The sequence below is a fragment of the Pseudopipra pipra genome, chromosome 9, assembly GCF_036250125.1.
Source record: "Pseudopipra pipra isolate bDixPip1 chromosome 9, bDixPip1.hap1, whole genome shotgun sequence".
Taxonomy (NCBI): Eukaryota; Metazoa; Chordata; class Aves; order Passeriformes; family Pipridae; genus Pseudopipra; species Pseudopipra pipra.
In genome coordinates, this window is record NC_087557.1 from 23510376 (window position 1) to 23652952 (window position 142577).

Genomic DNA, 142577 nt, shown 5'->3' on the forward strand with positions numbered 1-142577 from the left:
CTATGACTGTTATCCCAGGAAGAATGGAAAGGAACTTCTAATTTGTCAGGTGACAAGCCACCAAGTCTAGGTCAGTAGTATCAGTCATTTTCATCCACAACCTCTACAGAAACAGGCATAGCAAAGAAATACATAAATAACACCAGCTGCATTGCTGTTCCTTGCTCAGAATACTTCAAAATTCCTGCTGTGCTAAAATGGAGAGATCTGCCTGGATCTTAGATTGTAACTGAAAACAAAGAGCATTAGTTTTTAGAGCAGATGATCAGGTAGCTGATAGAGGGGAAAATGCTGCATTGTTTGAGGTCAGGATGTTGTTTCTAGTTATCTTGCTGATTTAGTAAATGAGTTTGGCCAAACCACTTAATGCTAACCCATTTCCTGTTTTCTAAGTGATAATGGGTCTGATAGTGTATTGTGCAACTGCAGTAATCTGGAAAGACAATCCTGTGCAGAGTAAAAGGAATTTTATCCCATTTTACTTGTGGGTATCCTGTAGGTAGGAGAGATGTTATAAGGTGTTTTCTTTGCTGGTATAAGCAGCCAGTTGCACTCCAGGACTATACAAATTACTGGAAATAGATCAAGAATTTAACAGAAGTGCTGCTTTGAACGAGGTATTTGCTTGAGGATTTAGTTTGCTGATAATACAGGGAGAAATTCTTACCTTTGGCTTCAGGGGTCTGTCCCAATAAGAGATCCTGTAACACTGCAGACTGTCAGCTGTCTCAGGTTTGCACTAGACAGACTCATCCTGATCCACTCAGACTGGTTTTCTTGTGTGGCCAGACTCATAATTTATTCTGCTCTGTAGCATTGAACTTCTTGTATTCAAAGCCAGAAGGTCATTAGGATTGTTTTCTATAGAATGCAGTCTCTCCTGGGATGCTACATGAGCAGATGCAGTCACTTGTAAAAAAAAAAACTAATTTTGAAAGACTCAATGGATTTTTAGGTAAAATCCTTCTTGTAGATTTTTTTGTACTTATCTGAAGTTCTATTTAATACCCTGTTTTTAAATGCTCTTCTGTAATAGAGCATTGGTCTTTGAGTTCCAAACAGTTCTGAGGAGTTTGGAGTATGAATCTCATTTTGGGCCTAGTAATAACTTTTACTGAATAAATAACTCGGTCGAGGTTCAAACCAGTGATCCTGAATGCTGAAAACTGCATATAAAGTACTTGTTGAATGTTATACTCATATATTTGAAGTCTCTAATTTTGCATAATATGCTATCCATTTATCTTGAAATATTTATTTTACTGTCAGATATAAAAGCACAGCTATTCTCAAACATACAATAATATACCTCAGGGAATGACTAATTCAAACTGCAGTTAAGCTAATGATGCAGATTTGTCCATTTTAGCTTTTTTTAACTTTGTCACTACAACATAGAATTCTTAAAAGTTGTAAAAAGCAATTTAGAGTATATTCAGGGGTGGTTACTAATAAAAATGTTCTTGAGGTTAGATATGTCTGGCTATTGAAAATGGTCTGTGTCTGAAGCACAGAACTACACAGGAAGTTTTGCTTCATTTGAAAGCTGTGAGCTGGAATGTACGAGCTTCACAATTCAAAAAATTAAATTTATGTAAACAGGTATTTTATGTTGAGAAACGTGGTTGTGCATGTGTATGAGAACAGCTCTGTTGAGGTGCTTGTCACCACTCCTTACACCATCACTCACTGAGATAAAATGTTTGATTTAGCTAAGACAATCATGACGTCTTGCCTGTTGTCAGACTAAGGAATCGTTCCTCAGTCGATGGATGTGCTCCCGTCACTTCTCTTGGCTCCTCTGTGGGAGCAGCTGCTCCCCGAGCACTGGAGTGTGGGGCAGGCCTGCCACCTCCTTCTTGTTCCTCACATCACGAGCCACATTGTCAGTGTGCAGCTAATAAATTCTTTCTTTTTTTAACCTTCTACACCCACTGTTCCCGTTAATGTGCCCATTGTTTCTTTATGTCAACCCAGTCCTTCTGTTTGTCCTGCCACTCCCTCGGCCGTGTATACCTTTGCCTTCTCTCCCCTGTTCATTTCCTTCCACAGGCTCCTTTCTTTTGTTAATCTCTTCTGAACTCTTATCCCCATAACCCCGAAGTTGTGTGATTGATACGATTATAACATATGTAATGGCCAAAGCAAAACAATTTTTCCAGTATTGCATATCTACTTGCAATTTCAGTGGGTTAAGTTTTCATTAACAAGAGAGGTAAGTTACATTTTTAAATGAAATATTTATTTCCTTGTTCATTTTATGTTGATGAACAAATTAAATAATTTAAATTAAATTATTAATTAATCTGTTCACAGCCTGACCCACCTGAGGTGTGAGCACTGTGGGGTGTTAAACCTGTGGTACAACTTGCCGACCCCTCTGTTGGGGGCAGGGGGTGCACCCAGGCACATCCCGCCGTGGCAGCAGGTACAGAGCTCAGGCTAACTTAAAACTTTGGCTAAATAGGAACGAGATTTTCCTCCTGCTCTTTCTTCAGAGGGGAATGAACGACTCCAATTCCAGTACACAGCCCTCCCCTCAGCTCTTCCCGGAGCCCTTCGCACCGGTGCGGGGCGACACGCCCGGGTCCCGCCCGAGCGCTGCGGTGGTACCGTCACCCCGGGGCATCCCATCCCATCCCATCCCATCCCGGCGGGGGCGGGCGCTGCCGCAGCCGCTCACCTGCGGGGGCGGCCCCTCGGCCCGGCCCGGCCCTGCCCGAACATGCGCCGAGCTCCGGCTGCCGCCGCTCCACACCATGCGAGGCGGCTGCGGCGGCCGCCGGGAGCAGCAGCAGCAGCAGCAGCGCCAGCCCTGCCCACCCTTCCCGCTGCCCGTCGCGACGCCTCCATGGACTCCTGCCCGGCCGGCGGCGCCGGAGCCCGGTACGGGGCTGGGGCGGGGCGGGGGCCCGGCCGGGGGTCCCCGGGGGGCAGCGCCGCCTCCCCCGGCGCTCTGGGGATGCTCCGTGCAGGGCGGGATGAGCGGTGGGATGAGCCCACCCCGAAAGGAGGGTCCGGGTGCTGCAGGGGGCGAGGGCGGAGGGTTCCCCTGGGGTCTGGGGCGCTCAGTCGAGTTTGGCCCCGCTGAACTGCTCCCGACGGGCGGTCGATGCCGCCTCGTCTCATCCTCGCGGGCCTGAGGCTGCCCAGGTGGGGACCGGGCCACCCCTGGGGCCGCTGTGGCCACCAGGCTGACACAGCAGCCGGCTCTGACCACCTGTGTGCTCGCTGACACCACCCACCCCCCCCGCCCCGACCGCAGCGACTGCGGGGGCACAAACTGGTTTTTGCACTTTCAGGGCTTTTACTTTCTCCTTAGACAAAAGCATTAGCTTAAGCTAATTACATTCCTGAGCAAGAGCCCTTCAGTAGTTATATGCAAATTGACTTTGGGCTTCAAAGTGGTGTTGAAGAGCGTGTCATGTCTGTGGAAGACCAGATCCTTTTCCTTGAGCTCCTGTTTGAACAGCTTGCAACACACCTTGACAGCACAACACTGGCATTAATTACTCTGTAACTCAACACCTTCTTGCTCGCCTTCATGAACGAGCTGCAGGTGGATAACTTTCTCCATTCCAGGTGTGCACTCCCACTGCCCCTAAAATACATAAACTTCCCTTGTGTGCGTGTGAGAGAATCGTTTCTTCTAAAGCTGAATCAGTCTGTAAATAACATTCTTCCCTGGTGATGATGGCGTGTTAAATTTTAGACGTGGCTGCGTTAAAGGTCTCTTTGTGGATTTTCCATTTGACATCAGTCTTCTGTGATAATCTGCTTTATAATCTCTGTAGGAGTAGAAGCTTTTAAGAGTGCAGTTCTGGACAGGTCAGCAAATCGCTTTCTAGAAGAGTGGTAATGGGTCCGTTCATGGTTCTTCATGGAGTGTTGGGAGCGGTGGTGTGCTCTGTTTCTGCCTGCATGCTTTCCCTTTATCTTTAAGTTGAAAACAGCAAACATGAACCCGAGACTTTAGTTCATCTGCAGAAATCATGATGGAAAACTTTAGATGGTATAAGCTACTCAATTATGCTCATTTTTGATGGCATTGATATTAATGTTTGAGTTATTACAGAGACCAAAGGAGGTGGTCTAGTGGCATTTAAAGCAGCAAAATCCTATAAGATTTTGAAATCCAGACTGTTAGACCTGCTAATGATCCAAAATGGCATGTCTGTTAGTATTTATATATATGACCCCATACCTGGAAGTGTTCAAGGCCAGGTTGGATGGGGCTCTGAGCAACCTGGTCTAGAAGAAGGTGTCCCTGCCCTTGGCAGGGTGTTGGAACAAGATGATCTTTAAGGTCTCTTCCAACCCAGGCCATTCTATGATTCTGTGATTTTTTTTTTTAGGAACTTTATATAATTTTGTTGCCATATTCTGTCTTAATAATTCTTTACTAGACCACTGATTTTTTTAGGTTTTTTTTTTTTTTTAACTCCAGGGTGGAGTTAAACACAGTGCCCTGTGTTTGCAGTAATGATTTTAAATTACATCATGAAATGACCTCCAGGTGTTGTGTTTGTGCTGACAGTGGCAGCAGGCTGACAGGTTTTGGTTGTGTTGTCCTTCTGGAGGTTTTGAATGTGGGGAAGAATGCTTGCAAAAATATTGAGAAGCAGGAAGGAGTTTGGTGAATTTTGTCTAGATTGGGCAGGTTGTCCCGAAAGTCTGTGTTAGTGAAGCTGCTGGAGAACTTGAGTCCTCATTGCCTTTCTGGAGCTCCATCTACTGGAACCAACTCTCCCATTCCAGGGTGACTGCACCAGGATCTAAAGGCATTCAGATGTTTCACTTACTGTACTACAAAGTGTTGAAAACATATATTCTGGATTTTGGCTAATTTGTGGGGAAATAATGCTATTTCCACATTGTAGTTCACATTTTAGTTAAAACACTCCTTTAAAATCCCCCATTAAGCTCCTAGGCAATGTTTTCTCAGGGCTTGTGGTTTCTTAGGTTTCAGGTATGTTTTGAGAATGGATTGAGATTATTAGGTCATAGTTAGAGGACACAATGGTCTAGAGGATTAGTTGGAACTGAGAAGTAAACACCAGATTTTTGGAGTACGGGTGACGAAAAATGACCTCCCATTTTGCAGATTTTCAGCTCTTCAATTTGATAATAAAACTTTCAGTCATCTTTTGTGAAAAAACAGTGGTCAGCAGGCAGTCTGAATGTTAGGATGGTCATTCAGATATTCTTGAGTTAATGGCTGGAAGCTCAAATGTTAATGAAACAGAATGCAGTGGTGAACATACATGTCATTTTACCTTTCTCTCTAACTAATAAATTGCCATCCCGAGCTGATGAAATCTTCTCACTGCATCTGCATCAAGGTTTTTAATTTTGACCAATCCATGTTTCCTGTCAGAAAGGGAAAAAATACAGAAAAATCCCAGACTGTTTTCGTTCTAAGTTCAAATTCAGCCTTGTTTCTTTTGTTTTTTATTTCTTGGGGTTTTTATCCTCAAGTAGCTTGCTTAGTTGTTTCCGTGCTCTGAAATGGAGAGAATAATAACCATTTTCTTCTTGAAGCCATTGTGCCAGAGAATAACTCTTCAAAAATGGCTTTAGCAGTGCACAGTGCCAAGACAACTTGCTACTAGTACTTTTATTCTGTTCTTGAGTATTGATTCAGTAGGCAGGTTCAAATGAGTTATAAAGGTGCATTGAAGTGCTGTGCTTGAATTTTTATTTAATTGGAGAGAAAGTGGCATTGTTATTGGTCAAGGTACTGTGAAGTGTGCTTTGCAGATGACTTCTGAAGTATAAAGTCAGGCTGTTGAAAGCTCTCAAGGAAACATAATCTGAAATGTCATGTAAAGCAATGATTAAAGTCAAAGCAACAGTCCCTTATTTGTTCAAGTATTTTGTGTCATTCCTATATATTATTTTTATGAGAGCCTAAGGTACTGTTCAGCAGTGGAATTGTGCTTGCACAGATTTAACAACCAAAAAAACCCCAACCAACCAAACAAAACCAAAAACCAAACCAATAAACATTTCAGCTCAGCTTCAGTATTGCAGGAAAACACCTTTTGTGCCAAAAAGTGTATTTCATCTTTTCCATGTTCATCACCACACTGAAGTCGGAAAGAAGTGAAGTCTAAGTCAGCGTAAACAAGTACAAACCAGACTTTACAAATTGCTGAAGATGCACAGGTAACTATCCTGTTACCTACCAGTCAGCTTTTATCATTGCTAGGTAATGCAGAATTCAACCAAAAGGGGAAATTACATAACATCCCTCCCTAAATTCTCCCGAGTCTTATTTCAGAAGTAATACAGATCTCTACCCTGATCTTGCAGTCTTTAGAAAAACAAATCTCAGAGATTTTTTTTTTTGTGGCTTCTTACCATGAATGTGGCAGGGTGAACTTCCCTTTTCCTTCATGCTTTTTTGTTTGTTTCCTAGGTACCTAAATGTGCTCAATGCCATTGCATGACAGTGGTCTAGTGCAACTCTTATGGATTTCTCATCAGTTTTAATAAGATGAGAGTTAGACCTTTAAAAATTGAGGGTAACTATATCAGAAGTGTAGGTTGACTGGAGGCATTAAAGGGTGAGAAGTCAGAGGACTTGGAGAAAAGAGCAAGTGGGTATTGTAAGGTTGTCTAAAGACCTTTTAAAAAAGGGGCATGATGTGAATCATGTGACCTTCAAAGTGACAAAGGTTGTAGAGCATTTGAGTTGAAAAAGAAGAGCTATTAAAGCTTGCTAAGTATTAATGTGGTCTGATTTCTGATTAAAATTTACTCTTAATTGCAGCTATCCTGTAAATGCAGAGTATATTTGTTTTATTTCAGTGTTGACCCTGTGTGAGGTAACTTTTAATTTGTACGTTCCAATTAGGTTAGTGCAGTTTGCAGGATGCTTGGGTTGATAATTTGTAATTTTCCAGAGTATATTGTGTGTCTTTTTCATTCTATATGATGCAGGCAGCTCTACTAACTGGAAGTAATCACCCACAGTGGTGCATTGAGCCCTCTGTGAGCAGTCCTGCTAGTACAACAAGGAAAGGGAACTGCAGAAATTACACCAATACTTTTTATTTGTCTGAACAAACCTATCTTAATGAATTTATTGCATTGTTTGCCTGTTCAAATACAGGATGGGAATTGTGAATGTATTGCAACCTGGATCCTGCTTGGTCAAGTTAATCATGGTGGGACCAAGGGCAGAACAAGTCTGCCAATTCCCTTGCCTCTTTGCTGCTCGCTTGTCTGCTTTGCCACATCCCTTTGCTTTGTGAGGCTTTGCTGGAACAGAAGGGCCAAAAGCTTGAGTATCTTCTTAGCAAAAGACCTTTGACATTGCTGAGGCATCAATAACTCAGTGATCTGAGAGCTGAGTTAACCTCAAAAATGAATGGTGTCATACTCCATGTACAACTTGAAATACCGACTGAGAGATCCTGAATTCCAGAATTGCATCACTGTTGTGTCTCTATGCAGAATATTTGAAGAACATGAATACTGAAACCTTTCCAGTTGCTTTGTTGTTGAAGTAATGGCATTTCTGCAGCGCCGAGGAGTCTTAGTCGTGGGCCAGAAAACTGTTCAAGAACACAGAAAGATAAATGCTGAGGTATTACCAGCTTGGCACATAGGACAGGAAGGGATACGGTAGAATTAATTTTCTTGCATTAACTTATTTGCTTTTGAATTAGGAAGAAATTTCTGTATTGTCTGAAAACTGAATAGTAACAAATTATTGTGAGAACTGCTTACTTGTTCTTTTCATCCAAGATTATTTCTGATCTCATGTGGGTTTGGAAATGTTTGCAGAAGAGGAAAAGAATTCTTCCCAAGTGATGTGCTTTTTGTTTTCTTTGAATGTAGGCATTTTTTTTCAGCCTCATAGCATTTACAGCACATTGCTCAAAGCAGTCATCTATTTAGAAAAGTAGTAGTTGATTTAGGAATGACCTGGCAAACTTGAAAAGGCTAAGGGAGATAACGCTGGTATCTCCTAATGTATCCAGCATTAGGAGAACAGAAAATGGCGTCATGGCAAGTGTTTCTATATTCAGTGGTGATCTTTCTGAAAACAAGCGGTGGGAAGGACATCCTGGTGTCAGCGATGGCGGTGCTTCCCACACACGTGGTGGCCCACGGATGAGCCAGCCAGGTTGTGTCCCTGTGTTGGACGGGTCTGTTGAGGATCCATGAGGTGCCAGCAGCTCTGGGTGCAGCTGCAGGTTGAGCTCTGGGGGGCAGGAGCCCTCAGCCCCGGCCAAGAGGCCGTGAACTGCCCACCCTTTGCACAACAAAGGGCCCGGGGACCGGTGGCCCATCCAGGGAACCGCGTGCTCAGAGACACAGGAGGAGACAATGACCCTCAGCCTTTCCCCGCCCTTAGGCTGCAAGGGTATAAAAGCCCAGGAGTTCCTTTGTTCAGGTCCCTCCTCAGAGGCACCAGCTCGAGCTGTTATCTTGTTATTTATCTATAGCACCAAGATTAAGTTATTTATCTGAGACTGCTATGGGAAACCAGGAGTCGAGCCGGTAAGGAAACCTGGTCTGACCGTGAGTGTGGGGATGCAGCTGCCGAGGGGCTTCGGTCCCAGCTCAGGTGTGGGAGTGTGACCGCCAGAGTGGCTGCTGCATGGCTGACAGGGAAGATTCCTCAGTACCGAAATGCAGACCTTGAAATGTGCTCTGGGAGGCTCCTCACGTGTGCGAATGGGTGAAGTTTTGGTAGCCCGAGGGGCACGGTGTTGGTAGGGAGCAATATGGTTTTATGGTTTAATATGGTTTTACTCCTCCTTTCTCTTTGGACAAAATGAAGCTGCTTTGGGCATGTGAGACTAATCTCTTTTCAGTTCCATTTAATATTCTGTAAAGGGGTTGTTTAAGAATTTATTGCTTTCTTTTTCTGACCACATGGCAAAAAGCAGCCCTCTAAATCTCTTTGTACAGATAAATTGGACATGGCACTTAGAGCTAGGGTTTAGTTGACATGGTGGTTTTTGGTCAAGGCTTGGACTCGATCTCTGAGGTCCTTTCCAACCTTAATGATTCTATGATAGAGATAATCTAATGCTAATTGTTGTTTCTTTGTACTTACTTAGGTCTCCACCATCATAGTTGTAAGTTATGCTGCCAGGTGGCTTAAAAGAGATGCAGAAATGTTTCTATCACCACTGTGAGTGTTTGTGCTTCCTTTTAATAACATAAGATTAACATTATCATGCAAAAATTGAAACTGTATATTACACAGAGAACCCTTGATACCAAGGGAGTGAAGGAGGCCAAAACACCATATTGTCCAAACTGTTGAATATAAAATAGAATAAAGAGCAAATACCTCAAAACTACTTATCAGGAAACTTTTGAGCTGAAATTACAGTAATAAAAAAAAGGGTTTCAGTGGGACAGCAGGAGCACAAGGCAACAGTGTGGCAGAGGTGTTGCATCCATGAACCCTGCATTCACTAGAGTAGCTTTGTTTCTGTTTCTGAATGAGGTGAAAGCAGTGTCAGTTATTACTGAGCCAGATTGTGCTGCTCAGGGCCTTGAGATAGGAGATCTGTGGTGTGATCACAGAGATTTTCCTTTGAAGTTTCTTTGGGATAGGAATATAATAATTTCATCAGATGCTTTTCTCTGATCTTGCATCTCACTTGCTGTACCTGTTTGGGACTAACCTGTATTTGGGAAACAGGGTGTGTGTCCACTGCTCTCCACTCCAGGAGTCTCCTGATAATGGAGGGAACAGAGTCCCCAGCACGTGGGCTGCCATGTGCTGGTTTCTCATCAAATTCTGGTTTAGCTCAGCGCTGCTTGACTCTTTGTATTTTATTCCCTTCCTCCACCTGAAGTTACCCCTGCACACTACCTCAGCTGACTTATGCAGATAAGGTAGATTTGGCAGAGAAATGCATTAATCTTTTAGGATATGACTGATTTAACTTGCTTTCAGTGTTTCACAGTACTGAAGGAGCTTTTGAATTACTAATAAAAGCATGACTATAAAGGCACAAACTTCAGACTTACCTTTTTTGTAAAGTTCTGATAATCACATAGGTTGACTGAGGAGTTAAGCATTTTGCACAGTGCAAGGTTCACGGTGTTTTTTTTTATTGAAGAAGTCTGTAAAACCCAATGACAATTCATAAAGCTTAGGCACTGCAAACTTACAGTAAGAAAACAGTCAACATCGTGCACACAGTGAAGTAAAATTATGCATAAATAAAGTAACTGCCACGCTCAAAAAGTCTTCCATCCCCTTCCTTTTGACCACGGAAAACGTAATTCTTTTATTTTGAAAAGGAGGGGCAGGGAATGAAGATTTCATAAGTAAAACCACAAGGAGAACCATATGACTATCCTTGCAAAACCTGCTGCCAACAAGCAAAAAAAGGAAAGAACCTTGTAAACCCAAGGGGAAAATGGCCTAAATTTGGAACATTTGGAAACATTTCAGATCTTAGTTTTTTAGATTTGTTTTCTTTAGTCAAAAGAAGACAGAGCTATGTGTGGGGAAGGAGAGGTTTCATGCTGAAGGCTGTCTGAGAGTATAATTGTTTCTAGAGAAGTGGTATTCAAATAAAAACCTGCCAACTCAAGTCCTGAAGAACTTGGCAGAAACAGGCAGAGCCTTCACCATACAGGGCTTTAAGGTCTATTTGGGGAATACAATATTAATTAGAAATTGTACAATAAGCTAGTGAGAATGATGAATAATCTTTTCAGAGTAGCTCATGATCCTGCCATGGAAGCACCTAGCTAATTTTAAGTTGTAACCAGTAGTTATTCTCAACTGGGGGGAAATAAACCCTGGCAATGTCTTTTATCTCCTGCTGTGGCCCAGGTACATAGTGTTGTTAGGAACATGTAATAGAGTCATTAATGGGGCAGCCTGTGGATCTGTTACAATAATTTTTATACCAAATGCAGCACAGGCTTTTCCTGTAGAGGATGCCATAAAATCAGCAAGAGATTTAATCAGCAATGTTAATGGATTCAGAGTATTTTCCTGGAATTATCCTTTGCTGGTTTATCATTTTTGGGTCTTCCTTCAGCAGTGTATGTCTTCATTATTGGCACTGCTTTGTGTAATCGAGCAGGTGGGTAATTTTTTACATTAGATGCTCTTGGAGAGATTAATTTATCTGTGTAGATCGCAGCTGATCAACTTTTACAGTCCAGCTGTCATACCAAGAGGACTACGAGCAGCTTCTGCTACTTGTAGTTATGGACAGGGCCAGTACTGCTGATGTGCCAGCAAAGCAGTTTGGGAGCATACACTGTTTTATTTTGGGCAAAATCAGCCAGATGAGCTCACTCCACAGATTAAATTGTTAATACCAACTCTCCTCGTTTTCCATGGCAATAAAGAGAGATTTTTACAAAGAGCGTGTAGAGTGTCAGTTCCTCCCAAAGGCATAGGAACTAACAAAAAGCAGTAGTTTGGCTGATGGGTTGAAGCCTGTTTTGCAGAGAATCCTTGCTGGGAAGAATTACTTGCCTGTCTCTCTTGCCTGTGTGCTTCTCACATTTGCAGCAGTTATTGCCTCAGTTCCCCCGCCTGTCAGCTGGTCTCGTTTGACTTTCGTTCTGGTTTGCAGGATTCTGGTGTGCTCCAATTACTGCCACATGCAGTAATTCTTGTTGTCTCAGCTCTGTAATTACAGGGATATTTGGCTTCTGCCTGGTTTGTGCTGAATGAAAGGTGGTGATGCTGCTGCTCACTGCAGACAGGTCTGTAGATCAGAGATACGCTGGCAGCTGCCAGCACCTCCTCCATCAGTGGGATCCAGCGATAGATGAACTTCACGCGTCACGGGCTGGCATCCAGACTGCTCGTTTGTAGGATGCTGCCGGTGAGCTGGTGATGCTCCCAACTCCCGTGGTATCACCCGTAGTGTCCAATCGGGAGTGCGGTGCCGCAGCAGGCGCTGCCCTGCGCTCGCAGCGGGACTGCCACTCACAGCTGGCTCAGTGGCACCGGGTGCTGCTGGATGTTCGTGCCTGAACGCTGAGTGGGCTTGCAATGACTATGTCAGAAAACACAAGAGACTCAGCAGAAAGGTAAGGAGCAGCACACAGCGTTTTCCATTTGGCTTAGAGGCAGTTCTGATCCTGCTGTTGGAAGCAGGAGAGAATCTGCAGCCCACCGAAGCATGACTAATCAGTTTGCTAAAATGCTGAGCACTCTCGAGTTTAAAGTATTTCTTCCCTGTTGCTAACAGCGACAAATGACGATTTTTGTAGCATTTAAGTAAGGTGTGTATTGTGTTCAGGTCTAAAGCCCTTGACTTGGGAGCTACAGCCGATGGCAGGTTTCCTTGGAGCATGAGGGAAACGTGCAGCTTGTGTTTTTGCTGCTGCTGTGGGTGGCACTGTGTTGTTAATTCTTATTCCAGAAAAGATGCCAAGTAATGAATATCTTATTTGTGCTTTGAGCTTCAACAGTGATTTGTTTCTTTGTCATCCTCCTGTTTCAAAGGAATATTTTGAAAAGGTTTATTTGTATTGAATGGGGTAATTCTCCTGCATGACAAGAAACAAGCAAACAAAAAACCCAGGTAAAATGTTACTAGTCTAAATATTTTAAAGCAGATGAGAATGTGTTTTATATCATGTTAAATATGCTATTTGGTTCAGGGACACAGATTTAACAAAAGAAGATAGGAGTTTTAGTACATGTAAGCAATAATTGATAAAGTTTTAATTATTAAGTAGGGCTCAGAATAGTTGGGCGGACATGATGTTGCATATTGTATGAGATGGATGCCAAGACTTGGTTAATCAATATTTGCAAAGCACTTGAAGAGCGTCCTGGGTACAGAAGGATTTGCATTTTATCTGAAATGTGATGACAACAGGCACTATGAACAAAGTCACATAATGTTTCTCTCAATTTTTACAGTCCAGTTTTTCATATATACAATTATGTTCTTTATTTCTTTGCAGTCATTATTCTTAAAACCAAAACCAAACCACTGCTGCAGTGGATGGTTATTACTGATGTTATCTGCTAGTTCTGTGCTCCCCTGCCTTTTCCTTAAGATGATATCAGGACTTTGCTTTCTGTTTTTCCTTTCAGCAGTCCATGTTGTGCCATTTTTAAGGAACTAACACAGTTTCCAAGTCACAAGATAGATCACATTAGTTAGAGCTGTTTGGAGTCAGGAACATGATGGTGATTTGTTTGTATTTTGTTGGAGGCTGTTTTGTACAGACTTGTATACAACATATTAGTGCAGTATAGCTCTTTGATCATTAAATGCAGATGTTTTAACTGTCCTAATACTGGCCAGGTGACCTTAACTTTGTTAGTGCAAGGCCTTATTGTTTCTTCTGTGGATTTTTTTTGTCCAGCAGTTCTGGTGGTGATGAACTTGGGCCAAACTAACTCAGCTGGTCTGTATTATCCTGTTGCCAGTAACCTAAAGACCAGCTGAGAACCCTTGTGACGGGTCAGGCTGACATCTGAATGTTGTAAAGGAGAAAAGTACAGCCAGACTAAGGCACTGAGACTCTTCTGACTCTGAGATGCAGCAGCAGCTTTTTTTTCTTTGAGTGTGGTGGCACTTTGTAGGGACAGTGATGTTCCATGGGGCAAGCATCATGTGAGATTTTAACCCACCTGTGAGTTTGTAGTGGTCACTTGCACAGAAACGTCCTGCACATGAACTGAGCTAATGCAGATGTTCCAGCAGCAGTTGGTATAATAATCTGTTGCAGACTGACAGTGTCTCATCCTTAAAGTGACAGCATGATCATAATGTCACCAGCCTGTGGTCTGTAAGCCTTACAGTCAGATGTGCATCATCACCCTGTGTGATGAACACAGTGCTCCTGGTACCTGTGTTCTGGTACCTGAGCTCATCAAGTTGCTCTGCTCCCACATGGCAAATTCTGCATGTCCAGGTTCTTATGTAAAGTAGGTGCAGTTTTATCTTACTTTCAGAAAATAGAAAACTTAAAATTGCTTTTCACATGTTAGCTGGTAAGAGCATAGTTTTTAAAAAAACCCAAATCCACAGACATAGTGGAATTCACTTGCATTTTTGGCTGTCACTAGAAATGGAATAGCAGATTATGCATGGGAATAAGGCTGGAACTGAAGAAGGGGGATTCAAATGTAGCAGTAATGCACTGGTAGGAGGAGAACAGATGTGCTGAGTTTGTTATCTCTTCTGGCAGGTCACCTACATCAGACCTCAACGTGGCACTGCGTGAATGTATGGCAGCTCTGGATTTATTTCTTAACAACAAGTTCTCAGATGCTTTGGCTTCTTTACAAGCAAAGTAAGTTGATAAGTTTTACTAGTTTTCCTCTGTTTATTTTTCTTTGCTTCACCATCTCTCAGGAGATTTTGACTAGACAGCTGATTTTCTGTTAATAATTGATAAGTCTTTATGGTTTTTGTTCAGAAGGGGATGGTAAGTTGATGTGTTAAGTTTTGGGGAAGACAGATAAGTGCTTTACACTTGGGTGGGTAAATAATAAGACTGATCAACAGTGTCTGCCAGAAGTAAGGAATTGATGTCCAGAGACACCCTCAGCTATAGTGCAATATGTGAGATTCTTGCTCCTTCAAGGATAAAAACCATCCTCTGTCACCTTTTAATTTTGCCTCCTTTCCCATATTTTTCTGCATATTCTGAGAATTTGAAAATTTATAGCTTTGTGTCTAAATGAGCAACTGACCATGAATTGAAGGTTTGAGACACATTAGGTATGAATTCTTATTTTTGGTCATTGTTTTCTAATAACCATTTGCAGAAACCTTCTCACAGCTTATTTTGCAATTCAGTGTTGTGGTCATGCGCCCTTGTTTCCTAATTATGTTGCAGCCCTACATTTAATGAGTGGCCCAGCTGCAAGCAGTGAGATCATAAAATAGCTTCTGAAATCTGTTGTCTCAGATCTGTTGCCTGTGATCTGTCATACCCTGTCCTGACGTTACCTGTGCTCTTGGCTTGTTGCAGTCTGCGGTCAATTTAAATTTCCCTCCACCCATCCACCCTATTTGCTCCATTTATTTTTGTGCCATCAGCAAATTACATCATGCCTTCTTTTAGGACACTGGAATATGAAACAAGTAAAATTCATGGGTAATTGCTATGTGTCTGGGTAACTACAGTGAATACCACATATCTGCTTTGCTGAGGTATCAGCCTCATATTTGATGCCATAATCTGTAGCTTAACCATGTAAGGACATTCTGGGAAAGACATTAATGATAAATTGTAGTGTCAGCTGTATTAATAACGCTGGCTTTATTCACAGTGTTATTTAGTGTTTATATATCATCAGAAGATATAATAAAAGCAGTAAGAAGAAAAACTGTGTTTTCATTAAATTCTGGCAGTAAAGCCCCTGTGCCCATCTGGAAATGCTTAGTCAGTGCTTAGCATAAAATAAGGAGATATTTTATTGAAGGGGGTTTCCAAAACACTGCAAAAGTTAGTGAGGCTGTGGCTCATTTTTTTCTGTAAATCCATTTTTCTTCTGTTGCATATGGTTTTCATTCAGCTCTAGCTGGGCTCTGCAGAGTGTAGTTCATGAGCTGATACTCTGTTTTTGTGCCTGACTGTATTCCACACTGCAGACCCATTTTGAAAATAATTTTTCATGTTAGCCTGTTGTTATGAGGAGGCCCTTATTCCTGTTGCCTCTGTCAGTGAGGGAAATACAGACTTGTGATCTTTGTGAGTGCAGTGAAGAAACAGGATGCTAAATTTCCCCACAGATGATATCCATTGTGGACACAGTCCACCTCTTTAAGGAAGGAGAAGAGTTGTAGAGAGGGCACATATGGTAGTGCTGTGGGTTTTCTTTAGGAGCCATCAGTTCTTTGGTGTTCTCTTTTAGTGTGCTGAGATTTGAAATTGGTTTCCACAGTCCATAAACATACTATCTTTGTTTAGAGAAATACTTTTCAGGTTTTATATGCTTGTGAAGAATTTCATATCATGGATTTTTGCGGCTTTAACACGGTGCAGGATATACTCTGCTCTGTATTACATTAGTGCAGATTCATTAAATTACTCACATTTGGCTTCCACAATAAGTGTATTTTCAATTAATTTGTACCATGTGCAGCTAACAGCAGATTTGGCAATGTATGAAGAGTTAGAATCGGAAGAGTTTTCCTAGCAGCTTAAAAATAAATATCTGAGGATGGTGTCTAGACTTGTGTTGAGGTAAAGCTCTTTTTTTCCTGTTAGAAAAGCAAATCCATCATAATGAAGAGATCCAATTTCATAGAAAAATACATCTGGTGTTTTAGTTTCGTGTTATATAACCTTTCTTGTTTCCTGAGCTACCTTTTAGCTTTTAGAGTCAATATTCTTTATTATCATTAGCAATCTTTGTACAACAGTGGGTTCTGATTATCTTGTGCTTTCTGTAGTAAGATTAAATTAATCTTTTATATTGAGTTTTTACACTATATCTAAGAACTCTTAAGAAATTCCTTAAATTCAGTCACCAAGCAGTGATTTTCAATATATGATGTAATATATGAACTGTAACCATGAGTAACACTGGAACTGTCAGTCACTGGAGTGGAGAAAAAAATCCCATCATCCTTCTCAACCCTAAGACACAGTAAATTGATTAAATGTTGACTGGATTTTAGCCCTCGTGTTGTTGTGAACAGATAATAAATTAAAGAGTTGATTCTGGTGAGGTGTCCCCTTCCCTTCCCAGGACAAATGCTTAATATTTTAATAATTATCTTAAAGGGAAGCAGGGCATAATCACCTGATGGTTTGGTGGTGTCAAATCAAATTGGGAGAATGGTAAATAAGATAAATTCATGACAGAATTATCGGGACCATCGGATGAGCTGCACCACGTGTGTTGCTGCTTGCAGTATTATAGGAACAATATGACAAGGATTCATTCCAGGCAGTTGACTTTATTCTGCAAATAGACTCCAAAAAGCACTTGATGTTGTTTGGTGAAGTATTAATTCTAGAATGACTGTGTTTGAAAGGTAAATTCAGTCATCTGATGTGGGAGTATCTCAGGTAGGTGTGAAGAGATTGTGTTACTGCTTAGGTAGTTATGAAAATCTTGGTGCAATAGTAGAGCTCTCTTACTATCTGTTACTATCATTGAAATTTTTAGATATATGCCCATTTTACAATATTAAATGTTATCTTGTATATTCTGATCTTCAAAAAGTTTAAAGAGGTTACTAAGGAATGGCAGCCTTTTGTAATGGTTGTCTTCATGGGGTGGTGAAATGTTCTTGCCTTTATAGAACAAAATCAAACATGAGATTGTTCAGTGGGGTGGAGGAGCTTTCTCTGGGAACTGATCTCACAAAGAGAGGGTGTGATTATTTAACTGAGAATGGTGAAAGAATAAGGGGAAGCACACAGAGGTAAAATGAAGCCCTACACAGTGTTTGGATAAATATGTTGCACAGCTCTGCAGAAAGCTTGAGTTAGCTATTTACTGTGAGGAATGTCAAGAACATGAAAAAGGTCGTTTTTTCTAGGGTTTTCTGTCTTTTTATACCTGGAGTCTGGAAGAACACCAGTTTTATAGTTAATAAATTAATTGCTGCCAAAACCTGACTTAATTGTTGGTTTCTCCTCTTAGCCGGAAGAACTTACTAGATTCCAAATTTTGGAAAATGGCTTAGACAAAAAAGATTTTGGGCACTCTTGTTTTTCACAAAAGATTAGCAGTCCCAGGTTAATTCTGAGGTCAGTTTTTTGACTTCAGCTGGAGGGCTATCACTGTCCTCACTTAAGCACTTGTTTTCAAGCAGGAATAAAAGTGTTCTCCAACCAGCTCCAAGAAAGGGCAGTGCTGCACCAAAGTTGGAGAAGAAGCATGTGGCAGAACTCCATAAGTGCTTAAAGATATTACTTATAATCCTCTTATTCAGTCATGTGATACCAACTACTGGGATAAGTTATTAATCATAATATTAGTTGTATTAATGTCATACAGGCTTGTTAACTCCAACAATGTCCTGAGGAAAGTGCTGCTGAGGAATCAAAAGAAGGAAAATTAACAGCTATCAAGTTTCATTCTGTATTCATCCATATAAAACCCAGGCCTTAAAAGTCCTGGCAATACACCAGGATGTAACTGGCAACTTTAATTGTATGATTAGGAGAAATAACATAGATAAGTTATATTTGGTTGCATTTCTACCTGCATCCCAACCCCTGGAAAATAAAAAGTTGAATGTTGATAAACACCAGTTGGCTAATGATAGACATTAATTACTGTCTCCTTCAAATATTAGAAGCAACATAGATGAAACCATTGATAGGGAAGGGGTGATTTGGTATCAGAAACAAATTACTGGATAGAGAAATCTTCACCACATATATGTGAATAGTACCAATTTACCTTTTAGTGCATTTAGTGAATTTAATATTTATTTGCTTTGATTTTGAAAGAAAATTTCTGTAATTTTGGAAGGGTACTATTTCAGTCCCTCCCTTGTGCTTTGAATTTAAACCTCTGGAAGGGTTTTAGTTTAGTGAATACAAGGTGAAGTGTGTTTTTCTGCACTGAGGCTGATGAATAATCAAATGAACAGGAACACTTCATCAGGCTGGCATTTTGTAGTAGGTTCATTTTTTTTCCCTACTTTTCATTATCAGTGTACTGAAAGAATCATGATGTGTGAGGCCAAGACAGAGCTGTCCTGACTCCACTGGATTTTAAACTAATTTCTCTGTCATCTCTCTGTTCTTCTTACCTTGCAAATGAGATGGATGTGAGCCTGGCATGGGGTTTATAGCACTTATGGCACTAGGTGATTTCTCAAAATGGCTCTTCTGCTAGATTGGTTTAGATGGTGAGGGCCAGTAGGAATTAAGGGCAGCCACAGAGCACAGACTGCAGTGAAGTTTAAAGATGTGCACTGCAAAATTCTTCAGTGCAGCCAGCCTGGTCTGTGCCATGTGTATTGGAAAAAGTAGCCCTTGATGGTATGAAGCAAAGGAAGCACCAGGTACCTGTGTAATGCTGTCTGTTAAGTATTATTTTAACCCCTAGATCTCAAAAAAATATATATACAGAGGAAGTCAGGATTTATCATCACTTGTATTTTTCTTTGGTGATTTTATTGCTTAATGTCAATGAGAGGGGGTTGCTTTAGTTGTAGACAAGGTTTATTTTTTGGTTCTGGAAAATCCTAATCAAACATCAGAGACTCCTAAGGATATTTAAGGGTGTTGTACTCCATTGAGGAAACTAATTAAGGCATAATAATATATGAATTATTAGAAAACTTTGAGGCATCCAAGTCACAATGGTGAGTTACTAGCTCATGGCTTAATGTAGGGTTGTCTGAAGTTATCCTTGAAGATGTCTTTCCATGCAGTTCAGTTATTAAAACTTGGGGGGGCAAGTGCTTTTCCAGGGGCGGAATTAAATGGATTGAGGTGTCTTTAAAGTCTGGCTTTTCTCCTTAAAACAAAACCACAGAATCAGAGTAGCTGAGGTTGGAAGGGACCTCAGGACCCCCTCTCTCATCCTGCTGACAGCAACACTCCTCTCAGTGCAGCCCTGTTTTTGCCAAGGACACATTGCTGGCTCACCACTTTCTCCTTGAAAGGAAAAGAAAAAGGAGTTGCTCGTTTTGAGAAACACCTGAAGTAGATGTATTGAGAACAGGTGTGCTGAGGGTGGAGATTTTGTGGAAAGGATATCCTTGTTTGACTGCAAGTATTTTTGAGTATTCCCTGCCATTCAGAGCTATCTGATCCGTTCTAGAGTGTAAACAATTAAAATAGCAGTTGTTGCTCCTTAGCAGTATTTGTCTTCAGTCATGCTGTTTGCCAGGGGTGGATTAGCAAGGCCTACAGAGAGTTTCTGTGTCAGGAATTTATCTGAGCTTGCCCTTCAACATATTTCTAAAGTCATCTTTATTACATCTCAGTGCCCAAAGACATTTTGATTCATTTGCAGAGGATTATACCAGCCATAGGTACTGGCTGAATGCTTTAAATATGTGCAAAGTATAAACCCTCTGCCCTGTCAGAGGAAAGATGCCAGCAATGGCTGCACATAGGAATCAATTGTTTCACTTGCACTAATGCCAAAGTTTTTTACTTTCTGCAAAAGAGGCACTATCTGAAACCCCAAAGAATAATATTCAAGTTGAACAGATTGGGATGGAAGGTTGGCAGAAGGGGAGAAAAGAAAAAAACTATAATATTTGACATAGACTCTAATGTGTCTGGTGGGAAGATCTGTTTCAAGAAGATTCTGTTTTGGCCATGGTTATAGTATTGTGTTACTTATCTCCTTGAGTCTGTCTTGAGTGACTCTCCCAAAATAGAAGAATAGCATCTGGATTTGTGTCATGTGTTGCAGTATTCATTAGATACTCCATTAAAAAAACCCTCTTTTGTCTCTGAATGGTGAGCCATGCGGTTAATTCCTGTGCTTTGCTTGTTAAATACCTACCCTCAGCTCAGAATTGGTACATTTTAGCAGAACTATTGAAACTGGAGAGCTGTAGCCATGATTTCATGTAGAAATCTCAATCTGTTACTGTTTCTTAATTATTTTGCATGTCCTTTGTGTTTGATTTAGCCCTCATTCCCATCAGGCTGATGCATTTCTGGAATTGGATTTGTATTTATTTTTTCAAAGCAACAGTGCAGTTGAATCAGCTGTGCTTTGCACCTTGTGTTTGCTTTCAGAACTAAAGACAGCATGTATCATGCCCTGACTTATGCCACCATATTGGAAATGCAAGCTATGATGACATTTGATCCTCAGGACATACTGAATGCAGGGAACACAATGAAGGAAGCTCAAGCCACCTGTCAAAGGTAAGCCTGGAGCAATTCAGTCAGTAAATAGTTGCTTCTCGGTAAAGGTTTGAAAGACATACAGGTTAAAAAAGGAAATGTAAGTTCATAGCAATCATAGGAAAACAGAGGTTGGAAGGGACATCGGGAGGTCATCTAGTCCAGCTCCCCACTTGGAGGAGGGTCACTTAGCAGGTCACAGCACACAAATTAGAGTGTTCAGCAGTCTAGCCTTGAAAACTTCAGTTTACCACAATATCTGATTTTTCTTGTCAATTAGACTTCAGTCCTATCTGTAGTCCTGGTTCTGCAGTGTCTGGAAGTTGTTATTTACAATGTGCAGACACTGCAGAATGTTCCCATGGGTGATAGTTGTGCTGCAGTTCCCTGTCTTTGAATCTGCTTTTACACCCCCATGGACGTGCACCCATACACACACAAAATAAATCATCCCCTTATCCCCTTCCTTCATCAAGACGTATTTCCATGCATGAAGGGTAAAACAGATCTCAGGAGGACCATGTTGACTGAGTTCTCTGTGGAATATGCTGAAGTTTGTATGTGGTGAGATGACAGAGAGTTGAGCACTAGAGGTGTGTTAGTGACTATGTGGGTGACCAGCTGAAAAATATTGTTGTTCTCTGTTGTTGATGCTTCGTGTTCAGAATGACCAAATGGACTTTTTCTGCAGATTTAGGAAGAAATCCACAGTAGCTGATTCTATCAACAACCTTGTACATAGACAAAGCCTTGAACACTTTACTGAAGGTAATATTATCTCTCACATGCATAATGTTTTTTTTTTATTTATGCAGTTTGAATCAGATGTAAGTGTTCACTCGGTGTGTGAATTTGAATATATAAGCACATCCAAAATCACTGGTTTTGTTGATTGCTGACTCAGCACTCCCAAAAATTGCCAGGTAAAGACATACCTAAAAAGAAGTATTGAAATGGCTATAAAGGTTCTAGATCCAGAATTTCATAGAAAGCACCAGATATATTCCCTCAAAGTTTCTGTAACTGAGTTTCATTTCTGTTTGGAATTACATCACTAGTCTGGAACAGAAACACTACATCAAATTTGGATAATATTTTTCTCAGTTTGAGCTTTGTGATCTTATTCCTATATTAATGGGCTAAGGGGTTTTTTTATTACTTTTTGACTGATTGATTTGTTTTCTTCTCCTCTCTGTGTGACACTAGAGGAAATCCATGCAGAAATTTGCTATGCTGAATGTTTACTTCAGAGAGCAGCACTCACATTCCTCCAGGTATGGACTCCTGTGTGCCTTGTGGGGGGAAAAAAGTACATACCATACAGGTTCCCATTCTTAAAACTAATGAACTGGTAGAAGACTGTAGTTTAACCTAGTGGTGTAAGGCTGTTTCATCTGGATCAAGTCTGGATATTGGAACAGTGCTGAGTGCCCAATGACACCCTTCTCTACTCCCTCTCATTTCACACTTGTGTCAAATGTGACTGCAGTAAGCACCACTTTTCAAACACTGTGTGTTGGGATATCAGATTTAAAAAAATAAAAGAAATGGTCATTATAGCTGTGCTGGAATACGAGTGAATTTTTTGCTTCAGTCTGGCTGGTGTTTGCTTTCCCAAGACTGCTTTCTCACTGGTGTGTTCTTGAACTGCATAGCTATTAGGCTCCACACATGATTTCTCCTTAACAGTGCTGCTGTTTTTTAAAAAAGGGGAGTCCTCCCTCTTCTTTGAATTTTATCTCTGTACTAATGAAGCTTGATTTGTTTGGTGGAGCAACATTAGCAGTACTTACTTGGGCTCTAGCATGCAATTTAAATTGTTCATCACACTTTAAATAACTGATTTTTTATTCTTGATTTGACTGTACTTGCTGTATAAAAGTGGGCCTCTTCATCTATTAAGGGGATAATAAAAGTCACAGTCAGAAAAGCCTAATGTTTCTTGGCTCAGTGGTGCTGGTAGGAAATGGAATGCAGGTGGTGGTTTTATAGTGTTTGGGAGTTGCCAGGTGGGCTCTGATTTATGTTGCTTGTGACAGTTTATGGACCGTGTAACGTTTTTCAGCAATCTGCTGTGTCCCTCTGCTAGAAACTACTGCTTCATAGTAACACCCATAATCAGAGGAGCTTTTATAGTTTCTAGTGTGCTGATGATGGACTTTGAAATGGCCAAGATGTAGCTACCTGTTTCCATTTTCCTTTGGGATCTCTTGGGATGAGTAGCCTCTAGCACGGGGGGCAATTTGGGTGATGTCTGAAACCATGGAAGCAAGATTTTTGAAGTGCCTGTAAGAAATGAGTGTTTTAAAGCAATGTCTCTTGGCTTTAGACACTGTTTTCACAGGTATCTGTTTTTAAAAATGTTTAGAGATACATGGGGGATTTAAGAATAAGAAAATAACTTCTTGTCCTCTTCTGTGTTTAATTTTTCACGAACGCTTGAACTAGTTCTAAAAATTAAACAGAGGCATTTGGTTCCAACAGTTATTGAAGGGGTTTAGTTTTGATGCTTAATGTAAGTGACCAAATCTGATTGAAAACACATAAAAATTAATCTCAGCATTTTACAAGGGCTGGACAATTCTCACGTTGGCTATTCTTGTTGGTGTAATGAGCATTCTGAATATAAACATTTTAAAACCATCTTCTTTCCTTGTTCCATTTTCCATTCAAAGGAAAATATAACTGAACCTTTACACATGGTAAGGTATTCTGTACCCCCTGGTGTGCTGTACTGGGATTAGTTCATCTAATCCATGCTGTTTTCTCCACAATGCTCCAGATAGCTTCTTATGATTCTTTTGTGATGGTATCTTCTGTTAAAACACATACAGACTTTCTGTCCCAAAGTAACAGCAGCTACTAAAACAAACCAGAATGGCAGACTATACATGATGAGTGAGGCAAGAAATTGCCACCAGGAAGTTAGGAGACAGAAGAATCTTTAATGGTCTCTCAGATACACTTTGCTGTAAGTTCTCAGTTTGTTATAGCTTATAATGTAACATGTTACCTTCTCATATATGTGAGTATTCAGGCCAGAAAGAGCATATCCTGTGTAACCTTACTGACCCTGCTTCCCTTTTTGGGATATGAAACTATATTCTGTAGACTCCTGAGGACAGGCAGTTACTTGTGAGCATTTCCTAGCTCAACACCAGGGACATCTGAACTGTGCTGAAGGAGAAATGAGAAAAAGCTATTTTTTGAAAGAGCCACAAATGCATGTACCTTAGGTGACATTCACTAGCATAGTCCTTGTGTTCATTAATGCAAATTCAGATGGTCCAAAGGTGACAAGGGCTGAACTGATCACAGAAGGCATCAAAACAAAGTGCCTGTGTCTAAGCGGAGTAAAAAATATATTAATATAGAAAGGAAATCCTAAATCCATGTGTTGTGTCTCAGAGGCTTATATTGTCTGTGTCTTGAGGTTTGTGTTCACCTCAGGAAGACAAAAGACCTTTATAATGCTTGCAAATTCATATTGCTAATGTGTTTCCATTCCAACAGGATGAGAATATGGTAAGCTTCATAAAGGGAGGCATCAAAGTCCGAAACAGTTACCAAACATACAGGTGAGTCAGAGAGGTGATGTGATTAAGTGTACTCTATCAGTAAAAAGTGCTGCTGGTCAAATATTCCAACACAGTCTTTAGGCATATTGAAATGGCCTTTCTTTTATAGTTCTAGCTGCAGCTTTTTGGAACATTTGAAACCAGTAGCTGAAGCACAAGTAATTCCATAATGAATGCATAAAACTAAAATAAAATGAAAGGACAAGAAACCAAAGAGCTTGCAATGTAAAGTATAAATGGCTTCAAACAAAGATAAAACAAATTTGCAGGAAATAGGGGCTATTTAGTGTAGCAAACAGATGCAGTCTCCCCACATCATGAGGTCTGTGAGCAGTCAATTCTTAGAGGATGCTTTTCCCAGCATATGCCACTGTCTGAGTGATATTTGGTGAGCTGGACTTTTAATCTGGTTAAGTACACCAGTTCTGCTCTAAAGAGAAGGTGCCTGCTATTGCAAATGATAAGCAGGGTTGCTTATCTGAACTCACAGTATGCTCATTACTTAGTGTGTCTGCAAGCCAAGAACATCTGCTTAGGCAGAATTCTTTTCATCCAGGTATGTTATGCAGAGCCACTTTCAACATGTGCAAATGATTTTGAAGTGCAGTAGTAAAATCTAAAAATTCCATTAAAATGTACACCATGGGAAGCATATTCAGTTGTGCCTCTGTCAGGACCAGCTATAGTTTGTATAAAACCAAAATGTTAATGAATCTAGTAACTCTTAGGTGTTCTTCTTCAAAGAAGGCTAATAAAAATGCTAACAACAACTTGCATATTAAGAAAAGCTATATTTTAACAAAGGGAAAGTTTTTATGTGACACCAGCAGTTATGATTTTTGTACTCTGCCTTCAGTGTGGGAAAAAATAATTGGTTGCAGTTTTGGTGAGAGTGTGGTGCAACAGAGAAAACACTGAAATATGGAAATGAGGCTTTATTTGCTTTGACTGATAGGTATTTTTTACAGTGTAGTTTCTGATATAAAAAAGCATTTTTCCCTTCCCTGCTGTCAGCAGAACTGCCTGATAATCTGCAACAAGAGGAAACTTGAAAAAATAGGATGTATAAATGTTGCAAAGCCACAGCTTTTGAAACTCTCTTTCAGGGAGGAAAGGTCACCAGACACTGTAAAAAAGACAAAATGAAATAAAACAAAAATTCAGAATGAAACATTTGCTTAATGACAGTGAATTAAAAGTAGCAGAAAACTTTCGCAGTTCTTACTGAATTGTAATTACTGAAATGTAACAGAATCTTGTGCACTTTCAGGGAGCTGGACAGTCTCATACAGTCCCCACATTATGTCAAAGGAGAGAACCATCTTCATTTTGAGGGAGGTGTAAAACTTGGAGTTGGAGCATTTAATCTGGTACGTACCAACAGTTCTTATCCTGAGCTGAAGTCCTGCTACCTCCTGGAAGTGACCCTAACTTGAATTCCTGAGAAGCTCCGCTGACATCAGTGTTGCTGATCGTGTGGTTAAAACATAAATGTGTGCTGACAGTGCAGGATCACAGTCTTTGGTCTAAGAAAATCAGATAATAATGCTCTTTAGAAATACAGAGACTGCTGCCCACAATGTGGGATGAGGGCCAGGAGAAGCCTTGCACAGAAGCAGAAGTTGCCTGTGTTGGCTGAGTTCCACTTTCTGTCTTACTGGCACTTGGAGAGCTTGGGCTGTTGGCAGGGCAGTTGGTGGGGTGGGGTACAGGAATGAAGGGATGGACTGAGGTCCTCCTCAGGCCACTGTTGGCTGTTGTTGCCTGTGTTCTGGCCAGAAAGGAGGTGATCAAATGCTACAAGATGGTTCCTGGTGTGTCAGAGAGGCATTGACCCAGAGATGGTGAGGAGTGATGTGATTGTTCAGGGGATGGGCTGCAGAAAGTGCCTGGTGCTTCCCCTTCCTTGCACTGCTTTACATGAGTCTGCCACATGCCCAGATGTTAGATTTACTGCACAAGGACAAATATGTGCTATGTGGTGTGCACCCAGCATTTCTGAAACGTCCAAATACTGGAGTAATGTGCTGTGTAAACATGTTTCTGTGCAGGGAATCCCAGGGACACAGGGTCTCTATATTAAGCAGATATTTCTGTTTAAATTGCATTTAAAATATAGCAGGTGGATACATTTACTCAGGAACTTGTCATATAGAAATGCTTTTAGTACTTCTAATAATTATTTCTTGTCTTTGGAAAAATTGTGGGAGGCAGCTGAGAGACAGAAAGTTACTGCATAACTGTTGCATTTCTCTCTGTAGACGTTGTCCATGTTCCCTGCACGGATCCTGAGATTACTGGAGTTTGTTGGATTTTCTGGAAACAAGGTAAATGTGAGCTAAATATTATTGGTACAGTCCTCTCACTCTTAAATTTAAAAATGGAAACAGGAGTTTATCTCTTCTTCCTCCCATTAGTTGTAACCCCTGAAACACCCTGGTATCATACAGGCACACTGTTACACTGATGCTTTTGTGCAGCTCAGTTTTCCTTTATTTTTTGTCTGAACTACTGCACTTCAAAGACTGGGGGGGAAAAAACCCTCTATTTAATTTCTGCTTTAATAGCAACTGTTAACTTGAGTGTGGCACCTAAATTCTTTTGTCTAAAGGAGTAAGTGCTTTTTTGCCTTTTATAAAGCTTTCTATTTATAAAACAAGTTTCAAGGAAAAAAAATGTTTCTTTATCAGAGCTGCAACCTTACCTGACAGGTCAATGACTGTCAACACCATTTGATTGGTTTACAGGAAGGGTCTAATATCTGAAAATAAAATGTCTTGTTTAAAAGCAAGGAGCAGAGTGTGGATTACAACCTAAAAATTTCCAGGAGCTATTTCACAAACAGTAAAGGCAAAAATCAAATACTTTCACCTGTCAGTTACAATAACAAAGAGCATCTAAAGCAAAATATTCCCCTAGAACTGTAAAGGCGATTCATGTACCAGCAGAGCTCTGAGAATACTTTGGTGAACACTCATCTTACTACTACAGGTGAAAATCATCCCTCTAATTGAGTTTGTTGTTTTCTTTTGATATTTTACTCTTTTCCATGAAGTGCTCACTGTGAGCATCAGGTTGTGCAAAAGTCATGGTTTGTGCCTTGAGCTGTTTGCAGATTACCTGAGAGAGCTGCAGTGCACTGGAGGATAGCTTGATTTTGGTGTGGGTCATGTGTTTATGAAAACTGGATAAAAAAAATTGCATTGTGTTATCTTCCAGGATACTAATCTGCCTCGAAGCCAGGAGATTTGCCCCTAGGGACTCTCCTTGTCTCTCAGACATGTCATTTTGGATAGTAAATGAGGACATGCCCAAAGCTCCTTTACTTCCTAAGCCATTTGTGGGCACTGTGGACAACATGATCAACTTAACAGCAGTCTGGAGCCTCAGATTAGTAGGTGGGATAAGATCAAGAAAGTATAAAAAATAGCCTGAGGCTGTGTTTGTTCCCTTCCAGTCCAAGATGTGCCAGGTTGTGCCCATCTCACTATTCAGGCTCCTTTCCTTTGCATCATTAGTCAAAATATGGGCTTATTTGTGTTTAGTAGCATCGGCCCTGCATTTGGGCATTGAGGCTCAATGCAGTTTTGCCCAGTTTTGTGGGCAGAGGTGTGTGTCACACACACTGTGCTGGGAGCATGTCTGCCTCACTGGGCAGCAGGTGGAGTGTGTGTTCTATCTGGACTTCTGTGTTTAAGGATGACTAACCTCCCATGGGGAGAGCAGGAGAGTCCTTGCACTGTCTCCCATGGAAGCAGTGAACCTTTCTCACTGAGTCCTCTGCCAGGTCTCAGGCTAATGTTTACCCTTGTTCTTATTTTATAGACAATTACAAATGCTGTGCTGCTAAGCTGTAGAAGTTTGACATGAGCCTACCATATGTTAAGTGCAATTTGTCAGAGGGTCAGATGACAGCATGATTTCAGGGGAAGGCAGGAAAGCTTTTAGATAGAACCAGCATCTTTCAAATTATACTTCTTTTATGTGGGAGGACATTTTTCCCAATGCAGCTGAGCTGAAGAATACGTTTGATGTGTCAATTTGAAATAAATTTAATTCCAGTTTCCCACTAAGCATTTTTTTTGAAGTGCATTTTGGTCTCTTCAGATTTCAAATGAAGATTAAATTGAAATTATTTCATGGGGTGCATTCATGCCATGTGTACCAGCTTAATTAGCCAGTTTGTTGTAAAACTGTTAGTAGTATCCATCCTCCTTGCTAAGCCTGCAGTTACGTGATCAGGTCATGGGACATGAATGATGACCTTGCTCTGCTTTCATTGTCAAGATCCCTAATTAAAAGAGAGTGATTTAAAAATAACATTCAAGAGCTTTTGCTTCAGGAGAGTAGATGGATTTTAGTCAGTAACAGCTGAAATAAATATGAACCAGCTTCAGTGTTGTCTGATAATGATTTTGAGCACTGTCCTTTTTCTTCCTGCATCCGCTGTGGGATTCCCCACTGTTCATGTAGGAATTCCTGAATGACAGAGCATTGGATGTTTTGGGACAGGGGTTGAATCAATAAGGTACTGATGTAATATAATGTAGTGACAATCTTGGGAACTGAGAGATTGTGGGATGTTATGGGGAACTTGGATGAAAGATGAGAATTCCCATATTGGATCACAGTTGTCCCTAAGAAGTGTCATTGCTCCCTGCTCTGTGTTATACTTTATGTCCTTCAGAGTAGCTTATGTTTTGTGTGAAAACAAAACCCAAATGTGCTAATATCATTTTAGAGCAATTACAAAAATGTCATTTTTGAGAAATTACAAACGCTTAATGCCTTGACATCTGTTTTATATGCCCTGTAATAGACTTTGTTTGGAAGCTCATTCCCAGTGTTCTGGGATTGCTCATATCATTTGTGACATAGGTGTGGGAAGTAGTTATGGGTTATTTATGGTTAGAAGGTGTGTCCTAACAATTAAATATAATGTACTCACTGGTGCCAGTCACTGGGTGAGCACACTTTGTTTACAGAATTGCTCCTTGGGCTCAGGTAGTCGCTGCTTGTGCTCTGGTTCCAAGATCCTCAGTTTGATCCCGGTGAGCAGTACAGTGCCCAGCTCATGGCACCTCCCATGGCTGATGAGGTTTGCTGCCTATTCTCTGGAGGCTCCCTGTGGAGAAAGGGTGTGTGCTTGAAAAGGTGATTCATGTCTGACCCAGGCTTCTGTGCCAAATTGTTCCTTGGAGGAGCTACCTCTGGCTCAGCCAGCCACAGAGGGAGCCTAGGGAGGCCAGCTGACTGAGTGTGGGATGTAAAACATGTTTCCCAGGGACAACCCTTCACCTTCCTACCTTCCTGGGGATCTGATTTTAACAGCAGCAATTTGCAAGAGTGTTTTTGAGGAGAAGCAGCTTTGTTGCAGCGTTTTCTGCAAGCGAGTGTTGTAATACTAATAACAACTACTTCTATATTTCTTTTGTTCAAGCTGTGTCTACTGATTATGTTGTTACTTTAATATAGAAAGTTTGGGATATTCGAGTGGCAGAGTGAAAAGTAAACACTTTAATACCTCTTCTGGACAAAATAGGATTATTGACATAGCACAAAGTGAACTGACTTGCTTGGTGAGCTTCCCATGCCTGTGTAACTACTCAGTTTGAGAATTTGGGCTTAAGTGTGTCAGATTTGCAGCCCTGTTCTGATGAATGGGCAGTGTTCTTAACCCATTTACTTCCCAGTTACTGCTGCCCAGGGTGTGGCTTTGTTCCTTGTCCATACAGATGATAACTTTGCGTTTGGCTCTGATAAAACACACTTTTGAGACTAAAATATGTGAGATCAACTTGACAAATGATTAAATTATTCTGTATGACTAACAGAATTTAACTGAATCATTCTTAGTACTATTTGCATTCATATGTATTTCTGTGTTATGTGGAAGATAGCAAATACTGTAAAGCCAATGTCAGTAAAGGCTCAGAGAAATATCAAACTTGAAACTTTTCACTGCAGAAAAATGTACTTTGGAAATCTACTTTGGAATTTTTTTCTGCCAAAATTCATTCCATAGAATATTTTGTCTTCTACCTCAAAGTGCTACTTTTTAAAAAATCCAAATATTTGTGGTTTTCATCTGGGCAGTTTGCAGAAGTTCAATACATCATGTTTTGTTACTTACTTGTATCAATTAAACTTGTGCTCTCAGAAAAAAGTGAAGTGGGTTTTATTTTGCAAAGTGCTTGGTTTCCATTAAATCATTGATTTTTCAGTAGTGATTTTACTGTCTTTTAATTTCTTCTGTAGTGACATGCAAGTCATTATTTTCATTATTTTGTCCCAACTAGATGTTATAATAGACCTGCAAATATGAGTTGTATTTTCCCCTGTGACAGTAATTAATGTTGTAAATTAAGATTAAAAAAAAAACCACAAAAAACTATATTCATGTGAAAACACTTAACTACACTAGTTAAGTGAAAAAATATATGTGTGATGAAAATGAAAGTATGATTACAGGCTTCAGTGTTTACACTGTGAGCGATAAAATTGTGGTAGTGTAACACCCCTCAGTCAGCAAGGGCACACAAAGCATATAAATCTGTTTTGATCATGTAGCTGTTAGACAGAATTTTCCCCAGCACACAGTGGATGTCTTACTGTGCATATTTACTAGTAGGCAGATCTCGTGTTTGATACATTTGCTTATTTATAATCTTGCTGTTGATATGATGGAACCAGTCCTGGAATGGGCTGATAAATGCTCTCGCCTCAGGAACTTGAATCCTTGAAGTTGGTTATCCATCATGCTGTCACTGAATATGAATGTGGCGTTATACTTGATCGCTTTAGTTCTTCCAAAAGGGAACAGAAATACTCTTCTTGTATTTTTCCACTGGTGGTAGTGGGCCAATATTGTTGCAAAGCTCTTTTTGTTCTTGGCATGCTTAAAAACATCTTTTTGCCCTGATATCTTTTGCTCTGCTAGTTGCAGATTTTTTTTCCTTAATACCTTTAACTTGCTTGTCTAGTGAACCTCAACAAACATGGATACACTGCACAATGGTGATATTTGGGGTTTGCCTTGCTTTTAAAAACTCTCTTTGTTTTTTTTCTGGAATGCTGTTTAGCAGAACTTGGATGGTGGTGATAAGTTCTCTTATTCTCTTATGTTAACCATGTAATACATCCCAAGTTGCTGCTCTGTCATCAGGTATTTTCCAGGCTATGCAGTAATTCCATGAAAAACTATTAGATGAATTAATATGTGTATTTTAACCTTCGACTGCTGTGTAAGCAATGTATGTCAGTGCCTTTTTGGGAATTTGGTGAGTGAGCAATCTGAAGATGACACTGCAGAAGTTAAATTAGCAAAACTCAGCTCTGGATCTTTTCCAATGCTTTGTCCCCCTCTCTCTGTTTGCACAGGAACATGGTCTGCTGCAGCTTCAAGAAGGAGCATCATCATACAGCTTTAGGTCGGTGCTGTGTACCATGCTGTTGCTTTGCTATCATACTTTCATGACCTTTGTGTTAGGTAAGATTGTTTATAATAACTCTTGGATTTGATTAGTTCTTGTGGGACACAAGGGGGAAAAAGACTATTCCATCACTTATTTGTTGGTGACTTGTTTGTTCGTAACCAGATTAAATGTAACTCGTTTGTGGGTCATTTTAAAATAGTGATTATAACTGAAGAGAGTGTCTTAATTTTCAAGATGGAGGTTTGTTTAACAAATAAGAAGGGAGATAATGGGGATAGCCAAGGAAGCTGTGAGAGCTAAATTTGACTTCAGTAGTCAGATGCGTTAATTGGGAGGTTAAAATAATGGCTGCAAGTGATGGGTTCATTGTTCATGTTTATATGTCATCCCTGAATTTTTGGGGGAGGTGATAGCTTCCCACTGACACATACTTCTCTGTTATCTCCTGCTAAAACATTCTACAAAATGTTTGTCTACACATGGGTTTTCAAGTCAGTAAGAACAATGTTGTTGGGGCTTCCTGTTTGCTTCCTTAGTGCAGCACCAACCTGTTTTTATGCCCTACTTAGCAGAGAGAGGAACCCACGTGTTGGCCAGTTGAGGATGGATAATCAGTACCTTGCATTCCCGGGGTTTTTTTCTCTTTGTTTCCTAACTATTTTTATCACTTGCATTTTTATGCATTCTAGGGACAGGAAAAGGAAATGTTGAGGAGGCAGAAAGACTACTTAAGCCTTACTTGGCTCGCTATCCAAAGGTAAAATGAATCCTAATTTATTTGGTATGATTGTTTAATGTTTTCTTGCCAAATAACAAAGATCTAGACTGTATGGTCAGCTTGAAAACTGTTACAGAATACTTGTATTTTTATTATTATTTATTACAGGGAGCCATATTCCTGTTTTTTGCAGGCAGGATAGAAACACTAAAGGGTAATATTGATGCGGTAAGTAATCATTTTGCTCTTGGGAAATTAAATTTCAAAAGCTTTGGAAAAACTCCTCCAGGAGTGATGTTTCCTTTTTGGCCAATGCTTCCTGTGGCTTTGGCCTATATGTAATTTGTAGTTCATGAATTACAAATAGGAATTTTGAAAATTATTTTGACTAACTTGTTTGTCCACCTCATTTTACTACCCTTCTCAATTTGTGGTGCTAATCTAGTCCACCAGTATTAATGACACAGTTTTTTCATTGTCTTTCCTATCCTGAAGCAAGCTGTGCCTTTAATAAGACCCAGTGGTAATCCTTTGCCTTCAGTCTGAGTGGAGAGTCATACAGGACTTAAAAGAATTATGGAGATGGAGAATGCATGTCCCAAATACTCTGAGACAGGGTATCAGCTGGTGTGCAGGGCAGTAGCTCCCTTGAAATCCGTGGAACCACAGCAATAAATGTCAGCTGAGCATCTGTCCTCTGCCTTCAGTTTCCTAATTTCCCTAGACACAAGCATTAATTTTGATTATGCTTAGAATTTTTATAACTTCCAGGAATGAGGAGGTGTGTGGCAGGGTAAACTTGCTAACACCAGGATGACTGTGTAGCCAAGAATCTCCTGTGTGTGTGAAACCAGCAGATGTGATTTTGGTAAATACTGGGCTGTTAATAATTTGGAAGTTGCAGGAGCCATGTGGGCAGATCCTGGAGCCCCAGTGTCTGTTACAGCACTGCTGTTTGTGCACTTACACATGACTAAGGCAGTGTTTGGAAATGTCTGTGTGCAGGCAGTCAATAGGTATGAGGAATGCTGCGAGGCTCAGCAGTACTGGAAGCAGTTCCATCACATGTGTTACTGGGAGCTGATGTGGTGCTTCACCTACAAGCGCCAGTGGAAGATGGCTTTCTTCTATGCAGACCTGCTGAGCAAAGAGAACACTTGGTCAAAGGTGAGTGAACAGAAGGGTGAAAGGCCCTGTAGTATCTATTAACTTTCTGTCGAGTTGACTTTCTGTAGCTTCAACAATAGAGATTGTAAAGTAAAACCTGGCCCTCCGTGGCTTTTATAGAGCGATGTGAACTGCAAACATTCAAATCTGAACAGACTGTGGGCAAGCAGAAATCTTTTGGGCCCAGCTGGGAGATGAAGATCAGCTTGTTGAAGAGGTTCTGCTGTGTATTCACTGGTTGTGTCATCAACAAAGTGCAATTAATGGCACAAGTTGCCATTTCTTTCATCACATTATGGATATGAGCTCTTCTGGTGATGAGTGGGGCGAGCCATGGCGGTGCCTCCAGGATAATAAGTTTAATTAGAAGTGGTGCCTAACCCTGCACATCTGAAAGGGAGAAGTTCTTCTGTCTAGAATCCTGGTAACTTTCCTCCCTTCATCTTCCCTTTTTGCTGTTTTAAAAGTGGGGATTACATTTCCCCTTTTTCAGTCAGTCGGAATTTCCATGGACTGCCATGACTTCCCAACTAATGATGAACAGTGGCTTAAGCACCTTCATCCACCAGCTCCCTCAGGATCCATGGACTTGTGCACCTTCAGGTTCCTTCGATGATTTTGAACCCAAACTTCTCCTACACCAGACAGTTCTTAATTCTCCCGTTCTCTGCCTTTGCCTTGTGTGACTTGGGCAGTGAGGCTGGAACACTTGGTGGTGAAGACAGACAAAAAAGTCAGAGTACTTCAGCCTTCTCCAGATCTTGGGTTACCTGGTCTCCTTTTTTCTTCCAGAGAGGGCCCACATTTTCTCTAGTCTTCCTTTTATCACCAGCATACCTATAGGATCTTTGCTTGTTGCTCTTGGTGTCCCTGGCCAGACATCAGGGCTTCAGCCTTCCTAAAAACCTGATCCCTGGCTGCTCAGACAGTTTTTCTGTATTCCTCCCAGGCTGCCTGTCCTTGCTTCCACCTTCTGTAGGCTTCCTTTTTGTGTCTGAGTTTGTCCTTGTTCATCCACAAGGCCTCCTGATGTTTTTGCCTGACTCCCTCTTTGTTGGGATTCATCTCTCCAGAGCTTGGAGGAGCTGATCTTTGAATATTAACCAGCTTTCTTGGGCCCCTCTTCCCTCCAAGGCCTTATATCGTGGTAGTCTACCAAGCAGATTCCTGAAGAGGCCAAAGTCTGCTCTCCTGAAGTTCCACTCTAGAACTCTAGAACCTAGAATTTAGGATATGTTAGCAAATTGTGATTGGACACATAGACTGTATAGTATTAATTTTTTCTGTGAGCATGACCTTTTCATAAGTTTTCTAGCATGTATACTTAAGAGTATTAAAAACTTATTTACACAAGCACAAGATTTGTTCTTGGAATATGGACAGAAACTGATACAAAGTAAACAAAGACATACGTGATTTAAAACCAATGTTCTGTACTCACTTTCTAAAATACTTCTTGCTTAAATTTTTATAAGATTGTGAGCAAAAGCAGCAACTGCTACTTTGTTGCTGGTTTGTGCTTTATATCAATAAAGGTGATGCTGTAAATTCATTTTTCTTTATAGATATTCTTCATTGCATTTGCAGGCTACTTATATTTACATGAAAGCTGCTTATCTCAGTATGTTTGGACCAGATGACTGCAGCCCTTTTGGAGACAGCGAAGCTGAATTATTTAGGTAAAATTTGCAAGCTCACAGTTACAACAGTTCACTGTCTTTTCACACCACAGTGTTGGGGGAAGAGAGGCCAAATATTCATTGTGCAGATTTGAAGATCTGTGCAAATAGCATTGGATTGGTAAGAAATGGCAGAGTTAAATGTCCTTTAGACTAAAGTGGACCCTGAGTTCAGACAACAGATTTCTCCTGGCCTGGAAATACTTTAGGGAAAGGGTATGAGATCTATCAGTCATACAGTGGCTGCTGCTGTTCCATGTAATAGTCACGTTCTTTTCTAGTTGTTTCCTTTAATCAAAATGGCACGTAAGATGTGAAAGCCTTCGATGAATTGTGCTGCAAGATGTGTGTCTCCTTTAGTGGGAATATCAGCACTACTTGATTCTTGGGTTTTGAGTTCAAGAGGAATAAAAAAAGAGTTAAATGTGTGTGATAATCTCACTGTGTTAATGTAATGCTTAAGCTCAAAAATGCCTAAACCTTGCTAGGGCAAAGAAAATCTGATTACTTCGGGGTTTACAATTTTTATATAAAACCTAAATATCTTTATTTTTTTAACGTGCTTACAACATGATACTTTTCAGGTTTTCTCTGTCTTTTATAATCATTACAAGCAGATTTTACTGAATTGGGGATCCATTATGAAGTGAATAGTTTTAGTTGGGGAGAATGGGAGGAGAACTTACAGAAGCTGGCTTGCCTCTTTCTTAGTCTGTGAAGAGAGATGAGCCCTTTTTAAGTTCGGTGCATCATCTAATTTAATCTTTCAGTGGGGAAGAGTCCTTCTCCTGCTTCATTAAAGAGGAAGCCTAGAGATAAATGTGCCCTGCATAAAGACAGCTTTTGTGAGTATGTATTGCTCAGCTTCCCAGAGGTAGCAATAGCCCAGTGTGCAACAGCTTTTTTAAGTTCTCCTCGGTTTGATTTTTTTTTTTTCTTTAAGTTTGAATGTTCGGGGTTTTTTTCACAGAGGGAAAATTCCTTGTGTTTTCCTTTATACTTTCAGGATTGTTCCCACTCTGAAACTGAAAATTGCAGGGAAATCTCTGCCTACAGAAAAGTTTGCAATTCGGAAAGCGCGACGGTATCTTTCTCCAAACCCTGTTCCTTTGCCTGTTCCACCTTTGGTAAGTTAGAGGTATCCACACACGTACCCTTTTCAACATCTTAATTTATAGAAATAAACCCCAGATAATTAGAACAGTGTCTTTCCATGTTTCTAAGGTAAAACCTCTGCAGGAGACTGGAATGTTCCCAAAGCAAAGCCAAATGAATGCGAGGAATGCTGTAAAACTGGGGCATGCACCAGCCACAGGGAACTGAGCCAGTTGTTTGTGACACGTAAATGTGTTGCATGTGTAACTCATTATTCCAGCTATAGACCAGCGTGCTCCCAACAGCTTTCTTTTGCTTCCCTTTTGAGGAACTTTGCCCTGGGTCTCTTTTGTCACGTGTCATTTACTAACAGAAGACTTTAAGGTACAAGTGAGGGGAGGTGTCAAGGAAACAAAGCAAGAACTGGGGACTGCCTGTAAGCATCTGTTTAATGTGCCCCTGAATGTTTGCAGTTTGCTCTCTGGAGCTACTCATGGGTGCTGGGATGAAACGATCCTTTGGCCACTTGAGAAAGCCATTGCAACTGTAGATTTGTTTGTTTGTTTGTTTAATTTTTTTTGCCCTGTGATGCTGGGCAGTTCCCTGTGGCCAGATGAGAACAGCTGCATGAGGCACCCATTGCCTTGTTCATGGTGCACTTACAAAAATCTGTCTACAAAGAACATGTAGAAGAACATAAAAGGTTTTTGAGTCCACAGGTTTGCCAAGTGCAGTGGTGTTAACCTTTGCTGTGCCTTGAGCTGTTGCGTTTGAGAAAAAGATGGATAATTAGTAAATACTCTTTAAAAAATGCCAGAACAGGGAGAGCTTCTTGGAGACCCCAGTGAGTAGCCACTTCCCAGCCCATCAGTGGGGATGTGACACTGTGCCTTCTGAAGAAATAGAGTTGTTACAGCAGAGCGTGGGTATTCACTGGGGGCCACATTCCACTAATAAGGCTGAAGTGAGAGAAATAATTAGGTTACTTTGACGTGCCTTTCAGGTTTCAGAGAGGAAGAAGCACACGCACCTGGGGTTTGGCTGGGCTATCCTAGTGGGATTTTGACAGAGCAGGTTTCTGTACCAGGATCTCTCCTTGGAGCAGCCGGGCACTGTGTCCTTGGCCGCTGTGCAGTTGCGTTTCCGAGGCAGCAGGTGCCGCAGCTGAACAGATAAAAGCACTTTATGGATGTGGAACTGGGGGCAGAATCTCATCTCCAGGATTTTTCTTTTCATTATCAAGGGGCTTGCTGAGAAGAGCGAATTCTCAAGCAAGTCTTAGCTCGAGGATTTAGCCAGGAATGAATGTGGTTTGAATACTTCTGTTTCAAAACCATGTTAATGAATCTGCACTAGGTACAGTAAGCTCAGCACAGGTTTTCCAATCAATAGAGACCAGATGGTGAAAGCAGCAGTGACTGGGGTTAACATGCTGTTTCAGCTATTCTAGCCTGACATATTTTTGTGCTGTAGTTACATAACTCAGTTATTCTATATAGAAATTTTATTTTAATTTAAACACAGACTAGGTCATATAAATAAATAGAATAAATGGATTGGACGCTGATCTCTTCTCTCTGGTGACCAGTGACAGAACTCGTGGGAATGGCATGAAGCTGAGTCAGGAGAAGTTTAGGCTGGCTGTTAGGAAAAGTTTCTTTCCCCAGAGGGTGGTCAGGCACTGGAACAGGCTCCCCAGGGCAGTGATCACAGCCCCAGACCTGCTGAAGCTCAAGAAGCATTTGGACAACACTCTCAGGCACATGGTGGGATTCTTGGGGTGCTCTGGTGCAGGTCCAGGAGCTGGATTTGATGATCCTTGTGGGTGCCTTCCAACTCAGGATATTCTGTGAATCTATCATTAAACAACTTGTCATGAGGGCCAGTCATAAGTCTGTGTAACATTTCCATCTTTTGTGATTGCTAGTGGCAATGGGCACATTTGATCTGGTCATATACTGTAAGAAAGAACCCCAGTAACAAAGAGGAATTGAACCAATAGTTTTTAATAAAATGTACTTTTAGAACAGTTGAATAAGAAAGAAGTTGCTTTCTGTGGGTACACCAAACAAACCTGAGAAATGTAAGAGGCTTACAGTTCAGTTTTAAAATTTTGCTGGTTTGTTTGAATCTTGGCTTAAAGGTTAGGGGGTTTGGTTTTCTTTTTCTTTTGTTTTGCTCTCCTGAGATTTCATATTTTTCTGTGGAAGCAATACATTTCAGTTATTTGTGGTTATTACTGCCCTGGCTAGGACAGAACTGAAAAACCAGAGGAGACTTTAATGAAGGGACAGTTAGCCTTGTGCCTGAATGTTTCCAGTCTGGTTTGTTGCTACCTGCTTCATCTGTAAGTGAGATGGTGTTTGCATTCTATTCAAGCAATCTCCCTTGTATTGTGTGTAGTAAGCAGCTCTTTAGTTGCCTCCCAGGGCTAATTTGTTCTGAAAACCCGTGTAACAAGTTTTCAGTTACAAAGAAAATATGTTTTGACAAACTGACTTTATTTAAGGAACCTGTAACGTTTTCATCATGCAGAGATAAACTAAAGTATTTGACAACTACATTTAGGCAGAACTGTAATTAATGATGCTGTCATTTCTCCCTGACCCTAGGAAATGATGTATATCTGGAATGGCTATGCTGTAATTGGAAAATGTCCCAACTTAACAGAAGGCATGTTAGAGACTTTAATTGAAGCAGAAGAAGCATTGGCAAGAAGTTCAGGTAATCAGTGATAGGGTTTAACCAGTTATTTTATAGTGCAATAGCTAAAGATATTATCTGTGAATAGAGAGAAACACTCATTAGTGAAGTTAATGGGATCATAGGAGGAACATAGATAATGAAACCATAAACTGTTTATGCAGATAGGAATATTTTTTTATTTTTAATATAGCAATAACTTACAATAATAGCGAGTGATTTTCCATCCACGGATGTGTGGATGTGTGTTAGGAGTGGTTTATGACATGTATTAAAGGACTGTTTATTTTGGTAGATCAAAATCAGAGCATGTGTTGGCTTGGTTATTTGGATGATGAAGCTTTGTTATCCTCAGATACTGTATTTCAATTTTGAAGAATAAATAGGAGACAAGTTGGTCTTCTGTTTTAAAAAGTGCTGCCAGTTTATGGTGTGACCTTGGGCTGAATGGTCTGGTGTCACCAGAATACTATAGAAATCTGGGATATCAAGGATGGGCTTCCTTTGCACTATGAATGAGCATAAGATAGGATTGAACTGAAACAGGCTCTGCTGCCACATTTTCTGTCAGTCTGTTAATTAGCTATACATGAGAAAGTGGAATTGATGTTTATTTCTTGTCAGTCTTTCACAGCTCCCGTGGGAGTACAACCAGTCTGCACATCTTTTCTCACAAAGCTTTCCCTTGCTCAATATTTGATCTTTTTACTATTATATACCACCTTCCTGCAAAAGGATCAAGCCCCTGTTGACAAAGGAATATAGGCTAAAACACTGCATTGCAGTCTTTTCTAGGGCCTTGGTCTTCGTGTGCACAGTCTGTTACACAAGGTTTGAGAGAGTTGCCTGAAAGCCTGGCTAAAATTATTTATTTTTAATTAATTGCACAAGAGAGCAGGGAAAATATTTTCAGTGAAGGTGACATCTTAGGAAAAGGCCTTTGACCCTTTCACTTTCTTTGTCACCCATTTTGTTACATTATTTCGAGTAAGCGAATTATTTCTCTGTTCCCTTTTTTTTCCTCATTTGACAAATTGTGGATAAGGCTGGATTTTGCAGGGATCTGTAGCTGATTCATGTTTATAGAACACTGTGAGGACATGTAATCGAAAAGTGGGATATATTTCAAACACACCAACAATTTAAAGTATTGCCTGTTCCAAATATTGACTTGCTGTTTCCAAGCATTGTGCTTTCCTTGAGCTTTCCTGACAGGATTCAGAGCTAAGCTATTATGTATTCAAGTATTTTCTCTGAGTTACTGTTAAAAGATTCTAGCAGTATAAAAAGATGCATCTGAGGATGTGCTTCTAGCACATTTATACCATGTAAGATGTAAAAGCAAGGCTTTTAGCAGAAGTAACATCTAGAAATACAATTATGCATATTAGATTTGCATCTAGCAGAGGTTCCTAAATGTTTGCTGACACAGTCCAGGGCAGTCTGTAGGATATAAGCAGAGGAAATACATGCCTGTGGACGTGTTCTTGGGACAGATGTCCAGAAGAGGAGGCAACTGTTGGTTTGGTGTTTTTTTTTAATTCTTATGAAATAATTCTTCCATGGCCTTGAGTCATCTCACTGTGCACATACTCAGTGTGTCAACCTTTGCCCTCTTGCCTGTTTCTTCTAAGTTAGTTTGCTGGATAGTCTTTGGGCATCTTCCCTGGGATTTGTTTTGGTGACTTATATATATAGGAGCCTTTGTGGGAATTTGCAATAGAAGTGACTCCAACTGTAGGACCAAGGCCTCCAACTCAATACTCCAAAGGGAAGCAGCTGTTTCGTGCAGTCTGTGTCAGCATTTAATCAGCTGGAGTGATAAGTGAAGAACCAGGTAAGGCTTGGAGCAGTGAAAACAGGATGACATTCAACAGCATCAGATGCAGTATCACACATTTTGTGGAAATTCTTTTTAGTTAGGATTTCATGAATTGGAAATGATTAAGCAGGCTGTAGATTTTGCTTGTAAACTTTAAGATTAAGCTGCCTGTACGGATTGGCTATGGAAAAGCCAGATGTTTGCTTTGAAATGTGCAGAAATATTCTGATGAAGGAGGAGTGTTGATAGTAATGACTTTGAACCAGGCACTCATAATTAGAAGTAAATACTCAGAAGAGGTGTAAAGAAGGTATGGTAGGAAGATGAGGAGATGGGAGATGCAGGTAGCAAATTTCATATATTTTTTTTTTAGCCAAGCGAAGGTGGAGAATTGTTAAAACACTTGCCTATGAATAGGCCACGTGACTAGAAATCAAGGAAGAAGACCTGTACCTACTAAAGGGCAATAAAGGTTGAGAGATTACAAATTGAGCCTCAGTATTTACAAAATTAACAACTTAAATTAGTTTTTGGGTGTCAGAACAGTGGGGTAGCCTTTCAGTGGGAGTAGGGGAGGAAAGAACAGCCCAACAATTTTTAGACAAAATTTGATTGATTTATGAAAAGGTCGATGTTTGTTTGTCTCTGCCTTAAATTAAATTCACCAATTAGTTCCTTCTGCCCTGTGATCCAATAAACAGATTGTGCTCACACTTGCCTTTGTAGAAGTTTCCCTACGGGGTAGGAAAGTCTCTTCTGTTCTAGAGTTTTCTAAAATGTGCCATTTACTCCATCCTGCAGCTACAGAATTACTAGCAGATGACCGGTGTGTGATAAAGCTGTTAAAGGGATTATGCCTCAAGCATTTGGGCAAGATCTCAGAAGCAGAAGAACATTTTAATTACATCTATTTAAAGTAAGTTTTCATACCTGGCATGTAGGAGAGCTCTTGAGTTTCAAGTAAGAGGAGATGCAGCCATGATATGAATAGAAGGGAGAGGACTGCAGTACCTTTGGTATTTATTTCAAGGAATTTCAATTTTAATTCCCAGTCTTTTTAGCCATGTGTTGAAGAATTTCAAATCTGCAATTTTTATTGAGGTATTTTCTCCTTTTAGGGGACTATAGATGCATAAATTTTTTAAGATACCACTTACCTTTTTTTGCCTGCACCCAAAAAGCCAAGTGCAAGAGAGGTGGCAGCATGATTACACTTGGAACTTCTGAATGACCTCTCTTCTTGTCAGTTCACATGGATACAGCTCATAATATTGTCATCTTTTCTAACACTTCCCTGATAATAAAGGCTTTATTTTCTAATCCTGAGATTGTACATATTGTGTAGGATGCTTATGCAAAATACACATTTAATAACCCAGAAGGTATCTTGGGGTAGGGAACATGACAAGTGTCGTAATAGAGATTGATTGCTCCTTCTGATCTTAGCTAATCTCCTGCTTATTCGTGTATGGAGCTGTTAAATGAGGGAAACAATATATCATTTCAAGGTCTCCAGGCTATTTCTCTTCCAATGCAGTGAGAAGAAAATAAAATACGATCATTATCTAATTCCAAATGCCTTGCTGGAGTTGGCAATACTGTATCTAGACCAAGATAGAAGAGAAGAAGCAATAAAACTTCTGGAAAAAGCAAAGTAAGTGAAAAGCCTGTGTTGATGTCTGATGAGTCAGTTTGGTATTTTACTGGTTAGCAGGAAGCAGAAACATTTCATTAATATCATGGAAACTCATTTCAATTTTTCAGAGGAAGGATGCATGCCTTAGTTTTGGTTTGACTTTGCCAGGGGTAGGTGTTAGGTTTGTTCAGTCTGGGTCTTAAACATCAAATCTGAGAAGAGCAAAAAAAAAAAAAATTTAAATATGTTAATTGGAATGTCAGAGGCTTCCATAAGAAATAATCCATGTGTAACAAAATGTAATAATCTTAATATTTACTTATTCATAAAAGATGTACAAAATGAAATCAAAGCTCTGTGTTATGGCTAAAATAGCATTACTTTAATTAATGGCTAGCAGGGCCTGTTCCTTGATGAAATACACTTAAGATAACGCTTCAGGTTGCATTTAGTATCTTTGTATTGTTTCACCTGCATCTGAAAAGCAACTAAACCACCTGCTTTTGCTATTTTATGTGACTGATTTTTCTAGCAAAGTAGGTTTATCAGGGAGTTGGACTTGATCGTGTGTGTTCTTTATTATAAAATTAACAAAATACAGGGTTTGCCTCTGTCTGAACCTTTACTTCTATGCTGAGCCAAAATTTTGGCAGTGGTGGGGAGAGAGGGAATCCAACCCAAACAACAGTCACCCTCTTCAAGCAGCAGCAGGGGTATTTCACCTCTCTGGATCCTGAATGAGTCCAGATGTCTGCACCTTCCCAGCGCAGAGAGTCACTGCCACAGGTGTGAGCAGCTACAAAACTGGTGTCTGCCCCCAGTCAGACAGTTTTTATGGTTTGGTTTTTTTTTTCCAGATCAGTCCTCTCTGCAAGACAGAGTGGCAAATCAGCCTACCAAAGATTATGCCAAAAGCCTGTCAGCACAAAAATTAAAATATTGCAATCCTTAATCTTCTCTGCTTGTGCTTGTAAACTCATGGAAGATATTAAGAGCAGCAAAAATTGCATTAGCAAAGTGCAATGGAAAGTGTTTCAGTTGGCTTCACGTTCTTCTAAACATGCCTCTCCTGTCCTAATTTCCTTTGTTCAAATCTCTAGTAAAAAGAGATCTAGAAAATAATGATTCGGAGCTGCTTGTTCCAGCTGGAACTTCTGTCTCTTGCTGCTCCGCCACTGCACCTTTCCCTGACAGCTCTGAGTGCCCCAGATCCCCTCAAGGGAAGGTGTCTGGCTTAAAGGGGAGCACCAGCAGACTGCAGCTCCGAAAAATTTGTTGTTGCCCAGTGTATGAAAGCTGATACTCAGACTTGCTGGGCCCAAAGAACTCGTGGAGACTGTAATGATATAAAAACCCCCACAGAAACAACGATCCACCACAAACCCCCCCTGGTATTTCAGTCAGTCCTAAAAAAAGGTGCAGTCCTTACACTTCCACCTGTGGCATTAAAATGCTTTGATTTATAAGCTTTCAGCTACAAACTGAATGTCTTGGCAGCCTCGAGGGGGAGAAGCGCGTTGGCCGCGGTGGGTTTCGGGAGTGCAGAATTATGTTGGCAGGAGAGCAGGCGAGCACTTGGCTGGTGCATGACGCTTGATTTGCTTGACCTAAATCCACATACTGCTGCTGGCTGGAATTTTCAACTCTGGGAGAAAGAGTGGAACGAGATGATAAACAGTTTTGGCTTGGTCGTGCATGGAAGTGTTTGTATTTGTTTGGCTGTGAGCTACAAACAAGAATATCAGCGTGCTGACAAGAAGTACTAACTCTGCATGACAAAATCTACTTAATTTAAGGAAAAAAAACTCCAAAGGGTTTTAGATCAGCACACAGCAGAACCCAGTCACCTCCTTTTCTCAGTCAGCCTCTTGGGTGTTGCATACATAAAATTATAAGCTGGTGTAGCATGGGTGTGGAATTCCTTGTTTTCAGCAAGAGACTGCCATAGTGACAGATACCATGCTTGGTTGGAATTATGAATTTTGAACTGAAATGCTTTTAAGGTATACAGAGCTTAATACTTAATGTTATGTTTCTGTAAAGATGACAAATATCTTCTAAAAGAAAATTAGCATGGTCTAATCCCTCTTTGGTATCTGGATTCTGTATCCATCCTGCAGGAGCTGACATGTTAATTCCTATTAAGTAGGATCTGCACTTTCTATGTGGTCCTGGGGCAATTTTTCTTTTTTTTATATAAGCTTTTCCATGATAATACAGATTCTTTGAATGTTCCAGTAACTCTTTTAGAGCATGACAGAGCTACTGGAGACTATAGGCAGGTGACAGTGCCGAGCCGAGTCAGCCTCTAGATGTGTGTGGTGGAAGTCCTGCCAGTTTTTCCTTGGGCCTGGTGTATTGCTCCTCAAAAGCTGATACAGAGCCTCATGTGTGCCCACTTTCTCTTTCCAAGCTTCTGGGGCAGCAAATTGTCTGGCTTTACTTCCAACACACAGTGCACATCATTGGCAACCATAGGATGGAGGTGGAGTGTTTCCCTCTTCTGGTTCAGGACAGCTTCTCTTTCTCTCTTTCTTTTTTCTCTTCCCTGCCCCCCCTTTACTTTCTTGAAATGACCCTGATGAATTGAGTCTGCTATATTAAAATTATTTTTAAAAATGCCGAAAATACTTGTATTAGAATCTGTCAGTTATATTTTGAGGGGGGAGGAAATCTAATTTCTGAATGTAAACTAAGTGGGTGCTACAGATAATTAATATGGACTCAATATTTTGATTGAGTGGACCAGATTCAATTTGTTATTAAGCTATATTTTTCTGTAATTGCCAGACAGTGGCACTACAAATAAAGAACAAAGAACTGCATTGTTTGGCCAGGAACACATGCCTTGTATTTTAGAGTAGGCAGCAAAGGAGCTTGTGAAGAAAGGCTTTTTTTCTGTCTATAGTTATTTTGCTTAAAACAGTAATACAAAGATAACTTGAAAATGTTTTAAATATATATATATATATTCATCACAGTGGATCTGCTTTTGTTTTAGACAAAACTACAAGAATTACTCCATGGAAACAAGGACACATTTCAGGATTCAAGCTGCCCTGCACCAAGCCAAATCCACCCCAGAAAATGGAATGCACTCTGGAGCCTCAGCAGTGTCGTAACTTTTTCTTCTTTGATGTCCTGTTTGTTGCAAACTTTGGTGCAGAAAATTACTGACACTTTAGAGTTATTTTTCCCTCTCTTTCAAGTCAGTGAAAAGCCAAATAACTTAAAATTTTAAAGGCGATGCATAAAACGTTAATCTCGTGTAACAACATGGCAAAAAACCTCTCAAAACCAACCATATAACCCTGAATATTGTTTTTCCAGCAGTGGCTTTTTGAATATTTACATCTGTGTCATTCAGTTTTCAATCGTGTGCCTTTTTCTTGCGTTTGCAACATTATGTTGTAGCTTTGCTTAGCGAGAGAGGGGAACAACTGAAAAAAAAACCCCAAACAACAAAACTTCAGGTTTCATGGATTTAATCTCACTTAGCTCTAAATGTTTGTTTGGATCCATGCTGCCAGCAGTTGAGAAGGAAGCATCGCTTTTTCCCAGTACCTGCGTTGTTGGAATGGTGTGAGAAAACCTTGGTGCACATGGAACACATTGGGGAGGAGCTCTGGATCCTGGGCATTTCTAGTTGTGCATGGGAAGTTCCCTTTTACCAACTTTTACCAGTCACATTTTGCTTCTTTAAAAAACTTGCTGGTGAAAAGAATGGTCTCCCTTATGCTGGTACCTTGACTTTAATTTGGTTTTCCTGTCAAGTCTGCTGCTTGTAGCAGCTGAATAATTTACTGAGGATTGTGGGGGAAAGGTGATGACAGTATAAAACTGCATCACTTCTTCCTTGACCATGCAGAGTTCTTAGAAAATGTTTTTGCCACAGTGAACATGATCTGAAGTTCATATCAAATTTAAAGCACAAGTCCTTGAAGGTCATTTAAGAAACAGCAATATTGCTCTGGCTGCACAGCGATACAGGGGTTCCTGTGACACTCCGTTCCTTAAGATGGGTGTCCTTAGGGCTGCCCAACTGGAGATGTCCATGTTGAAAGAGGCCGATGCTTCCTGTGTGAAGAAGCTGGGGCTGGAGGAGGTTCCCTTGGTGCAAAGGAGCCCTTTGTCTTTTTGCTCTTCACTGATCTTTTGGGAGATTTTCCGTGTAACTGGCTTTGGGAGTAGAGCAATGAGCTGGGTCTGCTTTCCAATGCTGGCTGCCATGGAACTGCTGCAAAACTGCTGAAGTTAGTTGTAACACAGCTTTGACTCATATTTATTGTTCTTCAGGCTAGTTCTATGTTTGTAAGCCTATGGGTTTTTGGGGCACACTTCTACCTCCCTTTTGAAAGAGCTTCTTCCCCATGACCCATTCTGATGGGTGGAGATGGGAGGTCTTCTGACAGCCCTTTTTCTCCAATGGAGATGTTTGCCAGGAAGATTCATATCTATGTACCTCACAGTGAATGTCCTTTCTAAAGTGATTGTTCCCAGCAGAAGAGAAAATCAACAGTTTATAGCTCTGCTTTTACCTTCTCTAAGGAAATTACATTGTTTTATAATTGCAAAATAATATGCAAGGAGACAGAACCACCTGTTCCTCAACAAGGAGAACTTGCATTGTCTTAAAAACAGACACCCTTTATAAAAGCCTTTCCAAGTCAAAATCATAGGTGAAGAATGTGTTTTATAAAGTGACTTTCTCAGATAAATTCAGTTCAGATAAATTTCTCAATTCAGATAAAATTCAGTATAAACAGTTACGCTATTTACGTGCAGCACATCAAAACTTCAGTGTAAAAACTCAGTCATTCTTTGTATAGAATAAAAATGTTTCTTGTTCTATTATTGCATATAACGCCTCTTCTTCTAGTTGTGTCCTTTTCAAATATTTTGGCAGCCTTAGCATCTTCTAAGCAAGTAATAATGCCATGTGAAAATTAGCATAAATTTTACTTTGCAGAAAGTGAACAATCCTTCTGAGTGTAGATTCATTTCTCAAGGCCACTGAAACCTCTTTGAAATTTCACCCACAACAGAGTTTCCCCTGATCATAGATACACTGCACAAAGGACATACTATGCAATACACAGCCAGCTTCCCTGATGCTTTGCAGCAATGAAAATCCCAAGATTTTCCTAAGGTTTTCATAGCCTTCAGAAGATTTTCATAGTCAGCTTTGGTTGAACACCAGCACCAGTGACATTGTGGACCTGATCTCCAGCTTCAGCTGAGGACTTTGTAGTTCACTGTGATCTTTCACTCTTTTTGGTTCCCAAGCAAGAGGAAATAATCAACCTTCCTGATGCAACAAGGATTTATGGACTAATAATATGAATTCACTAAAGGAAAGTAGCACCTTGCTTGCTAAATGATGAGTGGAAGGTCTGGTACGTTGCCACTGTGTAAGTTTTTCAATGTGTTACATTTTGAATTGCCCACCATGACTTTGCTCATCAGTTCACTTCATTTGGTGCTCCTCCGTGGTGGGGATCACAAACTCCGTGGTGTCAGTCTGGGCTGGAAGGTCGATGCTGGGATTGTTTTTCCACTGCTCTTCCTGAGGCTACTGCATTCTGCCTGGAGCAGCTTTCCAGAACAGGGAATTGCTTCATCAGCCTGGAGGTCCTGAGTGCAGTGAATTGGGGAAAGCACAAGTGGTGTGAGTTCTCAAACAGCCTCAGAGTTCAGTGCGTTCACTTAGTGGAAAATAGCGGATATTCTAATGGAATCACAAATCAGAGACTGGAGCATGGCCTAAGATTCAGGAGATGGAAGCAGTACTGCAGGAGCACTTAACTGCAGAAGGAGCACTACCTTCTGCTTTCAAATGTTGAACTGAGTGATACTTGAGAAACCTCGCTGTGTACCAGGCTTTAGCCAACAATTGCCACAATCAGCTCTTCCTGGTCCTCAGCAAAGCCAGAGATGTTACCCAAAGACAAAAATTACTAACTCATATGCCAGAAAAGAGCTCTCTGGACTTGGTAGGACCTTTATCGTAAAACCTACAAACTATATTTCTTTTTCTATGTAGTTTTTTTATTAACACTGGTAAGTAGTTTCCTGCCAGTGACCGAGGAGGGGCAGAAATTCATACTCCTGGATGTCTGCAGCAGTGGCCATGTGAGATATTGCTGTCACCTGAAAGTGGTGCTGGGCAGGAAGGGAAAAGCAATGAAATGAGCATCACTTTTATCATTAGATGTGTTATGTGGAATCCCGGTATGTAGGGTCTCTCCTTAAACTGAGGGGGCAGATGAGCTGAAAAGCCAGCAGCTCCCACTGAGGTCCAATGAGGTGCATCTGCATCAACTCCCAGCTCCTGGAAATAACAGGAGATGAGATATAACCTGTTGGATCAAGAAGGGTGGGCTGAAGCTGAACCTGGTCACAGGTTTTCTCGATGATTAGAAGAGATTTTGATGAAGTCACAAACATGATACAACTACTATTATCTTGAAACACCCACTTATGATTGCTCAACTAAACCAGTGGCATAGGAGCCTGCTTTGATTACTGATATGCAGTCCTATTGTGAACTACAATTAGCACATGCTGTCATGGATGGTTAGTTTAAAGATTGTCCCCTCCTAACTGTGCCTGGCCTCAGGTTGTTTACAAATTCAAAACTTGGCTTAGGAAACTGCATTTTATAAAATATAGCAGCATAGAGCAGGATCATATCAAGCATTTCCTCCCATTTCACACTGGTTTTGGAATTAAATTCTATACTGAGTGCCTTGGTATTTTTAGTTATCTGCAGCCTAGGTCCAAGGCTACTAAAAGCTCCTGGGCTGACAGCTGTGACAGCTTGTGTGCCTCTGGCAGAACAGAAGGATCAAGCAATGCTCTTCTGTAGGAGACAAGGCTTTCCTAGAGGTCAGCCCCAGAATACAAAAGCACTCTCATGGCTTTAAATACAACACTCAGCCTCCAGATGCACCTGCAAGATGCATTGCTTTGCCTTCTTAAGCATAAAAACATGGCAGCAAAGCAAATGTGTATGAAATGACCAAAGCAACACATTCAACTCAGTTCGCCCTCTGGGAGGAAGAGGAGAAGATAAAGAGGTGAGTCATGTTGTTTGCTGCTGTACAGGAAAGTGGTTAATGGTTGGAAACGTCACTGATGAACGAGATTGGGAAACCTGAACAGACTAGAAATGAACTTGCTTCTTTTCTCATTATGTTCTGCAAATACATTTTGGTGGTAGATTATGTGCAAAGCATGTACCAGCAAGTGTTTTAATTGAATGATTTGTCATCTTAAAGCATCTTTAAGATGCTATCTAGGTTTGCTTCAGGTGTTAAAAAAAAAAAGTCACAAATACTTTCATTTAAAAACATGCCCAGTCAATCCCTGTCTCCAAGATTTATGAACAGCACAGAGCTAATAAATACCTGCATTGCACCGTGGTAAAGTTCTGCATGGCGTTTGCTCAAATTCAACCATGCCTCTGTAGGACTGGGCTCCATTATTTTCTGGGGTTTTTAAATCTCTAGACCTACTTACCTTTATTGCTGGCTAAATGTTTATTTAGAATTATGCACTGCAGTGAAGCCTACCTGCTTTCTCTCTCCTTGACTATTTTACAGAAAGAATACAAAACAGAGCAGTCATAACCCTCTGTGTGTTCTTTATGGGCTGATTCAACTAAAAAAAAAAAAGAGAGAAAAAAGTTTATCTCGTGTTAGACAAGTACAGCAACAGCAGTTTTAGGTCTGTGGCCTAAAAGTACCATAGTGATGTGGTGAGAAAGAGAAGATAAGTAGAGGCTGCAATATTCTGAGCGGTTTTCCTCTCACTTCCTTTTATCCTGCAGCACACAGGGTGTGGAGGTGAGGAACAACTTCCTTAGTGCAGGAGCTCTCCAGGCTGCTTGCCTGCAGTGCTGGAGCCCCGGGGGCCGTGCTCAGTGTCCACAATGTCACAGGTGCAGTTCTACAATGAGCTGCTGCTTGTGAACGTGGTGCTTTTCCTGGGGTTTTGGTGAAGGTGCTGGTGTGAGGTGCCTGAAGCTGCCTCTGCTCCTGTATCTCTGTCGGTCAGTGGAGCTCAGTAAATCATTGTGGGGAGGTGAAGCAACTCTGGAGGGTCACAGAACATAGGGATCATGTTCAATGTCATCTTCATCTGCTGTCATCGCTCCCAAGGTTGCACAGCCTCTGTTGGGCAGCTGCAGATGTTATTTTTAGAAGCAGACATCAGGGACAGTTAGTGTTTTGGTATTTCAGTCATAGAATGATACAATACCAGGTTGGAAGGGACCTCAGGGTCCAACCTTTCTTGCCAAAAGCCCAGCCCAGGCAAGGTGGCCCAGCACCCAGTCCAGCTGAATCTTAAAAGTGTCCAGTGTTAGGGGATCTAACACGTCTCTGGGGAGATTATTCCAATGGTTTGATTGTTACTGTGAAAAATTTGCTTTGGCTTTTGTTCTTATGGCTTGTGCATACCTGGGTCGTGGGTTAGGTTTCCATTCTCTGATGCTGGGCTCAGCACTGGTATTTCTAAGGAACAGCAGGAATTCCATGCATGGTGCCTTTGCTAAAGGTCTATCAGTGTCTGATCTGTCACACACACACACAGAAAGCATATATAGATATACACAAAACATCTCTGTATGCATACTCACAGTGGTAGCAGGCTCTGTAGCCAAAGCTTTTTGAAAAGTTTGTCTGTCATTGTGCAGTGAGAACCCGACCAAAGTGCATCTGGGGACTAAAAGTGGGGCCAGGAAAAGTGCTCGGTGTGGGCAGCCAGTGATGTGTGCGGTGAATGGAACATTCCCTGTTGTGAGCAGAGGTGTTGAAATGCCTTATTTGAAATAAAGACAAATGTTTTGGAGGGGTTGGTGCTGCAAAGAACAGGTTTATGAAGTTACTGCTGCTTGTTTTCCAACTGAGAGGACAGGGGAGGGCTGGGGGCTCTTCGTGTGCAGTTGGTGTGGCTGGGCCCCTCTTGCTGAGTAAGCACATACCTCTGTGCTGGGAACACAGACAGCCTTTTGCACAAAGAATTTTTTCATTATAGACTCCTCTCTGCAGCTTTTCTTAGCAAAGTATCAGTGCAGAGTGGATGTTGTAATAAATCAGTTGCTAGCATGAAAATGTAGTTATTTCTTTTGCTTAAATCAAAAAGATGCTTTTGCAGAGTATGTTTAAACTGTTCTTTTATCACAAGGCATTAACTTTGCATTTCATACCAAGGCTTCCAAAGCCCTTGAACTCTTATCCCAGAACAGGTTTAAATGCGAGATAATCTGCAAAGGATGGTTAGCATAAATTATATTCTTCAAAGTTAAGTGCTATATAAAAGCAGAAGTTAATCCTTGAAACTAATTTTTATTCTGGGTATTAAGTCAAGAAGGGTTCTTCTGAACAGACTTTATTCATGTGGTTTATAGGTTGTCAGCTAGAATGTATGCTTTTAATAAAATGTGGTGTCTGTAACAAACTGTGTATGTATCAGCTGGCATCCACTTTGTTTCTGAGTCCATTTTAATCCAGGATTTAACTGCTGAGAGGCCCTGTACATTTGGTTTCAGCCATGTTGTTACTTATTTTACTGACACTCTAACTCAAAGGAATCTTCATCTTTACCACGATTGCACAAGGACAGGAAATGTCAAAGCCCTGAAACTGTGGCAACTGAAGTAAGTTCAGGTATTTCCTAATCCCTTATCCCAGAAATGTACCCTCCTGCCACTGCAAAAGGACACTGTCAGCCTTCCAAACACGGAATTGCTTTCAGCCCTGGGGAACTGCAAGACTGTAGGAACTTTTAAACCCTTTTGTGGCTCAAACCCTTCTACACCACCAGCTCCTCACAAAGAAATTCTCTGGGCTGGCTTTTTTTGCTTTTTTATGTATTTTATGATTCTCTCCCAGATTTACATAATGAACTGCCAACAGGTAATGAGGATTATCATCCTTAGATGGGAAATGATTAAAGTGGTAATTCCTGTAGCATGCAAGAGGCATCTGCAAACTCAGGTGGTTGCACACAGTAGCTGTAAGAGGGGTTTTTGTTTTGTTGTTTTTTTCCTTCAAATCACTTTGCAGGCATTTTCCTATGGGCCTGCCCACCCCAAAACATCCAGCCCTGGCATAAGAAGGGCTATGGGTGAAGAGGTTCAGGTGAGTCAGAGCCAGCCCTTCCCAGCAGGCTCTGGTTGGGAAACAGCTGTGCTGTAAATGGACTGAATGTGTTTGAAGTGTGAGTAATTTATTAGACTACTCTGAGACAGGAGGTAAATCATCTTATAGATGGTAGAATTAAGACACAGTTCTGGTTCCACAACTGGAGCTAAAATTAAGGTTATACATTATTTTGCATTAAGTTCAAATCAGTTCTTTGAATTAGAAATCATCCAGAACAGCACTGCACCTAAAAACTTGAAAAATCATTTGATTTATTTGTTATATTTACATATTTGTCTTTAAGGTAAAATTTAAACTTTTTGGAACGTTTTTGTGTAATCTGCTCTAGGTTTAGCCCTTCACACCTTTTTGCTATTTAACAAGTATTTTAATGAAAGGAATTTCTTCCCTTAGCCCAGTAAGTGTATCAGTGTTAAAAGTTCAGCTGTACAGAGTGCCTAGGAAAGCATTCAGCTCAGTAATCCATCACTTCCTTTCTTTTAAATCTTTCTTAATCAAGTCTTGTAATAAATAAAGACTAATACCACCATGACAACACTGTTTTTTTCAAATTGTTCATTTGCCAGTTTTAACAAGATAAAGAAATGAATACTTAATGTGGACATTGTTATACCAAAAAAAAAAAAAAAAAAAGAACCCAACCCCTGAAACAAACAGACAAAAAAGGAGGACACAAAGGAACACACATGGAATGATGAAAAGGAACAATGATATTGCACAACTTCAGGTCTCTCTTCCCAGATTTTGATCCATGTAATTAAGTATGTATGAATTCAGCAAAACATTGTGTCCAGATAAATAGATAAATGTGTGGCCATTTGAGTGAATCTAGAACTGCAGAGTGTTTTCAGTTCCTTCTGACTGCTCCTTGGAGTTCTTCTCTAAGGGAGCAGGGTGCTGTCAGCTGCAGGGATAACAAACAAACATGTTGACTCCATTTTGCTGACCAGTTATCCGTAACCTGCACAATTCCCCTACACTGTAAATGCAGTAAGTCCACAGAGGACTTGGGTTGTTAAACACAACTTTTTGTATCAAGTACTCAAACTGTAGCTGAAACACAATCAAGAACATCCCCAATTTGCTGTGGTTAACTTGAGATTGCTTCTCAGGGTGGCACTGAATGTATAAAGGTCACAGTAGGTACATCAAGGGGGGGAAGAAAAAAGGAAAAAAATCATGCTAAGTGGAAAAAGGTCTTTACAGCTACAACCTTTGCCAGAGCCTCTCTTAACAAGCACATACTGTTTGCTACAGGAACCAGCTAATTGTGTCATTCTGGCTATAGCAGGACTGTTTGCCCCCTCCACTGCTACTCTTGACAGTCTGGGTTTATATAAACTTTGCATTTATGTGCAGAACAAAGTCTAATTCTCTCCTCTATGAGTTCATTCCTGTTTGGTGGACTGGTGTGTCAGCCAGCAGGGCTCAACAGATACATTTAATACAGGAGACTGAGATACAGTATGTTTATTCTTAACTTCTGATAACCTAAGGACTACAAGAACGAGAGATGCAGTATCCATTTGCTATGATCCAAGACAACCATCTTTAGGGAGAAAAAAGTAGAATAAGTGATCAATACTAACACTACATTAGTTCCAAATATATATATTTTTTTTTTCAGTTATGGCAGCTTAACTATTTATTGTTCATCCGGCCCACTTTTAATCTGATCAAGTTAAAGGTCACATATTAAAGTTTAAGGACTGTTATTTCATCAAAACCAAAGGAAGTTATAAAAACCCATGAAACCATAGTTTCACTGTAGGTCTTATATCTTCATATTCTGTATCACTAGTAGAAAAGGGATAATGCATCTCAGTTTGCTTACAAGCTAGGAGATCACTTTGAAGTCTGCATATTCCTAACTGCAAACAAAATATAGCACTTTTAACAGGTTATAAATAAACTGGTTTTCAAGCATAGAGCCAGCCCAACAATAACAATACACTATTAAAAAGACCTAAGGCAATGAATTCCATCTCCAATGAAAAAAAAAAAAAAAAGAAAAAGAACTGTGCAAACAAGCTTAAAACTATTTCTTTGTGCCAGTGTTATAAAATGTAGATTTCAATAAAGCCTTGACCCAAATGCCAGGACTTGTGAAAAGAATCAGAACAAAACTGGTTACTTTATTTAGGAAAAAAATACTCTTATCTTGCTGCTAATAAAATTGGATACACGCAGTTTAAACATTTACAGTTGCTGTAACACTTTACACAATTCCTATATATGGGTGTAAGAACAAACATTAAAAGACAATGGTGGGTCAAGGCTTTACATTAAAAATAACAACCTACTTTTCTATAGTCTCTAAAATACTATGTTTTCCAATATTTGCAGCCATTCAGGAATATTTTTTTTTTATTTATTTATTAGGAAATGTATACTTTGTGCATGATCTTAATTCCTAATTCCTGGCTCTTTGGGCTGAATGACAAAAGGATCAAACCCATTGAAGTGGATGGTCTCCTTGGAGGTTCAGTAGAGAAACCCTGGCTCAGTTAGTCTCATATGATGAAAGCAGTGCTGCATCCACTGGCTCCATGCAGGATGGACAGGTAAAGGATCTCATCAACCAGTCATCTATACAGTCCAGGTGGTAAATGTGCATGCACGGCAGAAATCGGATAGGGTCCCCATAAACAAAGTCCATCATACAAATGACACATCTGGGGGGGGAAAAAAAAATAAAATATTGAAGCTGCTGTTACCAAACTGGAAATGAAAAATAGTGTACTATCTACTCCTGGATGACTTTAGTATTTGTAGATACTGTGAGGAGTATCCTTGCATAGGAGAAAGGCAAGAGCCTTAGAATAACAGAATAGTTTGGGTTGCAAGGGACCTTAAAGCTCATTGAATTCCACCCCACTGTCACAGGCAGGGATGCCACTCATCAGCCTTCTGCATGGCCATTTCCTTTTTCAGAAAGCTACAATAAACTACAGCCCCTGAAAAGAAGGCAGAAACAGAATGGCAAGATCAGGTTTCCCAGGGCAGTGTCACAAAGCAAGGCAACAGCCACGTGTGACTGGGACTTACTCTCTGATCTTCTTTTCGGAGCCGTCTCTCCCGGGATCATAGACTCCTTTAGGTAGGTGCTGGATAAGGCCTATCCGCTGCGCTATCCGGATCTGCTCTTCTTCTGTCAGCTGTGTGGCCAGCCGGGTCTGGCTTGGAGTTGGGTGATACACAGGAACAGGGACCTGCTCCTAAAATTAAAATATTTCAGTTAAAAACTACCACAGAGGCTTTCCTACCGTTTCGTAGCACAGAACTCGGCATTCAATTCTTCCTCTCTTAGTCCTACAAATATTCATATGAACTCCCACTCCTACTTTGCAATTTTGGGGCTATAATTATACTGAGAATGGGATAAAGAATTGAGGCCAGTATTTGAGCAAGGAGCTGCTCGTGGTTGTTCTCTGCAAAAGCTTTTGATCTCAAGGAATTGTTCGTACATGAGATACCTGGACAACAAACTGCACGTGCCAGCAGACAAATAAACCTTACAGGGACCTGGTAAACTGCTGTGGTAGGGAACTGAACAACACAAGGGCTGAGGGAGAGCCCCCAGCATGTGCAACAAAAAGCAGAATCTATGTTTGGTTTTTTTTTTTTTACATTTAGGAAGAACTGTTTGCCAAGATGAGGGCACTGCCTGCTCTTAAGTTTTAGAAAGGAAGGTTTTATTTGTTTAGTAATGACTAAAATTTATGTGAGCTGTTCTGGGCCACCCAAGGTCCAATCCAGAACTGTAGATTTAATTCTTGTGGGTTAAAAAAATGTCACCTGAACAATAAGAAGAACAGCTTAAGTAAGTAACCCAAGTTTTAAATTTCTTCTCATATATTAATATAATTTTATGGGTTCTCCCAAGCTGGACTTCAGCTGCTGAAATGCTTAAGGTATATATTTTCCAAAGAAAATTTAGGCAATGTATAGCTATTATGCAGTCCTTCCTCTACCACATTCTCAGAAGTTTCTTTTGAATATTAATAAACTTTAGGTTAGATATTTTCACTGACATTTATATTAACATGGTATTTAATTTACTTGCTTTTAAAGCATTTTTTGATACATAAATACCAATTTTTAACACGATACATTATTAGGACAGTATTGGCCAGTAGCCACAAATCTGCTGTTAACAGGGAGACAATTTCTTGCAAAAGGTCTATTTTGATGGTACTTCTTAAACAGCAGAAAAAAACTCAACTTATAGATGTGTCTGAAAATAAACCTGCTGCATCAGAGACACACTGATTAATCTGTTTGGAAAGTGCAAAAGCTGATGTTTCAGAGGACACTGCTGCAGGCCAAGCAGAGAGCAGGAGTGTGTGCAGCTGTTCTGGTCACCTCCGACCACTCTCCCATTGCCCGCTTGCTCCCTCATCACTGATGTGGGGGACACACGGGATTTCACTGTCTGACAGAGTATCCACCTTCCAAAACATGCATGTGCTTCCAGAGCACAAGCTGCCATGGGCACCTCCAGATATTCCCAGCAGGAACACGGCTGTGTTCCCCTCTCCTGTGCCCTCTGCCTCCTGCTCTGGCAGTGCTCAGTGTTCACCCATCACCAACACCCGGCACAGCCCAGCTGTGAGTTTAACACTGCGCTTGGAAAACCCGATAAAGCCATTCTTATTTCACTGCTGGGGTGCACTGGAAGTGGACAGGCAGCTTCCAGATTCCTGGAAGGCCAGGAGAAAGCTGCCCGAGGAGTGTGCAGCCTCTCACCAGTGCCGCCCAACAGCAAAGTCCTTGCTCATGAAAAATGCTAATCACAGATACAAGTCTGCCTGGCAATTCTTCACTGAACACTGTGCATGCCACTGGCAATTCAGCTGTGGGGTAGAATCCACAGTCTTCTCTTAATTTAGCTACGCTAGGATTTCCCCCTCTGATTTCCTGGCAGAACTCAGAGGAATTATGAGAAGGTTCAAAAGACAGAACACGCCAGGGGTTCTCCAAGTGATTAATTTCCCAACTACTCTAAACCGTATTTCACAGAACTCTTTTTACATCAGCTGACTTTTAGTGCTTTAAATTATCTAAAGTATTCTCTAATCATCATTTGGATAGAGAAAAGCACCAGCTGAACCTACAGATGACCTGTCAGATATAAAGCATTCAGAAAGTGACTGCAACCTTTGGTGCCTGCAAAATAAAGCATTTTTCCCCCTCACAAATGCTGCCGACCCTCTGTGCTGAACACATGAGCTCGAGGCAGAACCCGGTCCTGGTTTTATGTTTCAAGAACTTCACAAATTCTCAGTAACTTTTTTTTCCGGGGCTTTGCTGTACTTCTTTGAACAGGTTATTAGATCAATAGCAGAAAGCATTACTGCTTCCTCCTTTATTTGTGACACAGATGTAGAGAACGCTCAGCATTTGGAGAGAGATGCACCCCTCCCTCATGTCTTGGAATAAAAAAGAGGAGCAGTATAACTAATGACAGGCACAGCATAGGCTGGTGCCAACATGGGCAGGACGGGAGGCAACAGCTCCCCTTACCCAAACCAGGGCTGCAAGTCATAGTGCAGGAAAGGCAAACACAGGAGGGGGAAAAAAGGAGGAATAAAGATCCAAAAAACCCTCAAAATGTCTGAAAGTAGCAACAGCAACTGATAGTGAATGCCTGTACCAGAACAACAGCAAATTGATCACCTCGGTAAACATTATACAGCAAAAGGGAACTACAATTAAATAAGAATCTGTTGTGAGTTAGAACAATTACATCTGGACAGCTCTGAAGTAAGCAATCAGTCAGCTACCCAACCAACCACGGCTTTGGTTAAGTTTGGGAGAGTGAATAACATAACTTCTAAACCTGTGCTAGGCCAGACAAGAACAAAATCTCATTCTAGTCTTTTACAGGCACTTTCTGCAAGTGACCACCAAGGGACCATGTACTTGGGGAACCCGCTTCTGAATTATTGCAAAGCCTCTCTGCCCTGGGTGTTCCCTGCAAAGACCTGAAGGGAGGCCTGAAGGACCACTTGGGCCCCCTTCCCCTGCCAAATACACAAATGCTTTCTCCCCACGGCCAGTGCTGCATGGAAACACTCCTCCCTCAGGCATCCTGTCTCAGGTTCCCTCCCAGCAGAGCTGCCCTGTGCTACATGTCTGACATGGCCCATTAAGGCGGGAATTTATAGTTGCCAGCTGTGGGCTTCTACAATTTCACATGCTAGACAAGAATCTCCTGTCAGATGAGTAACTGGGTGGAAATGGTGGTGTTGCCATGACGTCTTCATACTTTGAAGGCAGAAAACTGGGGTTGGTGTGGCTGCTCTGAAAAACGTGTAAGGTAGTCCTGTAAATAAACCCGAGTGGCCACTCCATGCCCAGGCACTGAACATGCTGTTTGCTGGCACTTTCATCTCACTCCCAATTGCTATTAAAAGCCTGCCCAAACTGAGCCCTGGACACAAACATACCAGGAAAATGGAAGAACACGGCTGCACACACTGCAGTGTCACATTATAGACTACATGGACACTGACTCTTTCAAAGGGTCTTCTCCCCTCCAACAGGCCAAAAGAAAAGGTGTGTTCGTACCTGTATGATTCTAAAAATACTTTATTATTCATGAGAATCTGAGAGCCCAGATTTCTCTGACTGAGAAGTAGACATCCCCAGAGGGATCAAAGTAAGAGATGGAGCATGAAGTGCTCCCTCAACAGATCCTGATGACCCCCCACCAGCTGAGCTGGGCTCCTTCGGCCCTGCTGGCACACCCCCAGGCTGGCCCCGCTCACAGCCATCGCCCCTCACCACGCTGGCAGCTGCATCCTTGGGTTTCTCCAATACCAAATCTCTGGAGCGTTTTTGGAAGTTAAGCTCATCCAACAATAATTCCAAGCTGCCCGTAAGGCCGGAGTGCAACCCTCCTCACAGTCTGCGAGGGTTTATCACCCCTCTGCAAATCTTTCACAGGGTGTAAAGGCTGCTTTCGTCAACCCACATTAAGGCAAGGTCCTGCTCACTCCAGTGCGGGTGTTCAAGGGTAACAACGTGAGGATTCGACACTTCAGCCAGCTCACATTTGTAGCTAGAGGCCCCTTGACATGTATATATATAAAAAAAGACTGTATTACCCAAGTGATTATTATTTTACTGCAAAGACGAGCACGAAATTTATTGCTCTGGTGTCTCATATTTCCCTTATCAACCATGGAAAATGTTTTTACAGACAAAATTACGAAATACTGAACTTCTAGCCAAAGTCTGTGTTATTTATCATTTGATATAGATGTCAGGCACTTCAAACCAAAGATGAAATTTCATGCTAACTCTATTACTATATGCAAAAAAACCCCTAACTCAGGCCAAAACAAATAATCAAACCCACATATTACTGTTGGGCAATGAAAGAAAAATCACTTTCTGGTCCTTAATTTGCTTTAATCATTATTTTTTTCCCATATGAATCTAGTAATGATTAACCACCTCAGATGGCCATAGTCCTAGAGATACACAACTTTCTTCTTGTTCACAAAGTCAGTGGTGTCAGCATAAGTTTCCCTGGCTTTCTGTGCACAGAAATCCTTCACTCCCAATGTTTATTCGGCCCTTAAAATCAGCGGCATTAATTTAGGCTCAAGGACTAGAGCAGGGTTTGTGTTTCCATCTCACCCTGACTCCTCCTCCTTCAGGGGGGAGAAATTATAGAGGGCATCTGGAGGTCTGCATTTTTCACTCCTAATGGAAATAAACATTTTCACACATGGCTTAAAAGTCCCAGCCACTTTCTATGTGCAGATTCCCAAGCACGCTTTGGGTTCTCGACTAGAAAAAAGGTTTCATCAAGCATGATTTTCAGTTTTAAGTTTCCTCATCAATGCAACCTACCTTGGTTACTTATGCTGCCGTAAATCTGCTTTTCCCTTGTTTTATAGTCTTTTTGTCTTGTTTTCGCAAGTGCCATGAATTTGTAATACTCTGAAAACAGGTCAGTGCTAGATCAGAAACTCTTAATCCCTGGATAAAGATTATTTTAAGATCCCTCTACGCCACATATCAGCAGTATGTTATCAGGGCTTTTGTCTGTTTGTTGTTTTTAGAATTGCACCAACGTGCACAAATTATCCTTTCAGGACGGTCAAAGGTGAGATGAATAATTTATAACATCTAATAGTTCTAGAGGTTAAAGCTTCACTGCTGTCCCCAAGATCCTGCCTACAGCCACCTGCTTTCCACTTCTGAATACTTTGCTAAGTTTCCATCTCTAGATTTTCTTCCTCACCTAATCCAGTGCTCTCCGTGTGTCTCACCCTGCGATATTAATTTGCATTTTATCATCAGATCAACAGCATATCTGTTAATTCAGTCTGACAAAGGAGACAAACATCTTCCAAGCTACTTTCATCCTAAATATTTTTTACACTTTTTAAAATACCAGTAGCTGTAGCGCTTCTGCTCCTTGCGGTTGCTGCCTAATTAATTAATGCAAATATAAAAGTTCCATTTGCATTTCCCCAGCCGTTCCCACAGCTCTTTTTTTGAAATCCCTTCGATATGCAAACGTCTTTCATGAGACACACTGTGTGAAGGCAGCTGCCCTGGTTCACACACAGCTGCAGCAGGGCTGCACAGCCTTTGCTGCTCACCAGCCCTCCAACACCAACCTGACACACGGCCAGGCCCCTCTCCAGCCCAGCAGCTGAGGTGCTTAGCAGGGAGCCTAAATAACTTAAGAACAACCTCAATTTATAGATGTAAAGTCAGGAGGAGAGAAAAAAAAAAATTGTGCTTTTGGGGTATTTTTTAAAACTCCTTGATGAATCTGATGGAATTTTCTCTTCTCACCGCTTTATTACTCATAAGGAACTTGCTGGGATGATGGTCCAGGGGCCTTTTCTGTGAATGCCATTCTGACTGGGGTGAAAAGACTCAAACTCCATCCATATGTGAACACACATTCTGAAATAATATCCTCCCCCAAGACACATTAATGTAAAACCACACGCCATTATATTGTGCATTATACGACAGCTAGAGCTTACTTTAATAATCCTTAGAATATTATGAGCAGCCTGCCAACTGTAAAAGCCTTTTTCTGCCATACAGGAGAGAACAGTTCATTTGTAAAGGTGAACAGCAGTTGCTATAAAACATCATGTAATGAAATTGTTACCCAATTTTTTATACTGCTGCTTCCAGGTAGCCACTCTGTATGAATAACTGCGACAGCTGAACACTTAATGCTAGAAAGTTCTTCTGAAAGAAAAATCTCCTCCTCTCCCAACTGGAGGGGACATCTGGGGCAGACAGCCAGGTCAGATACACATGCACACACACACACACTTCCTACCATGATGTTCTTAAAGGAAAATTAATAAGAATTCTGGCATTGTAGGAATTTGGCACTGTAAATATGGTCAGTAATTAATATAACAACTGACTACGGAACCAGTGTTCACCAGAGGAACTTGCAGAATCTGCACAGTATTTCTTCAGCTGCTGACTCCAATTAAGAATCAACACCTGGTTTGAGTCATGGATCACTTCAGAGGGAGGTGTTTTTTTGGAGAAAGCCAGTTTTTCTGCAGTGATGGTGTAGTCTCATTTAAACTATAACCAAAACTGTAAAATTGTCCTGTGCATTTTTCACAATTATTCCATTGAAATTACTAGGAAAGAAGAGTTGGAAAAGATTAGCAACCATGAAAGAGACTCCTGGCTGACAACTCTTAAAATATCACCTGTCCCCTGAGCTCAGCTTTGCTACCAAAAATAGGACTGGGGCAGAGGGAGAAGAGGTACAGACTAGATGCATCCTGCCTGCTGCTTTCCTAGACAGTGACAAGGGCTGTTAGAGAAATGGACTTTGTTTTCAAGTTTTGTCCCTGTGCTGTCACACAAACCCAAAAAGGCTACCTGCTGCCAAGACAAAGAGTTGGCAGTGCCCTTGCAGCTTGGCCACAGCAAACCCAGCCCTACCTGGCAGATGGAAATCACCTGCAGCTCTGCAGAGTCACCTGCTCTGAAATTTGATTAACCATTAGGGCAAACCTAAATACAAAAGATTAGCAAGAAAGAGTTGTAGGGGAAAAGCAGTAATTAAAAAGCAGTAATTAATCCCTGGAAGCACAATCTCCTGACAGAGCCAGACAGTTTTTACATTTCTAGGCTGCACAGCAGGTTTCTCTGACTCAAGGACGTCAACCTTGGGTACGGTTCCACTGGCTGATTTCTCATTCACCAGCTTTGTGTCAGTTTTAAGTCTCCTTGTTCCTTTCTCCAGAGATCCCATCAAACATCAGGCTGTGAATTTCTTCAGGAAAGTGGATAACTTATACACTAACACATCCCAGACCACTAAATTGCTCACCAGAGAACTGACTCCAGCCCTCCAGACAGCCTCACTGACAGCTCAACTTACAGCATCAGGCCACAACTTCTGAGAGATAACAAAACCCTCTTATTACAGCTCCTAGCATGTTTATTTTAATAGGCTTTTTTTTATACTGGGAAGGAAAAGATTCATAAACAATTTATAAAAATTCATGCTTTTCTGTCAAGCTACTGCAGTGAGCAAAGCCAGGAAAGGACAGTTGCACCTAAATATTAAATTAAGGACACTCAGGCACAAAATGCAGCCTCCTGAGACTTGTACTCCCTAAGGACTACAAAGCAAAGCAGCTGGGCAAGGAGAAAATCTAGCAGAAGGGGCCAGCAGTCAGTTCTGCAGCTGGTGGTGGAAGAACAGCTGTGTATGTGGATCATCCTACCCCATAAGCAACCACAACATCTGTGTTATTGGTATATGTTCTCTCCCACTTAGGCCAAGTGGTTCTTTGCAGAAACCCCTTCTCAGGCCTGGCAAGCTCAGACAGTTATTACAGTGCTATGACTACGTTAAACACAGCACTTATGGTTCAAGCGAGATGGCTGCTGGAAAACTGAGAAGTAGATTTAACAACAAATAAAAACCTGACATTTTGGGGAAAAGAGGGTCCTGAGGCGGAAAAGGCTGAAAAGAAATCTCTCAGACTGACTCCTCCGCTTAAAGGTACAGAGTGAACTTACTGTGTCCCATTCACTTACTGCTGTGGAACTGCTGGGTAGCAGGAAGCAAAAATAAAAAAGAACACCCTCCAAGAAAAAAAAATGGAGTTAGTGTGTTTTTTGGAGGCTGAATTCAAGCACGAGAGACAGGGGAAGCTACAATGGAAAAGCTGACAGAACACTAACAGTCCACACAGAAACACAGGAATCATTCACATTTCCTTCAGACACAGGTTTACTTTCTGGAAAGGGTAAATATCAGTCAGTGCAGCTTGTTTATAGCATAAATCAAAGGGATAACAACTAAAAAATGTAGTATTGATCATCCCGGGGCACACAAAATCTGCAGGCAGCCATGACTCTTGCTATGCCAGGCCCTGTCTGCAGCAGCAAACCTGCCTTGCTCCCACATGTCCAACACATGTGGTTTGTCCTGGATATGATCCCCTGTGCACACCCCTCAAACCACTCCGAGGCTTTGACTCACCTCTGGATGCAGCACACAAAAAAGGCTTAAGCTCACACGTGCTTCTGCCTCACGAGACATGAGCTTGGCCCAAATCTACCATCCCAAAACTCCCACAGCATTGCATCACTCAGACAAGTGCGTGCAAGTCCTCTACATGAAGGGCTTGGTACGGATCACTGGACAGGCATCACCCCACGAAGAGCACAGAGACACAGGTGACCTCAGGTGGGCAGTGTAACAGCGCACGCTATGCCCTGAACCACTGCTGAGCCTGCACACTCAGCGTACCCAAGTAAGCACACCCAGCTCCTGCTTTTGGTGCCATTTCAGGGAATCTGGGGATTAGGGCACAGCTGACTCCAGCTGCTCTAAAACAGCACTGCCTCTGGACTGTGGGTCCTGCCACTTCCCTTGCACTGTCTCCAAGGACACTGCTCCCACCGCCTCTCCGTGAAAAGCAAACAAGCCACTGCCATCGACTGTGCGAATGCTACAGCTGCTGAAAAAGTTGGGAGCAGGCAGCCAAGAGGAAAACGGGAGGAGTGCCCCTGTTGGGACTCAAGCCAATTGTGAAAACCTGACTCCAAACACTTAAAAAATAGCAAGAGTGCTAAAATGTATCTTTTGGCAAGAATCAGGTCAGCTTGATGGCAATTCTAAGAACAAGACAACTCTTCTCAGTACTTCAGGAACAAGGTAGGAAAATTACAGAAATCAGCCCTAATTAGCCAAAAGGACAGGCTGGGGACAACAGCCAAGCCAGGGAGTAAACATGAAAATGCACATAAGCTTAAGGCACAAGCAATCAATCCATCAGGGGAGGACTGCTGAGGTATAAATACGAGTTCTACTTCAGTGTGTAAATAGACATGTATATGCATAATTAAATGTGTTAGTTTGAACTAATAAGAACATAACATATAGTAGAAAAATATTATGCAGAACTAGGACTGTATTTTAGAAAAAGAGTGAGTAGGATATCAAGGGATCAGTGAAATCAAGTGATGAATGATCTCATCTCTAGGCTGAGCATTACTGTTCAACACATGTCAAACACCCTCCTTGGGCAAAGAGGGCTCTGCAGAGCACAGTTTAACAGCCTCGCCTAAAGCTAGTTTCCACACACATCCAAAAGCATCCTATCAAGGAGTGCAGGTCCTCCTACACCAAGTTTCTAAAACAGGACTTAAATAGACACAACAGTCCCAGCTAGACTGAGAACATCACCCCTATGTGTCAGGTCTTCTGAGAGGTGTCAACTCAGCTTCAGATAAGAGGTAACACAGGTAACGAAAACAAACAGGCACATCAAAGGCAGCCACCTCAAATCATCTACCCCTCATGCACTATCCCACAAGAGGACACAAAATACTTCTCTGTAGCCACCCAGTTGTAAGCAAGCACCAAAAAAGAGGTTTGAAAGAGGACACAGTAGTTCTTTTTATAGAGATACAGTCTGTTATCCAACCAAAATACACAGAAGAGGCAACACAAGAGCAGGCTTCTGCAAACCTTGACAGGGACCTTCCCCTTATCAGGGACCAGCTGATAAGGCAGAGCCAGCCTGGGAAGGTGGGCCAGCAAGGAAGCCAAGCAGAAACCCAATGAAGAATTTTCCATCAGGACTCACAGCAAACAGGACTCAAAAATCAGACAGGGCTGGTCATGAGCTGGGTCTGTGTAACCACAGAGCAGGAAAACCTGCAGCAGAGACTGCTGGTGTGAGACTTCACTGACTGCTGTGAGACTGTCAGTGAAGCAGCCCATGACAGCAGGGTTTGTTCCAAAACTCAGGAATCTGTGCTATACTTCACTGGATCATAACTTTGTACTCAATTTGAAATATTTTAGTTGCCTTTTTAACAAAGCCATCCTCAATTACAAATGCTTGCTCAAGCAGAAAGGTGCCACACCTTGGCAGTTTGATGGTACACTCAGCTCCACAGGCCTTTTTATTTTCTTAATGGCATCTGAATTTCTAAAACTGAGTAGCTACTCCTGAGATCCAGGTGTGTGACAGAGCCTCAGCCCAGGTAGTGCAGCAGGGGGACTGTGCAGAGGCAGCCAGGAGACTTCCTGAGGCCAGTTAAAGGATATGTCAATGCTGCCTTTTGCAACAGCTTAACCACAGCCATTTTAAGCATGCTTCTGTGTTAGGCTGCTAGAAAGCCACAGACAGATGAAGCCTCACATACACCTGCTATACACTGGGGCACCTCAAACAGTCTGAGTCTCCGCGTGCCACTGTCCGTGCCAGCTTGGTGAGGATGACCCTACCAGCCAACAGCTCCTCCCCCCTTCCACCAGCTACTGGGAAACCAACTGGGATTTCTTCCACATTGTGAAGCTGAATTGAGGTTTGAATTAAGGGTACAAGCAGCTGGGCTGGGCTGTGCAAGAGATTTTGGCCCAGCCCAAGGGCACTGAATTGTGTGGACAGTCACCTCTCCCAGGCACACACTGTCTGCCATCTCCCACTTCAGGAAGAATGAACACACACACAACAAATGCAATTTGACTATTTGTTTATCATCATTTGATAACATCAATTATTTCAACTCTGAGTCAATAAGCAGCAGCTTAAATAGCCAGAGGCCCTGATTCAGGCTATCAGCTCATCTCAGCCAGTCATTTATTAATCTTAAAGGAATGCCTGAGACATTAAACCATTATTTCTGAATCTGTTGTTTTTTTAAAGCAGTTCTCTATCTAAAAGCAAGGAATGACTGCATGAATATTAAAGGAATGACTACATGAATATTAAGGCACACTAAGGCTTGACAGAGCTCCACTTCTCGACGCAGTATTAGCAGTGAACACAAGGGCAATGTTTCTATTTTTTTCCAGTTAAGTCTTGTCCTCACAAGCAGTGACTCTGCGTTTTTAGCTTGAAGGGCACAAATCCAAGTGTGATCTCATGCAACTGTCAAACCTCTTCTAACAGAAAAAAAACCTGTGCCAAGAACAGGTAGAAGAATCATAAATAGCTCTCTCAGGAGTTGGTTATACAAGTGAAATATTTCCAGAACACATTTTTTCTACTATTTTAAAGTTTTAAATGCTCAAAGACAGTTCAATGAGCATCTGGTCACCTCTTTAGTGTGTCACCAGACAACACACATTCATTTCACTTGTATGTACGAAACATGCAGCCAGTTGCTGGTGCAAGCAGGACAAGTCAAAAACATTTGGCTTCACAGATGAATAAGGTACAACTTCCACCACTAAGTGTACATGCAACCACCTGGCTAATCAGCCTCTTCAATCTGTGGTGTGGTGTCGTTTTTTTAAACTCATCTTTGGATCTTCCCTGTGCTGGTTTCACACCAAAAATACTTGTGTTTGTTTCAGCACAGGTGCCTTTGGAGTAGGTGGTTTGAAGGGGGAACTGAAGCAGGTCCAAGGCTCTGCAGGGGTGAGGGGGGAGATGGGGAGCACAGAGCCCCACCCAGCCTCTGCAGCCACCACAGCTCCCATTTCACCTTCTTCAACCCCAGGAGGATGAAGAAAAACGTCTCTCTTGTCAGGCCATTCTCCTGCTTACATCCACTCTCATGGGAGATGGCAAGTGCTTTGTTTACGTTAAAACTGGCTTTCTGAAGGAAAACTTGAAAATTTTGACACTGGATTCATCCTACTGACTGCATGGATCAGTAAGATCTACAAACATACCCCAGCAGCACACTTAGTAAGGATTTCAAACGCTACCAGGGACATGGCACTTGAGCACCTACTTAAGTACTTGCCTGAATTAAGGCTCAGGCTGCCGCAAAATCTCAGAATAACAGAAAACTGCTTGAGAGGAGGGACATGAAAACAAAGAGGTCATTTTTCTAAATATGGATTGACTGGTTGGAAGACAAAGCCTCATTTCACCCCGACACACCCGCACGAGAGCAGCTGCACAGCCCGGAGATTTCCAGCCCCAGCTCACCCACACGCAACTACGTACCTTTCACGTTGTGTGAAGTACACCAGAAACCCTGAACACTGAGCACAGAGATACACAGGATGCAGTTTTAGTATCCAGTTTTACCTGGAGCTGAGAAAATCACACACAAAGTTTATCTGTTCAAATTTAAAAACACCGATTTCCCAAGAACATCACCCCTGACTTTTAAATACTCCAATTTACATCCAGGTAAGAGGACAGGGCTCGGGTCCTGTGCCGAAGTGTAACTCCTCTGCAGGTGAGGTATATGCTACTTTCAATGCCCCTCTGAGTCAGAAAGGAAAGCCTAATGTCATCAACATTATGCTACCAACACTCTCTCAAGCTTTCTGAAGACATAAAGAAACATTTGTACTTAACGTATTCTCCTGCATTAATGTTTAGGGTGGAATAACCGTGTCCTGCCACAACCCACACGATCACTAAAATAAGTTCTGTCAGTTTATACACACACAGACAAACTGCAGTCACGACAAAACAGCAGAATGGAGTAACACTGAGCTTTGAGGCTGTAAATCTGGACGTATTTAGTATTTTACCATGTAAAAAAAATACACAGCCCCAGCAAAACAGCTATTAAGAAAACCTGGGAGTTCTTTAAATTTAATTTATGACATTTAGTCTAGAATGCACCTTATTACCTTGGGAGTCATAAGGGTGTAACTACAGAGGTAACTGTAGCTAGATGAGCTCCAAGAGGAGAGAAAAAGCAGCTCCTTGCTCAGATTGTAACTTCATAAGCTGAAATATCATCACTCAATTACTACAGAAATATTTTAGTTATCTTTCTAGACTTTTCCACTCATCATAAGGTCCTGGACACCCCTCAGACAGGCAGTGGATGCAGAAGAGTAATCTGGGAAGTAGACAGCACTTAGTGCTGCTCCTCCAAGGCTGAGGACCTACAGGACTAAACTCACTTTGTCTCCTTACACACAGCTGCAGCTAAGTGAAGGCACAGAATGTGCTTCCCTGGAGACACCAAAAGATTTGCTGAGTAATCTCTGAACCAAATAGGCAAGATAACAAGGTGAATCTGAATTCCTGTCTTTATTTGGGATACCTCCTTTCTTATGGATGACTCTCCAGTGCAGTAAAGACATGAGTAGAAATTACTGCAACAAACAACTTTTTGTTCTTCCACTTGTTGCTTTGAGTCACACAGTAGCAGCAGAAATAAACTGATCCTTCTGGGAGATGGGCAGCTCTAGATGCTTCCTTGGGGGCAGAAAAGAGCTGGACATGGCTTTCTCCATGAACTTTGGCAAAAATGAGTCCAGTGTTCATCAAATGAAATCTGCTGAATGCCATAAGTACCCTATGGGGCAATTTCAGATTGGCAGACCAGGTAAAGAAAATTTCTGTGCTCTGCTGGAGCTTTGTACAGAAATCAGCCTTGAAATAACTTACAGGCCTGTTCCTAATTTTTTCTATCATTCCATGTAGTGTTCCTGGAGATATCTTCAACATGTCATGGAATGGTTTACCCCAATGAGAGAGGATAACAGCACATGGAAAGGTTCTTGCCCCTTGGAGCTACATGTTCTACAGATTTAGAATAAATATTGCCTATGACTTCTAGTATCAGTCCACATGACAAAATTCACTGCAAGAGAGAGTGTTCAGTCAATGATCCCTCCATCACTTAAAATATGCCCTATTTTAATATTTTCTTTCTGTAGCTGTTGTTTTTTATTTGGTTTCACTGGCTATGGTTGAGGCAGACTTTGTATTTCAGGAAAACCAAGTTGCTTGAATATCATATCTACTAATAAACACAATAAAAATAGAAGCATTAGCCCAGAAAAACAAAGGCTGAAAGGGATATAGGATCCCTAAATAAATCAGGAGAGTAAACATCAGAGAAACAACTAAAAATCTGTTTGGTACAAGAATAACAAGTGCAGGTTTGCCATAAATAATCTAGAATTGTGAGATAGGCTCTTGAGCCTTAGTTCCCAGCTGATCAAAAAAAGGGCAAAGCTTGACCAGTGTCTTTCAAAAATCATGGATTATCTGCAGAAAATAACTGCACTAAGCATATACAGAACTATCCATATATCCCCTCGTTCAGACATCAGAAAACAGACCAATTCACACACTTGTTAATATGCAGTTTCCAACACTGTACAGAACAGGGTTGTTATCCAAATTAATATGTATAACAACTAGCAATAATGCTTGTCATATTTAGTTCAAAGCTAATTTAAATAAAACATGGAAGGCAGTGCTCATTAAATCTGAGCCTTGTTTTGTTGAAGCTATTATAGACATCTGCAAACATTGTGTGTCCACCTGGAAGTTTAAGATACTAACAAAACAAAAGCCTTAAATGTCAGACATTTGTGGATAAAACGATTTTCCATTAGCAATTCTGGTTTGATCTCAATGGGGTTTTTCATAACCCACTAGTGGAAAACATCTACGGTGGAAGCACCAAATGTTCTTGGCCAAACCCTGTTTCCTGCAGCACAATCTACAGGTAGAAGCAGGAATGAAGGCAGGGCTGAAAAAAAGACCTTTATATAAAGATGCTACCTGGAAGTTCTTGCACATTCTGAAATCTCCAGCTTTACAAACCCACTTCTCTTCCTTTAGTAGCACCAGGCAGCTGCCCCACTGGTGAGGATCTGGCCCATGGCAAGCAAAGGTAAGGTCAGCAGTGATCAAATGTACATGGGATTATTGCACAGGCACTATTGCTGGAGCACGGTGACCATTCTGCAATTATGATTTAAAATCATATTTATGTTTCTTCAGTTTTCTCTGTTACCTAAGTCTATTTAAAGGAGAAAGAGCAATAGCTACTGGTCTAATTTAAATAGTTATATTCTGTCCAGCTGAAATGTTTACTGTATTCAAACTGAAACTGGGCCAGTGTATTTTATGAAACAATCCAAGGAAACCTTAGTGGCAGCAAGTGATCTCATTCAGAAAACAACTTCTACAGCTTTGCAGTGCCCCACAGCCCTGGAAATGTGGAATACGACAAAAAAGGAAGGGTGTCCCTTGCTGTCCCAGCAGCCCCATCTCCTGCACTTTTGAGGCTCTTTTGGTAGATCTTCAAGACAAAAACTAAGCCTGACCAAATATAGTTCCTAAGACCCAAAAAAAGCTGTAAAGATGGTATTTACTCCTCGAGTTCAGCATTACTGGTTCTGAATTCAGAAAACTGAACAGAAAGGTACTGAGCGAGGGAGTTTGAGCTACTTAAGAGCACGGCACCACCCCAGCAAGGACTGGGGTTGTTGGGAATGCTGCACAAGCAGATGTATGAAGGAGCAGCAAGATTTGCTTCACAAATTTATTTCCTGAAACAGGACTTTGTCCCTCGATTTACTTTGAGTAAGTCTGGCTTCAACAGGAAACTAGTGGCCTCCTCTAAGAGATGCCAAACTAGAATAAGGAGTCACAACACATAAAACAGAACAGTCACATTGAGGCACCAGCTCAGCTCCTGCTCTTGCATACTTATATGATTTCTTAATTCTAAACATTTCAGACAACAGAGAAGTTGTTTTATTAAAAGCCACAGACACTGGCAGTCCCCACATACATATGCACAAAGGTAATCAAACTCCTAACAGCGGTGACAAAGCTTGCTAAGTTATGTTCAGACTTTGGAAACCATCCACGGAGTCATAACTGGGAGGTTTGTGTGAGGACAGAGGCAGAGCAGCACCCACAAAGCAGATCAATGATGTTACTGTGGTCAGTTGTGTCCCAAGAGACATCACAGTCTGCTGTGCAATATGAACAGGCTGTGAAAGTCTTCACCCATTCCTGCATGTACCAAGTCTACTCATGAACTGTTAGGCAACATTAATAAAGGTTCTTTAAAAAAGAAAATAGTGAGCATCTTTAAGGCTGGTTGTAGTAGACAGACCTATATTCTTTTATTATGTTTTGTTCTGTTTGCTTTTTTTTTAAAACCAGAAAGAGCATATTTAAGAAATAAAGAATTAAGGTTTTGTCTATATCAGAGATTTGTCCTGAAGCAGCAAAGTCCCTCCAATTGAAATCACCACCCCCATGAGGTTAGAAATGACACCTTTAGACTGCATGTCATGCATATGACCATTCCCAAATGCACTCACTGCCAAAGCTAGTATCAGATATTCATTCTGTGCATGCTCTGATATGCAGTTAAGTAGCCTCCATTTCAACATGGGGAAGCCAAATCTTCTCTAATATTGGTGGTAATAGCACACATCTAATACCTGACACCTCTAGATCTTTCTGCAGATGTCACTAAGTAATATGGAATCTATAGACAGCAAAAAGTGCAGACTAATCCAATCTCCACCACAAAGTCAGTTCGGTTCACTAAGCTGACAAGACGAAAAATAGTAAGAGAACCCATTTCAGACACTTGAATGGCACGAGCTGACTCACTAAGGGATGAGATAAGCACCAAAGTCACCATGAAGTGACTGGGGAGCACATGGCTTCAAGTGGAAAGCAGGAGGGAAAAGGAAAGCAATTCCTTCTGGCTGCAGTGGATAGTCAGATCAGACCTCCTTGCCCCAGAAACACAGGCACACACAATGCTGATCACGAGGCACACCACATTTCTGCCTGGGTTCAGCTAGTGGTCTGCTGAACAGAGATAGCCCCTGAGCCTCTCCTTTGGCCTCAGCTCCCTTCATTCCTGAGCAGGGCCTGTTGAAACAATTATCTTTAAGTGCTGGAGCACTTAAACTGATCCTGCCATCAGTTTAAGTGAATGCAGATGCTGGTTTCTCCACGTGCCAGAGGTGTACACAGCTCACCATAGGAGCACCAATGGGTTCCACTGTCACCATCCCCGGCGTGGTGAAGGCCCCAGGAGAGGAGTATGTGGTGGTGGTAGGCAGTGGCACTTTCTTCAGGGACTTGGAAAGTACCCTTCTCTCCTCAGAAAGGCTGCAGAAGCCCAAAATGCTTCAGTTGCTGATGCACTCAGATAAACTCTCCTGTATCTTAAAAAAAAAATGCCTTACTGACAAAGCGATGGATCCATTTCCCTCAGCCTACAGTACAGCTCACTGTTTGACTCATCACCCCGAGCTGGAAACATTTGCCTGATCCCTCAACACCAACACCCTGTTTGGTAGCATCTGTTATGTAGTTGTTACTACCATTTTCCCAGTTTTTGTTTTCCAATAAAAACACCACTGTGCCAGCAGTGCTGCTTGGAGGTATCTCCAAATGCAGGATCTGACCAGAGCAAAGGACACGCTGACCCCAGGATATCACATTCTGCAGAAACTGCTGCTGGCACAAAGGCAGGATCCAATATACTTGTTAACCCAGAGGTAACTGGTTATTATTCAGCTGCAGCACATTGAGGAGACCCAGAGACACGAAGTTCTGTATGCTACAGTTAGGAAGTCTAGCCTTCACCAGGCTGGAATCCAGCCAGTGGCATGTGCATACGATGTTATTTAACAGACCCCCAAAAAAGAGGAAGGATAAAACACCCTCCTTTCCTACCTCAGCCTAAAACTACAGCTCCTTTCTCTTCAGTTCATCAGCTCAGAGTAGGTGACAGCTACATAAAGACAGTTCAGGAGAAGCTATATATAGGGTGAAGTGAACTTTTTCCCAGAAAGCTCTAGATCTAGGTCATCTTGCTTCTTCTGGGAGGTAGGAAAAACAGGTTACTCACTTAACAAGAACACAGTTTCTAGAGGAAAAAAAAGATTACTTGGAGCATGTAATTTTGTGTAGATAGTACTTTTTCTTTCCTAAAGGATTTTTAAAAACAAAACTTGTCATTAAACACTGTCTCTCTCAAACCCTGACTCCATTTACTGTAAATTGAGAAACTTGTTATATTTACAGAAGGAATGGGCATTCTTTGAAAAGCTTACTTTCAGTAGCTTAGCCACACAGTAGAATAAATACAACTTCAGGTCTTAGAAATTTCAGAGAGCTTGTCTAAATTCAGACATAATGTAAAATCCCTCCTTGTATCTCATTTGTGGTTCTTACAGATGACTGACTGGAAGGATTATAAACAACCCAGCACAGCTCCAGGCGAGTTATCGTATGAATCCACTCTGATGGATTAAGTGCCACATTGCCACTTCCAATCAAGGACAGAGTGGGAGAGCAGCCGAGCATCTCACTCATGTTTGGGCCAAAGGCCATCATCTACCTCAGCTCAGCCACTGCAGCATCACAAATGCCATTAGCTGAAGAGATGTGCCTTGGAGAGCAGGGCAGGAAGAGTGTTCTCAGCTCAGGACAGACCTTAGAGTGACACTACTCATGCAGTGCTCCTTACCAGTTTCCGATCAGCAGACCCCTAAAAATTGTCAAGTAGAGCTGTGGACCTGTATTTCAGTTTAATGACTACAGATGGGATTTCATTAGCTTTTGTGAGCACAGTCAAAACAGCCCACAGAGCCTCAGAGAGCCAGGAACTACGAGGTGAAAAAGCACTAACCTAGAAAAGAATTAACAGTTAATTTAAAGTAAGTATTTTTGCTTTAAGTGATGCTATTCCTTTCCAAGAAGAGTAATGTACTTTCAAGGACACCATTCTCCATGGGACAACCCACAACTGCCTCAAGGTCTCCAAATATATAGATATACCATTACAGAACTCTGTGAAGCAAACACTAAAGCAATGACTTAGTTATATTTCATAAGCTAAACTGAAGATAAAGGGATGCAACTGCAACAAAAATCATAATACTTAAACAACCAAGGGAAATCCCAAAACATCAGAATGGCAATGGCAATTAAGCAAGTACTATCATAGAGCATAAAATAAAGTCTACAACTGTTAAAATATTAATTTCAGCATCTTAACTAAATCTGAATTTAGAGCATTGGTTTGCTGAGCCTTTTATGTATTTTCCACTGAATGCAGCAGTTCACTGCTTTCTGTTAAGCAACAGTACAGACCAAACCAGTTTAGCAGTTTGGTACATCTGTAATCAAGCAACGCTTGCACTCGTTTGTTCAAAACCTGAGAGCAATCACTTCTCTTTCTGAACTTTAAATAAAATTTATGTATTCAGGCAAAATAAATACTGGTCTTAATCTATGCTGCAAAATTATACTATGTCTGAATTAAAGATTTCGACAACCATGTTAATAAAACACTGTGATTAATGTTCAGTGCACAGAACAAGCTCTGTATCTGGCTTTAATTACAGTGATGAATAAAAGTCAGACACAGGCATCGTCCCAGAGTATTCATGCATTATACTGTCCCATAGATACTGAAATAATGGAGTCTGATGCACTTTGATCTCTTAGATAAGCCTCCCACAGCTCTGAAACAGAAAGGGCAAGAGCACCCAACCTCATCCAACTCTGCAATGTTCGCACACTGAGTCATAAAAGATTTGTATCCCCACTACCAAGATGCATCTCATGGCAATAAATACAGATAAATATTGCTCCATTTCCTTCTGGCTAGAGCTTGTATACAAATCATCAGGAGAGCCACACAGAGTGATAGTGGTGAGGACTACAGGGAAACCTTACAGTCTCTACAGAGCTATATATACTTGGACAGTAGTTATGTTATAGATATATCTCTGGGGTATATTCTAGTCAAACTTTTTTTTTCTAAAGCAGTTTGTCCATGACAAAGATTAGAAACTGGCAGCATCTGGTAAATGTAATAGTTTTGATCATGGCTGCAGGATAGCAATTCCTTGCTTTTGTCCAAACCAGCACTGACTGACTGATTTTTTGCTTACAACTGGATAGTCACACAGCTTCATTGAATTTTATTAGTCATAAACCAGGCGTTTCCTTGATGCTTCTAGGACCTCTCTTAGCCGTCCAAACTCTACTGGCATATGGGCTAGCTACAATCCCAACCTCTGGAAAACTCAGCATTGTCAGCCAGCTGAGACTTGTCTTTGACTGAGGATGAGGACCGCTTCATGGGGCATTTGGCCTTGGAGTACAAGGACTTCTCTTGAACCTAGAAATACAACTGCCTCTAGAAATACAAATTACTCCATCTGAGTAAAAAGCAGAGTAGAGTACACAGAGGGCACTCCACTGTCCAAAAAATACAATTAGGGAAACAGGCTTCAGTATTGCAAGGATAATAGTCTGCACGTTCGTCACTGCATGCTGGGGCTAAGGGAGGAACTGAATTTCCTGAGTCACAGTTTCTCTCATTCTTCCAACAGTTTCAGTCCTCCCCCAGGCACCTCAGGTCTACATCATCCCTCAACTAAACCAGAGGCTAAAAACAGAGGCAGGATGAGAAGGCTCAAAAACGAGCCCAGCCTTTGACAGAGGGTACGTGTGCGTGCTCCCGCGCGAAGCAGAGCGCACACGTGAGCATTGCGGCGGGTCAGCAGAAATGCCCGGTGCAATGAACCAGCTGGTTGTGATTTGGCTGACGCAACTGCGGTTGGAAGGACGGTCCTTTTATCTCCTCCTCCAGTTGCTGCACGCATCTGCCGTTTGTCCGTGTCACCGTGTGTGCATCGTGGCCCAGCAGCTTTTATGCCACCGGCATTCTGACTTTCTTCTTCGCTGATGAGAAACAGAGCGGTTGGCAGATTTCTATGGAGGGGCTGGTAAATAAAATAATCAACTCTGTAACTGTTTGGTCTCTTGGAAATTGTTTCATTAGTTCATAGGAAAGTCACGGTTGATTTGCTTTAGTCCATTCCACAGATCCTTATCTCTTCAAAACATAAAACCAGTTTGTTTTCTGTGGTTCAGAAACTGACTCCAGATGTACAGCCAGCAACAGCTGATCCCAGAAATGAACCAGCGGTACACACGGGAAGCAGAGGAGCTTCCTAAATGCATGGTGGTCCTAGAGTTTGGAGAGGGCGGTACGGCATGTTTGGGTTGGCTTGCCCAAAAGAATGCACAATCTCCCAGCACAGCAAAGATTCATCATCCTGATTAGGCAAGATTTCTTATTACCATCTCCACAGCCCCTTCCTTCCCAGTAATCGAGCATCTGGAACACAGGCTGCCAAATAAACGCTGAACTATCAGATTCCAAAACAGATTTTAGGAGACTTATCTACTGCCTTAAACAGATCTTCTGATGAAACTCCCTCTCTACAGCAGCAGGTTTGTCATAAATTTCCGCAGAGGTTCATTCTATAATGGAGGAATATTATTTTATTAAAATCAAATTACCATGGAACACTTTACAAACATGAATTAAATTACAAAGCATGCCTGCACTAAAGATAAACTTCATTACTTCTTTATTCCTCATTTTACAGTGAAGAAACTAAAGTGATCTGCTAAGGTTACAAACAGAAGACATTAAGCAAGGATGATGATGGCTTATGCTAGGGTTAGAGTGGGGGTTTTTGGTGGATTTTGTCTTGTTTAGTTTTGGGGCTGGGGTTGTTTTTCATTGAAGTGCAGTTTTGTCCAGCAAGCAGTTACACAACTCTAGCTCTGCTGAGACATGTCACTGCTATGGCTGCCCAAGAAGCTGGCAGAACAAGACAGCATCTTCTACAAATACACATCCTACCTTCAGAAACAAGGCACATCTTTGCTTCTGAGACCTTCACAATGTCAGGGCAAATTTCTCTTGTGGCCTAAATCGAGATCGAAGCTTGCTTTGCCTTTTAGAGTCAGAGCATGGTGACTCTTCAGCTTTTTCCCCGAAAAGGTTCTATTCTAACTCAGCCATGACAACCCTAAAAACCTGCTCATTTTGTAATTCTTTGGTCTCTTAGAAACTGTTTCATTAGCTCACAGAAAAGTCATGGCTGATTTGCTTTAGTCTATTCCACAGACCATTACTTCTTCAAAATACAAATACATTTCTCGTCTTGTGTATATGGGGAGGCAAAAACAAGGATGAGCACAAAGACTGGAAGACACAAGTCTGTCATAAGCAAGTGGTGTTATTTTTGGTTTCTTGACTACAACCAGTTTGACTACAAACATTACCAGGGTCTGCAGAAGTGCTCATTAAGCCGAGCTTTCTTCCTTTGTTGAAGTGATGATCAGGGATACAGGAAGACAGGGACAGAACTGTACAGCATCTTGATCCAACTTAAGACACTTCTTGCAGAAATCCACGTAAAGCAGAAAGCAGTACTCTCTGTCAAATGTGATTATATCCTCTCCTTTTCAAAATCCCTCTTGGAAAATCTTCTGGCCAGAATGGTTAGGAACAGATCTTTACCTACTGCCAACTCAACAACAGTGAGTCTAGAAACTGGCTCTAATTTTATAAGGGAGATGATAACACAGAGAACTCAAACTTCAGCATACTCTTCTCATTTCCTCTAGCCACTTCTAACATGCATTTTTAACCAAATGTAGTTTAAAATCTATTTTAAGCAAGAAAAAAAAGTAAAATATTCAACAAATATTCATTAAAACAGTCTATGAATGGGTATTTTCAATATTAAAGTTATCTAACTCTGTAATACCATCTGGTATCCTTTATTTTCACGTTTGCCTTCCTTTCTCTCTTCTCTCTCTGCCCCACCAGCTTTTTACACTAGCAAAATGGAAGACACCATCAATCAACCAGCCTGGCAGGCTACACTGAAACCAGTATGCACTGAGACAGGAAACACGGGTGAACAGTTTTGGGGGGTTCCTGTTGTCTAGAAAGGAAATTTAGACTTAGCACCCTCAAGAAACTTTCCACCTAGGACTGATGACCAGCAATACAATTCTCTAGGCAGCTTACTAAGTTCTTGCTGAGCCCTTGAAGGAGTAGGAAGTGTCATGGCATATTGCACATTTACCAAATAATCCTGAGTGTAATTACAATGACTTTCATAATACATATATTTCATTCTATCCCTACACTGATATTAAAAAAAATTATTATTATTGCTTCCACATATAAATAATTTAGCAGACCTGCAGCACAAGACACGGAGCATTAACGTATTTTCTGAATGCAGGTGTGCAAATTGTATCCTAACTATTTATCAGGAGTGACTTTATCCCTAGCTTACTCTACCATTTCTTATCCATGCAGCAAACTCTCAACTTCAGATCCTCCATCACTTTCTCTCCTCACTGAAGCTGATCTCCACCAGGGACTACTGCCAGAAGGCACCAGCCAGCAACACATCCACAAAGACACGCTCTCCTCTGAAGCCCTTTGAAGTTTCCACCAGATTAAGGAACTATGGACTGGAGTGGTATTTCAGTTCACGTCCACAAATGCAACTGTAATTCATACATGTCATCAGCAAGATGTGGAGGATAAGCAGAAAAAAGGGCAAGACCTGCACAGACAATTTTAAAATACACTCCTTTCACTTCTATGAACGTAAACTTACAAGTGGGTTTGCTTTTTTTCATGGATATCTTTCTGTATGTAATGTTTTCCCACGGCATCTTTCCCCCTTTTAAGCTGCTCCAACATACACTAACAGTTCCAGCTTCACACAACCACTCCATGTCAAGACTGTAACTTTACACTACCACAGTCTTGCTTCTTATACAATACACACAATCACAGACGATAAATCATCTCAGCTGGGGCCCAAGAGAATTTTTGTACAGATGTTTCTATAAATGGGTGCAACTCCTAGATCAGAATTAATCTGGCTTACAACTTTTAATTATATTAATTACCATGCCTTTGAAAAGACAGCATCGGAACACCGATGTAACATATTACTTAAGTCACGGTGAGAGCATAACAAAAGCTTCTCTGTTGAGCAAAAGACAACCAATACATCCATCCACGGGGCAAGTTTCACACAGAAATGCAGTGGACTATTTCAAGGAAATTCTCTGACTATTCAGACTGAGGACTTCTTCAGCATCTCCACAACACTGTCATGACAGGCTGATGTGCCACCTCCCCGAATGGGGGACAGCTGCAATGAAGCACAAGACAGGTGAATGGGGACACATGTACAGTGTGAGGTGACACTCAGTTAACAGAGGAGGCACAGGGAGGCTATTGCAGCAACCTCAGTTGCAGAGAAGCAATGAGACATCCCTAAATTGCGCTTTCAAAACCTGCTGTCCCCAACAGCTTTTGGAAGATTATGGGAGCACAGCACTGGGTTAAGCTCATGTTTGTGATCTCTCGTCTCATTTTGTGCCTACAGCCTAATCAAATGAGTATCCAGGCCAAAAGGTTTTAAATTAATCCCTCCAAATAAAAAAAAAAAAAAAACCACTAGATCCACTGAAGCATTTTATCTGAGCCTGTAAAACACAGGGAAGTACTGAGTAAGGGGGGTGCTCTCTATCTCTTCAGGTAAAGGGGTAAAAAATATATTATGAATCTATCTGCCACATCAACATATCAAATGTGCTTTTATGAGTTTAGTATCAACACCAAGAACTTGTGCTTATCTCTCATGCTGTCAACTTACTAATTTAGCAAGTGCTAAACATTTTTTTAGAAGACTGAGGTGTATTTTGTCCACAGTTTTAGAAACTTCAGAAGAGATGTAAAGCATCTACTTTACTGTGTAAAAATTTCAAAATGTAATAAACTGGCAAATTATTTCCTGCACCTATTAGGGAACTATTTAAGAACAGAAACCGGAGACAAGGATTAAGAAAAGGGACACATCTGTTCTGCAAAATAAAGCCTTTGAGAAGAACTACTAAAAGTAAGAGAAAGTAGGAAAAAACATTAAACTTGTATGGAAAAACAGCAGAAGGCATATTGCCAACAGATGGTGAAGAACTCATACACTAAAAAGGAAAACAAACTTGAAAGCATACTCAATTTTGATGACTTGAGAAAAAATAAAACCAAAGCTAACTCTTTCCTAATCACAGATTCACTGGTTAAAAATGGAGCTGCATGTTCTTAGCACTTAGAAAAACAGTTGTAATTTTTGGGTTCTAAAATGGAGGCATTCAAAATTAGCAACCGTCTACGAAAATGTTGGTCCACTCTTGAAATCACTTCCTTTCCCCCCCACCATAAAAACACACTCTTTTTTTGGTGTGCTTTAATTATTTCCCATGTTAGCTGTTAAGCTCAATGCACTGGAAAATATCTGATGCATTAATGGGCCACTTTCTCATTAACTCAGACACCTGTTTAAAAAGATGCTTCCTCTCTGAGGCATTTCTGCTGTAGCTTATAACACGTACTGCCACAGAAACCAAGAGACAGGTATTGATAGAGCCTCCAAAAAGAAGTTATTCCCCGTTATTCTGTGTATCCATACTGTCAGCCCAATCTTCTATCTCACTTTTGGAAGCAGGCATTTTACACAGCCAGTTCAACAGCACTCACTGATTAAAGAAATTTGACATGCAGTACTGAAATTATTATTGAGGGTGCATTTTGCAGCTGGAAATCAGCAGCTAAATAAAAATCATGGCAGGACGTGAAAAAGTATTTTAAATGTCAAAATAATACAGAAGTTAGTTGCAAGAGACACAGAAGCCATCTTCTACAACTGTGTTTCTTCACCCAACAAGTCTCCTTTAGTTTGCAAACCCTGTAAGAGCTATTCAGGAAGTTGACACATCCTTGCTGCAAACCCAAGAGAAGCAAACATACCAGTTTTTAGTCCCTTCTAAATGATGTCCATTTTACAGCAGACTTTTCAGCAGCTAGCTTTAAAACTGTTCACCTTCCAGTTTCTTGAGGCTAGTTACCACAAGCAAGTTTTCAAATTTGTTTTATACTCTTCCTTCCTTTCACTCCTAATGTCTATATATTATACACTAATTCTGGATAAGACACTGTAAAAGCACCAATTATCCAAAACGGGGACAAAACTCCTAAATTCCCATTTCTAACACTGAATCTAAGCTGCCACTTGAAAGTAAAAATGAGTGACCTATGCCCAGCAACACAGCAATGATGGAGCATCAGGAATTTTTCATATTTGGAGTTTTTGCACATCTTGTAAACAGTAAACAACTTAAAATCATAAATCCTCTCAAACTCAAAGTGCATGAAACACTGCATAATACTGTAGGGGTTTTTTTTTTCTTCTTTTTTTAAAAATCACTAACCGTGGTAGTTCAAAATCTGTGGAAAGGGTACCTTTGGCTTTGACTGTGAGACACGAAATGCTACCTTTAAGGTAGAGCTTTAGGAACTGCTAGGATCAGTGGAGGAGCTTTCAAGACAGCCAGCAATGTCTGAGACAGCAAGTGCCTGTGGGCACATCACCTGATGCTACACAGCTCTATTCAAGTGAGGGAAGTTTTGCTATGAATACACTTACTCGAGAGTAGACACCTGTAGGTTCATTTATTTTACTCGTTATCGTGTTCTCAGTCAACCATCCACACTTATGAACAAGTTCTTCATCAAGAAAAAATTTTAAAAACCTCTGACGACAGAGGAAGATTCATTACCTACACTGACATCCACACAAGAAGGCCTGCATAAGGCATATGCTTCATTTGTGACTCTTACAAGAGCTAACAAATTGTTTTCAAAGGGAGAAAAAAACCCAAAAAACTCCGTAAGTCTTCCTAGAATCACAGATATAAATGCAATAAATTGCACAAACTTTTATGCTGATTTGACAAAATTCAATGCATTCCTAAACCTCATGGACAATTCAGGCATAATTTAGAACCACATAAGCTTTAAAAAAAACTTATATCTGCCAGTAAGCACTTTTTATTCACTGGACTTCAGCAGCAGCAGTTTAGAAGAGAGAAAAAAATTCCTCACATCACAGAATTTATTCTAATATTCAGCACAAAACAAATAGGGACACACTGCCAAGACACACCAGCGCAGCTTCAGGGCACCGGCAAGGGCTGCTACATGTCAGGCTTCTCTTCAACACTTACGGGGCTCCTATCAGGGTGTAATTCTTGAACTTGCTGAAGTATCACGTCTGTCCGGCTAAATACTTCCTGCAATTTTGTTAATTATACATCAGGGTCTGCAACTACGGAGTGACTCCCATCCTAGAAAACGTACAGCTCCCGAGTCACCCCCCCAGAATTTGCGTCTTGACTGTCGTTTCTATGGATTTCTCTGGAATATGCGCTATTATCCCACACAGGAAAATACTTTTCAAAACTCGAACAGAATGTGCAGTTATATCACGGGATGGTTTTCATTTTTCAGCGCTGTAGACGGCTCGTTCAGGTCAATACACATTTCTGTAGGTGGAGATCAAAGGGAGCAGACAAGTGCAATCCCAAGTTCAGGTTCCCTCTCCGTGTCCATCCCTTCCAGGCGCTTTCACACCAACGCCATCCCCCCTCCACATCAGCGTTACCCTCAGCTGTCAGCAAAGCAGATACCCGGCCTTTCTCTTCTTTCTCCCTGATTCGTCACTAAGATGTAAATTAACAGATTCTCTCTGAGACAAAAAAAACCCCGAACAATGGGAAACACTTCCCCTCCCGTGCTCCACAGGACGGAGGGAAACAAGATCCCCGGCGCTGGGGGAGTGAGTTACTGGGGATCAGATGCAGCTAAAAATACGGGAGCGGAGCGAGCGGGCCCGGACAAAGCCCGGGCAGGGCCCGCGGTCCCGTCCCGGGGCGTCCCCCGCGCCAGACGGTGATGTCACCGCCGGCGGCAACAAAGGACGCGGCCCCGGCCGGGCGGCCCCTGCCCTGCGCCTCCCGCCCGCCCGGAGCGGCCGGAGCGGCCGAGACAAAGCGCCTTCCCCCGCGCTACGTGCGGGCGGAAAGGGAGAGGTTCGGGCCGCCCAGCGCTGGAGGGGAGGCGGCGGGGAGACGACGGCCCCGCTGCGCCGCGGTCCGGCCCCCGCCGGGGGAGAGCGGCCCCGCGCCCCCCGCCGTGCCCCGGCACCCCCGCGCCGCCCCCTGCCCTACCTGATATGGCGGCGGCGGCTCCTGATCCGGCTCAGCCCCGTCCCCGTAGCTGGCTCGGTCCGACTGGGACTCGTGGAGCAGCGAGATGTCATCCGAGGTGGGGGACTTGAGGCAGTTCCCCATCTTCCCCCGGGGAGCGCGGCCCCCCCTCCGCCTCCCCCCGCGCCGGCGGCGGCGGATCCGCGCCCTCAGCCTCCCCGCCGCAGCGCACAGCCCGCAGCCGCCCCGCCGGGGAGGCTCATGCCAGCCCCGGCCCTAAGCGGCTTAGCAGCACCGCTCGGCCGCCTCCCGCTCCGCTCCGCAGCCGCCCCGACCCCCGAGCCGGGGGGGCGGCAGGACGGGCCTCCCACCCCCCGTGGGGCAGCGGGCTCCAGAGGGTCCGCCCGCCCCGCGACAGCTCGGCGCGGTTCTGCTTCCCGGTCACCAGCTCCCTGCGCACTGGGCTTTGTCGCACGGGCCGCCCTGGCTCCTCCTCTCACCCCTCCCCGCCGGGCCCCGGGAGCAGCCGCGGGGCCCCCGCTCCGCTCCGCGCCCCCCGCCCGGCCCCCGGCGGGGACAGCCCTGCCCGCCCCCGGCGGGACGAGGCGGGAGGGAAGTGAGGGAACCCGGCCGCCCGCTGGGCTCCCCCGGCCCCAAAATGGTGGGAGCCGCTTCGCCCCGCCCCCGAGCGCGGTGTTTGTTTGTGTTCCGGCCATGGCGGAGTCAGCGGCCGCTCGGGCCCGGCGGGACGGGACAGGACGGGAAAACACAGGACAAGGCGGAGCGGGGCGGCTCCTCCGTGGCGGCTCCTCCGTGGCGGCTCCTCCGTGGCGGCCGCGGGGACCCCCCGCACCACCCGGCCCGTCCCGGCTGGGGGTGGGCTGTGCGAGGCCGAGGGACCTTCCCAAGGGTTTCCCCGCGAGTGGGTTCCCGGGCAGGGAATCCCTGTGCTGATCGCTGGCGTGACCCCAGTGGGCACAGGGCAGTGTAGGGACAGAGCACTGAGCCCCAGTGTGGAGCAAAACCAGCGGCTGTCACTTGTCTCGCTTTTACGTTTCTAGAGGCTTTTTACGTGATTAGCAGATACTAATATAAACCGTGTATTTAGCTCCTTTTCTTTCTGAAAAAACGTATTCACACTTGCATATAAATATAGGTAAGTACAGATAAATGCACGTTTCAGGAAAGCGAATGCCCCTATGTCACTGTTGGTGTGCCAGCCCTGACCCACACAGAGGGGAATGGCACTGCCTTACGGGATGATCCTATAAATGTTCTTTCCAGCTTTATCGTCTGTGATGGTTCTTCAAAATCCCTCTTTGGCTTCCAGATCCATGCCATGGGAAATATTTTAAAATCCATTTTTTAAACTGAAGTATTTTTTAAAGTGAAGCAAATTTGGTACAGACCAGCTGGAAGGTTCTGTCTGTAAAGCTGTACGGTGTGGCTGCATCTTATCAGCAAGTTCTCTGCTGATACAGGTCGGCCCTGCTTTGCACCAGACCTCCTGTCTTGGTCAGAGTATCTACTCACAGTGACGAGTTTGGCTCCACAATCTTTGCTGGTGGACGTCATTCTGGGAACAGACTTTTTGCTGATTACCCGTATAAGTTCTTTCTTGGAGATTTCATTTTCTTGCTGCTTAGGGAGTTTTGTTTTGCTGCTTATCAACGGATTAGCTAAACAACCACAGTGCAAAATCTGTCATTGCTGCCATTTATGGTGTTCCAACACAGTTTCAGGCTTTTCTAGGAAACTGAAACTGAAAATGGTGTGGAATTGTGAGTGTTGCTCAAGATAAAGAGGCTTTGCAATGGCGTGTTGCTGTAAATAATGACTGTTTTACATTACTTGCTCATTTGCGTGTTTATCCTATGAGTCTGCTGGCTTGGTTTAACAGAATTGGGCAAGCAGTTGTTGGAGAGGATTCAGCCTCACCCAGTCCTGGTTTCAAGGTTAAGGCAATGTCAGAAGTGTTTGCTGTGAGAACCTGGTGGTGAAAATCCAGTGCTATTTTCAGTTGTATTTTCAGTTGGTATTTTCAGTTGTGCAGTGGCAACATTGGGAATGAGATTATGGGCAACTAGAAAGACTTCTTTATTTCAGATGACATTTCATATTTTGTTCTCTCTGTGAGGCTTTGGCCTGTGTCATTGGTGCAGCTCAGTGTAGACCACAGGCATGTGCCACACTGTGGCTTGGAGTCCTGATCTGAGGAGGTCGTGTGGGAGCATATGGTGCCTCCCTGCTGGCTGACATGCCGAGATTTCCTTTCTTTGGAAACCAGAGTGCAAACATAGGTCCCTGGTCTCATCCTAATACACAGTCAGGACATAGATGGGATATGCTCTGGGTCCCATGGTATAGACATTGCATTTATTTACCTTGAGGCAGATCTCCAAAAGGAATAACTGCTAAACCCAGTTAAAACTTTCCCATTGGTAGGTACAGGGTGTTCACTCGAAATCTGGGCACATTTAAAAAATGCAGACTTGTTAAGTGCCAGAAGAGATCTTCTTTTCATGGCGGACTCACAGAGACCAAGGAGGAAGCAGCAGTTCACATTTGTCTTTGCAATACAACAGACTGCACCTGTGAGAGCTCTGAATGAGAAAGAGCTACTACCAGTCATGCCTGGATTCTTGGAAGCAGGGATGGTTGAAGCCACTGGTTTTCTAGGCTGTTCACTCCTGTTATGTCATGTAGGTTGTTAATAATGGCTTTGCATCACCAGCTCAAAAGTTGTACAGCGATCCAGAAAATGGAAAATGGAAACATTCTTGCATTCAAAAATGTTGTTTTTAAATATCCCTGCGTATGCTATGGTGTGGCTGTGAGCCTACTCCTTTTGATACCCTCTTTTGCAGGCTGGGGACAAGAAAGCAGCTGAAGAGCTTGTCAAGGTAGAGGTCAGTTTTCCTTATTGCTCAAGAAGCTGTTGATGGGAGTCTTTTGTCCAGAGAACACATGAGATGTTTTCACCATTCCTAAGTTGAAGGAGATTGAACAGACCTGGCAGACTTCACTGTACCTGCTCTTTGTAGATAATATTGATAAGCACAGAGGCTGTTTAGAAGGATCTGCTTTTGTGGAAACAGATACAGATCCTTGCATGTGCAGAACAGTAGAGGTGACTGTGGACCAAACAGAGTATAGGCCAAACCAAAACAGATCCTGGATTATGAGCTGTCCACGCTGCAGGAGGTCCTTGTTCCATACAGATTTGGAAGCTCACAAGTAGTCTGTATGGTTGTTTTTTATCAGAGGATGTGATTTATGAGCACAGTTTCCTTGTTCTGGTGGAACCATGGGACAGTTTAACTGATTGCTTCAGTTCTCTCTGGTTTTTACTTCCTCTCCTTAGTTTGGGGAACAAGTAGTTATCAGACTGGGGTTTCTAGAGCCATGATATGATCCTATAAAGAAGGAAAAATTCATGTAGTGGTGAAGGGCTGCATAGATACTACACATAGAAAAGATGAAGGCAAATACAAAAATTTGTGTCAAACTAATATCAACCTGGCAACCTAAGTCAATGAAACTTTTTCTCACCTGTAAACATTTAAACAGTTGGCTGTAATCTGTTGTCAGAATAGAAATGGGGATAGTCTGAAATTTGCCAGTGTACAGAGTTCATGTTCTGGCACATCTTGGTATGACCATGTCATGCATACGTCAGTTGTAACCACTTTCTGGCAGCCAGCGTCTTCTAAGTGAAATCTGTTTTTCAAAACAAAATGGAAATTCAAGAAAAATGTTTTTAAAGTATGCAGGCAAAGTTTGTTTTATTTTGTAGGTTTTTGATATGAGGAGAGACAAGTTACATAACACTGTATTCCTAAGGCTTGTATGAGCTAGCCAGAGATGAGGAACTATCTTACTAAGTAATCCCTTTCAAGTTAAAAATCTAAAATCCACTGAGAACGTAAAACCCCAATAGTTTCTCTGCAAAACTGACATCATAAATTGCCTAATTTATAGATAAAAGACCGTTTAATGACATCATTTTACATGATCCATGGTCATGTTATTGTTGGACAACATTTTGGATATATTTAATGTGTCATGCTCAGTAAAAGTTTTTGAAAGACCTTTTCTGTCCTCAGCATGGAAAAGTTTTTTCACTTCTTTTCCATCAAGCTTATTTTCCTGGCACTTATAGTCTCTTATTATGTCTTATCTTTCTTCTGGATAAGATTGTTTTCCCAATTCATATACAGAAGCCCAGTTAACTTCTGAGTGATCTCTCCATGCCATAGTACCCAGAGGTTCAGAGATAGCTCTGTTTGCTCAGGTAATGTTAGTGGGACACAGTACTATTTTAAAACCTTTTTCTGGAAAAAAAAAAAAAGACCTTGTATACCTCTGAAGAATGGAATTAAATTACATTCTTCTATTATATATGTGAATCGGATTATGGGAATGATGGAATTAATTTATCTTATTATAAAGAACATAGCATCTTCTAAAATACACATGATTGTTTTTAGTTTTGTTCATTTTAGCTGAACCATAGAGCCATTTCTCAGTATATATTACAACTGTATATTGTTTTCTGCGGGAGAATGATTGCAGCTCTAGAAAGCAATTATGGAACTAATATATTTCCCTGAAATGCATGTTGTGATGCAGGATTTTGCTCATGTTTCTGAAAATTACTTAAACTTCTGCTTAAATTATCCTGGTATCACAAGTACCACTTAAATTAATTTATCCTGAAGATGCTATCTTGGTAAGGATAAGTTTTCCATTATTGGCAAAAATAACTTGCCTTCCATAATAACTCTTTTGCCCAGATCCAGCATGTTTTTTTTCAGCAAGGAGTATAATGCCTAGCTATTCTGTGCACTGGGGCACCTACACTGTATGTCACAAAGAAGAAAAAGGACATGTATTTTGGCACTAAAAAAACCAAACAACAAAGCAAACAGTTATCATAAAAAAGTAACCTCTTCAAACAAATCCTGTGTCACCCAGCTTCCTGGTGAATTCTGTGTAGGAGTTCATTTTCCTTTTTCTCTGTGTACCGTGTGTTACCACAGTCTCAACTTCAAGAATGATCAGAGACCTATAAAACATGATCTAAGAGGAAAGGCTGAAAGAATTGGGGTTGTTTAGTTTAAAGAAAATGAAAGTGTTGGGAAAAACAGTAATGATCTTCCAAAATGTAAAATGTTTCTCTGCAGAGAGAAGGAAAAAGTATTTCTTTATGTTCAGTGGGTCTAGGGCAAGAGGTGATGGAATTGGAGTAGGAAATTTAAGGTGGACATTAGGAAATTAATTCAAACTGCAAAAGTAGTTTGGCACTGAAAATGATTATCTGGGAATCTCGTTTACTGAAGGCTTTGAAAGGCTGATTAGGTCACGTGTTTCAGGAATGGTTTTAGTTGCAGTAGATTATGTGGAGATAACCCCAAAAGGTTCCTGGCTGGTTTATAGTGTTTTGTTTCTCTCAGGTGATTTACAACAGATGCTTTATTGCTGTATTGTTTTGATTCTCACTCTTTCTTATGCCCTTAGAAAATGCCGGTAAGAAAAAATTAGGTAAAAAATCGGGAAAATGGAATGGATGGTGACATTTCCAATAGCAGAATACTAAGAAATCACAAGCTCTGCAGGATAACTGTTGTGTTTGAGCCGGTGTGTGACTTGCTGACATGTCCTCCTGACAGGCTTTGGGACTTGAATAATGGGCTGGCATTCAACAAGTAGTGGATAGTCAATACACAGAAATCTGTGGTTTAACTAATCTTTTAAATTTTAATTTATTTTTAAATTTTATTTGAAGTGTTGGTCTGTCTTCACTTTTTGCTGTGTGTAAGTATTTCCTGAACCTGCAAGGAGCAAGCCCTAGCCAGAGTTCACCAGTGGCCAGTTTCTTAGTCATCAGGTACTGCCACTGCAGCTTCAGGGATATTCTGCCCAAGGAGTGGTAAAAGATAGATATTTGAAGTAGCAGGTCTAAAAGCCAGAATTACCTCAACTGCTGAGAGGTATGAAGTTGAACATGATACTGTTTCATCCAAATTTGACATTTATCTTTGAGAATGTTTATTCCTCACAAGGCCTTCAGGTTGCTGCAACAGTAAGGTAGTACCCAAAATTCTTGTATCTCTTTGAAGCAGAATTGGAGAATTTATCCCTTGTCCAAGTTGAATATATATTCTGCTGCACAACTTAAAACACCTCTTGTTCACCTTCTCCTAAGTCTTCCTGTTTCTCTGATTTTCACCATTTTTCCTGTAGCCTAAAATCTGTTTTCTATCTGTAAGTGGCTGCTATAGATCTTCTGCAATAACAGAGTGATCAAATGATGCATGGAAGGATTCATGAGAACCTATGGAGTGTGACCCTCTGGCAGACAACTCTGTCCAGCCCAAGATCATCTACATCTTCATCATTCCTTGACAGAAAACCGTTGAAACTGTTTGGATACTGAATGATGGCTACAGGTACTGTGTTCTAATCCCTTCCAGTTTCACATTTTCTCCTCATATGTAAGCTTGCTACAAGTCAAACTCTTCATTATGTGTCCTGTTGGTATTGTTACAGAAATTTTAAATCCCTGAAGACTGTTATGGTGCTTTGTTTCAGTCTTTCCTTATGGATCATGATTTGTAAATCTCCCATATGTTTCAAGAGTCCTGCAGACTCTTTCTTTGGTCCACTTTTCCAGTAAGTGTGGCATCCCAAGCTGGACAGAGTATTCCAGTTAAAACCTCAGCATTGAGTAAAGAGAGTATTATTTAGTGTGTGCAAAAAGGCCATTTATCAAACTTAGTGTCCTTCCTTTTTCATAATACATCATTGACTGCAGTTTGGAGAGCCTGCCACTCCCTATCATTCTCTGTGTAATTCCTGCCTACTCAGATTTTCTTATTTTATGCTTCTCCAGATGATTATTCTGAAGGGTGCTGTTTTATACTTCCTGTTGAAAGTCTGGTCTGTGACAGCTTAGGCAGCTGAATTGCAGCAGACAAGTTACTGGAGACCGAACAGAAGGAATGTGAGAAGGAACCATTGAAGATTTTGTACTAAAAGTATTAGGTGATTGTGAATGACTGCCTCTGGGAAATCAGCTTTACCTTCTGGCCAGAAATGTTTCTTCTTCTTAAAATTCAGTTTTATTTTTTCATTAGTCTGTGTGGGTACAGCCTCCTCTGGGAGGGACTGGCTGGAAATTTGTACCAGTGTTTGCTTTTGCATGCCCAAACACTTCTGTGGTTTGATGGAATACTGTCTTTCCTGCAAAAAATTCTAGAAAACAACTACATCATGCAGAAAACAGGAATGATCATAAATTAAGTCTGCCTGATGTCTCTAATACTATGACAAGGAATACAAGAAGGTAATTGTACAGTCTCTTAGTCTGTCCTGGTTTTGGTTGGGAGATTCCTATAAGACATTAAAATCTTGATTGTTTACTTACATGACAAAAGAGGAAAGAGGCCTTTTTTTAAACATACTGTTTAAACAAACACTTCCCACACAGTGAAACAAGACAGCTGAAGGTAATGTAAGTCTATTGCTATTTTTTTAATGTTTCAAAATTTTTGTGTCTAAGAATATTTTTCTTTTAATTTATTTTGAAGGGCATGCCTACAGTTAGTTAACAGCAAACTGTTCCCTCTTTCAGTTTATAGGAAGTTTATAGAAATTACACACTCTGTGGAGCTACTTTCTCTAACTTTCATTTGGGAGTGTTATCATCTTAACAGAGGAGTTGCACACTGTTTTAGAAATTCAACTGTTAGGCTATATATTGACTTAGAAAACATCTCAAAGCCACATGCACTTCATTTGGTGTTTTGGTCTGTGTACAGTTCCACAAAACCTCGTGTAGGTGTAGGTGACCACACAGAATCTGTGCCAGCCACGGGCTGATTGTAATGTGCATATTGCCTCTGACTTATACCAGTACAGTGCAAGGGTTAGGACAAGATAAAATCACTTGCTGCTGTTTTGATTTCCTGAGGGATTATCGTTTTTACACAAGAAATGAGGAGTGCAGTTCCTTTTGTGAGGACCATTCCTGTGCCAAAATTTGAAAATGTGTTCTTGTCAACTGTGATGCCATTCATAGCTTTTACATCCGAATCTTAAATTTGGATACAAAGATCTCTGTTGTAGAAGCCCCATCTTGTGGACAACCAATCAATGACTACTTCAGCACAACAGATTCAAAATACTTAGGAAATCTGAAGATATTTTGGTGGTCTTTGCAATAAACTGGAGAGTCTTCATATTTCTGGACAATATGGAAACTTCACTCACAAGTAGAAATCAGCATATGCTTTTTGAAGGCTATTTCCACAGGAACAAACCATGAATTACAGAGAGGTGAAAAATAGGGATGGAAACAAGGATATTGTCCCCAGAACTCAGTATGATTCAGCTAAAACACTAACAAGCCTGAATCCTGCCTTGAACTCAGAGAATTGTGTCCTATATTATTTGTGTAGCATAAATGAGTCTTTGGGTAGCAAAATCATATAAAGGCAGAAAGGCATTCTTTGAAAAAACTTGTGGAGAGAGAAGAAAATAGCAAAGCATGAATGAAAGCTGAATCTGGAAACCTTGGAAATATCCTTGAGGAGATAGTTTGTTCCAGCACAAAGTAATGGAAAAGGTCAAGCAGCTCCAGACTCAATGAGCCAACGTACTTGGTAGGCAGAGTGTTAGGGAAGTAAAAAGAGTGTGAAAACAAGCCTGTGTTAAAAGCTGTTTTCAAGTTTCAGTATGACATTAAACATCTTTTTGTCACTCTGAAGATACAGTTTTCTGTTTCTTCTATATGAAGAAAACAGGAACCTATATGATAGTTTTCCATTTAGTAATTAGGGCTGTAATGAAGTAGCCAGAAATTGTAGCGACATCTAGGGAAGAGTTGGGAGAAGTGCCTCCCTGCTGAAACACCTCCAGCTGAAAATGCAACCACTTCTTCTGTGAAGGCAATGTACCCAGAGAATGTTGGTTGGAGTGGCTTACTTGGAAGGGATGAGGAGAGTAAAAAGGATTAAGGTGTGTGAATAGGGTGCTGTACCAGCCCTTTGTTGGGAGGAGAACAGAGGTTGCTATTCCTACAAAAGGATGTCTGACTAAGCATGGAGGTCAAAAAAGAGACAAAAGTTTGTGATCTGGACATGACAAAGCCAGGAAATAATAGTCTGAATTTTATTACTTAAAATTATCTGTAGAAGTGAATGCACATCTGCCACGTTAGACTTCAAGTTTAAAATAACTGTTTACTTCATATTGAATCGAAATACTTAGATTTTCATCCTTCAATAGTCTGGAAATTTTATAAAGACAACTCTTTTTTAACATATATAGATCAAAAAAAGTCACTACTTAGTCACTGTTAGTCAGTGTTCCTAATAAATTAACAGATAAAATTATGAATGCATATTACCAACATATTATTAAAAATTTACAGAAACGTCTGTGGATGCTGAGGAGTTCCTGACTGACTGTTTTTGTTTCTCATAGCAATCCAAAGCCTCTTTTGGAATAGAATTCTACATTTTTGGTGAAGGACATCTTTGAGGAATTGTGTGAGCTAGGGCGAAACCTTTGAGAAAAATGCGTATTCCCAGCTTTTACCTCAGTCTGCTCCTTAGGGAAGAGAATATTAGAACTTCTGCAATATGGAGGACTAAAATTTTACCTCATAGCAAATTCTGCTGGGACCAGCATGCACAGTCAAAATCAAAATCTTTTTTAGTGTGTAGCCATGAAAGGAGTTTTGCGTCTCCTTTCCATGGAAGTTGTTTCTTCCTTGAGAGACAGGGAACAGCAGAGGGTAGTTCACCCCTCAAGGGAAGAGCATATGAAGTGGGAACAGCTACTTAGAATTCCCTGCACTTAAATAATGAAGCACAAACAATTCAACTATAGGAGTACAGACAGGTATTAGTATGGTGTGAAATCTAGAGGAGAAGCTGTAGCCTGGGAAAAGAAAATGAATATGTAAAGCTTGTAATAAAATGGTGTTGGAAAGCAAGGATTTATTCCAGTGAGGGAATAATGATTGCTCAGAATCCCTGCTCCACCAAGTGAGTTCCTTGTAGTACAGAGACAGGACAAGCTTTGGTATAAAGGACAAACAATTGCCTTATTCTGAGCAGAAAGCTCTAGAAAAAGCCAGTGTTGGTAAAAGCAGAAGTCTCTGGAGGATTATAAGACAAGGGCAAACATTCAGTGATACTTTTTATAGTGGATTGTATTAAAAATTATAGTCGTTTGTATATGCCTATATGAAGAGGAGACTGATCACATCATGAAGAGTAATCTGTTGTACAGCTAATATGTAGGATAAAATGTTCAGTTGCAGTGTATCATAAAGAGAGGAGTTAATTGCTGAAAGTTGCAGAGTAATATGAATCTCTTGTACTAATAGATTTTATCAAGAAAATACAGCAGGACTGGAAACTCCAAATTTAAGTGTACACCTGCAGTAATCCACTGTCAGAAGAATTGTGTAGGTGTATAAAATTGATTTGAAAGGGAATGAAGAGGTGTGACTTGTGAATTGCTACTTTTTAAAGATAAAAAATTAGTGCACAAGTAGGTCATATTAAAAAAAGAAAGTAACTTTTAATCCTTATCTCCTTGTTATGCACATTTTCAAGGTGTTTTCTTTTGTTGCCTCTAGCCTTTCTGCTATTTTAAATATTCTCATATTAAATTTTTATCGATATAAAAATGTTAAAAGATATAGTAATAATACTGATATATCAAGTGATTTAGCATTAAAAAAGATGAATTTTCAGTGGCCTTTTGAAAACAAGGCTTGATGTGTTATGTAATTACAAAATATATGCAGTTGAACCTTGAGCACTTGTGTTTGTAATGTATGAAAGTGTTCTTTTAAAGCTGTGTCTGCTTTGTGTCCCTTCCTCTTCCAGCCCAGTCCCTTCCTCTGGAGCTGTGGTGGTGCCACATTGCTGTAATCCCATTGCACTGGTCACCAGCATAGGATCCACTTCCCCAGGGATGGATCCCTGTCCTTGAGCCTTAACAGATCAGTGAGGTAAGGAGAAGGAAAGGCCTCTGCCATCATCAAAGACAACTCCAGACTCTTCCGAGTCTTGTCCAAAAGCTTCAGTAATTTACAGTTCCTTATGGTGAGACACTTCTTCTGGTATTAACGTCATGAGCATTTTAAAATGTTATCAGACAGTAATTACTATCACAACTTTTAATTCTGTGTTTCTGTTTCAAATTTTCCTCAGTTCTATCAGAACCAAAAGTTAATGCCCGTTGGCTAATTTCCAGTGCATGCTTCCACAGAACAACTGCTGCCTTTAACTGGTGGAGAGATCAAGGCTTGAACTGACAAAAGACATCTGTATTTTGGAAAACAAATTAATGTTTATGTTTTAATTTATAAGTTCCTGGCTCTTTTATGGTTCCTGTTTTTCAAGTAATGTCTCTTTGGATCCCTAGCTGATGGAGAGTCAAAATGGAAAAGGCCCATGAGAGAATTATCACAATAGAACATCTGGTCTGCATTGGAAAAAGCTGAGAAAGATATTCAACATCTCTGAGACCAAGAGGCAGCTATGAGGCAGTTTGGAAAGTCAGTCTATGAAAAATCGTGCAGGTTGTGGCCACCTGGGCCAATCTAGTGTTGTTTTGGGAAGAGCTACTCTGCTTCCTTGCATCTGAATTTTAATGTCACTTCAGCACGGATATGTGAGAACTGGGAGTGGTATGAAAGGTGTTTGCTTTTCATAATGTTAATCTGAGTCCCAGCATTGTCCTAATTATATTGTGGGTTTTTGCCAGTCTCCTAAGTTTTCTTTTGAGCATGTAGGCTGGAGTCAAAAGGCTTTCCCAGGGTTTTGGCATAGCTTTATAGGAAAATGGATGGAAATTACTTTGTATATTTTTGGAAGAATATTTTGCATCCTGCTTTAAACTGTTCCAGAAGGTGAAAGGACGTTAGCTAGACTGTGTATTGGCTCGTGTACTGGTATGTCACTAATGGCAAGGAGTTTTGCTTCACCTAATTGTTCCTGTTTTCTGCAGCCACAGACTATGAGAAATGCAAAGAAATAATGAGCCAACCAGGGCAATAAAGGCACTACTGGATTCAGAGGGAACAAACTCCTTCCACCACATGAAACTTTCGTCTTTTAAGTCATCATAGCTCATGCAGAACAGAAACAATTTGACATGTATAACAAGAAACACTGCAATTGTTTGCCAAACAAAGACTTATACTGCAGATGGAAGAACTGATGAAAATTGTTTATAGATGGGGAACTAAATGTAGATTTTTCAAGAACAAGGTTGCTCTCTTCCGTGCCAAGACAAACAACAAATCTAATAGAAGTCTCATTTCTTTAGGCTGCCTGAGGACCCACTGGAAAATCTATGGACTTTTCTCCACAGAAAATTTGTGTATCGTCAATATGTAAGTGGATTGTCCACAGTTACACTGTGGCAGCTGCAGAGGAAGTGGAAGGTTCTCAGGAATACATTAGGGAGAACTGGATTTTTGGCTTCTGATATAGTGTGGAGCGCCTTTGGAAACTGTGGAAGTTTATGAGCTGGATGTTACTGCTACAAAAGGTTATCTATGAGTTAAACATAATAGTAATTAATCTGCTATCTTTAGATCCTAACACTAACAACATGATGAAATTGAGAATTCCTATTCTGTAGAATTGCAGTTTTCCAGGATGCCTTCATTCCTACGAAGATGCCCTGATCTGCACTTAGTTTTCAGTGTTACCTTTAGCAATCTGTGCACAGATGTTTTTACAAGGCACTATGTAGTCATCCCAAACAACTGGTTTTAATGGGCCAGTTATTTAGGAAAAGCATGTAATGAGAACATAAATACAATCCCTGATACTGACATAAAAGCATGTATTAGCAGAGTAATATAGTTTGTATTGCCCTGATAGATAGCAGACCCTGGAAATATAAAACTTGTCATGTCCTTAAAATTCTGTTATATCTGTAAACATATATGTCTTGGAAAAGAGGGCCCACAGCATCCGAGACTGCTTTAGGAAAAGTACTGCCAGGAGATCAAAGGAGGTGATTATTCTCCTTTACTCAGCACTGGTGAGACCTCAGTGGAAGTGCTGTGCCCAGCTCTGGGCTCCCCACAAGAGGAAGGACATGGACATACTGGAGTGAGGGCAGGAAAGGGCCATGAAGATGATTAAGAGGAGCACCTGTCATGTGGCTGCCTTAAGGGGTTTTGAAGTTGATGTCCTTGAAGATACTCAAAACCCAACTGGGCGAGCTCCTGAGCAGCCTGCTCTGGGTGATTCTGCTTTGTGTTGGACTGGTTTGGACTGGATGATCTCCAGAGGTGCTTCCAGACTGTGAATATTTGAAGCAGTTTGGTTATGTCTTGTCAGCATTTTAGCTGGAACTCAATTATTTAGGAATCCTAAAGAGAGCAAAGGCTGTGACCCTAGAAATCCATCCAGATGGCTGAGGCCCAGAAAAGGCATAATGAGAGCTGCTAAGTATTTTGAATGTCTCATCAGAGTGATATTTCACTTAAAAATACAAATATAGACATGACTTGGGTCTTAATGACACTGAATACCCATAATGTTCTCTCACTTCAGCTGGACTGCAGATGGTAACAACCTCTCTCTATCTGAGCACGCATATTTTAGTTTAATCTTGCTCTGTAAAATCTTATCACATACTTTACTCTAGAAATTAATATTTGGAGCTTTATGGTGCAGAATTTATTTGTTGATTTGTTCCACAATTTCTTTCCTTACTAGTACTGATATTAATAAATTAAAATGTATTTTGACATATTCAGTAATAAGCTCATACTATGTCTCAAGGAGTTGAGAATATCATAATTTGAGCAAGGTAAAATCAAAATATGTATTGCATTGCATATTCTATGGCACTTAGTTTGTAACTATTCTTACAGCACCTTCAGAATAAGAACAAAGATTAAATTCAAAAAAGACTTTAATAGTTTTAAAACAACAAGATTTATGTGGAAAGGCAAAGATAATGTAAGAAGATTCACCTGTGGTTTTTCATCATGAAAATGCCAACAAACTAACTTGCAGTTTTGAGAATTCCCAGATCCTCCTCCTTTTGAAAACTCTTTGTCTTTCATGTTGCCTCTAAGAATAAAAAGGAAAGCACACTGGAAAACAAGAAAATGAGAAATGTTGCACAAGGAATTGGGAGATAAATAGATTATAAAGCATTTGATTTGATTTTGGGGTTGCACTTCAGCAAGTGAAACAGTAAGTAAATAACCTGTTTCTTTATCAATACATGGAGTCACATTGAGACTGACAGACCAAGACATAAATGTATAAATAGCACCTCTGATAATTATTAGATGTCAAATTTTGCTACGGATGAGCCCATCCCAAAACCACAAAATTAAGACTTCAGACAAAAATAACACATGAAGGTCAAATACACTTAGTCATAAGTTGCTGTCTTCTGCCACCACTTTTCCCTGACTTAATGCTTTTACAGCATATCTCCTCTGATTCAGGCTCCTCTATAGTCTCTGCGTGGGACTGGGGGTTTGGTGGGGACAGTATTACTTTAAATTGACACCTCTAGCAGCAGTTCCTACTTGTACTGTTTTCCTTTTATAAATGTATAACCTATTTCATCTATCAAAGCCTGACTTAGCTCCAAGTCACCCATTTCTCAGGGAAATTAAATCTAATGTCTAATAAGCATAGAAGCTTATGCAACTTTCATTCCCCGAAAAAAAAGTATTAAATAACATAATAATATTACCTTGTCTTTTGATAGCTAGAGACTTGTGCACTTTGTTTTTCTGTAGACCAGATTGGTTCTGCATTTGGGCTTGAGGAGGCCAGGTTTATCCATCCCTTTTTGCAGACTTTCTGAATGTCACCTCAAAATTCTCCTCTTGTTAAAGGACCCCCTGAAACTTTCATGTGTAAGGTTTGATCCCTTTCTCCACTTCTCCCTGTGGTAGGAGCCCCCTCTGTTCCCCCACACAAGGGCTGTGTACCCCGTGGTCTTACCCTGGGGGTTCTGGCTGCTTTTTCACTCATTCTCTCCCTCACAAGATTTTCTCCAGCCTGACCAAATTTCTGCCTGTTCCATCCCATCTTCTATTAATACCCACCACGGTTCTGTGTCAGTGGGTGCAACATTTGAAAATGCAGAAATCTGCCTCTAAACCATGTAGATTAGCAACATAATTTCAGGGGTTTGCCTCCTGCATGTGTCAGTTCAATAAGTGGGTTTATAGGGAATAATTTTTAACTGTTGCAGCCCTCCAAAACCGCTTCTCTCACTTCTGTAATACATAAAGTGACATAAGGTCACTGATGCTGGGGAAATTGGTTTCCTGGTTGATATGCTAATTCAGCAAGAAATCAGTTCTTGCAGAAACCCAAAGAAAATTATTTTAATATAGTGCCATGCTACTCTGTTGACTTTTAGGAAAGAGATAATTAAAATATTCAAGGGAGTTCCAAGTCTCTGGAGAAAATACCATTATGGTGATATAAAGCTATTTTTGCCTCACAGCTTATTAGCTTCTTTCCTAAAAGCAAATCAGTTGAATGTGATGGGCACAAAAATAACATTTACATGTGCTCAAAAAAATAAGAAATAAGATACTTTTATAAACTGAGTTCAATATAAGAATAGACTCGGTTCAGTCTCTTCTGTGTCACTCACCCTGTGTTTACAGTAACTGCTCCTGCAATTTTCTGGATGAAAACTTCCATCCAGATACATCTAAGGCCATTAATAAGTCTGCACGATGCATCTGATTGCAATGGGGAATAGAATTACACTGATGATGTCTAAGGAGAAAGAGAATCTCTGCACTCAGTGTGAATAAGGAGTAGCCAATGCCTTGTTTTTTCAGAAATAAATAATTAAATTAAATTGAAAACAACAGCCAATCTATAAGAATAATCACTAAGAGTTTGAAAGCCCTGTATTTTTTCCTAACAGTGCACTTATAGTAGGCTATTACTGAGTACAAAAAGTAAAATAACTGTAATATTTACTGTATGAATATCCCAAGGGAAAAAAACTTAGTAGCATAAGTTGTTTCATCTTTTTAGAGGTACAGCAGATAGAGTGTTCATAACAGGAACACCCTGTTACCTCAACTGTGAAAGGTTCTGGGAATCTAATGACCAACAGACTGGAATTTAAATTTATTTTTGTTTGGTTTGTATTTCAGTGAGCATTTGAAAGACCCACCAGTTTATCTTTGTCAGAGATTATTTTTCTTTTGGCTTAGCTTAGACACCAATCTCACTGTTGAGTTTACATTTATGGAGCAGGACCTGGGGTTTTCTCCATGTGTTCAGCATTATGATTCTGACTTTGCAGATCTCGTTGCTTGGGATAGTTGCAAAAGTCATGTCTGCTTATACAGCAACAACAGAACTGGGGTTCAGATGCTGCTGATTAGTCAATTGAGAAGGAACAAAATTAGTTTTGAAGGCTGCCACTTTTCTTGGCTGGTGTGCAGAAGAGTTGGTAAAAGCTGCAAAGACAACTGAGTACCCTGATGACAGTATTTATTATACATTTTATTTCATAAGTGGATTTTTAGAAATAATTTATTTTGTTATTTTGCTCTGCTTTAGCAAATCATGTGTGACTGTACTTGTTTTTCCACAATGCCTGTTTTAGTTGTTTTCGTTGCCATTTGTTCTCACTCCGTGTAGTACCGTCCACAAGGTGGTGCCACAGCTAAGAAGTTAGCAATAAATAAGACAAATATAATTTGCTAATTCTACCTGCTTTTTGCAACTAACTAAAGTATCTGCACCTTTAAAGAATTAATAATTTTTTTCATAAGCATAGTATCACAGGTTTGCAAGTTTTTGTTTTAAACCCCTTGTGTGTCTGCCTGCTGAGTGGGAGCAGCACCCACAGACCTGTGTCCATCCCAGATCATGTACAAAAATGAAAAGACAGCTCAGGGTTAAGCAGACAGACTGATGAAGAGCTGTGTGTGTTCAGGCAGGGTTATCCATGCTGTGCCCCATGGATGTGCCCTATACATATGTAGATCACTTCAGCAATACCCCAGGAGTCAGCCCAAATCCTGACAAGCAGAATAGTTCGTCTGCAACTTCAGCTTCCATGCACTTACCCTGGTGTGGCTGTGGCACATCAAACCCTAATTTTCCAAGTTTTTCTACAGCAAGGGATAGCCAAACTCCCTGTCTTATGATAATGTACAGTTGACTTAATTCCAAAGGGGTATGAAGTGCTTACAGAGGGCCCTGCTATGAGAGCAGCTGGGTTAATGTATACAGGTAAATTCAGTAGTATTTTTCCTTCAATCATAGTTAAAAAGGCAGCCATCCCAAACTGTGTTCAGCACAAGTGATCAAGTTTATGAGCATCTTTCAATACAAGATCAGACTAGAAAAAGTAAAAGGCAATAACAGGGAACATAAGATGTGAAATGTACCACCCAATACAGAAAAGGCAATAAAACTTACAGGAAAAATTTGTTTGAATGGGTCTGAATGACTGCACTGTTTTATAGCAGGCCTGTATGTCCCTGAAGAGCTGAAGTGCAGAAGGCCTTGGTCATTTCTCCCTGAATGTGTGTGTTAGTTCTTCAGCTACCCTTGGCCACAAGGCCGTGGTTGCTTCTTGCACACCTGCCCTGCTCCCCTCAGTGACCTCTGCAATACAGGTATGCATGTTAATACAAGATATACCCTCTGTGAGCTTCTCCAATGGATAAATTAAGTTGTTTATTCATCACATTATTTTGTACCAAAAGCAGGAAGAAAAAGGGATAATTTAAAATACCTTTCAGACAAACACTGCACCGATTGTTTCTTCCAGCTAGAATCTCTCTTTGGCATGGTAGACCTGTATCAGAACAAGAAGAATAACAGTGTTTGCATAATATGTTTCTGCATATTGCTATATTATTATTTTAAAACATACTGAAATTCTGGTGGGTTGTAAGAGACTCAGTAGAAATTACATATACTCAGGAAAGATGGTTTGTCCCCCAGTTATAATGCAGAATGAGAGTTAGAGTCCAGTTCTTATTTAGTCCAGTTCTAAAAGTTGTCAAATAACACAACTGACACTTCTTTTTTTTTTTTTTTTTTTTTAAGGATCAGATCTATAAATTTTATCTTAAAGTGCTTTACAGTATTTTAAAACTTTGTATTGCTTTTAACATCTGTTTGGAAAAGTCAGAATTAGAGAACTAACTAAAAATAAAAAGTCACTGAACAGGTCAACTAGATTTAATTTCTGAGTCTATCCAGTTAGTTTGGACTAACTGAATCACAACCGAGACATTGTCAGAGTATTCCTGTAAGATTGTTCTGAATGTATGGCTGCAGTGTGTCTTGCAATGAAAATGACATATTTCTGGTTTAGTTTGGACTTCATTTTTAGTTTGACTTTGTAAAATTGATTTCAAAAATATTTATTTTTCAGATATTTTACATAGAGAAGAAATTATGCTCTATTCTGAAGGGAATGACAGAGCATCTGAGATCATACATTTAAGTCTCTGCTTTATGTAAACCTCAGGTATGCATTATTTTAGTAACTTAACAACTGAATTGAGATCCAAAACACTTTCCCTTGCAATATTTATAATGATTTTTGCACCCTTCCTGGAAATCCCGTAAATATTTTTAAAATATCAAAACCTGTTTTTCCTCTAAATCTGGTTTTCTGGTTTCCCATTTAGGCAATCATGAACAAAACATGCTTCAGCTCAGTGTCTATACCTAGATCTTACTGGAAGGAGGTAACTTCCAGTATTCTAAGTTCGGAGTCAGCCTGAGCAGGGCTCCGAAATCATCCTGCAGATGCACAGCGTTAACCGGAAACAATTCAGAGTGGCAGTGGTATCCTGCAGGATGTGTGCGACGCCTTCAGCTGTGTGTTGATTTACACAGGGCCACATTATAGATTATACATTCTGGTAATTGTGGTATTGTTATTGCTGGGCTATATCTAAGCACAGGAAACACATATAAGCACATTTGAAGTGATAACATCCACTCCTGTTTAAAGGGCAATATTTTATTCTCATCCATAATACAGCATTTGCAGTAATACAGACAATTTCCTAACAAGTACATAGGAGACTTTCAGGAGAAAAAACCTGATTCATTGTGGGAGGCCCATAACCAGCATTTACAAGGAAATCCACATCAACTTTTATTCACTTTAATTTTATTTTTTTCAGTACGGACATTATTCTGAGATCAAGAAGGAGACAATACATTGCCATCTGAAAGCACAAGAAAGATCAAAATAAGTTTTCAATGTGTCACCGAAACCACAGTGCTAGGTTTCTGTTAAGGAGAATGAGTAATACCATTCTAGCTGTGAAGAATGCTGTGAGTGGGTAATAATTCCATCTAACTGATAGGGCAGATTTTCTGCAAGAAAATAAATTATCCCAACTAAAATATTGCCCTATTTCTTCAGCTCACTGAGAAAGGCCACTCACCATACCCATTTAGCTGCTTGTCTAACATTAGGATATCCTCCATCCAACATTCCCAACCCAATCTTGCAATTCAGGAACAGACTGGCTCCAACCCTGGCCTGGACCACAGCTAAATCTATATCCATGCTTGTAATACTGTTGCAGATCAATAATTCAATGCTATACTGTATAAATTGGTTTGTTGAAATGATAGTTATGAATGAAGTTCTAAAAAGACACTGCAACATATAATAAAGGACTGACCTACTGACAGTTCTAATGGGGATGTGATTAACATATACATAAAATAGCCCAAAGCCCAATGACTTGCTTCATGATTTCATGAAAAACTTTTTATTGTTTTCTATCTATATTATTTAACATTAAGAATACATTTGTCTTTATAAATTTATAAATGCTACTGATCTGATATTTTTGTGCTGGCAGTCTTAACACTGAACAAAAGTATAGTTTTGTCAGACCTCATATGCACAAAAATTTTAAATAATAATGTTGCTGATGCCTCATAATATGCCTTTGCATTATGGCAGTCTCATTATAATATTCTTTTGGAAATGTAACCTGCTTAGGTAAGCTTTGATTTACAAGATAATATTAAGACATGTTTAATTTTAAGTATGATCTTTACTATTTTCCTGAACAGGAATATCTGTCCTTAGTTTAAACTTCTAATATCCTGTTTAACAAGGAAACAGCTTCAATCGTACTAAAAGTGCTTAATGTTAAGAAAGTTTTCACATTTGGTTGCTGGGATTAGGGCTTTAAAAACAAAGGTCAGGTGAAGATGCCTTCTTGGAATACACTAGGATATAAGCCTCTATTTTTGTTTGTAGTTCATAAATCTACATATTACATAAACCAGTAATAACTTTAATATAATTATATTTGTATTTGTGTGAGTGACTGGAGTTGAACAGCACACCTACATGGCTGCAGCATATGTGAATCTTCCTGCAGTACATTCTGGTGTTGGCTTTCATTAGACAGTAAGAAATGTTGCCTGCAAAAATATCTCACAGCTTCAAAAGGAGACTAATGTCTGTCTTTTTCACATGGGAAATGTATTTCATCATCCCTCACGTGACATCGAAATCAGGTCTGTGGAAATGAAAATACCAGGCTCTGCACACCATAGGATTTGTAATTAGCTTGAGATATCCCAGAGAAAATTCTGTAAGTTACTTTAGTCTCTTTATTTTGTCTTGTCTCAGATCTGTCTGATTTTGTTTGAGTTTATGAGTAATTTTTGGTGGAAATGTCTGTGTTGCAATTGAAATGCTCTAACAAGTCCTCATCACTAAAATGCACTGAGTTCTTTTACTTCTGAGGAGCCATGTGGAGTCCTGGAGTCCTTGTGGCTGTTGGGGAACTCAGGAGCTTCCTGGTCTCACTTCAGCCATATGACAGAACCCCAAAAACACCTGGGATGTCTTTAGGTCTTAAATATTTAATTTAAATGTCTAAAAGGTAAGAGTTTCTTAAGCATCATAAGACATGAGAGTTAACAGATCAGCCTGAGCCATGCCTCTTGCATTTACTTTTTCAATAAAGTTGTCAGGATGCTGCCCAGCCAGGCTGCCAGATGTGCTCTCCATGTTTGGGTAAGTAATCACTTGGTCCTGGGATCTTCTGCACAAGCTATGCCTGAACCCACTGCAGTTATTTTAGGTGACACACTAAAGTGGTCAGCATAAACTGAGAAGACTTTGTCCAGCACTTTGTCAGCATGCCAGAAGAAATTCCTTGGGATTCAGAGTCTAAGATTTCATTTCAGTTAATTGTCAGGATGATGAATATTATTTATTCCACACTAAGGCTGTCATGGTTTGAGATAGCCCCAAAATCCAATTCCCTAGTTCCATCCCCCCAAAACACAGATAGATAGCGTCAATGCAGGCAAAATTATAGTTCTCCCTGCATAGAAGCCCATCTAGATATAATCCAGTTTGCTCCCCTGTCTCTAAATTTGTAGGACAACAGGAATGGAGACTGCAGCTGGCCTGGGATTCCCCTGCACGTGAACCTGATCTAATTAGGCAAGTCTATTTTTTCACAAAATAAAACTATTATAGACAACAATATGGTGAACTGAAAACTCCTCAAAGCTGTTAAATTCTGTCTAGTTTCGAAAAGGAGCTGTATCAGGCCAATGCTCAGTGAGGCAATGGAGCCCAGTGGGCAGAGTGCTGGACAGGGATTGAGAAATCTGGGTTCTTTTCCAAAATCTCCTGACTTTTAAATGACCTTGAGCTGTCACTTCTCTGTGCTTTGGATTCACTGCCTGTATGAGGAGGATAATAATGCTCATAATGGTTTCAGAGTTGCTGAAGGAAAGATCTGCATGAACACAACACTTGGTGCACTACCCTGAGCTAGATGCAGCTGTGGTTAGAGGTGGCCAGGATTTGGTCAATGCCTCGTGTATTCCAGAAAATCTGGGAAACTTTGGTTGTTACACAGCTTGCTTTCAGTTATCTGTCAAAACACATTTTCATGTTAAAGGTCTTTCATATCTTTCAGGTCATTACAAAATATCTCCAGAAAATTTCATATTATTTACTTACGCATTAATACAGTTCATGCTTCTGTTACTGGGAACTGCAGAGTGCCTCTCAGGATCATACAAATGATAACATAGATAATGTGGGTTTGACCTAAAAAAGAGAAGTGTTTTGCAATGTTATATTTAACATATCTGGGGGAAAAAAAATTATCAATTAGTTTATGTTGTAAGGTAATTGAATTGGGTTTTTAGTTTGAAACATTCTCTTTGAAACTAAAAAAAATTGTGTTTTTTTTTAATTATCATTTTAAATCAATGTCTTGATTTCACACGTTTTGTATTAATATACAACTACAAGCTCTGTGCACAAAAAAAGAACAGTCTACTTTCAAAACTGCTGAATGCTTTGACCTCAAGGGCATAGAAACTGTTGACTCATTGTTTTTACTGCATATAATATTAGTCCTTTGTCACATCCAGGGAATGACATCATCTTCTTCATTGTTAGCAGCAGGTTTGAATAACAGAAAAAGTGCAGCATTAGTTGTCTGCTGTGTTTGTTCTTAATAAATGAATGGATATCTGGTACCAAGACTCTGATTAGGATTTTTGAGTAACATTTAGAACAAGCTTGTGCCCAAACCCTGCAAAGAGCTTTGCTTCTGGCCACCATCTGCAGGGCAGTCGAGCTGGCAGGAGCCCGGAGCCTGCAGAGGGAACGTAGCTGATGGTTCTGGCTTCTTGAAAGTGGTAAGAGGAGTCAGGAAAGGAAGAGATTAAGCACAGAATGAAACAGATCTGTTCTTCAAGGTCATTTTAGTAAAAGGAGTCCCTGCACTTCTGTGAATCATACTTCTGTGAAATCTAAAATCATGAAAAGTAATTATCGGAAAATAAGTCATCGCTAGGACATGCAAACAAAATGGGAACTAATTATCTTGAAAATGCACCAGAACAAGTATTTAATCTATTCCAAATTTGTGTTCATGTTTATTAGTCTTCTCCTCCCTATAACTAAAATGTCTATGTCTTAATCTCAAAGAGTAATTCCCTATCAGAAGTATTTGGTTACTCCTGCCTGCTTCATGGAAGAAGGATACATCATTATGATTACTAACCAGGCTGATGGAGGTCTTCTTTAAGGTCATACACCACCTTCTATAAGGTTCTTCAGAATTTTTTCATGGCAGAGAAAATTTTAAGTGTTGCTTCCTGAACAATAAACATTTCTAGTGGAAAAGAATTTACTCAGGGAGAGAGTCCTCGAGAGTCTGATCAAATGTCAAATTATATCTAATCCATTACCAATTGCCTTTATGTTTTCCCAGAAAAATGTGATGTCTTTAACTATAAAATTATACCTTTGTGGTTCCAAAAATATTTGTCCTGAAGATAAGTTCCTGTGTTGAGAGAATGAATCAAACTGGACTTTGAAAAGCTAAAATCCATACAGCTGTGAGAGAAGCACTGAGGCAGCAGTCTGAGAAAGCTGGAGGTCATGGGTTAAGGATCCAGGATTGCTGGATCACAGAGGTCCACATACCAACAGTAGATGCAGACAAGGGCTACACACAAGGAAATATTTTCTAGAATGCCAGAACTAAAAAAGAATAAACAAGCCATGCTGTAAAAGATCAAAATCAGACCTTGTTGACTTGGAAGCAAGAGGTCTGATGTACTGGCCTCTTCACAACAGATATACCTGTACTTGTGCAGGTAGGGAGAGCTGCCTTGCATGTAGGCTTGAGCAGATGCACCTATCTCAATTCCTATCCCAAATTTATATTGCTAATTTCAGACTTATCTGTTATGAGAAGTAAGAAATGTTACACTTTTTTCTACATATTTTATATGCTTTTGCCATATGAAGTCTTTCCTCAGTCTTCTGTTCCACTCTGTAGTTCACCTTCAATCAACATTTCAAAAAGTCTCAAGTAGCGTGAATTTTGGTGAGGCCAAATCACTTGATTTTCCCTTAACCCTGTTTAGAAGAGGCTTTACTTGGATAAAAGCAATAGTGCCAGCCATTTCCCTTCATCCTTTAAAATTACTGGCCACCTCTAAAGAACTTGGCCTCTCTTTTATGTCACTTTCTGACAACTCATTTGAGTTGAACAGGTTGCTGTGGCCAAATTAAATGCTTGGGAAATGGACCATACAATTAATTTGCAATAGTAAGTTGTCTCAGCATCATTTCTCTTCCTCTCAAGGGGAATGCTGGCTCAAGCAAAAGAAAAGATTAACGTAATAAAAATATTCTAAAGACATCCTGTTAATTGTCCCAAGCTCAGATGGTATTGTCTATTCTTCTGTTGTGCATAGCCAGCAAACAGTGTAAAATCCAGAATTCCTTCCTACCATGAAAGCAGAGCCTTCAGTGCTACAGGATAATCCCTGCCTTTCTGGAAAGCAGATGAAAATGTGGTGTGGCAGAGCTTTGCTTTGGGTTTCAGAGGTGAGCTCAAGTTTGCTCCATTTATGAATATAATAGGACTTGTTAATTTAGATACATCAGCAACTTTAACCAAGAGAATAAAGATTTATGGAAAAAAGGAAAATTGCAAACAAAGTAAGAGCAAATTTTGGGAAAAGAAGGAAATTTTTTCCCCTGAATGTGCAAAAGAGATTTCCCATGTTTGTTTAGGGACAGAAAAGACTCAAGGTTTTAAATTCAGCCAAAATAAAGGCTTTCATTTACAATCACATTTGCAGTGTTGACCTTGAATATCGCATTCAGTGACAGCAAATCTCATAGGAAAAATGAATATATCAAATAAAACTCAGAAATATTCACAAGTGACTGAGTGAAGCAAAGCTGTCAGAAGAGTTAAATGAAAGAAGACTCTGTAATTCTCTCCTTGCTCTAAAATGTCGTTTCCTCAGAAAGGACAAAGTCTGATTTTTGCTTATATGAAAATAGTCATAAAATATGTAAGAAAACACAGAATGTTGTTTGCTTCAGTTCCTGTAAACTAATCAGGCTGAATGATGAGTCTTCCTGTAACTCGGAGCACTTTTGAATACTATGCATGAAACTGTGTTCCTCCCCTCATAAACAGCTCGAGCCTTGCCTATGTATCAGTGTAGAAAAATAAGTATTGACTTATTCACAAATTACTTTTTAGGCACTGGATTCCCAGAAATATATTTGTATAACAGCATCTAGAAGCAAATGAATGTGTTAATAACCGGGTTTTCTTTCATTTTATGGCCCTAAAGACACTTTGATCTTCTAAAATTATGTTTGTCTTTTTGAAAAGCTAACTTTTATCTCAGCTCTGGTGCTCATTTCCTTATCTCTTCTTCTGAAATAAATTTTTTGCATGAATTCAGTATGCCCCATTTCATTTTATTTCAGACAGCCAAGTGAGATATTTCTAAATATTTTATCAAACAGATAGGTTCCCTACAGGATGCTAACTTGTTCTCCTATTTTTACTTTTTTATGTATCCTTCCAAAATGAAATATTTTGGATATGGTACAGTTTGTTCACATGTCAGATATGGATTTTTTTAATTCTGTCTTTCTGCAGAACAGTAAGAAGAGAAAATAAATCAGATGTTTTATCTGATTGTACTTTGATCAGGTTTTTCTGTATTCTCAAAAAGAACAGCATGGAGCTTCACTTGCTGCACAAAAAAGCATTTTTAGTTTTGAAAATATTTTAAAACATCTCAGGAAAGCCAGACCCAACACTTAGATTAGAGTTCTACTCATCTTAAAAAAAGACTCCATTGCTTTACCATGGTCATATTTGACCATTTAGGATCTCCTGGTATTTATTATCCACTACATGAATTGGGAAAAACTTCTTAGTAGGAGCCAAAATGTGGGCAGAATTTCACCTGCCATAATATTTGCTATCACTCTCCATGACTGACTTGACTGGATAATGAAAAATGGCTGTAATTGTGCTTCTGATACATCTTGATATGTGGTAACCTAGGAAATACTGACACTGTGTGTGACACAGGTGGGAGAGGTGTGTGTGTCTTCACATCAGGGAATTTTGCTGTCTTTGAAGTAAAAATGAAAATTTTTATTCATGGTGGCCATGGAAGTCTAAAGGTTGTGGGAGGGCCTGTGGTTTTTAACAGACAAGGCAGAAAAGGTTCTGGGCAAACAGCAAGGTAATCTGCCTTCCTTGTGTGATACACTTGCTGTAGGCAGAGGATGTTGCAGATGTGTTCTGGACATTAAGTAATCCAAGAAATCAGTAGGACTGAAAATCCAAAAGTTTCCAACTCCTTTATTACCTTCTCAAATTATAGTGCAAAGATCCAGAGCCTAGACCTCTGGGAAACCTCTGAGGAAAAGTCTGAGGAAGACATTCTTCAAAATAATTTACCATTTAGTTTCCTCAGTATAGCATGAACTAGATATAGCTGTTCTGGCTCCCCTCAGTCCTTCCATTTATAAAGGGTACCCAATTCCATATAAACCTTTTTGAAACATTTGGGAGACTTCTCAGTACTCCAAGGGAGATGCTGTTCTCAATATTTACTATGTGTACCCAAACTGATTTCTCTCTTTTAGTGTCTCCAGTGTAAAATCATTACATTGTCAGAAATAAACCAAGTCTAACTTGTGGGGGGGGGAAAGAAACTGGATTCCATCGTGTGTTTCATATTATACCATTATGAAAATGGTATATTAAATTCAAATACTTCAATTGTACCATTAGATGTTGTCATTATGTGGCTTGCTAATTGATAGGTTATTCAAATGAACGTTATAATTTTAGACTTCTTAGAAGCATCCATATGAGGAATTTCCAAACTTCAGAAAAGTAAACTGGGTGTTAGGAAGGAAAAACATGTACTGAGAATATTTCCTAATGCATGTCACTGAAAAATCATTACATAACTGCCGTGTGCATTCCAGGACTTGGTGCAGGCTATTTTTAATACCCGGTATGAAAGAACTTCCTGCTACTTTTTCTCTTTGAAAGCTGCTTTGTGGTTCATTAGATCGTGTTGTCAGGCCAATTTTTCTGCTATCCTTAAACCTCATTTTTATCTCCTTAAAAAAAAAAAAAAAGGTGAAACTGTATAAGATGGAAGAAGGTGCTGAGCATAAAATACCTTTAAGAGTAAGGTATGTTGTGTAAGTGTTGCAGTGGTCCCAGAACTAAGCACTGCCAGCTCAGGCTTAATATTAAACCCCAAAAGAAATCTAAATATGTTAAACACCACATACACATTTAAGAAAAGCAAAAGAACTTGTATGCCAAGCAACAGCACCTAGCAAGAATTTTGAACTTTCTGTTTATGATATTTTTAAAATTAATTTCATACTGTTCTCCAGTGTTATCACAGGTCACCATTTTGACCATGATTTGTATAACCATGGCCATTAACATGAAGCATTTTGCTTAAATGCAACCAAACTTCTTCAAACATGGGCTATGGAAGACATTTCAGAATATTTTAACTGCACAGAAAGTTTACACCACTAGTGTAGCTCTGCTGTTAAAATCCTGGACAAACAGACTGATAGAGATGAAATGGCTGGGGGGGCCACCATTTTCACCTCCTCTGACCTCCTGCAAAACAAAGGCCACGGGGCTTCCTGAATTAATTCTTTTCGAACTAGAACATATCTTTTGGGTAAACATACAGTCAAGTGACAGACAACACACTAAATCTGCTAAAAGTATTTAGAAGTATTAATTTTATAGGCAAAAAAAAATGTTTGTACTTGCAAATCAACAGACATTTCATTGGATATTAGAAAGTTTCTGTGACTCTCTTAATTCCATCCACAGCAGAGAAATGGGATGACAATTTTCAGTGCCAAATAGCACTGGGTGGTAATTGCTGTAACTCTGGCTGTGAACCTGCTCTGGAAGGCTCTGGCAGGGAGGCAGCAGAGCGTGTCAGTCAGATGACTGACACAGGTAATGCCCTCAGCTGCCCTGCCGGCCGCTCCAACAGCCATCGCTGCTGCCATGAAACGGAGGTTTCAACATCTGGAACAGTTCCTGAGCTGCCTCAGTGTTCAGTTTGGTGTAGGAAGGCAAACAGCCAACTCTGAGACACGTGGAGCACTTCTGGGGGCTGTTGGGTTGTGCTCTCCCTGGGGCTTGTGATGGTAAACTGCACTAACGAGGGTGTGGGAACAAGGGTAGCTGCTCTGCTCTGTGGGTTTAATCCATCAGCACTTGCAGAGCAGAGTCAGGGCATTTAAGAACCCCAAAGCTAACTAAATATTTGGACTTCCCTTTCTGTTGCTTTGATTCTCCCACCGGAAGCAATTCCTTTCCCCCCTTCCCTCTGCTGTCTCCGTAAAGTTTCATCTTCACAGAATACTTTTGGATCATTTATTTCTGCACTTCTATAGATCTTTCAGGTTTTTGTTGCCAAAGAAACTGGTCCAGCACTCAGTCCCTGTGCTCCCAGTCTCAATCGAGCACACTCCTCCCTGTCCCTCTTCACATCAGAGCACTCTGGATTTGTTTTCCTTTAACTTTTATTTTCAGAGGAAATATCTTCACCCAAAAATGTGAAATCTGACTATATTCTGCTTATTTCAACATAGTTTTTAGTACAAAATTCATTACAGGTCACTTAAAAGTCTTCCACGTTTAGGCCAAAGTCATGGAACTGCTCTGTTTAACCTTGTCCAGTGTTTCATAATAACACCTTGTTTTCAGTTGCTTGTCACTGTTTGGGCTGGTATTCTCCAAGCCAAGCATCTGCCTCAGGTTTAATTTTTGGCAGTTGCTAGCTAAACCACTGTAGTAATTCTCAAGAACAAGGTTAAAAAAATATTTTGCCCATATTAAAAAATAATCATCTGGTTGCTTCATTCAGAAGTGTCGGTATCCCCATTACAGTAGGAATTTGAAATGGAACACCATCACTGGTCTAGTTTCACCCATGTACCTTTTAAGCAGCAACTTGGAATTTGGCAGCACCATCGCTGTGGTTTCACAGATGTGCATCCAAATGCAAAAAAGTTATAAGACTCCATAAGTTATAAGACTCCATAAAATTTCAGTTTGTGCATGATCAGTTAAGAATTGTTCACATTTGGCAGCTAAATTTTCCAAAGACCATCCCGTGCTGATGGATCCTGCTGTGTGTTCCTTGGCTGCATGGCCTGCAGGCACCATGAGCTGCTTTTTCGGGGAGCAGCCAGGTATGGTCTGTGCCTGAGGCAGTGGGGACCACACAGGATTCCTCTGCAGCTTCCCCTCCTCCTTCCCCAAGAGATCACTGCCTCTGAGACCTGGGTGTCCCTTCTGTGTGCTTTTCTCCTGCTGCTGCTGAGGCAGAGAGAAAAGAAGGATGGGTCACAAAGATGGAAGAGTCTGGGAGGAGGCCTGGCACCAGCAGAGGATGGGAGTGAACACAAAGCAAAGAAGAAGGAGATGAAGGCAGTAGATTCCAGGGAGAGAACTATTACTGACTAATGCTAGGAATTCTCCTAAGGCATCATGGACAGAAATCAGTTGTGGAAGCAGTTCTGCATGGCTAGGGGGAAAAAAAAGAAGATTATACATATCTACACAAAGAGATTCTGCTAGGAAACGAGAAAGGGTATGGTATATTGGGTAAGGAGGTTAATAAGCATAACAGAGATAGAAATAAGACACCAGATGAAATAATTAAGAAAAAATAAGAGGGTGCAGATGAACGAAAAGAAAATAACATACAGATGAAGGAAAGGAAACTAGGAGATGAAAATAGAGTATGAAGTGTGTAAGAAAGCAGGAGCCAGGGAGTGGAGAGATGTATAAAGTGTGGAAGAGAAAGAGCTGGGAGTTACCTGAAAACAGCACAAAGGAGGAGGAGAAGGCAGGAACCAGGCAGAAGGAAAGTTACTTGAGAGCATCAAGGGAGACAAAGAGTGTGAGTGCAGACTGAACTCTGAGAAGAGGCTGATTTTTTAAGTCAGACATCAGTGCTAATTGTGATTTTATCTCTAATGGTATAGGAATAGGAATCAGGTATGACTAGCATCAATGGCCACACTTTCTTTTTTCTTGTTAGAGATCTTCTTTATCAAATATTCTGGATCTCTTGAGTCAGAGCCCCAGAGTTAAGGTGACCGAATGTCATTATCTGTTTATTTTTCAGACTTCCTCTCTCTGATTTTATTAACAAACATTCAAGTGCCTAAAGTACAATATGCTGCTCTTTTAACCACAGTAAAAAGTATCTCTGCAAAATACATTTGAAATTAATTTTGAAATTATAGGTAGGGCTGCCAGCAATGTCTCTCACTGGCAGAGCAAAGCAAAGCCCCACGTTCGGCTCAGTGGCCTTTTCGCTGTGGGTGTTTGTCATCTAAGAGGGCTGGTACCGTCCCCACAGTAATTAGGCTTGCTTCATCACAAGGGTGAGCAGCACTGCCTTGGCAATTTTATCTCCCACCAGCTAGGAACACCACCTGGAGAGTGTTTTTGCTGGGTGGCTTCTGCTGCCCACGGGCAGAGCAGAGGTGGAGGTCACTGAGCAGGAGCCAGGGAGGGGGTCCTGCCCCCTGGTACTGCTGGAGCTGCATAGACACCAGTTACACTCCTCCAGTGGCAAAGCAGGGGGAAACACTGAAAATTGCCCCTAGCGTGGTGATTCAGCTTGCAAGCATCTGCCATTTATAAGAAAATCCAATTTTTCTAATATAAATGACAAATGCTTCCCCACAACCAGCATGTTTGGTCTGTCACATTCTCTGTTAGCTGAAGGCAAGCTTTGCAGAGCTGAGCTGCTTTACTTTCCTTTTGAGAATGAAAGTAGCACTGCTGCCAGAAGATTGAGTTGTTGGTGTGTATCAGGTGATAGGAAAAATTACTCTGAAACTGCACATGGTCTGACATAGTTTCATATGTATATATATTTGGGAGCTGCAAGTGTTGATTTGCTGTCTATGTATCTGTTTGTCATACTGATAGCTTAAAACCACAAATTACATTCCTAATAACAACTCTTAGGGGTAAGGCTGCTGTTACTACTTGGTACCTCCTAAAGATTAAACAGAGCTAAGAGTTTATACATTGACCCATTGCTTCTTCAGGCAGGTCTGTCTTCAAATTTTGACCTACGTCCCAGCTAAAAATGTGTTCAATCTTTTCTTAATTTGTAATAGATACTTGTGTACATTACAAAACCATCTTGCAATTTGGCAAATTAAGTTGTCTGTGGTTAGCTCTGGAATTATAGAGATATTGCAGTGCACTCAGAATTGCATAATGAGGTTCCCCAGACTTTCCTTACTCGAGTGAGTAACAGTAATCCTTATCTCTAGCATCAGATTCATCCCATTTTTGAGAAAAGAATTAGTATCAAATATATGATGGGCATGTTATGCCTTGTGGCTGCAATGTTGTTTCAATTAACTTCTCTGAATATACCACAATGAAAAGTGTCAGCTTTTTGCCTCAGAGGCCTATAATTAGATTAAATGAATACTGTTAATTATCTACTACCTTCTTTACACAAAACAGTATGTTTCCATAAATTAAAATGCTCGTACAGGAAGGAAATTGTTGCTCACTCCAATACGTGCATACAGTGCTGGATTGTGAATACTGTGACTGTATCACAGTGTAGCACAGCTCTTTGTCTGCAGCCCTTATTTTACAGGAGCTAAAACAAATTACAACTGAAAAATCCACAGATATCACTCTATTTAAAGCGTATGTGTTGGTGCAAGAAAGTGATATTACTAAATGCTGCAGTGCTTATGAAACAAATATACTTTTCTCTTTAACAGATGTTGTCTATAAAATTCCCTTAGAGAGATTACATACAGCTTTGTTTGTATACCTACAGTCACACCCTCAAGGACTATGGCATGTACAGAGAGAAAACTGCTTTTTCTAGCAGGGTGTACTTCTCCTTTCAGAAAATTTAAAAAAATCCGTTCTGTAGGAAGTATTTACAAGTAACAGCTCCATTTCCAGGCATGTGCACATTCCAGCTAATGTGGACTGAAAATCTTCTCTGCCTGTTCTCCAGCATTATTAGATACAAGCAAAAGTTCCTGACCGATCAATACACTCCCATCCTGGCACGCCTGATTTGGAAGTGCAGATTTTCAAATGGTGGTACATCACCTCTGGGGCAACATATCTGAAGCAGAAAGCACTCTTTTTGATTTGACAAAGTGTATCCAAATGTCCCTATTTCCATCAGAATAGATGTTAATAACTTCAGGCCTGAACATTCGATCCTCCCTCACCAGAAAATTACAATTAACTTTAGCAGAAGCCCTTATTTTGGCCTGCAGTATACTCTGCATATAAATGTGAGCTGTACCCAGGATTGCTCTTGTGTTCCATTAAGGTCAAATCCTGAAAAGCTTTTGAATACTCAGTGTTTCTACAGGACATTGCATTTTATTGTGGTTTGTGTTGCACGAGTATCTTTTCCTTTAAATGTTCATTAGCTCCATGTTTAAAAGTGTTCATTAAAATATCATTGTGCTGGTAATAATCTTAATACTGAGGAGTGAAGAGGGCTGTGTTGCAATATAAATGCTGCCCCGTTTCCTGCTCTCAGGGTGTAACAGGAGAAAGAAAGACCATCTTGATAGGCACTATCTGCTGAAGGAAAACTGTCACCAGGAGCTGTGAATTGCCTTTAACCTTTTAGTGGCTGCACTGTGAAGAAAATGTTTCAGGCTTCCTACTCGAAATTAGGCTTTTGTAATTTAATATACTCAAAAATGATAGTGGCCCCTATAATTACAGCTACAAATATCAGAAAACAGTTACAGAGGAACAAAGAAATGCAACTGGAAACATGGTTCAGTGGTCTTGTACTTCCCTGAAAAGCTGATTATACTTTTGGCTGATTCAGTTTCTTTCAGAGGGAATTTACTCTTTCTGGCAGTGTGAGTCTCAGCAGCGCTGGTTGCACTAACGGCACAAAATCCATCTGGGGATGAGGAAATTAGCTTGGGGTCCTGTGTGTGTCAAACTGAATTTTGCCACAGAGCTCTAGATTTTGTTTTTTAGCCCTTCAGTGCCCCTCGTTTGGTCAGATTCAGAAGCCATTTTAACACTAGTTTAAAAATAGAGCCATTTCATTTGTACTTTTGCAGGTGCCTTGCCCAATTCCCTGCTTTCCGTGCATGACTTATCTTTTAGGATAAGCACTAATGAAAGGTCAAGGTTATTCTGAAGTATCCAACATAGGAGAGTTCTCTTCCTCCTAGATCCTTAAGCTGAACTTCGCACAATTACAACCGATACTGTGCTGAAAGGTAATTCTAACGAGGGGAAAGTACAAAATGACAAGCAGAAACCTCTGGCACTGTATAATGTCCCTGGTGATTTGTACTTAGTGCTTCTTCAAAACGCAGAAGCCATTTTACCACTCAGAGCCATGGCAGAAGTGAATTATTATTTTTTTTTCTGAGTGAGGCTCTGTAAATTAGGTCTGCAGAGCAAGGCTTGACACATCTGGCTCTCAGAAATGTGCCGTGTACGTTACCTCCGAAGATAATTTCCTCGCCTCTGTGACACAGAAACCAAGAAGGGTGGATTTTTCCTCCCCCCTCTTTCGCCCGTCTGATTTTCAGATGTAACACAAGGTCATGAAAAGCTCCGGCTTGGGGATACCTTGCCGCCCATCTTTCTAAGGAAACCTGGGGACAAACCTACTTGGTTTTGCCTTCTACATGGGCTCTGCGCTGGGAGAAGATGCTTCTGCATCCCTGGACGCGGTGCTGGGGGAGGAGAGCCCGGCGCTGCAGCGGGAGCCCCGCCGCCGCCCGGCAGCGGCCGCAAAGATGTGTCACAAACATCCCCCCGGCAAGATGTGGGTCCCTTCTATGTACTCACTGCGGCTGCGAAGGCACCGGCGTTATCCTGAGGAGACTCCAGTCCCGGCTGCGGGGAGAGGGAGGGAGGAAAGGGAGGGAAAAAGAGAAAAGAGGATTAAAAGAAAAAAAAAAAAAAAAAAGGAAGAAGAAGAAGGGGGAAAAAAAAAAAAAAGGCGCAGTGCAAGTTGCGGGCGGGCGGGAGGCGCGGGGGTGTCCGGGCGCCCCGCAGCCCCGCAGCCCCGCAGTCCCGGAGTCCCGCAGCCCCGCAGCCCCGCACTCCCGCAGCCCCGCACTCCCGCAGGGCTGCGCGGCCGCCCCGGGCCTGGCGGCGGGGGCCGGGGCGAAGCGGAGCGGCGGCGGCGGCGGCGGAGCCCGCGGAGGAAACTAAATAAATAAAATCAGACTGTTATTTAAGGCGCGTAAATTTAAAATTATTTGGACAGGAAGAGCAAGGGGAGCGGAGCCGCAGGAGCCAAACTAACGGTTTCGGAGCCCGGCGCGCCCCCCCCCGCCCCGCGGCCCCGCGCCCGGGGGGCCGCCCGACCTGCCCGCACCTCCGCCCGCACGACCCTCCCTCCTCCCCGGGGACCCCGGCAGAGCCCTCCGGGAGCACCGACATTTTGAAATGCATGTGTGGTGGGGCAGGCTGTGCTGAGACCCGGTGAGAAATCTTTCTTTCTCTCGTTGTCCTTCTTTCTCCTGTTTTTCTTCCCACCACCACCCCCCCCAACCCCCGCCATGCACAGTATAACAGACGCCACAAGTAAATGCAGAAGCTTTCCTCCCCTCGCTTTTTTTTTTTTTTTTCGAGGGAATTTCAGCCCTTTAGTCAGGAGATAATAATGTTTGGCTGCTTCTGGCTGCTTCGGCGGGCTGCCCAGTGAATTCCCAGGTACATTTGTGGAAGAGACCTTTTTCTTTTTAAAAAAAAACTAAAAAGGGGTAGTTTTCTATTGTGTTAACTCTTTCTTCATGTGCACAATGCAATGGCACTTCCTACGGAGCTAGTATCTTACCCCACCATGGAATAAAGCATTGATTCCATTCTTTTCCCCACACTGAAAGCTGGAAAGAAACTATTTTCCTGTACTTAAATGTGCAGTCGCTTATTGCACTGGAGATTGAGCTGAATTCACTTTCAAATACCTTCTCATTTTCTCTCCCCTGGGTAAGGGCACGGCAGTGCCTGGGTTAGCCCTGCACCTCTCCTCCTCTCTCCCCAGCACCCACAGACCGCGTATTTCACCCTCCCACGGTGCTGCTGCTGGAAATAAAACTCTCTTCGTTCCCTGTAGGATCCCTTTAGGATCTGCCCCTTTCCGAAAGGAATTCAGCAGCCCCCGCCGTTGTGCCGAGGATAATTTAGAAACAAAGGTCAAGTGTAACAGCTTTGCTCATCCGTGTAACCGAAATAGGGGAGAGGGCTCTTGCCCCACAGTTCTGTCCTCATGCAGCCTGGTCACTGTGAATCCTGGTACAGCTACATTTTATGCCCTGTTTCTTCACATTTTTCTGTGCTTGCTGTATTTGTTTCTATTTATACCTCTCATCTCGATACTACACTGTTTATTGCCGATTCCAGGGCTGCTGCAGGGCGATCTCTGCTCCTGCCTAGAGACTTACTTTGCAGTTGGTTTATGTCTCAATAAAAGCTCTCAAAAATCTTTAATTCCATCTTACATGCTGCAGTTTTGCATCTCCGGGTAAATATTATTGTCGACATTCTCACAAATACGTGAATTTGTGAAACTGGACTTTTTGATGTTGCCAAACTACTTTCAGAAACCCACAAAAGTAATTTCTTAAACTACATCGGATATTACAATCCTTTTTCAGTGTCAAAGTTCCCTATTAATGAGACACACTTTATATTATTTTCTCCTCGTTCTGTAAATATAAAACCTTCTGGAGGAAAGCCATCCCCCCAGCAGCCAGGCACATCTTGTCACTTCCAAACCCTGTGAGTGTAACTCGCCAGCTGATGTACTTCTTTGCTTTCCCAGAGGCTCTTGGTAGAAACTATTAACTTCCTGGAATAAGAGTAATTTTTGCCTTCAAAGTAGCTAACGAGGAATTTCAATTTATCATCTTATTTCCTATAAATCGAGGGGCTCACAGAGAGAACGCAGCAGTAAAAGCAGATAAAACACACCTTCAAACCAGACTATCGCCCGTGACTCAGCCGCTGAGGCTCTGGGCATGGCCCGGGGGTGACTCGTCCTGGCTTCAGCCGTGGACTCCTGGCATGCAATAAAAGCCGCTATTTCTGACTAGGCGGGGCATATTTCTTGATAAAGCAGTTACTTTATTAGGCCACTGCTTAAACTTCGCCTTAGCGTAAATTAAATGGCGATGAAGCTCAAAATGGGTGTGCGATAAGCTTTTTTAGCAGCACAGGTGAAAAAAAAAAAGCGAGAAGGTTGGGATATTACCTTTCGGTGTTCACCTCTGCTGTGGCAGTGAATGGGAGAAATGCTGGTGGAAGCGCAGAATTTCGCTTTGTGAGAGGAATGGAGAAGAAAAAGGCTTGGAGAGTCCTCCAGGACTTGAGGAAAGGAAGACGGAGAGTGACATAGAGCGATTTGGGTCACTTCACCTCGGGGACCGACCTGTGCATTACGTTGCTTGGTTTAATATTTCAGTTGGTTTAGTGCTCTTTAAACTGGGAACTTTGGAGGTTATTTCCCTAAGCACGCTTCCTACATGCCGTGCTGCTCCGGTTAACGATCTCTAGATTCCTTGTGGACAAAAATTATAATAAAAGAGCACAGAACTTCATATTTCACAGAGGTTTTTAATCAGAAAACACAGCAGTGTAACAGAGCTTAAAGTAAACGTGACAGACAGTTTCAGCAAATTACTTTTTACTTGAAAATGTAGTACTGATTTTGTGGGGCTAATTTTTTTAAGTTGAAAACTAAACTAAGGTACCCCCTCTGCTCTTTTAAGTACTATTTAAAGTAGTATTAATTTTGCATTGATTAAAACCCTTCTATTTTGTGCAATTAAATTTTAGACTATTCAAAATAAAGTAGTTTAAATTGCCCATCTGTCCAAAAAGTAGATCCTGTACAAATATAAAAAATTTCATAAGAGACTCTTCCCAATATGTTGAGGCTGGAGAGGCAAATGAGTTTCGGTGTGGTGAATACTCTCAACTGTATTGCAATGGAAAATTTTCAATGGTTAAATCGTATTTTAGGTGCAAGCAATAACTTAACCTCACAAATATCAAAGGTGCTGCTTCCTAAATGTCACTGTATGCAAATATTCTTGTTTTGTGAGATGCATCTGTCATTAAAATAGTTTATTTACAGACAAAATAGAATAGCTGGTGGAAAGCAAATATTACTGAAAGAACATCTAAACTGCACTCAGCATATGAAGTGACCAGAAATCTTGTATTGCAGCCTTCATGTCTTCTTGCCTCTGACAGTGTTTCTCTGCTGCCTGTTTTGAAACTAGAAAAAAAGGTCTCGTGCAGTGCACAGTAAACACGAACTACTAAACTGAGCTGTTTAAAACCTCTGGCAATCACAGAAACACCACTTATATTGTTTCTGGTAACTAAATTCAAAACCAGGTTGGTGAAAGTTTAAATACACAAAGAGGAAAAGTGTCATCTACATTTAGAAAGTAAGTAACCTACTTCTACAAGCTCTTGTTAGTGACAAAATACAGTTATTGCCTAAAGCATCTAAATGCCATCCACTGTCCTCAGGCCAAGCAACCTTTCACTTCCAGCTCTGCCTGTGCAGGGGTTGCAGGTGACCCCTTAAAAGGATGTTTTAATCCAAAACAAGACTTCAGACTCTTGAGCCTGATCGAAGGGGGGTGGGGAAGAGAAGGGAGGGGTGCATGGAGAGGTGAGAGAAATCACAGTAAACTATTTCCTTTTCTTAAAAGTCCAGCAATACTAAGCATGTGAATAGTAGCTCCTGGATTAATGACTTCATATGAATGACCTAAAATAAGTTGTAAAACTTGATACTGGAAAACTAGATATGAACAACCAACATACACTCGAATGAGCCTGTGAGTACTGAGTAAAGTGAAAGGTGTAAGAAACTGCTGGGAGCATGGATTTAAAACGTTTCTGTTATCTATAAACCCACTTCTGGAATTTCTTGAGACTTACACTACCAGCTGTTCAGAAAAAAAAATAAAATAGGAGTAATGTGGCAACAAAAAAGGAGAGAAACACCCCAAGAAGTCGGCACGACCTCACGTCCAAAGGAGACCCCATCCTAGCGGGGTTCAGTCCATGTTGGCAGGGAAGGAGCTGCTGGCCTCCAGGAGCTCCACCACGGCTGCTCTCCGGTATAGCTTGGCCAGGTCGTAGGCGGTGGCCCCCCGCTTGTTCTGGTGGCCCACCTTGCACTCGGAGCGCGCCAGCAGCAGCTCCACCACCCGCACGTGCCCCTCCTGGGCCGCCAAGTGCAAGGGCAGGTTGCCCTCGTTATCCTCAATGTTAACATCGGCTTTGAACTCCAGCAGAGTCTGCAAAGTGTCCAGAAACCCCTCCCTGGCTACGTCGTGGATGATGGCGAAGCCAGTACTGTCTTTCAGGTTGGGGTTCGCCCCCTTACTGAGCAGCCGCCGGGCGATTTCGGGATTCCCGAGTTTCATCACCTATGAAAGAAAGAGGAGAATGGGATACCGCGGGGTGGGGGATTTGCTCCAGCAGTGCCTCACTTCCTCACTTCTTATCTCTGCCTTTAGTCAGAGCTCAATTCTCATTTAAAGCAGACAGAAGAGCCCCACTATAAAACTGATGACGGGACAGAACATCTAATTGTAATGTATTTGTTACTGAACTCGGTGAAATTGTGAAAGATGTTATCACTTCGGTGGTCACAGCTTTCTGTCTCAGAGATAAATGTCTGAAACAGCATAGAATGGGGATATAACAACTTTTTTTTTTCTAATAAGGGTTAACTCAGTTTCTTAACTTACAAAAATTAAGTATAATTTGGTTTTATTTGCCTAAGCATTGAGACATCTCTGCATTACTGTTTAATCTTGTTAAACAGCAAATACAGGGTCTCTGAGGAACAGATATTTTACCTCAGCAACAGCAAATGTAGAATGTGTTTTTATAAGCTTTCAGGTGTTTACATTGTCTGTGCATTATCATAAAACAAATATTTGGACTGTACCATAGCTCTGTCTGTTAAGAAACATAAATGCTAGAAGAAATTTTTCTCCCCAATATTTGTGTTTCATTATGTCACCCAAAAAGGAAAAGTCAAAAGGAATGTTTCAAAGTTCCAGAAGTTTTCCTCTAAAATCAGTATATTATACTTTCATAACCCCTCTATAAGTAAACTGTGGCTACGTTCTGTTGTTAAAAACATCCCTTAAAAAAATTCCAACAACAATAATAATTGGATTTTCTGTTTCTCTCAGAGAAAAAAAAAAAAAGCTCCTTTCAATTTTCTCAATTGCACCATAAAACTATCATGATTAGAACGCAAGTTTCTCTTATTTGGAACTTAACAGCTTACAGCGATTTCCCCTTAATTCCTCATTTTGTGTTTGCACAGACTTTCCAAAAATGAACACCATAATGTATAATCTCCAGCCTATAGGCAATATTTTCCTGTCCTTGAAACTAGTCTCACTGTTGGTGTCAAATTCGAAAAAAAACCCTCAAACCTTTTTTATTTCCTTAGAGAGGTTCACATATTGTTTAGAAAATCTCGATTAAAAAAAACCAAAACAGCATAAACGAGCATTACAGTGCATTACATTTAACATAAAGTACAGTTCCTACAGGGGATTTGCTGAAAAACTCTCCTGGTGACAAATATATATTAAGTTTTTTCAGGAAACCAAGCTAGAATAAATATAATTATATACAGCATTTGGACTGTAAAGTAGCCCAGTATATTATAACCACAGACAGGAGCAAAAGTGCAGATAAGACAGGCTGGGATTCAGGGAAAGAGATCTCTCTGTGCCCCAAGGCTTCCAGCCACTTCTTTCACTTCTGACGAGAGATGGAAGCAATGTAAAAGAAAACAAGAGCATTGTGATCTCTCTTTGTTTAGTAAAATCCGGACATTTTGATCTCTTTTTGAGAGCCCAGGCTGTATTATTTGTGAATTGAAAACATATATTTGGTTTAAGTGGGAGTTTTCTGTGTTCAGGCTAGGGGGACTGAAAGCTTCAGTTAAAGATGCGAGGGGGAGAAAATCATATAAAAGGTGAGGCTTTTTGGACGTGGGCTACAACTGAACAGCAAATGCCCTTTATTTTGCAAAGTTTCACTTGGGGGGAGGGAGGCAAAGAAGGAGAAAGCACTAATTGAATAAGTCTGACGAAAAGCATAAGGGCAGGAGATGTATTTGAGGCCTGCATAGGTACACTTCTCCAGAAATAAAAAGGACAGAGCAAGACAAGCTGAGTAGTTGTTTAATTAAACATAAGTGCAGAGGAAAAATATAAATGCATTGACATTAATATAGGAGCATTCTCTCCGTTGTAACAGAGAGAGAGATTACAGAGAGATTATTTCAGTTTTGCAGACTGCACTGACAGAGAAGTCTTTCGAGCATGGCCACGCACCCACAGCACATTTCGGGATGATACATATTGAAAATAAGTCAACAGATTCTCCTGTTTTGATTTTTGTTGTGGTTAATTAACTCAGTTATGATTAGGCACCCATAAGAAGTATCATTAGGACACGGATGCATGTTTAATATAGCTGGATGCTATGTCATTGTGTAAAATATGCCTTAATTCAGGATACAGACAGTTAGCTGCTTTTAGGAAAAAAATGCCCAACATTACTGTAGGACAAATCGGTTTTCAGCCCTCATCCCGAGGATAAATCAACTACCTAAATGTCTCCTGATTTCTTACAGAAGTTAGTTTGCCTAAGTTTTTAATTTAAACCCTTTTGCTCTCTTAAAAATTGCTGCAAGTGCCTGCACTGCCAGGCGATGCCCTATTTAGGTGCTAACAGGACAGCAAGGAGCTCACAGATCTCCAGCTTCAGCGAAATTGTCAAAACAGGGTCATTCCTGCGTTTTTAGCAAGAGTTGCTTATTTTCCAGCTCTAACATTTTGATGTTGAGCCAAAAAGCTGTAAATATCTCGAGTACATTCACAGATTCTATGCTGTTTAAAAATCCAGTTTCAGAAATTATTATCATGGTTTGCAGGGAAGAGGGGAGAGGGGTTAACAAACGATTTTACTAATGTGTGAAATTAAAAAGACCTATAGCTCCACTTCCACATTTCATTACTTATACCTTCGGTACAAATAACCACACTTATTTTTCCCTCCGGATTTATAAATCACATCTTTCACTATTCGGTAGGTATTCTAGCCCTTTCGCCATCATTATCTGATAATATTAAGAGCAAAATCTTTCCCAGCTCCAGTAGTTTGCAGTTGGATGAGTTCCAACTCCTGCCTGCACAGCTACACGATTAAAAATTAGGACATAGCACCCTATACGATCAGAAAGTAAATAACTGGAAGCAGTGCCCTGGTAGCCGATCTAAAAAAGCAGATTTTAAAGTCTTAATTATGAATGAAAAAGCAAGTGATTCAGCTGGAACCCTAACTCGTAGGGCTAACTCTTAATGTACATCGGAGGTCCTCGGTTCTGAGCAGCATGCTTCCCAATGAGAAAGGTCATTCCTCACCAACAGTGTATAAAGGAAAAGTACCATCCATAACAGACCCCAGAACCCAGACGAGCCACACTGTAAAAGCACATTGCAGAAAAAAAAAAGAAGAGATAAATCCTAAGCTTCAGAGAACAGCACATTTGTGTTTACAGACCTGCTATGAAATCCTGCTCACCTAAGCTGATTTCTTTTCATCTCAGCTCTCTCATTCCTTGCCTCCTCCCCATAAAATTACAAAATATTAGCAAACTCGTAGCCCGTTTGACATTGAGGGCGATCCCCGATTGAAAGAATGGTTTTGACCAGTTTTATTTCAAGTACGTCATTTTAGGGAGTTGGAGCCACTAAACTTATAAAATATGGCATCCAACGAGTTTGAAAAACCACTCGAATTTCATCCACCAGCCTGCTTAAAACGTTGTCTTTTTTGGAAACCCGGGTCACGTAGGTACCAGTGATGAAATATTTTCTCCCTCTCTGGATACCAACCTGCAGCGCAGTCCTCCCAAATCCATTTTGTGCATTGACGTTTACATTCTTTTGCAACAAATTAGTAAGTTGCACTAGGTCCCCCTTGGCAGCCGCGGACGCCAGCTCGTTCCCAGAAGGCTCGGCCATTCTTTAGGGTGACTGACGATCGGAAAAAAGATGAGATTTTTTTTTTTTTTAACCAGGCATGGCATCGGAGACTGACAGAAGGATTGGGATGGTTAATCTTCTGGAGTAGACGTTGTAGTAAATACTAGTAAAAAACCTCCTTGCCAAGACCCCGCCCCTAACTCACACGTGATTATTCAGCAAAACTGCAGCTCCACTTGAAGGAAGATTTCTTTGCTTCCACATATAGAGTAACTCTTATTAAAGACTTTGGCCACATTCGCGGGGGGTAAATAGGTTAACAGCTCTGCAATATACTGTATATGTTATAGGTAATATAAATACAAGTATACCGGAGACTCACTCAGACCTGAGATCTTGGAAGAAGAAGACAACCCACCCTGTTCACAGTCGGGATCTGAGACTTAGCATCAGCAGCAGCTCCGAGGAAAGGTCTCCTGTAGTAGTGTGCATCCAACTCCCGCTCGGGATCCCCCCTTCATCCCACTCCTCCGCCTTAGTCCGGGCCCAGGAGGGAAGGGAAGGACGAGCCGCGCCCGCGGAGAGCCGGGCGCGGCGGCAGCGGCTGTCCCGCCGCCCAGCTCGCTCCCTCGGTGCTCTCGCTCCCCGCAGCAGCAGCAGCAGCAGCTTCACTCCCGCAGCCCCGCGCAGCCTCCGCGCAGCGGGCGGGCGCGATCCCGGCCGGCGGCCGCCCCCGGCGGCGGCGGCTCCGGAGCATCCAGGAGAGCGGCGGGCGGCGCGGGGGGGCTGCCGCGAACCGCCGCCCGCGCTCAGGGCGTGCAGGAGCCGCGGCGCGGGGCCGTGTGTCCGCCGGGCTCCGCCGGGGTCCCGCCGCCGCTGTCCGCGCTCCGCCAGGCGCTCCCAGGCGGCGGCCGCTCCTCCCGGAGCTCCGGGCGGGGGCAGGGGCCGCGCTGGTGCCGCCGCTGCCCCGGCCCGGCCGCGCTTGCAGCCGCAGTGACAGCCCCGCTCGCCTCCTCTTCCAACTTCGCGAAATAAAGCTGCACTTGCCGGTCCCGCGGCCGCCGCCTCCGCCCGCGGCTTTGCGCTCCCCCTTTTTTAAGCACAAACAATCGCTACTTCTGTTTCCTAAGGACACGAAGCCGGTTTCTCTCTCCTCTTTTTTTTTTTTTTTCCCTCTCTCCCCCCCCCTTTTTTTTTTTTAACCTCATCAGCTTTTTTTGAAAAGAAAAAAAATTTGAGCGCTTTTTGAGTTGAAACACCCGCCCACATTTTAACGGCACAGATTTAAGGAGGCGCGGCGGAGTTCGGGCAGGAAGGCCTGTAGCGGCTCCCGCCCGCCCCTCGCCCGGCCCCGGCCGCGCCGCTGCCGCAGCCCCGCGGCGCCGGGTGCCGTCCCCTCGCCGCGCAGCCCCGGCTCGGCACTGCCCCGCCACAGCCACCGCGGCCCCGATGCTTTTAGGAGGAGCGCTGCCGAGGCCTAGTGGGGGGGAAATGAAAGGAAAAGGAGGTTTTAGCGCCGGGAGCCTCCGCGTCCCGGCGGGAGGACCGGGATCGGGGGGAGCTCGGCGGGCGGCAGGGCGGCCTCCGCCGCGGCGCTTCTCCCCGGCGGGCTCCACCTGCCCGCGGGGGGAGCGGAGCCTGCTCCGGTCCCGGTCTCGGTCCTGGACCCACCGCGCTCGCTCGGCGCCCCGCGGGGCAGCGGCTCCGCGCTCGGGGCCACCCCGGCAGCGGCGCGGGCTCTGCTCCCCGAGGACAAGGTCAAGGATGAAGGGTCAATGTCAAGTTGTCTTAACGGTGGAAAGGCGACCGTTCACGGCGGCACTCCCTGCTTCCCGCGTTTCTGGTGTCCTTGATTGATTTGAAAGTGCCATTTTGAGGGGAAAAACGCACCCGGGCGCCGAGGAGACGCGAGGGCTTCGCTTTTCCTTCCCCAGGGCGAAGAAGCGAGGATGGTACAGTACGGGGATGTCATCGCCACTCTGCCTAACACTGTTTAGTGTCTTAAAGTGCTTTAATGGCCGGATTGCTTTAGGTTGCAGGGACCCTTGGAGGACTGAATTCTGCCAAACGAACCCTCCGAGAGGTAAGGTGCAATGTCATGGCTCCCTGATAAGCACACGTAACCCATCGGTTGCAGTCTGCACGTCTGTTTTCTGCGTGGACGCCACGGGAAGATGATTTTGAATGTAAACAGGCGTGAGGCAGCTCGGGGAGATGCGTTAGGGAGGGAACCTGTGGCAGTGACATCTCCTCCAGCACTGCCCTGCGGGGGGAACCTGCCGCTGGCAGCCGGGCAGGGGCCGGAGGGGGCCGGGGCCCGAGTCGGGGCCACCGCCGTCAGATAGAGCCGGTTCTGCAGGGATGGACCTACGGCTGAGTGAAGCCAGTATGACTTCTGCATCTGGCTCTCCTCTCAGCGTCAGTTGCTTTTTGTGTCGCAATTTAATTTTTCTGTACTGATTTCCCCTCCCACGCTTGTTTGTGAATATACAAAGGTGACAAGTGTGAGCTGCCTGCACACCGAGCAGGGAAAGCAACTTTGTTCAATTTATCAACTAACCCCCCCACTCCCATTAAAGGCCCGTGTATTTTTAAAGGCCTCACTGTGATAATTCTCGTCCTGAAGTAACAGCGCTTTTCCTTCCTTTTTTTACAGTTTTGTAAGGAAAAATATGAATTATAATTTCCCTCAAAGTTAGCTCTAGAAATATATATACACACAAATATAATTTATTTATTCAAATATAGTTGCTTTTCTGCATAAGGAAGGAATTTATATGCAAAACTTCGATTATTCATTCAGACGGCTTGTAAGTAACTTTATTTTGTGACTAATCACTACTAAAATCCACAGGCTTTGGTGGTGTTCCCTGTTGCTGAATTACTGCAAAATTAGACCTGCAAGTCTTACAACAGTCTCACATTATTTTTTGTTGGTTTACAGTTCAGAATAAAGTTCGCATCTTCTGTTAATCACACCACATAGCAAAAATAATTAAGTAGAGGGTAGTTGGAGTGCTGCAGGCCTCCTGCAAGTCAAACTGCCCGGCCAGAAAATGCCGCGAAGCCTCCTCTACCGTGGGGCTCTGTCAAACGTCTTTGCAGAAAGTAGCTCGTTAGTCCTGATCGTTTCGTCTCATGAATGACGAAGATAATCCCCCTAAAACTAAAAGAATTGTTCCAGTGGGCTCCAGAATCATCAGAAAAAAACACTTTCTGGAGGGAGATCTTATCGGCGAGCATTACAAGGAGTAAGATAAGCAGCTCCCTACTTTGTCTAACACTCTTTGAAGAACACAACACAGCTCGAGTGGCTCGCAGCGAGGGGTTGTGAGAAGGTGAGAAGGGGAATAGAAACTTTCGTTGTGACTTGAACGTGAACTTCCTGCGACGTGGGGCATGTGCAGGTTTTCACCTTCTCTTCACGTTCTGGATCAAATCCTTCCTGTTTTGATCTATAATATAGATATCATTATTTAAAATATGACTGTAATAGACGTGAACGTCGTGTAACTAATCTTGACAACATACCTATAGCTTCAATTCGTGCCAGGAATTAATTGGCCTTACTCCAGTTGCTAAAACTCGCTTTTCAGCCTTTATTATAGTTACTCTCTAGTAATGTGTGGGTGGATTTGTTTGTAATTTAGCATAGGCTGTACTTGGCATTGCACCATACCTTGTACTTATTACAGAACTGTCTGTAACATAGAACTGGGGAAAAAAAACCGTGCAGGTGTGAGGGCAATTAATTTATCATCCCTCCGGTCGTCGGTGGGGAGCTCGAATTGTTAAGCTAACGTCAGCGGGCAATAAAACCCTCTTGGCAAGCCCTGCCAACATAAACTAGAGCAGCAACACGATAAAATAAAAAAAACCAGCTCCTCTGACGCTGTGGCGTTGCATCGCAAGTGGCGTTTCAGTGTGGCGTCCGCCCGCCCGCCCGGGGACCCGCAACACCGCCGACAGACGCGCAGCTCCGGCGCCCTGGAGCCCGCGCCCCCCAGCAGCGCCCGCAGACGGGCTCTAAGCAATTCCCAGGGTTTTTCCTTGGGAACCACGGACTCTCCTGAAGGTACAGTTTAACTTTTCATCCCCCCCTGTCGGCCCTTAGCGTGTGTCCACGGTCGCGACAGGCCCCGCCGCCGTGGGCGGTCGCGCCGGGCTCCCCCCGCAGCTCTGCCCGGGGCCAGCCCGGCTGCGGCGGCAGGAAGCTCGGAGGGTCCGGGAAACTCGCCTGTAACTCTATAAAAACCCAATAAAGAACCGTGTTCCCTAAACCCGGCGGAATATCTTGATTCAAAGGTATCATCGTGTGGCTTTATTAGCTGATACGAAAGCTGCTCGATGCTTCTGTGACCTCAGATAGTTGCGACACTCACAGGACGCTCCTACAAACGCACAGCAAAACATGTTGGACTAATTAGCAAATTGGCGTCCAAATGCGTGCTTAATGTCAGGAGGGGGGTAGGTGAACTGCATCAGGTTGTAGAAGGCAGACTTAACATTAATTACAGTTAGATTTGCATCACTTAAAGCAGATTTATTTGCGGTATATAATAGAATTGCAGCTTACAGTGCTGGAGTGCTAAGCCTGAGCGAGGGCCGCTGTGCAGATCACGGGTCCGTCGGCTCAAAAACCTGTGGAAAAACGCACTTCCTTCTTTTGTGATTAGTCGGAACAGGGCGAGGGGAAAACCACCGAGCTGTACCGAGCCCCGGCCCTGTGCGCGCCCCCCGCCCGGTGGGGTCGGGTCACTCGGCGGGCACAACGGTACGGGCTGTCGGGGGGGACGGGGACCGAATCGCTGCATTCCCCGATGGCACCGCGGATGGATGGAGGGAGGGAGAAATGGATGCAGGGAGGGATGGACGGACGGATGGATGCAGGGACGGATGGACGGAGAGGCAAGGCCGTCCTCCGGCCCTTGTTTCCCCGCACCGCCCAGGGATGGCCGCAGCCAGGTCCCCGCCAACCCGTTTAGGCCGCACTTGGCGGCGGAGCCCAGCCGGGACACCCCGCGCCGCCGCCGGGCCCGGGGAGCCGCCAACCGGCGGGACGGGACGGGGGCTGTGCCCGCTCCCTCGGCCCCGCGCGGGCGGACCGGCGGCACCTCCGCTGGGCAGCGCGGGCCTGGGCGCTCCGCTCCGCTCCCTGGGCGCGGGCCCGCGGGGCCCGTGGTGCCCGCGGTGCCCGGTCCCGGCGCGGTCCCGCCCCCGGTTCTCTCACAGCGCTTGACAGGCGGGCGATCACGTGCCGGCCGCAAAGCGCCTCTTTGCGACCTCAATGACAGGCAAAATGTGCGACACAGGCGCTGTGGAGGCAGGCGGGGAGCGGCGCTGCCTCCTCCTCCTCCTCAGCCTCCTCCTCCTCCTCCTCCTCCTCCTCCCCGGCCCCGCGGCTGAGGCAGCGCTGCCCGCTCCCGGCCCCGCGCCCGGCCCGCCGCTCTCCCCTCCCCTGCCGCCTTCCTCCGCCCCGGGAGGGGCAGCCCGGGGGCGCCGCGGGAGCCCGAGCGGAGCGCGGCGCCTCCATGAGCTCCTGAGCTGCCGCCCTGCCCCGTCCTCCCCGCCGGCAGCGGCTCCAGGTGCGCGGGTCCGAGCAGAGCCGGGACGCAGCTGGCTGCAATGGCGTCCAACATGGACCGGGAGATGATACTGGCTGATTTCCAGGTAAAATTTTCAAGCCGCCGCCGCGCAGCCGTGGCCTCTCGCTGCTTTTCTTCTTTCTCCTCGTTGCTGTGCTGCTTGTTCTTTGTGGGGAGGTCTCCGGGGTGGTGGGTGTGAAGCCCACCCTCCAAAGCCTCCGCTCTCGCCTTCCTTCTTCTTTTATTTATCAGAAATGGGGAACATGTGCCCTCTTCTCTCAAGGTGCGTGAACAAAATGTCTTCTTCAACTTGGAGAGTTTCAGTTTTTAATTAATAAATAAACAAAAAAGCTTTTTCATCCCCTTTGCTCGTTTGTACCCTCTGTGACCACCCAGGCGCTGGGACAGCTGTGAGGCAGCTCACTTGGAAGAGGTGAATGCCAGGGAGGACACAAAACTCATCGCTCCTCACGATGTGTCACAGTGTTTGTAGTGAATCACTTGCTGGTACTACAGATTAGCGCTGAACAGAGGTGTTTCCATTCCAGCATCGACACTCACTTCATGGTTGCCTCAGCCTGTGACTGTTGTGATGACGGTAAAACTCCTCACACCCCATTCCAAACAACAACGTGTTTGTGTGGAAAGGAGGAATATGCCCCTAAACCTTGTTTGTTACCTTTCCTCCTCCGTACAGAAAAGGGTTGCAATTTAACTTCAGGCTCTTGAATCTTATTGCCAAAATAAAGTCTTTCTATAAGTACAAGTGATGTGTTCAGGAGCCTCGTTAATCTGTTCAGGATATTGCTTCTTAATATCGCTTGGTTTTGTATTGTATTTCTAAGGCCAAGTAAACAAAAAGGTGGAGGATACCTGCATTTGAAATAGCGGGCAGAACCAAAAGCAGCTTGGAAGGGTATCAGATAATATTTGATTATATCTTTTAAATATTTGCTTTTCAGTCCATAGGGTCCATTTACAGTCATTGTTCTTACATGGAGAGGCTCCTGGGTATTCTTGGATTGAGTTATAAAACTGCCATCTGTACGTTCAGCTTCTTAAAAGACTGTTTTCCAGCTGTTAGCAGTGAAACTATTTGATTTTTTTTAAAAAAGAAATCCCTTCGCTGTGTGTGTATGTTTCTTTGGAGCTACAGGTAGGGTGACTGTAATGTGCATTATGTAATTCCTCTTTTGCAAAAGGTATCTGGTATCTCCCTGATGTAACACGTGGAGTTTCCCAGCTGATAACGGGGAGGTGTTGTCACTTCCTGCACCTGAGTATCTTATAACCATATTTATTAAAATGCTTAATAAATGTTACTTTATTGATACTTTTGTGTATATAAGGCATGAAATCTCAATTTTAAGGCTGGAGTTTCATAAAGGAGTTCTTCCAGTAAAAACACTCCATGCAGAAGGAAACTGGGACCCCACTTCTACACTCATACCAGTGAGGACAGACTCTTACTGAATTCCACCTTAGTACCTGGAACAGGTTTACATTCAGGAATCCCAGGTGATGAAGTTAGTGACTGGTGAATGTAAGATTTTTTTTTTAAATGGAGTTTTCAATACAGATTTACACTTCACAAAATTTTTATGTCAATGCTATTTTGCAGTATTTTTGTGCTTGGATTTTGAAACCAGTTAATAAAAGTATAAGAGCAACTGCAGTGTCTGGTACCATGAAGACAAGTAAGTATTGCAAACTTGCAGGTGGGCAGTGGAGTCGCAGAAATCAGTTTTAGATGAAGGGTGGATGGCAAAATGTGTCTCAATTTAGGACACAGGAAATATTTTATCATATTTGTACATATTTAAAAAGAACCCAAACCCTTTCCTCTTGAATTTCAGCAGACAGCTTTGTTTTTCTGTTTCGTCCTATTTTTTTTAAAAAATAATACCAAGTGCCTGCCTGATTTCGAAGCACTGAACTGTTAATTGTCGTGCTGTTAAAGCTTCAGATTAGTAAAGGACAATGTCAGTCATTATGAGGCCTCATATCTTTAGACTGTTACAAAACAGTAAAGGATTTTGAGTTTTTAAATACTAGATGGAATTCACAACTCATTCACTAAGAATTTAAAATGGAAAGTAAAACATTACGTGCACAGTAATTCTGCTTGATTTTCCCTTCTATATTTTCTGTGCTTTTTAATTAATAAATATGTTCCCTAGAGTTCTGCTGCCATCTTCTATATTTGTGTGAGGTATCTTGTTTAAGAATGTTGCACACAGTGGAAATTTCAAAAGCAGTTCTTTGTAGTTTCGTTCAGCTAATCTTTGCTGAATTAACTGGGAGGGAAACCTTCCATCACCATTTCACCCTCACTTTTCCCAGGTTATGTTTAAGAGGGATAGAGCAGTGGTCTTTGAACTTCTAAAGCTTGAAAGGGTTTTCTTTCCCCATAAAAAAATCAGTGAAATCATAATTATGCTGATGCCTGATGCTTTTGTAAAGTTTTCATGGATTTATTTTGTGTCTTTCAAAGTCATTATGGATTCTGCCATTGACTTCAGCTAGAGCAGTAACTTGTATTACGTTTGTTTTTTCTTTTTAGCTCTGATTGTTGTAACAGGTTACTTCTGCATTCTGAGGTACTAAAGAGAAATACTTAAAAAGGTATTTTATATAAATACATAGTTATACATAAAACCTTTGAATTTTATGAAATATTTTAACTATAGAGTAAAACACAGTAAGTGATATACCAGAATATTTTTGCTTAATGTCTGAAAACAATTAAAGCCTGTTCTGTGTGGTTTATAATTATTTTCTTTTCCTCTCCTTTTTAATGAGGCTACTGTATGTTACCCAGGGAGCACAAAGTACGTATTCATGCATGTGGGCTGTATGACAAACCTGTCTAACTTTGCCTTCTTAGGCCCTCACTTAGGAAAGATTATGCAGAAGCTTTGCTTTGTATGTGAGTAGTCTGATTGTTTTCAGGGCAAGTAGCTGATGTGGAGTTGAGCACAAAAACAAGTTTTAGCTTTTTCACTAAATGCAATTCAGAATTTCTCCACAAAGTGTCATTGGCATAAAGGAAAAACTCCATAGGAAAAAACCCATCAGCTTGTGCTTGTAGCATAAATCCTTCAAAAAGGTAGGCGCGTGCGAATTGGTCAAAGAGCGATGCTGCAACGTGCCTCACAAACTGGGAGGAATAGGGCATATATTTTCTACTGAATTTTTAATATCACTGTTCTTCTTTGGTTTGTTATATTTAGCTGCAAAGTGTTCTTCCATCTCCAATGGCATACTCAGGTACTCGTGTGATAGAAACGCATTCATGATCTCTGCAGTTTGAGATCTGTTTTTCATTGTGAAGCAAATAGGTTTTTTTTTTTCTTTTCAAGTTGCAAACTTCAATTGCACCAAATTTCATTAAATTGGGACAGGCATGAAAATCAATCTGTGAGTATGACAGAAGTGTCAGATGATGTTTTTGCATGCTAGCACCCGTACTTTTGCTTTTGCAGCTTCACTTAGGATGGGGACTGAAATGAACAGGAATGTTGTTTAGTCCTTATAAGTTATGTCCACCTTTAGGACTATTTCATTCATTCTGTGTGCTTGTCCTCACAACAGTTCTAAGTGTAGGGTAGGCCTGAGGATTGGAGTACTGTGGGAGTTGCTCCTGTGTGTCCATATATTACGAGAATATCTGGCACATCGAGCTTCAGAAGGAAATTTTTCATGGAATTAATGTTTTTGCATTGACCAAATAAATAAGTGGCTCAGGATTTAGTCAGGTTGGGAAGAACTTCATCATGGAAAAAATCAACTCAAAAATCCTTGCTTTCGTTGAGACAACAGATTTCTAATAGTTTTCTTCTCCCTTCTGTCTTTGATCCATGTTCATTTTGAAACCAAGTTATGTGATTTTTTTTTTTTCAATTTTTTTTAAACTGGATAATAGACTACTTTGGTGTGATTCACCAAAGTAGTGTATAAGTGTATATAATTTTTTTTTTTCCAAACTTTATATCAATCTTTTTCATAAAAACAGGGGTTTGTAGGAGGAGCAAGGGGGAGTTGGGAAGGAAGAACCTCATTGCCATCAGTACAGAAAAGTGAGAGAGCATGCTAAATGATAATTTTTTAAATTATAAAACTGACCATGATATTGATACATCAGCTATTTTGTTTTGTTTTGTTTAAGATTTAACCATAATTCAAACTACTTGTTTCCTTCTGGAATTACTACAGTGAAAGAAACTGGAAAATCTTTTTCACTTGGAGGTTAACACACTGCTGTTAAATAAATGATAAATTATATTTTTAAAGTTGGTTGTTGTTTTTTTATTTTTTTGTGGTCTTGTCTGCTTCAACCCTGTAGAAGATTATCTCCGTTGTTCTCACAGTTTTCACTGTCTAGCAGTGTGTATGCAGAATTTACATGTGTATTCACTTTTCTGGGGGTGCTAAGGGAGCTTTCCTTTCTACTGTGTGTGTCAGTATGCTGGCTCAGGTTCTCTGTCGTTCTAAATTATTGCCAGTATGAAAATTTGATGGGTGAGAAAGGTAGGCAGATACAGCAATAGCTTTAATGCTTGATTCTTGTCCTGGGCTGTGACTTATGCTGGGGTCTGGAAAGAGTGTTTTAACTAATTTCCTTGAGTGTAAGCCACCCATCTTTTTCTGAAAGAAAAAGGCACGTTTTGTCATGAAGACACTGGAGCAGAGAGGACTGTTCTTGATTTTTGTTGCAGACTTTCAGTGGAGTGTTTGGAACAAGATCCTCAACAAAAGAGAGGTGCTGAAGAGAGTTTCAGTCAAAGTTTAAACATAAGCTGGAGGACACTTTCCAAGGATTTAAAGTTCTTGGAGGCCTTCATTTTCATCAGAAGGTCTCCCTAAATATCTGGGTTTATTTGTGTGCAGATCTCTCTGAGCTTAACACCTCAATCTTGCTCATACCAAACCATTCTTTTGTGTGGCCTCTCTGTAGAATAGAGTGCAGTGGGTGCTGAACTGAGCTTTGCAGCTCTCTCCATAGTAGCTGGAGGGAAATCCAGTACTCTGGAGATTAGAAATCAGGGTTTGGGATAGACAGGTTTGTTTATTTATACCCTCATACTGTGTATCTTTAGTTAAAAGTGGGCTCTACTGGGTTTCTTGTAGTCAGGTTGCCCAGATGCTCAGCACTGCTTCACCTGACCTGTTTTAGTGGATATAGGTTACTGTATCCTTAGCTAAATTTTAAAATAGTTAACAGGGATGTTTTTCAGTGTAAAAAAAGAGGACTTTTTTAGGACACTGTAGGATGTTGAAGTTCATACCTATGAGGCCTGTTAATTTTTATTGGAATTCTTTTTAATCCTTATTGCTTTTTATCACATTATAGTTTTGTGCATTACACAGTTTTGGAACTGGTAATTGGACCTCTTTGTTTGGAACACAGTTGGTTTTAATGGCCTTAGGGCCAGGAGACATGATAAAGGCATGCTGCATGCTTAGTGTGTTTTAGTTTGGGTATTGTCATTTTCATTGTCTGCTACCAAGGCCATCACTTCTATTAATTTATTCTTTATGTGTTTCTGGAGTTTCATCTCTTTAGGTACGTTTAGGCTTAGTTGTAATCCCAAAGTTCACGTTTATCAGAACAAGGCTAGTTTGATTTACTAATCACTGCTCTGGCCTTTAAACTGAAGGTGAAGTGGGTTCTGGCCTTTAAACTGAAGGTGAAGTGGATTCCAGAGTCAGAAATTAGAAGTTGGAGTAAGAGTGGTGTCCTTTTAGAAACATCATAACTTGAATATTTTCACTGATAGCTGTTCATGGAAAAGCCAGCTAATTTCTCCTGTATAACGACAGACAGTTAATTAGAAATACTAACTGACATTTATAGAGAAGAAAGAGGATCCTATGATTTGTGTGCATTACAGCCCTGCTGTAGGAACCTAAATAATTTACCACTGGAGCACCAATTCGTCTTTAGAAAGAAAGACTGTTCTTTTCATTCAATTACCTTGAAAAGACTCTTCACATCATAGTAATCATGTCACCATTTCCATCAGCCCATTCATATAGGTATTTGGGTTAGTAGGTCACTGAAACAGATTGAGAGGTGGTAGCTGTAGGATCCTTTTTCAAATGCCATGACAACCAATGCTAATGATACTATTGAAATTATTAATTATGTGTACTCCCAAAGGCTAAGAATGGACTTTCATTGAAAGGTAATGTGAAAATTATTTGTCATGTTGAAAATACCATGTTACTAATATTTCTTGGTAAGCAAGGATCATTTACAGTAAACACACTTACTGCGTTCATATTTTCATGTGGAGGGAGGTGTGGGAGGTGGTGAGAATTTGAGACATTTGCTGTGTCTTAAGGGGTCTTGAGAATCTGCCATCTTGAGAATATTGCATTGGAGCTGGAAAGCCTGAAAGGGTAGAGTTTCCCTCTATATTTGGCCAGTTTTTATAGTTCAGTTACCGTGTTGCAAGCCTAGTTTTCATACACTTCCACACTAGAAGCAGGGGGTAGTAGCTTATTAAGGAACTACATAGCATGGTTTTGATAGGATTTCATATTTTTCTAGTCAGTGAATAAGGTTGTGCATATGTGGGGCAGCCATTAGATGAGTCCTTTCTTATAGCTACTGTAAGAACCAGAATACAAAGCTTGGGGAAGTACCTGACATTCTACTCGTCCCTCATCATTTGGATGAAAGGAAATGACATGCTTACTGGCTGGATTGATACCTACTAATTAAGCCCATTTTTTAGAGTTGAATAGATAATGTGCAATTGTAAAAAGAACCTGCTTGAGGAGGAAATCAAAGCCTCAGTGTATGCAGTACATGTTGTTTGGTCTATCGAAATAGTCGTCTCCTGGTCCTCTGTGACTAACTGGTTGAGCAGGTCTTTGTTCCATAGGAGTAGTTATGCTTTCAAAAGATAATTCATTAAAGCTGAAGTTCTTACGAGACATTTTGAAACTAGAATAGAGTATGTTAGGCCTTGGGTTATTTTATGTAGGTTTCGTGTTTTGCCTATTGCAGGAAACAATTTGTAAAGACAAGAACACTGAATCTGAGTCACTTCTATTATTTTTTTTTTTAAAGGTCAGGTTGTTTGTGTGAGCAAATGTCAAAGGTGCCATATCAGCTCAGATCGAAGACCCAGCTGGCCTAATGTCTCATCTGCAGCAGTGGCTGGTCCTTAGGAAAGAGCTGAGAGGAGCAGAATGTGAATGGATTTGCCTTATCCTAGTTTCTGGAAGTCAGCATTTTAAAAGCTTGATGATGGGGTTTATTGTAAAACTTTGGAAATAAAGTATGTCAGCTTGAGTTAGTCTTCTGTTCTTCAACTGACTGAGTTCTTCAGAGAAGTCTGAGTAGTTTTGTGATGTGTGAGTTTGCTGTATAGGAGCTGTGTCCACTTCTCCCTAGTATGTTTTATACATATACATACTAAGTCTATTCTATATACTTTATTGGAATTTCTGCTATTTCTTATGGTACAGAAGTCAAATTTGTCTGAACTGTAGAAATCTTAACCTCTTCTACTTTGTACCCCAATAAAATTCACCCAAAAACTTAAGGTCAGTACTGTGGGATTGTGATGTTGATTTTACCTTCAATTAAGGCTGATTGTAAGAAAAATCTGCTGTGAAAAATTTGAATTTAAGTTCCTTTAAAATTTTGGAGAGATCATTGGATCCTAGTTGTTTGTTCTATATGTCTTTATTGACAGTGTAGGATGAGTCTTTTCTGTAAAGAGCAGCTGTGTTATGGGATGGTCCCCGAGTTCCTCTGTAGTGGATGAGTGCACAGAATTCATGTAGCTTTTCTGATAGGCCCTGGCCTTCTTTGAATACTTAAAGTAGGGAGAAGAAGGAGGAAGAGGGGGATCTTTGGACTAAAGTCTTGGCGATGGCTGAGCACTTGTCTGTGGGAAACAGTGAATTAATTCCTTGTTCTGCTTTCCTTGTATGTGTGGCTTTTGCTTTCCACATTAAACTGTCTTTATCTAACTGTAGTTTCCTACCTTTTACCCTTCTGATTTTCTCCCTGATCTCTCTGGTGGGCGAGTGAGTGAGTGGCTTGGCTGCTGGTTGGGGTTAAACCATGGCAATGCCTTTTCCAGGTTTTGAAGAATATGTCTGTTCCTTCTGGTTCTGTTCTTCACAAAAAAAAAAAAAAAAAAGTGTTTGTGGAATGTTAAGATAATTTTTGTGTGGATCAGTACTCTTCTTTGTGTGCTTATCTAGAAAGTGGTTTTTATTTATTCTTCAGTTGTTTTTAAAGTTCTGCTGTTTTGAGACAATGAGGAGAAAGGAGATGACTGCAAATGCCCATTAAGCAAAAGTGTGTTTGACCCCTGCAATTCTTTTCTGTTTTCCATCAGTTTTTTTTTTCTTATGTGATAATGTATAAGATACTCTTAAGAGCAAAATGACTATGATTCGGGAAATCCTGGGGTTTTACCTTCACTGAGATACTTTAATAAAAGTATTAAACAAACACAGAAACTTTGGGATAATCCTAACTAAAACATTTGTGTATTTGTTGGGTAAAGGCTGTCTTCAGTCCTCAGGAAAGACAAATGGGTTTGGTAATCCAGAGTACTACTTAATGGTACTGACTTTTGTTTTGGTTTGGTTTTTAATTCAGTTTGACCACTGCTCTTTGTATGTAGTGCATGTGGCTTTAACACTAGAATGTTAGCATGGGGCTTGGGAGGCTTGAGTTCATGTCTTGGCTCAGCTCATGGGCTTCCTAGGGATGTGCCTTCGTGGTATTCTGGAAGCAGAATTTGCTCCAGAGTGTTGAGAGTGTTCACAGTCTGCTGGAAACCGTTTGAAAGTGGTTAGTGTGGTGCCGAATTAGCTGGGTCTGCTGAGAAGTGGTTAGAGCTTCATGCTGCCAGTTCAGACTTTGTCCCCTGCTTGCTTTGTTCAGAAGGCTTGCACTCAGAGCATGGGCAAAGTTCACTGCTGTCTGCTTGGTGGCTATAGGTTGAAATGTCTTCTGTGACCTTCAGAAATACAGCTTTTTCTTCTCCCTCCTGTAGAAGGAGACTAATGCTTCCTTACTTCAGAGTTTTGCTTAAGGGGGTGCTCAAACAGTAGAATGATGAAGCTTGTAAATAGTTGGGTGTGGGAGTTAAAGTGCATTGGGCAAACTTTTTCCTGGCATATTTGCCTAAAACCCTTTCTTGATTTCTGATACTGGTAAGTGTATTAGTTTGTTTTTGCTAAACGAACAGCTGGCGAATCTGCTTAATTTTTACCAGATGGTCTTCTGAGTTATGTAAAAACAGAGAAACATTCTTATCTCTTCATTTAGAAGCTTACAGTAGGTGACCTTTCAGTCTGTGTCTTGGTCGATATGCCTGGATGTTGTTTTTTTCAAGTGTTTGTCTGAAACAGAAAGAAGTAAGAGTTAATTTAATAACTGTGGATGATTCATAATAAGAATAGTCTTGATATATCAGTAAGTTGTTGAAAGGTTAGAATGAGCAGAGATGCCACAGAAGCATATGTGTGTAGCTGGTGTTGCAGTCTGTGGAGGTGGTCCTGAGACAGGTGGAACTCTGAGATGAGAAGAGCTGAGGTACCAAAAAAATATAATTTGTGAGTGTCTGAATGTGCTTCATCTCTTGATAGCCCAGAGGGGAGTTATATATGGATCCTAAATTTGATATTGGGGTACTAAAACCTTTACTTGCTTGGCTGAGCATATTGGTTTAACTTTACCTGTTTTGGAGGAGCAAGTGTTATGCTTTGTTTCAGTTGCTTTGAAGTAACTGCCATTGCAACAGTGTATGTGTGAATTTAAAGAAAATTTTCTGACTTACTGATATGTCCTAGGTGAATTAGTGTTTTAAATATTTCTGGGTTTGAGTGGATACAATCTGTGGCTGCCCTTGGTGCTTTATAGCCTTGTAATTATTGTCTTTGTTTACTGAGCCATTCCGATAATGGATGGGGAAAGGAAGCAAGGTACTATGTTTGACTGTAGAAACAGTAAACTTGGGGCTAGGTCGTTTAAAAGCCCTACCTCCAGAAACCTGACTTACATTAGGAATTCTTAGAAAGGGAATTAAGGATTCTTCTAGAAGAAGTACTAGCCATATAGGGGGCTGCACTACTATGCCAGGAGATGGAGGGAGGCCAGTCTTTCACCCTGTACTGGTGACACCACTGCTACCAGGAGTACCATGTCCAATATCAGTCCCTCCACTGAGAAAGTAGAGCGAGTCCAGTGAAGGGTTACCGAGGAGGGGAGGAGGCTGGAGCATGTTTTGTTTGAAAGGTGAGGTTAAGGGAGCTGTGTTTGTGTAGCCTGGAAGAGAAAGCTAAGGGAGGATCTAGTTGCTGTCTCAGCTATACAGTGGGTGATAGCAGACAATACAGAATCAAATTTCTCTTGGAGTTGCACCGTCTGAGAGTGAGAGGCAGCAAATATAGGTTACAGCACGGGAAATTATAATTAAATATATTGGAAAAAATTTCCCAGTGAAGGTGGGGAAGCACTGGAACAAACTGCCCAGGAGAGGCTATAGGATCTCTGTTTTTGGAAATAGGCAAAACCTGTAAGAGAGTTGAAGTGTGTCTGTGAACTGATCTATCTGGTTTGAATTGAAGAGGTGAATAAAACAGCAAGGTAAATTTTGCTTATATTGCAGGGGAAGTATGGAAGGAGATAAGCAATATCTTTTGCTATATCTCATATGCAGAGAACAGCTCTGAGTGGTTTGTTGTTTTACTGACTTGGGAAGCTGAGCCATCCTTTTGAGCAGGTTTGTGGCCTGGACTCAGGAAGGGTTTTCCATGCTCCTAGGTTCTCTTATCCTGTGAGAGTAAGTTACTGAAGGGATAGTGAATTGATTTTTAACAATATGTGTTCTTTGCCAGCATTTCTGATTTCTCTTTAAATCTCGTATATCTTTGTGGAATAGAGTTAACTGTAGTTGTGTGCTGTATCTAGTGATATAAATTTATTTGGTGCTTTCAAAAGTAAGCTCTTCCTAGGGTGCTGTCTGTGCAGTTGCAGTGGATGGAGGTGTATTAATGCCAACTTCCTGGGTTTTTGGAGGTGATCTACTATTCTAGTAGATCTACTATTCTTCCTAGGTAGT

The 142577-nt window shown here is 41.5% G+C and overlaps 6 protein-coding genes and 1 long non-coding RNA gene across 19 annotated transcripts in view; 4 read left to right on the top strand and 3 right to left on the bottom strand.

Moving 5' to 3' along the window:
* Positions 1 to 2728: 2728 nt before the first annotated feature.
* TTC39A (tetratricopeptide repeat domain 39A) lies at positions 2729 to 54850 on the top strand. Of its 4 annotated transcripts, none has more exons than XM_064665253.1 (18): positions 2729 to 2886; positions 14164 to 14268; positions 20656 to 20787; positions 21458 to 21534; positions 21973 to 22040; positions 24280 to 24344; positions 25615 to 25714; positions 26606 to 26671; positions 31725 to 31833; positions 32470 to 32537; positions 32667 to 32726; positions 33504 to 33665; positions 35253 to 35344; positions 36351 to 36471; positions 39052 to 39163; positions 41766 to 41880; positions 42502 to 42618; positions 45602 to 54850. In XM_064665253.1, exons 1-18 carry the CDS (start codon positions 2852 to 2854, stop codon positions 45720 to 45722), a joined length of 1725 nt encoding a protein of 574 aa, XP_064521323.1. In that variant the 5' UTR covers positions 2729 to 2851; the 3' UTR covers positions 45723 to 54850. The 4 variants fall into 4 exon arrangements, with proteins under 4 accessions (XP_064521323.1, XP_064521324.1, XP_064521325.1 ...); XM_064665254.1 differs by lacking the exon at positions 2729 to 2886 and adding an exon at positions 11832 to 12042; XM_064665255.1 differs by lacking the exon at positions 2729 to 2886 and adding an exon at positions 14630 to 14699 and having other exon boundaries at positions 14220 to 14268.
* Positions 54225 to 84066, bottom strand: RNF11 (ring finger protein 11). Of its 2 annotated transcripts, XM_064665257.1 has the most exons (4): positions 83933 to 84064; positions 82931 to 82996; positions 55818 to 55987; positions 54225 to 55444 (listed from the first exon to the last, which is right to left on the bottom strand). In XM_064665257.1, the coding sequence occupies exons 1-4, from the start codon at positions 84053 to 84055 to the stop codon at positions 55273 to 55275; spliced, it is 531 nt and encodes a 176-aa protein (XP_064521327.1). In that variant the 5' UTR covers positions 84056 to 84064; the 3' UTR covers positions 54225 to 55272. The 2 variants fall into 2 exon arrangements, with proteins under 2 accessions (XP_064521327.1, XP_064521328.1); XM_064665258.1 differs by lacking the exon at positions 82931 to 82996 and having other exon boundaries at positions 83933 to 84066.
* On the top strand, positions 55876 to 84865 carry LOC135418581 (basic proline-rich protein-like). Its single transcript, XM_064664020.1, has 2 exons — positions 55876 to 55987; positions 83933 to 84865. The coding sequence occupies exon 2, from the start codon at positions 84173 to 84175 to the stop codon at positions 84863 to 84865; it is 693 nt and encodes a 230-aa protein (XP_064520090.1). The 5' UTR covers positions 55876 to 55987; positions 83933 to 84172.
* A 5377-nt stretch (positions 84866 to 90242) lies between these two features.
* On the top strand, positions 90243 to 105197 carry LOC135419131 (uncharacterized). Of its 7 annotated transcripts, none has more exons than XR_010432834.1 (4): positions 90243 to 90363; positions 94819 to 101588; positions 102356 to 102451; positions 103119 to 105197. It is a non-coding gene; the product is annotated as an uncharacterized LOC135419131 (long non-coding RNA). The 7 variants fall into 7 exon arrangements; XR_010432833.1 differs by lacking the exon at positions 103119 to 105197 and adding an exon at positions 102615 to 102723; XR_010432835.1 differs by lacking the exon at positions 103119 to 105197 and having other exon boundaries at positions 94819 to 96187; positions 96266 to 101588; positions 102356 to 102657.
* Positions 105198 to 120438: 15241 nt separating this feature from the next.
* On the bottom strand, positions 120439 to 127124 carry CDKN2C (cyclin dependent kinase inhibitor 2C). 2 transcript variants are annotated; one of them, XM_064665260.1, is made up of 4 exons: positions 126309 to 127124; positions 126096 to 126225; positions 125801 to 125941; positions 120439 to 122296 (listed from the first exon to the last, which is right to left on the bottom strand). In XM_064665260.1, exons 3-4 carry the CDS (start codon positions 125927 to 125929, stop codon positions 121922 to 121924), a joined length of 504 nt encoding a protein of 167 aa, XP_064521330.1. In that variant the 5' UTR covers positions 125930 to 125941; positions 126096 to 126225; positions 126309 to 127124; the 3' UTR covers positions 120439 to 121921. The 2 variants fall into 2 exon arrangements, with proteins under 2 accessions (XP_064521330.1, XP_064521329.1); XM_064665259.1 differs by lacking the exon at positions 126096 to 126225.
* Positions 127125 to 127275: 151 nt separating this feature from the next.
* FAF1 (Fas associated factor 1) overlaps positions 127276 to 142577 on the top strand; it is a 158911-nt gene continuing 143609 nt past the window's right edge. Inside the window, exons 1-2 of one of the 2 annotated variants that reach the window (XM_064665251.1) lie at positions 127276 to 127842; positions 127923 to 127973. In XM_064665251.1, coding sequence (XP_064521321.1) covers positions 127840 to 127842; positions 127923 to 127973 — 54 coding nt within the window. In that variant the 5' untranslated portion in view covers positions 127276 to 127839. Of the gene's footprint in view, positions 127843 to 127922; positions 127974 to 131228; positions 131561 to 142577 lie in introns of those variants that run through there. The other variant, XM_064665252.1, reaches the window with a different exon arrangement.
* On the bottom strand, positions 128603 to 131423 carry LOC135418575 (basic proline-rich protein-like). Its single transcript, XM_064664014.1, has 3 exons — positions 131366 to 131423; positions 130467 to 131237; positions 128603 to 129345 (listed from the first exon to the last, which is right to left on the bottom strand). The coding sequence occupies exons 1-3, from the start codon at positions 131421 to 131423 to the stop codon at positions 129302 to 129304; spliced, it is 873 nt and encodes a 290-aa protein (XP_064520084.1). The 3' UTR covers positions 128603 to 129301.

Coding starts and splice junctions, on each gene's coding strand:
- LOC135418581 (XM_064664020.1), top strand. CDS start 84,173: ATGCCAGCCCCGGCCCTAAGCGGCTTAGCAGCACCGCTCGGCCGCCTC.
- RNF11 (XM_064665257.1), bottom strand. CDS start 84,055: ATGGGGAACTGCCTCAAGTCCCCCACCTCGGATGACATCTCGCTGCTC. Junction 82,997..83,932: donor AGCCGCCGCCGCCATATCAG/GTAGGGCAGGGG, acceptor ACAAAATTGCAG/GAAGTATTTAGCCGGACAGA. Junction 55,445..55,817: donor TCCGAAAAGAAGATCAGAGA/GTAAGTCCCAGT, acceptor TTCCCCCCCCAG/ATGTGTCATTTGTATGATGG.
- CDKN2C (XM_064665259.1), bottom strand. CDS start 125,929: ATGGCCGAGCCTTCTGGGAACGAGCTGGCGTCCGCGGCTGCCAAGGGG. Junction 122,297..125,800: donor TTGGGAGGACTGCGCTGCAG/GTTGGTATCCAG, acceptor TTTCTTTCATAG/GTGATGAAACTCGGGAATCC.
- TTC39A (XM_064665254.1), top strand. CDS start 12,005: ATGACTATGTCAGAAAACACAAGAGACTCAGCAGAAAG. Junction 32,538..32,666: donor ACTTGGCTCGCTATCCAAAG/GTAAAATGAATC, acceptor TATTTATTACAG/GGAGCCATATTCCTGTTTTT. Junction 33,666..35,252: donor AAGAGAACACTTGGTCAAAG/GTGAGTGAACAG, acceptor TTGCATTTGCAG/GCTACTTATATTTACATGAA.
- LOC135418575 (XM_064664014.1), bottom strand. CDS start 131,423: ATGGAGGCGCCGCGCTCCGCTCGGGCTCCCGCGGCGCCCCCGGGCTGC. Junction 131,238..131,365: donor CCCGGGCTGCCCCTCCCGGG/GCGGAGGAAGGC, acceptor GAGGAGGAGGAG/GAGGCAGCGCCGCTCCCCGC. Junction 129,346..130,466: donor AGGCTTAGCACTCCAGCACT/GTAAGCTGCAAT, acceptor TCTATATTATAG/ATCAAAACAGGAAGGATTTG.